Genomic DNA, 144,179 nt, shown 5'->3' with positions numbered 1-144,179 from the left:
ACAGCCAAAACTCTCTTGGGGAAGAGCTAGGCAAGGGGACATATAGTTTCCAAATCCTAATGCAGGTTAGTCAGAACTCTGCCTTCCATTCTGCTCAGGCCAGCATCACTTCTGTTCTGCATGGGCATCAGCAGAGGTTTTGGGCATCTGTGGAATGGGAAATTCATGAGAGATTTCAAACATGCTTGGATGAAACAGGATAGGATACACCATATGGAACTTTACAAGTCCACCCTCACTCTTCATCCATTCTATTTCTTGATATTTTTGCTCACTAAGATGCCATAATGAGAAACATTCCACCTTCTTGTGCATTCCTGGAGGGAGGAGAGCTAAAATCATACCATCTTCATCTTGCAGGTGTTCCCATTAAGCTAAATATAATGTCTAAAGTAGATGATGCTACCACAGAACAGTTATGTTCAGCTCATGCTCTACTGAGACGTTTTTCCAGTAGACATTTCTCATTTGTAAGACAAATGAGAAAATAGTTGGTACCTTCTTCAAAAGAGGAAATCATTTTTTTCTCCTACTGGGCTGCATCCCTGAAACCCTTATCTTTGTATTGCTTAAAGTTGTGCACCAGTTTAATGTCTGTGCCTTGGCAATAGTTTTTGTTGCGTGATTCAGAAGATTATGTTGCCGCTTTTGGATCTCATTAGTATTTGGGTAATCTTTACCATTTCTAGCTGCTTTCCATTTCTTCCATCATAATAAATTATTTAAAAATCCCTCTATGTCTTCATTAAATTGTTTCTATTCAAATTGGCCTCTGTAGGTTAATGAGGGCTCTAAATATGCTTCAAATGGACCTAGAGTTCATAGGTTGTTGATTTATTTTTTTCCCATGACAGAACACTGCACTAAAAGCTATTTCTTTTCATTTATCTGATGTACAATGTTCACAGTCATTATGCAAAATACAGCAAGATGTACTTTCTGAAATTAGAGATATTTCTTCATTTTCAACTATGCATGAATGTGCATATGTATTAAGAACACTATGAAGGTCTTTGAATCTTGATGTATGGTGATAAAACAGGTTGCAACCCTATAAGCTATTATTTCCATTGGAGATAATGGTTTTGGGTCATGAAAGCTCTTGGGATAGATTTGACTATGAGAGTGAAATTTAAATTGTGCCACTGTGGCATACATTGCGCCTAGATGTCTGCACATCTCTAATATTGTAGGAAAAATATTATGAAGTGATTAAACAGTGAATAAAGTAGAAGTCTGCCAAAGCGGCTTTCTGCATTCATGACTTAATATAGAATCAATCAATAATATATTCTTGGATGATTAGAATGATCAGATATTGGATTCCTTCTGCAGATAGAGCGTGCACATCCTGCCCTTCCCTCTCTCAAATGTTTAAGAAGCTGAGATTGAAGGAAAAGTCTTTTCAAACCTTAAAAAGTTTAATTATTCAATACCATAATTTTAATTGAACTTTTATACATCTATCAAGCTCTTCTTTTCATTTGAGAGCTATTTTTCATCTGTTTTTACCACTATTATTTCGATTTCCGACTATTATTCTTCTCTTGATCAATATAAACATGAAATAAACTTACAGAAGTATAGCTTTTGGCCTCCATATACCTCCTTGAAATTCTGCCAGAAATCTCCCCATGTAAAGATTTAATATTTGTTTGTAAAAACTTCAAAATATTATTTCCAAACCTTGCTAAGACTGTTCACATTCAGTCTCGGTGAGGATTTTTTTGGAGGGGGAATGTCTAACATTTAACTATGCTCCTATAAGATCTAACTATACCCTTTCAGTAATCAAGGACACTAGTGTTCTCACCAAATAAGCCAAGATTAGGTCATTGGAGACAAGCAACATAAAATGGAACTATTTTAAATTTATGTTCTTCTCTTTCAAGGCAGTCAGTACCTCCTTGCATGTCCAAGTATATCCAAAAACTCTGAAACCGTAAAGCTACTGCTGTGGATTAGCAGAGTTGGCAAGTAGTTGGGTTTTTACTTTGTTTTGTTTTGTTTTTTTAACTAGACACCTATCCTTAGTAGTGATTACTGTACTTAAATCTGTAGCATGAATTTTTTTACATGCATACCTCTGATTATCTCCTTTGAAATTTTTGGCACAAGAGATTCAGGCAAATAAATTTTGTTCTGCTGCTAGAGGAGTGGAAGCTCATAAATATATTTCTTTTTTGCTTTTGCTTACAAGTTTTAAAAGTTTCACTTAGTGCTTGGTTCAAAGAAGTTTCTCTGAGTGTGATTCTCCAGTTTGGAATTTTCATGTTCAGCTCAGTTTTGCTGACTACAGGATGTTGAGACCTCTTCAGAGTAACAACTGTATATGAGGCTTGAGATTTGCAAGCTGTGAGCTGTACTGGGGCAGAAGGATCAGCCTGTATGGAAAGAGTTCTCTTTTTCTTTTTTGCATCATGATTTTCTTCTTAATGTCAATGATTTTCTTTCTCTGTGTCTGTATCAACCACTCAGTTCCTTCCAACTGACCTTATTTTCTCCTGGATCTCTTTTCTCTTCACTGTATTTCTTTCTACTCATCTCTTTACCTCAATATCTGTGGTAGGAGCTTCAATATTCTCTACATTTCATTTGGGTAAATTTTGTGGAATAGAGGCATTTTCTTTGCAATAATTTACTGTATAATGATCACTAATGCTGGCTAGAAGTAGTGATCCAGAAAAGGAAAACAATTTATCAGATGAAAAATAAAAAGAGGGGGAAAAAAGAAACAGATCTTGGAAGGACATATATATCAAGGAAAATAGGAATTTGCTCTGCATGCTTATTGTATGTTGTCAATGCTAAATAAGCTAAACAATAGGCAGAAAATGAAATTAATAAATGCAGAAGAGTATTCTTTCATCTATAGTATGAAATCCTGAACTGAAGTAAATTTGGAAAGGGATGATATGTTAAATCATTGTAATATTACACCTTTATCCTCAATTAAGCTACCAAAAGATGATAGGGGACCCAAGTGCTACAAAAACAGCATCTGCTTTCCTTCTCAGCATTTATACCACACAGAGAACATGCATGTCACATGGAAAAAAAAAAAAACTTGATGAATAACAATCTTTTAAAATCTTATTTCTTTAAAGATTACACTAGGAATAATCTGTTATTATCTATTATTTTTTCATGTTGTCATTCCAATAATATAACAACAATTTCATATCCCTTGCATAACCATTGTAGTAGTAATACTTTGCATGAACAAAAACTTAAAAAAAATCTTCTATATTCAGCACTGGATTTATTTTAATCAGACATAGAAAAAAATGCATATTCTCATTTACATTCAGACAATTTGCAGAGTTACATTCAGACAGTTTTCATGTTGTTCTGTATTGTTGACTAGTGTTAGCTTGAAGTTTCTTGATGAATAAATTGCAGGTGAACTGTATCAGCCTTCATAATCGTGGTCTGATCAGCAAATGAAAATTTTCAGATATCACCCTTTTTGTTTCTAGCACTCCTGCACAGCAGACCACCACAGTGCAGAGTTGGCAAGTGATAGAGGTAACCCTCTAAAATGATCTTATCTCTTCTCCTTGATTTTTACTGGCATTTTTAAAGAGAGCAATTTGTGCTAATGAAAATACTGTCCAATTGTCATACAGTGTACAAAAAAACAAACTTTGCACTAGATAAATAAAGTTATTTTTTATAAAAAAAATGCAGTGTTGAAAAGAGAAGAGTGACTATGTAAAAGAAGCGTAACAAAAAGATTGTTAAATTATGCACCATTTTAGTTGATTCGTAACTATGTCACACTTCAAAGATCAAGACCAAAAAGGTGAATGAGGCCTAGTGAAAACATTGATTTAATTTAAAAACAGTTACACTTTGACCATGTTTTTGTGTGTGTGCGTGTGAAGGGGAAGAGGAGGAGGCTAAATTCTTCCTCTTTTTCAGTATTTTCCACTTAGCTTGAAGTGGAAGATCAAGCAGCATTTATGTTATCATCTTTCAAGGCAACTGTTTAATGATCTGTGTGCAACAGAGCAAACTCACTTTGATTATGGTTTATATGAGGTTCATAGCAAGCTGAATTTCAGGTCCAAATTTGCAGCCTTTCATTAAGGGTTGATTGGGGCTGTCAGGTAACATTTAGAGGTTAGCTGAGGCTGTCAGGCAACAGGCTTAAAGAATGGTCCTGAGAGAAGACAACTTTGTTGACAGAGTATGAGGCCACGTTTTCAAACAACAGCTCTAGTTACTTTTTCTTCAAGTGTGTTGGGTATTCACTGTTTATGATGGGCTAGCAGAGAGGTAGTAGGAAAGCATGTGGTTATTGCTTGTCCATAAACTATACTTCATGCATTTATCTTTTCCCTTCCTTATAACTTACTGCTCTCTGATAAATATGGTGGGTCAGAACATTCATATTTACTTCATGAGACATCTGTAGCAATATAGATAGATATAAATATAGATATAGATATACACCATGCCTCTCTTGGGACAGCATAGTAAAGTTATTCGAAAAACCTGAATGATACATAAAAAACTAGAGCTACCCATTAGAAAAGGATTTGCACTGATGAAATCTTACCCCTCTATAGGGGTCAGGTCCCTAAATCAGGGTTGCAGGTAGATGTCTCTGCTTATGCAGCATTCAGAGCCCATATCTAATAATGCCACTCTGGGCTTGTTGTCTGCCTCTGTCTTAAATGTCTAACAGTCATTTACAAACCAAATTATTGTTCAAGGCCCCTTTTCACTTTGTATGTACTACTGTTTCCTTTCTGTGAGGACCCTTGATAGAGTCTTCCAGCAGGCCTTTCTGTGAGCCCTTCTCCTGGCACACATACAACCATCTCAGTATTTGAATCTGCTGCTCTAATTTTTCAGTAGTCTCCTACTTATTGTGTTTTGTCAAAGTAAAAATTGGCAAATCTTTCTTTTAAATTGCTTTGACGTATCCAGATTCACATACTGTAACTGGAGACCCTTGGCGATAAAGAATACCAGCGCATCCAGCTCTGAACATACATTTTAACCTCTGTTTAGTAGGAAGAGAAAATGTTGAGTAGTTCGGACCTTCACAGTGAGAAGCAAGAACAAATATATGTTACATAGAGAGGCTAATTAGAGAGTAAAGCTGCCAGAAACATATCCACTTAAGAGCTTTGCTGGCTGAATGAACTTTGGTGAAAATTGTGTCTTATAGGAACCTGATACTATCGCTGGGATTTTCTTATACATATATATATATATATTTATATGTATATATATACATATATATATATACTTAGAGGGGAAGCAGGTTAGGCAACGTGAATAATAGCTTCCTGTCTGTCTGAGTTTTCTGTTTGGTAAATAATGTTCTCCAGATCGTTTTGATTACTTTTTATTCCTCATCAAGGTTTATAGAAAGAATCCTAAAATACACACAATACCTCATCACACTAATTTTTATTATCTGTGTAGCAAAGGACATCAGGAAACACTATTCCAATATAAAAAACCCACTGAAATGGCCCGTAGTCAAAGGTATACAAAACAGAAATTGATTGAAATAGTACTTTTCAAGCAAAGTAATAATTTCTGGAATCAGTATAGATTCTTTAGCCAGGAATCATTGTAACACATAGTTTGAGGACTTTTTTAGACTCCTAAACAATAACTAAATTGATATTTGGTCAGCTATGAAAAGAACATGCCCTTCTCTGAGGCAGATTTTATTCAGCTATGTAAATATGGACATAAATGAAGATTTTTCCCCTGGTGGCTTGGTGATTCAGCCATCCCCACCCATTTGAGTCCACTTGCTCTTCTATATTAGCTTCTAGTTTCCTTAATTGTTTTTTTTAACAGTAGATTTACAGGGGTACTTTGTGAAACTGTCAGAACAAAGACAATTTTCTTACAGCACTGATGTGACCCATGGCTTTTCTAACTCTGATGATATATAAATATATTTCTTATACAGTTTGCTTTTGCCATCATTTCAGTTCTAATTTCCCTCCTTGGCTTAGCCAATATTGTTCAGAAAATCCTAGGAGGACTCATTAGTCCTTGCAGTACATATATAATTTGTTGACACTTTCTTCAGTGTCACAAGGAACTATCTGCAGAAAATGGAGTGTTACTAGCCTCAAGCAGAATCTTCTCTGATTGTTTCTGATCTCCAAATGTGTTTTTTGCTGAGAAGGAAATGCTAAAGATTTTTTTAGTTCGATTCATTCTTATATATCACGCTGTTGTCTGGTCTTAGTTGTTTATAGCTGATGATATAGCTTCTGGAACTACAGATTTATTGTAACTCATTGATAAAACTCCCTCTTCTTCCACTACTCAATTGCCTCTGCACCTGCAGTCCCATATCATTCTTGTAATATCCCTTTCACTTTGTCTTTTTGGGGAAATATATATGTTACCTAAAGAATAGTGTTTTGTCACATTTTTCACAGTTTCTCTATTCTTCCTTTCTGTTGGAGTTCTAGGATCTCCCCATGAAGTCCTAATTTTGGAATGCACTGTTTACAAAGATGCCATTTTTTTCATGCCTTATTCTTTCTTCTGTGTTATCTAATGCAGGGTTGAATGTGCTGCTTGCGTATCAATCTGTTACAACTTTTGCCAATGTAAGATCCGTGTAAAACTGAAGCTGCACTGGTAGATTAGTGTTTCCTATGCCGACAATACAGGGCCTCTTAGTAGTCTTTCTTTTAACATTTTGTAATTGCAAGACTCAGCAGGACTGTGGACTCCAGTAGTAAAAAACTTAATCTCTTTGCTCATTTTCTGGCACTTCTTATCACATTCAGCTTTTTTTTATAATAATCTGTCTGCATATGAATAGACATCCCCAGATGATTTCACTTTATGGCTGTCTTTAAGTCTTCAGTAATGTTAAGTCTGTAAGACTATCAGCAGTAGAAGAATAGAATTTACCAAAATATTTATTTCATATTCTGATTCCTTTCCTCTGTTAAATCAGAAGCCATTCAGCATTACTCAGATCTGAAGTCTGTGTAAGGCTCATGCACAAATTAAACTATTGTAGTAGCAACATTTGTGCCACAGATTCCATTAATGCACTGGGCTAAGACTCTGGCTCTTTCCTGCAGTCATTTTCACACAGGCAGGTTTATTTCCTAAGATTCTCTTTTCTTTCCCTAATTTCTTCTTTAGAACTAAGGATCAATTTGTCTTAACCATCACAAAGATAAGAAAAGCTTAATATTTATCAATATTTCCTTGCTTATTTTCCTGCACTTCAGTCATCTCCTGTTAAGATGGGTGAGCAGTACATCTGTAACCTCTGCAAAACACCTTGATTCTGCATGCAAATCAAACACGAGGAAAATCCCCCAGCAGGTTTATTCTTTGCTCTTTCTCCTTTTTGTGCACAAAAGCAAGTGTGAGAGTCAATGTTGCCGAGCTACTCTACCCTTACATCCCCAAAAGATGTGTGAAGCATGTACAGTAAGCTAAATTTAAACTGGCAGTGGTGTTCAGGTTCTGTGCAAGCTAACAATTAGCATCAGCCTAGAGCCCAACACTCATCTGATTTACTTATAAGTCATCGCAGTACATTTCATATTATTAACTATTACATATCTCCATGCTAAAATTACTATGTTATGAGATATAATTGTTATGAAACAAATCTAGATTTGTTTACTAGCTTATGATGCACCACATCATTGTAAACAATCAGATTAGACTTTTTTGACATTGAATGTAAAATTTTGTCTACTAAGTTATCTTTGTCTGTTCTATCTTAATTTATGTTTGGAAATGTAAACCAATACCTGAAGATCAATTAGATATTTTCCTATCCAAGTACTTTTATTCTATAATGTAAATCAAAAAAGAATATTAAAAGGCTGTCTGAATTACAAGTGTGATTGTATCAGTCTTTAGAACAATGCCAAACTTTAAAGTAAAGCTGAAATATCAACATTTCTGTAAAATTGTCCATCAAATATGGTAACTTGAATAAAATAAAAATAAATAGCCTATTTCACAGTGGGCAGCATACTTATTCTATTGGACTTCTGATCTCAAAATCAAGAGCAGTAATTTTAATGAGTCATATAAACAAGACTGATGTATAAAAATAACTTCCATTCTCTTTTTTATAAGTATAATCTTAAGAAATAAGGTTGCTTAAATTTTGCTGATCTCAGAATCACTTGGTTTAAAACCAGTATTACTGGTTTGATGATAGGTTTTAAAATACTGGTTTTACAACCAAAGTTCATGACAGACTCTAGTCTGAGTAGCCATTTACTAGTGTTTACCAGAAAATGACTGTTCACATTTTACTAGTTCTTCTTTTTGTTTACAGTGAAGATCAGCTAAATACATAAAGACTTTTCTGTATTTGCAATAAGTAAGACATGTCATTGTCAACAGAACAGGTATTCACCAGCATAATGTAAAGAAATGCAGTGCATGAGATTCTTTCCATTAATGTTTGAATTGTTAGCAACAAGTTTGCTTGACGGTTGAGATAACAGCTATTCCGTCCTGCACACCAGGATGACTGCTTTCTTCTGTTCAAACCTTCCTACTTAAATGGTGATCTGATACTTTTCTTTCTTTTTCAATACTTCTTCAATCAGATCAGAGTCTAGAACTAAACTGGACAATCTGGCAAGATTTATACAAATACTGTTATTAGAAAGTGTTCCTGTAGAGTGCAATCTTATAATAACCTTATTTTGTCCATTATTTTGCAATAATTTTTGGAAGAATTGTTTAACTATACTTGGACCATTTAGTAAATCAGGATACCTTGAGACATCATTTTATCATTTATCAATACAGGTGATTTTTAGCTCTCCTTCAACTAATTATACCTTATCCTGCAATAGTGAGTTATGTAATTAAAAATGTACTTTTATTTTAAAGATACACAAAAAAAGTCAAAGAGGTTTTAGAAAGACTACATTAAAATAGAATTTATTCTGTTCCGTTCATGGTGATTCATGACAAAACCACCTGAAATGTTTGTAATCCTACTTTTCATTTGTCTTAAATAAGACTGTAATATTCCTCAGTGGTGTAAGCTGGGAAAGAAAGATGAGTAATAGGCAAATGAGCATAGCATTATAAATTTCTTGTAGCTGATAGCAGAGCTGCTATTTTCTGAATTATTACAGAGAAATAGAGCATAAAGATTGGGATTTGGGTGTACAGATTTTTCTTTCTAATTTATATTCTATAAAGAAATGAGTCTAGTGATAGTGAACGATTTCATAGACATATGTCCATAACAGTACAACATCGAATATGCTCCACTATGAGCAATCGGTTAAACTCTTTTACTGTATCCTTCTCTGAAGATGTGAAGAGACTAGTAAACCTCAAGTCTTTAGTTTTCAGGCCCTGACTCCATTGTAATACACCGCAGTAACTTCACTAAATTTAATAAACACTGGCATTTTGTGAGTGAACAACAACAGGGAGTATTGGTAGTGGTATGAGGTTGGTGGAACGAGCCTTAACGAGAGGAGGAGGAGACTGGAAGCTCTGTATTTGCAGGTGCCTTTCCTCTGTGACCTGCTAATTCTCCTTCCTGAAGTCCTCCATACACACTTAAGAGTTTTTATCTTGCTGGTTATCTTACTGAGTGCAGTTATGACGTGTGATCAGTCTTACTTAGATTAAAATAAGTGAATATCCATCACAATGAAACGTTTGTAAGTTACTTTCAACTTCAGAAAGATTTAAAACTAGCATTTGTAAAGTGCATTGCCGTTACTTATCCTCTCATTGGGTCCTCCAACCTTTGATATGGATTTCTTCCCTGAATACTTTTGGTATCATTAATAAATAGATTTTTTCCTATATACTCTTTATATTGTTTACATTACTTTTCATTGCAGTTTAATATTGGAACCATCACATTTTATGGCCCCATAAAGTTATAAAGGCTGTAGCAATTTCTACCATAACATTTTATATGGAAATGACAAAGATTTTCCAACAACTCAGCCTTCCAAAAAGGCCTGTAGTGCTGATCTCCACAGACAGTAATAATAGCAATAATGCGTATTTAGTACCTCTCATCTACAGTCTACAAATATTTCGCATGAACATCTCGTTCTGCGTTTGTTTCAGACTATGTCACTGCATTTTGTCTCAGCAGGAGTCTGCAGGTTAATCAAAGAAAAGTATTGCCGTTATAGATGCTATTCCCATTATGAGACTGCCACACGATACCTATTTTGCAGAGATTTGTCCATCAGAGGCATCAGACATCTTCACTCACTCCAAAGAAAAGGGGAGGGGAGTCATCAGTAGATGCGTCAGTCCTTTTCTACAATTCTGTGTAGTATCTTAAGCGGTTTTTTCTTTTTTTCTTTTTTCTTTTTCCTGGTATTTCAGTATCCTATAGTGCTGCAAGGTAAATAGATATTAATTCTACTTTTCTGAGGGAAAAGTGAATTGCTGGGAGTTAAGGTGATCATGCAAATTCATCCCAGGAGTGAATGAGAGGCTGAGGTAGAACACACCATTCCAAATGAGTAGTTCTTCATTTTAATGATTTGATCACTGTTTTTGGAGTGTGAGTCATTTAGCTTCAGTGTATATTGAAAAGGATAACATTCATCCAGTTCAGTCGCATTAAATATAGTCTAAATAGTTTCTGCATACAATAGGAAAGAAATTTGAAAGCCTTGCTTTCTTAAAAAAATTCCTCACTGGCAGTTATTTATTAATAATATTTTCTCTTCTAAACAAATGAAATCGATCTACTTCTCAGGGAGAAGCAAATATTATCAGATTTTGTGTGTGTGTGTGTGTGTGTTATGCTGGAATGCTTTGGTCAAAGCTGATTATATTTTAGCAGCTTTAGTTCTAGCAAGTCTTGATGAAGTTTAAATTTGTTTATATAAAATAGGAGAGAAATCTCATGCATTATTTGCAATTTCACTTCTTATGGATAGCCTAATTTTCTCCTGCAAACCAAAGATTTTAGTTCTCCTGAAGGAAATATGACTATTGTTGCTGACTTGCTTTTGCAAGAATTTAACTCTTCAGTAGTGCAGAAATAGGGACTTAGTGCTGAAACATCCAGAAAAAAAAGCACTTCAAGCTATTGTGTTAGTAACATTAACTTACTACCATGGAGATGTCACTTATCTAGAATTTAACTTGGAATATTAGAAATTATAGTCTGTCCGTGAAAGAAAGAATTGCTTTTTAGGATTATTATTTTAGACGCTTAACATAGGCAAATGACAAATGAAACCGAGGACCAGTGAAATGATTGATGCAGTTCCAAGAAGTATATATTTGAGCTTTCCCCTCCCACTTAGTGTTTTCTTACAAAAAGGTACAGAAGTTCTGCAAGCTACTTCTGCAAGCTACAAAAGCATTTTGACTCCTAAAGCTATTAAATGAATATTCAGAAAACTCAGTACAGTTTATTTCACCTGTTAATGTCAAGCCTAGATTTTTTTTTAATCAAAAAGCCAAAAATATCATTTGGACTCTTGTCACTCCTTACTTGATAATTGGTATCATCCCTTCACCAGTTCTTCAGCTCCAGTCATAGCTGCCAAGATCATTTTCCTCTTTACTTGACATATGTCTGCCTCATATTTGAATCTGTGCTTACTTGTTTGTTTTTCCACTGCAGTCTTGTAGCCCAATAAATATGGTATTACCACTGCTCGCAGCCAGACACAGGCTTTGTGTTAAGTTAATAACGCAGACCTCCAGCCTGTTTTGACCTGTCTGGAGATTTGTTTTAGCCAATTATCTAATGGCAAAGTGACTATTGCCTACTCTTGTTTAGCTTTTACTTAGTTTGGTGCAATTGTGTGGTGTGACATCTATTGTTACGTATACTTCGGTAGCTACCGTAGTAATAAGAGGTAGTTACTCTGGCTAGGGTGAACTATCTATGACCCTAGAATAAACCGCAGCATAGCAAAGGAGTACAGGCATGGGATGATAGCAGAGGCCTTGAAAGTGCAGGCACAGTTAGGATTACAAAATTATCCTGATGAACAAAAGCAGCGTTTGGGATAATAGAAAAGAAAGCACAAATACCCCATGTACGTTACCCATTTTATATAGCAAGCTGAGAAACAATGTGGTCTTGCAGAACAATGCGGAAATAACAAGGGTAAAGCATGTTAGAAAACCTACAAAAGTCACCCCAAGAGGATCCTAGAGCGAGCAGGAAGAAACTGTTAATGTCAATATCCTATTCTCCCAGTGAAGGACGTCACCCTAAACCTCCCTCCTCAGATTGAAGCTCTTGACTTTAGTACACCAAAGGCAGTAGAAGGCTGAATCAAAGGGGCAGGAACTAGGAAGTTAGTGTATATATCATGTTAACTGTATGCAATTAGAACTAAGAATAATTATTCCTTTAGACTGGTAAGAGTTAAATTACTCTAACAGTAAATTATTGATTTTGCATATGTGGTGGGTCCCTTTCTTCCTATAATAAGATTCTGACTGTAACAAACAGGTGAGAACTGCAGCAAGTTATTCTGCAGCTTGGATGCAACATGTTGATAACACTATTCAGTGCAGAATTTTTATTCTTTTTCAGTGATCCTCCTAACTCCACCTTTCTCTAATGATCTTTTTTCTGTTTCTCTATTGATGTTCTATGCTGCCATCATTCTAACAGCTTATCACATCTGTCCATTATCAGGTTTTCACTTAGATTACATAGCTCTTAATGCACAAAACATATTCTCTCAAGTGTTTATTACCAGGTAATTAGCTTCTCTTCCTTAAAATCCTTCCTATATGGCTCTAATTACAGTTGTTTCTTCAGGGAGAGCTTTCCAAAGACATATTGGAATACCAAGGAATTAAATCTCTGCCTTAGCAAATCTACTTGCCAGAGCATGAGTTTTTCAAGAAGGACTAAATCTGTATTATTGTACAGCAGAAGGCTGTAATCACAATGGCAGTCTCTATTCTCCACAGTCATCAGGATTCAAAGTTAAAAGAACTAAAAAACATTTTCTCTTTTGCATTTGGCATTTGTCAATATGAAGAATTAAAAGAAAAAAAGAATTAATGCTTTTCTTAGATTCTTCTTAGGTCTTGGGGCAGAAAGTGAGTGAGGGCTAAGTTAGATTTACATACTTATACACCTGAGGTTTTGGGGCTACATATCAGTTGATTAGTTGATTACTGAAGCATTTTCAATGCCTTTACTTTGTATTATTCTTATCTGCTTTTGTCTAGCATTTATAAAAATTTGGATTTAATAAAGCTTTAAGAAGACTTCAGTGCCACAATTCTACTAGTTAAACAACCATGTGTTTTTCTGTAAGGCTGTAGACTACCGACTAGACTAGTCTGCAGACTAGCAGCTACACTTTGTGTAGAGTGTCTGTGCACTTCATTACATAACTACCACTTTTGATTTACCTTTGGTCAGTCCCTAAGTTGTTCCCATTACATTTCATTACATCTCTGCAAGATATTAGATTTCTTAAAATCCAGTCTCTATGTAGCGGTTTTATTGATTTAAGAAATGGCTTCTGCTAATTCAAACCCAGGGGCTGCAACTGGTTGCTGAGTCTTCACAGAGATCTGGTGGGGAGCAGTAAACAGTAAATGCTCAGATCAGCTCATTGTCCGTATGCCGTATTTTCCTAAGAGAATACTGTACGTGCCCTTTTGAAGAAGACAGACACAGAAAGAAAGGATGGTTTTTGTCGTTAAGGCACTGGGCAGGCTATACGCACTCTACACCCTTAAGGAAGTGACATATTCAGCTGCTGCTGAAATTTGTTATCAGTAAAAATTGCGCAGATTTTATAGTTCCTGTGAAAATCCATCTCTTGCTTTGAGTAACACACTCAGGCAATTTCAGCAAGAGAAGTCACGGGGGAAAAGATATAAATATGGATAATATTGGTGTAAGTTTCAGATGTTTCATGTGTATGTGCCTGTATGTGTAGGTGTCCATAGGCACCCTTTTGTCTTCTGCAGCAAAGGGTCTGCTGCTCCTTTGATTTTCTCTGAAATACAGTAACTACTCCTCTTCTAACACAAATTAGTCTTATCTTTTTTGCCACCCTTTACAGATTAATCAAGTGTATTGATTCAGCCTGAATGTGTACTATAATCTCAGGCCACAGACTGATTTCAAGCGTTGACTGAGCCAAGGGACAGTGGCTGGAGTTCCTCTGCGACAGAAAAGGTAGAAAGCAGGGATCGCTCTCAGGAGCGACGATGGGCATGACTTTCTGACTGGCGTCCCTCAGGCTCGTGTGGTCTCCAGCAGCCCCAGCTGTACCATATCGTTCCAATCACCAATGAACAAAGTGAAATAACTCTTTCATTTTGAATAGTTCTGCTCACCATCAGAGCACCCCTTTCAAACTGTCATTGCACGTCCGCGTACAAACACGTGTAGACACTGTGACTGCTTCAGATAAGTCTCTGTCTCACAGCATATTTGAGCATTAAATAATTTAAGACATTCTTTACAACATTTAAACTGGCCATGCAGTCCTCATAATTAGCCCTGTCTTTCTGAACAGGTGAAAAATGTATCTTAAATAATCTGCTTCAGGTGAACATTTTAGTCTCATGAGAAATAGAAGAAGGGGAAGAGCTGAAAAGCAAATTATGGGAAAAATAAATCATATCATGCCACTGTGTCATCGTCCTTCTCCTCAACCATTTTTCACTATCTTCTAGTGTCATTGTAACCTTCCACACAAGGTTAAATGTCACAATGTGGTTGTATCAAAATAGCAACATTTCTCACATACGAAAAGTACTATACGAGTGACAGTTTTACGGCAGAGAGAGATGTCACAAAGACATGTTAGCACACTAAAAAGAAAAGCTAGACTGATTTCTACATTAGAATTATGATGTGTCAATCATATGAAATTGCATAAATGTCACCACATGCTCAGACCAGAAATGATTTCTCTCAAAGTCCTGGGTTTCTTAGCTTTTCTCTGTGCTGTTTGTATACAAATGTATTATATTTTAAATGCCATCAGACTTAGTTTAGCAAGCTAAAAATTAGAAATCAGGCTACTTCACTTTGATTAACCCCAAAGCAATATATATATATATAAACAACAAAATAACCTCAGAGTTGATTAGTATGGAGAACAGAAGAGATGAACATCTCCAGGAAATAAGAATTGAGAATTGACACAAGTAGATCAAATTGCTCAGAACAGCTTACAATATTTACTACCAAGCAAAATAACATTAATATCTGAAAGTGCTAGGACACATCTCAGGCATCAATAAAGGTGCTCCAAAGCAGTCTTGTAGGTGATATCACATGAGACAGTGATAGGCAGATAGAAGTGTCCTATGTAATGTAATCTCATTACAAATGTAATATTATACATTTGTTTTCATATAGTTCTATTTCCTCGCTGCTCTCTTTAGCTGGGATTCTCTGTCACTCTTATTTGCCTCCTGTTTCTTTTGTAATTCTGTCCAGAAACATGTAGATCTACTAAAAATCTGGAGTATGCCATTGAATTTGCCTGGATAAAGTAATGGATTATTATGGATTATTGTGGATTATTTGGATTATGGTTTACTACAGATTATTATTTTACAGATTAATATTTTAATAAAAGCTCTTACTTTTTTCCAGTTACTTTTCTTATAGCACTATGGTAAGTTTTGATAGCAATCTGTAATCTTTCCAATGCAGAATTTCTGGGATAGTTTCAAAAACAGTAAAAAAGAGTCCTTTTTTTTTCTAAATTCTAAATTCATTTGTACGTCTGTCTAAAAATGGAGAAGCAAAAAAGCATACAGTCTTCTGTAACAGCTTCTGTACATTCAGATAGTAAAGAACTGTGCTTTAGAAATCCCACGTTCTTAGTTAGGATTCAAATTCTGTTTTCATAAAAGTATTTTGTGCTTCTATTGTTCTCTCTAAAATGGGTGGGGGATGAATGTAGCTTCCCTTCTTCACTGTTCCCTTAGTGTGGCCTTTCTGTACCTATATTTCTGGCTATTGAGTGCTCTACTCATCCGTCTGGTTATTTTTGGCCTTCATATATCTGCTTAGCTATTGATTTTAGCTAATACTTGCATGGATTGTTAAAACATGTAGAGCTGATTTATTTAGCCCTTTAGAAAATGTTCCAGACAACAAAACCTCTACCACATTACCTCCAGATTATACTGGAATTGAGTTTTAGTAAACAATCAAGAGAATAACAAAAAGCATGTTTTCCTAGGAAATGCTAAGCTGCATTCTCCTAATACAATTTGTTTTCTGAATGTTCATTTTTATAGAATAATTTTTCTAACCGAAAGCAAACAGAAACTCTGCTGCAGCCAAGATGTGTTTCATGACATCCATTTTTTTAGGGTTTTTAAAATTTTTTTTCTTAATTTAATCTTATTAAAACTTTAACTACCATTTGTTCCTTCCTAAATGCTTTTCTGCCTTTGGAGTTAACAACCTTTGTACAGACCGAATGTTATCAAGGCCCTCTTTCGCTGTTATGTGGCCAAGGCATGCAGAGGGGCATTTAGCTTTTACATCTGCTCTTCCTAAAGTGCTCTCCCTCATCTTCTTTTCATTTTTGCTGCTCCACTACGAAATGCCTCTCATTTGCTCATTTGCTTTTCTGGCAAAGTGGCGCCCAGAACCGAATGCAGTATTCTAGGTTTAGTTGCACAAGTGTGTTATATTGTGAATAATTATTATTTCCTTGTTTCATGACGCCTCTTTGTACGAAACCCAACTGCTCTTTGGCCTCCCTTAACCCCATATTACACTATAGATTCATGTCTAATTTTCTATCCATTACCACCTTTATAGTTCTTTAAGCACTACTGCTTTACATGGTTCTCTCCCCCACTCCATAGCTATGTTTTGGATTATTTTTCTTCAGATGTTATTAGATTGCCTTGTTCCAAATTGAATCTCATTTTGCTGCCATATCCATCTTTCTAATATTGCTTGGTCCCTTTCTATTATTTTTGTACACTCACTGGTGTTTGCAACACCTCCTAATTTAGTATAATATGTGAATTTCATTAACTTGCTGTTTACTCCCACTTTCAGATCATTAATGAGCATGTCAGATAAACCTGGAACTTGTACCAGTCCCTTCAGCGCTGCTAGGGAGCTCCTGCATGACTTGATACAGTGCTGTGTATCATTATCCTTTTTTAATGGCCCTTCAGTCACTTTTCAGTCCATATGACAGTGTTCCTATCCAAACCAATTTTAATTAATTTCAAGAGAGGGATTTTGACAGCCAATATCAAATGAAATTTTTTTTGTTGCCTGAGATGGATTCATGCAGAAATAGATATTATCCTTTTTCTTTTTTTATATACTAAAATTAAAGTTCTATCGTCAACAACAACAAATCCATATCTTTTTTCCTGACAAGTTCATGCTGCTCATTTCTTATGATTCCACTATCTGCTAGCAATTCAGTGAGTGGTTCGCTCCTGATATTTATTCCTTTACTTCATTCAAATTGGAATATAAACCCATGATCTGACGGGTTCAGGATTATCCATAATTCTACTGCTTGTTTGCTTTTTTGCTAGTATTTTGGGACCTCTCAAGCTCTCTCTGAACCTGATAGCAAAATATTTATTAGTCATTTTTTTCTCTATTTTCTTTCCTCAGAATGCATGTCTGCTAAGACCAAAGTGTCTGTTACACTTTTCCCAAGGTTTCTCCTGCTGTTCCCCGTATCAGTAACACTGTGTATAAATTGCTTTGATATTGCCCAGCTTCCTCTCTTTCTTTCCTTCTTAATTGAAAACAATCCATCTCTAATTTCCATCACAGATTTCCCCCTTTTCCAGTACTCAGAACCCTTATTTGGAGGGATGGTGGGGTGGTGCCTTCCCACAATCATTTCTTATTGTTGTCTCTGTAAACAGTGTTTTTTAATCAGACTTCTTAGCTCTTACAATTCTCTAGTAGAGATTCATAGATTATAAAGCTACAAGGGACCATTATGATCATCTACTCTGACCTTCTGCATGGTACATAACAGCAGCAGTTAGGAGAACCTTCAAACCACCTACTGTGAAAGCAAAATAGTACCTAAAATGTTTAGACTAAAAATGTGTTCCTTCAGCCCTATTCTATTCAGATTTTCCTGTTATACTCATCACAGTAACATCTCCTGCAAGATTCAAGGGAATATCTGGTGGAACATATCTAATGTGGTATGTGCTTCTCCTTTGACCAGCTTAGTGCAGACCACTGGTAGTTAAAACACTGCAGCTATATCCTTAACTATTAAAAAACAAACAAACAAGCAAACAAAAAAAAACAGCATAATGATCTTATAAGAACATTTATAAAGATCAGGAAAACACTTCACTCTGGAGATCAGGAGGCTAAAGAGTTCTTGCATTCCTCCCCAGCATAACAATCATGTAGTATGTTGTGCTCTGTTTAAATTCTGAGTACACATTGAGCTCTGTTAAATATGTACAGAATTCCCCAGTTCTTTTAAGATAAGCAATTATCAGCTAATGACAGTTGGAGATGGGAATGATGAAAGATCCAATTAAATTACTGATGCACTGCAAGATCTCACATCAGATCCTAAATTATACATATTTCCATTGGCAGTTTGGGCACTGGCTGTGGTGATATGCCATAAAATGAGCACATTATGTCCTGATAACAGCAACATAAAAGAGATTCACTACTACTCTTACCCTCACTATTCACCAGAGTACATTTGTGGCATCCTTCCAACAAGACTGCAAACTTCTCTACATTTTTTTCAATTTATGGTGCTCATTTCAGTTGTTTTTTTAAATCATCATTATATAAATATATAAAATACCACAGATATATGATGTCTACAGCTAGCTGCTTCTGCATTTGTATTTATATGGGTAACCCAGCAGTTCACATTGCCTGTGTTTTATCTTTTCTGTCTCAGCATCTAAAGACCTATCAAATCAGCAGCTGAAAGTTTCAAAAAGAAAAAAGTGCTATTACAGATATTGCACTGCATTCTTTGCACTACTTGAGAAAGTAAGTAAAAATGGAGAATATCCACATCTTACCATTTTTTTCATAGCTTATTACAGTCAAAGGAAGTTTTTGAATGATAATCAAGACTGGTGCACAGTTTGCTCTGAAGTGTTCTTTATTGCTGCTTCAGAAAAGAGCAATATCTTTCATATCCCCAAAGCACAGGCTTTCAGATCTTTGAGGGAATATCCAAGCACCTAGCTATATCCCAAAAGAGCTTGACTGCATTCCTCCTTTTTTTTTGACTTAGTTAGGGACTCCTCACTTCCAGTGCACCTTAAAATATGTCTTCAAACTAGGCTGTCAAACAATACTGTTAAATTTACAAACTTTAAAATGACAGAAATACACATTTCAAGAAAATTAGCTATTGACTTATAGCATATTTCATGAAAGAAAAATATTACTGATTTTTTAAAATAACTATAGGCAGTCCTCAATGTGTGATGTGTTCTGTGGAGAACATACATTAGTTCTCTAAGGCCACTGCTCCTCCTCCATATCTAGGATTATTAGTAGAAATAGTAGAAATGCTGAAAATACTATTAACAAAGTTTTTAACAAGAAAAGTCTCAAATAATCTCAAATCTTAAAAAAATAGTCTAAATACATTATGGTAATCTTGGATATGGAACAGGTAAATGGATGTCAAAATATAATGCATTTTGGAATATCAAAAGCAATTAAATAGTACATTTGTTTTCTGCTGAGACAGACATACTGATGTTAACTCTTTTACATCTTCCCTACCTACTGAAAACGAGAAAACTAATGATAGATGAAGCACATACCTGTCACCTTGAAGATTATTTTTTGTTTTCAATTTGGGATTAAAATACTAAATTTGAGATTAGAACACTAAACATACTCACAGAGAGAAGATGGAAGGATATATAGGAACCAATGAATATTCAATGTGCACCAGACAAGGCTTTTGTCAAATTCTAACTAGGAAAACATGACTCAGCCACATGTTAGAGAATAAATACTGGCAAACTAAAATCAATCACCAAAAGAAAACAAATATTTGAACCTAAAATAAAAGAAGGTTTGCATACATGCATAGTAAGAAATCTAATGATTAAAACAAAATACATCTCCATTCCCAGAGATGATTCTCTGTCCTGAACAAGCACAGAGTAATCCACAGTGAGAGGAAAATCTCACTGTATGTTTTGGTTGGAGCAGCATCAAAATAGTTATTACAACACCATTTAAATTTACTTGGATCCCAAAGCATTCCAAAACCTAGAAATAATCAGTAAATATGGAGCAGGAGCTGGAACAGTTGGACCATGCTGGGAAAAAGCAAAGTAAGAATGTTTCTTTCGAAGAACTGTGAAGAGTTGGCATACCCAGAACCCTGTCTGATTTTTGTATCTGTAATATTTGGACAAATAAAAGATACCATCTCTCCATATCAATACTTAAAAATGGGTAAATATTCAGAATGAATTCCAGAGAATCTGAGATACTGGGATTACTAGTAGCCACACTCAACATCACTTCATGCTTAGCATGAAGATTGGCATGTGCCTACACATGACTCCCAACACCAGCATTTGATCTTGTCTTCTTGATCTGGATTTTACTCCAGATTTATAATGCTATAACAGAGAATAGAAAAATGCTCAAAATCTTACTCAGAAAGGATTCTAGTTTTACCCAAAGAAGTCCTAAGATAAGAGATCTTATTAACCTTAGTTCTATCAAAATGCTTATTCGATAAAAGGGGTTCTATAATGGTATGAGCAGGCTAGTTGCCAAGAACCAATTAATAAAAGACAGTGTGACTAAACTGAATGAAACCAGTGATAAATCAGTTAAAATGTTCCATAGTCAAGATATTCGTGTTTCTTTCTCTGAAGTAGGGAGGAAAAAGTTGAAGAAATTACACTTTTCAAGTAACATATTTTGGTAAATGCAACAGATTAATATAAAGGTGGAGACAGAGGAAGTGTAGCAAGGAAGTAAGAGAGGAAATAAATTCTAATTCCACCAGCAGAAACAAATTCACATCCTAGTTTGCACTGCTCATTAATAAAGTAAGTGCTAACATAGCACGTGCATTAAACAGATCACGGAAATGAAAAAGAAAATCATAATTGACCTTTACCTATGGAAAATGGTCTTAATAACGTAGAGTTTAGGAGGCTATGTAGGCCTGCAACATATTGCCTGGGGGTTGTGGAATCTCTAGGCTTGAAGCTTTTTAAGACCAGTTTAAAACTAAGTCTTTTTTTAAGACAAATTAATGCTGACCTGATCTAGTATTGGTGACAGCTGTACTTTAAGCAAGAGACTGGACTAGATGACCTCCAGTGGTCCCTGCCGAGCAGCATTTCTATGACCCTATGTCAAATTGCAACAGCTGACTTAACTGTTACATGGGCAACCAGTAATGGCACCCACAGATGGATCTTGGAAGTCTTATGATCTTTGCCTGATGGACTGAAACCTCACTACAGGGCTGCCCATACAGCAACAAGCAGGGCTGTGGGCCGGATGCAAATATTAACCCAATTCTAAGCCTTGTGTTAATTGACAGTATTTTTCAGAACTGACTTAATTCACAGAGTGACAGCTCAAGCTCACTGCTACCTCCTGAAAGAAAGTAAAAACCTTACATCTGTCTGGAAGAAAAGGTCCAAAGGAAGACCTTCAGGAATGGCAAGATTAGTAACAGATTTCAGGTTGTTAGAAGTTGTGGACAAACTGACTTACACAAGTAGGAGATGATAGTGTTTTTCTAAGTCAGTTTTCGAGATATCTAAATTACACCAGAGATTACAGAATAGCTCAAGATTAAGAGATAACAAAAGACAGCTAAAGCTATTCCAGTTTCCTTGCATCTGGGCTGCAAGTTCTGCCTCTAACTACCAATATTCAAAATATTTATCTCAAGCAGAAGTGTTTAGAAACTTGAAGCTCAAATGTGGATTCTGACAGAAATATACAGAGTGGATACACATATGCCTATATATTACAGAACAGGCTCTGTAACAAACAATTTTCTTCATAATATCTGCACATCCATACTAATTTCTTTATTTTTGTTTCTCTGGGATTGCACATGTTCCACACATCAATCTGTGCTTCGGGCATTCAGTTTTCCCTCTATATGTACCACGCATATAGCTGAGCTTTAGTTTAGACACTGATGTTGTGAAAGTGTGTCTTTTTGCCTTAGTTCTCCCATCTTTGGCTATATTGCATCCAGTTTCATCAAACCCAGTTTGAAAGGGAAGGAAAACGTGCCAAATACTGCACATTTGATATCTAAAGTGTACCTATTGACCTTTGACTGGTATAGATATTTTAATCCCACACTTGAAAATTACCCTTCAAAAGACTTGAATTCAAATTGCCAACATGATATGTCATCTTCTAATCTGATGTGACTGGAATGATAACATTTGCTTTGATGTGCAATGTAATCCAGCGTGACTGATCAGATGCAGTCTGCCATATCACTGCAAAGGGCAATGCATCATGCTCGGAAATTAAAACCATGCTATTTTCTGGAAGTCATAATAAAAGGAACCTACCTGAATTTTACCTGTTATGAGATTTTTCAAGAGCTTTTTAACCCAGCAGTGACAACTGTCTTGACTAAATTATTCATCTGCATTGTCTGCTGAGTCTGATGCTGATTATTAATATATCATTTGCATTTTGGCTATTTTTTCTTCTAAGAAAATGCAAAATTTCAGAATATTGCAGGACATCTAGCAACTGGATTGGACTGAATTAGAATATTCTGCTTGAAAAGAACAGGCTGCAGCTTTTAAACACAATTTCTCTAGCTGCTTGCAATAGTTGCTGTCATTACCAATGCAGAAAGGACTTCTTTGTGATTTGCGATGAAGCTCCAGGTGCAGGACAAAGAAGCCCCAACAGCACCAGAATTCAGCAGCTGTTATCTTCCTTCTCCATTTATTTCTGATTAGAGTACTTATAGAGTATACTTCAAAGATTCCAGTGTCTCCCCGTAGGATCTTATAAGTTACTAGCAATCTGTGAGGCAAGTCTCACCCACGCAGTCAGGGACAACTCTTTCTAATCTTCTGAAAATGCCAGGAAAAGATATTTTTATAGTAAAGGAGGAATAGGAGGGAGCGTATGGGAGATGATTACCAGCCTGAAGGGGATGGAGCAAAACAAAAAGGGATTGTTTTACTCTTCAGCAAGAAAGTCACAACCAGTGAGTCAATAACATAGAATTTTTCGCAGAATCACATAAAATCCTGTTGGAATATTAGCAGTTTCCTGTAGGAATATATTTTCAACTGATAACATACAGAAGATTAATACCTTTTTTTTCCCATGGTCAGTGCTGCTAAAGGCATATTCAGGAGACACTAGGACTTCTAAACAGAGCGAGGCCATGCATGGGGGTAAATACTTGGTACACCGATGTGTCCAGTCCTCATACTTATCCACAGAGGTGTTTAGCTCATACAAGAAGAAAGTCACCTTGCTAGCATATGGATACTTTCTATCAGCTCTACTCTTGTTTTCTTTTACTGAAGTCCAATAGGCTAGTAAACACTTTTTTAGAAAAAGATAAATTCTGAGTAGAAAAGAAATGTAGATCTCAGTGAGAAAATGGGAATTTTTAAAAATAGATGGAGACTTGTATTTCCATTACAAACGCAAATATATAAATCTAGTTCTTTTTTGTCTGACTGAAGAGTCTTAGAGGAACTTGCTAGTTGTTTACCCAGGTCCAGTTTTCTTCTACTCTCCTGAGGAAAGAAATTCAAAGAGGATAGGGAAAAAGGTTATGTTTCTGTTCTTGCAGAGGCTGTGTTTAAAAGTGGGGCAGACATGAGCTAAATAGATTTCTGGTTATAAAGACATTTTACACCCCTGAATAATCACAATAATACATGGAAAAAATTACTTTTGATAGAAATGGTCCCTTCATAGGCAAGCAATTCTTCAGATATTTAGGGTTAAGGAGATCATGCTGATACCAGGTCATAACTAGAAAAAAGTAGCCTGATTTGACAGCTCACTTCCCATAAACGTAATCTCTAAAAATGTTCCTTCTTTCCCTTCAGATTTCCTATATGATATGTCATTTTCTAATGTGAGGTGACTAGAATGTTAACACACACACCCTGATGTGTAATGTAATCTGGTGTGACTGATCAGATGCGACCTGCCATAATACAGCACAGGGTAATGCATTTCACTTGAAATTTTAACATAAGCTATTTTCTAGAAAACCACAATGAAAGAGCTATACCTATGTCTCAACTTGCTGAATTGCTGAAGGTTTTAGGGTTATATTTTTTCTACCAGGTTGTTGGCAGAGCATGTTGGTATGATAGGCACCCATCTACCCATACAGCCAAGGAGGAAGCAAAGTTCTTTTCTTCCTAACTTGTACTGAAAAGCAAATTATAAATCCTTTCCCCCAGATGCCCTTTCCACAAAGTCATCCTTACATGTATATCCTTGCTGGATGACACTTAAGCTGCCTTCCCCCTTCAGTTCATTCTCATTCATCAATATTTATCCCGACCATGTTGTGCCTGCAATTGCAAGTGCTGTTATAATGCTGTGATTGTCACTGGACCAAAAAGTAAACAGACATTGCAGTTGAACATATGCATATAGAATGAGCGTATTCTCACTTCTGTATTGTAACCAGAATTTTGAACTGACACTTTTGTTACCCCTAATACTATTAGTGCTAATGGAAAAATGCCAAAATGTCAAACCATTTTCTACAAACATGTATTAATACCAGATGTCTAGGAATGGGGATTAAGAAGTTTACTCCATATTTCTTATTGGATTTCTGACAACTTTGCCTTTCCATTTATATAAATCAGTAAAAAAAAAAAAAAAAAAAAAAACATTTTGATCCCTTTTTGAAGTTTTTCTAAGATTTTGTTAAGAACATGTCTTTTTAATTCTTACCTAGCTCTCTCCTCTTTTCCACTGAGAAGAAAGAACAGTGCATGCCTTTACATGCACTCTTTTGTATAGAAAGGTATGAGAAAGTGTGTGTTCCTTTTTATAAAAGGTAGGCAATCCGTGCAAAATTCTGTGGCCTTTCCCAACAAAACTGTATGTTTAGGGCTTTTTCCAAAGTCTGTGAAACATAGTGAAAAGATTCTCATTTTAGTCAACTTTGTATTGGACCCTACTTGCAAGCAGTGCTACGCAGAATGCGCAAAAACCACTGCAGGGTCTGACTTTGATTAAATAGAGAATTTCTGATATAAAGAAAATAAGAAAAAATTAAAGATAGGTAAAGTGTTCTGGAATACAAAAACCAGACTGAGTTTCAAGTTGGACTAAACTTGGAAGAATCTTTCAGTAAAAGAGAAGAAGGCTGGATCAGGAAAACTGAGAACAGCTGGGTTGAAAGGAGAGGAATGGAAGGATAATGTTATATTGGGTGATTTCTTATGCATATGTAAATGCAATGTTTGGCATAACCTCTTCTTTTAAACCATACATAATGAATACAGATTTAGGGGAGAGAAACAGTTTTGAATTCCTGTCAATCTGATGAACTGTGAATTTTGAAAAGGTACAATTCTGGAAAAAAAATGAATATTTTAATGTCAAAGCTATGTTGCATTTTCAAATCCCTGTATTTAGTTAAAATATAAAAAATTTAAATAGTTTTAACCAAAGATTTTTTTTTAATTCATACAAATTGTATGTGTTAATCCAGAACATTCTTTTTCTTTTTTTTAGTTTCTAATGGAAGTTTCTAGTCATCCAATTTTACTCCTAAACAACAAAAATCAGGTAAATCAAAACAAGGGACAAAACAAAATAAGTTTGCACTCTTTCATAAAATTACACACATTCAGATATCAAAACACTAACTTCAAGTAATTCAAAGCATTCTTATAACATTTTCTTTCTGCGGCAAACTGCTTCCCATAATGGCAAGCTTCATTTATCAATATTTTTGTTTTTATTGTAGTGATACTACAGAATCTAAGAGAAGAAAGGCAAAGAGAGGAAGAAAACTAGAGGGAGAATGAAAAGCGTGACAAACTGTATAATAAACAGGAACATAGTAGAAACAAATGGTGCATTGTTACACTGAAGTTGAAAATTCTTTCTGAAAAATGTCAAAAATATCAGGTAGCTTGTTAGGCAATACAGTAATATTTTTATTTGTTTGCCTAGTTTGTACTTATTAATCATCTATTTATTCAGGAATGGTGGTGGAATTTAAAAGATAATATAATCTTAGCTGGGCTAACCTAATCACAGCAAAAGAGATTTGATATCAATACATATAACTGGAAATATAAGAAGCAATAATACCAACATAAGGCACCATGGTGATAGGAACATTTTATGAACCTGTACAGAATAAGGCTTTTCATCACAACATTGACTCGTTGTCAGAGAAGATGGGAAGAAATGGGCTTGCATCTTTTTTAGCTTTGTTATACAATAGGCACCCTTAATATTACACAGCTCCAATAGTTGGGAAGAAGAAATTTTGTTAGAGATGCTCCTGCAAATACCTGTTTACAAAGAAGAAGAAATAAAGTGTTTATGTGTTATAAATACTATATTTTTAAAGCCCATCATATTTTTTATATTGCTGCTTATTTTAAACTCTTGCCATATGCTCTTCAGTTGATGTAGGCATATGGTTCACATAACAATACCATATGTCTGATAATATTTTGCTGTACATTACAGCAATAACAAACATTTTTAATTTGTAGAGGGACTCAATTTAAATGATCTTTTCTCTTCATTTTTTCCATTTATAAATATTTCTGATGACATTTATGAAAAAGTCTATAAATCCCCCAAATGGCTTAATATTTCAAAGTAAAGATTTAGGGAGTATTTTATTGCTAAAACAATGCATCCATCATTTTGAGGGAAGACTACTGTCCTTTAATAAAACACAGAGAAAAATTAAGTGAGCAAAGCACAAATTCAAGTATAATGCAGCTAAATACCTCTTCCTTTTTTAGTATACAGTTGCTGCTATGTCTCACCCAAAATTCTGAATGTGTGATGGTGGGTGGCCCTTTTGTTTCTTTTGTTTTCCTGTGATGTTTAATTCTCTACTGAATCAACACGGAAATGAGAAATGAAGGATAAATAAAAGGGTATCAGACTCATCTTCCTGCAGACAAAATTACATTCAAAGAGATGAAAGGAGAATCATGTAGCCTCTTCTTTTTATTTTCAATTTGCTGTTGTACAGGAGTCCTGTTCAGAGTTAAGCTCCATCATGTTGGGTATTCCATCATATGAGACACTTATGCTAAATGATGAGCATTGTATTAAGAGTTTGAAGTGAAAAAAAATAAAATAAATACCTCAACATGGATTCACAGAAAAGTAGAAAGATATAACACTTTCTTCATTTGCAATGGTTTCTTTGATGGCTAAATACAACAGAGATGGATGAGTCTGACCTTATTAGGAGAGCTCAGAAGGCAATGAAGCTGGACAATGATTTGTAACATGATAAGCAATAAAGAAGAAGAAGGTGTCTAGAAGGGACTTTAACCATGGTTAGCCCTACATAAAATAGTTTAACCATGCAGGGAGGTTAGAGTTTTCAAAGTCAGAAATTATAAATACAGAGAATGTTACTGGTTTGTGCACATCTTGAAGGTGATGACAGAAGAAGAATTCATAAGTCTGGAGATAACAAGAATGTCCAAGGATTCCAAGAGAGTAAGAAAATTAAAAAGTAATGGATAATCCAGGTTAAAGATATGAGTGACATGAGGGTCATGCTACTGTCATTAGTCACAGTGAGCTGAGGTAGTGAAAAAGATTTAAAAGGGCGTATCAAGAATTCCCTTTTGGGGTTTAAGTTGCTTACCAAACATCCAAAAGAAATGTTAAAAAACAAACAGGTGTTCACAGAGAAGATGAACTACAACTACCAAATGCAAAAGTCTGAAGGATCTTTCTCTTCCTGCTATGGAAGATGTTACTCTCTATTTTTTAGGAGATGCTGGAGCTCAGATGCTCCAGTTATCTCCTTTAGGAATGATACTTTCTGGTAGTCTCCTACTATGGTAATGCAGCTCCTTGCCATTTCCTACCAAGAAAGCTGTTTCTCTAAGGAAAATTAAATAAATTTAAAGGAAAAGAGCAACCTAGCTACTATACAAACAGTATGATCTTTGATCTTATTAAAGGACAACAGACTCTCCCCCCAACTTCAATAAAGAAATTATATTGAAAAAATGTTAGCCACTTCAATTACACGGCCAAATTAAAGAAGACACAGCTAGGTGCATAGAGAAACCAAGGTTGTTCTGCATGCAAATGTTTAATTGCAGTTAAAGTAATTTCACGACCAACCATCTAAAGGTGGGAGAATAGCAGTGAAAATAATTTTCCCTCTTTGCATAACCTCTCCTCCTTATTCTATAGTTCTTCTTTTTACAACTTGTTAAGTAGAAACAAAGCAATGGAAAGAAAAACGGGTCTTCGATGCCTTGGTTCTTTACGTCAGCTGATAAACAACATTAACAATACCCAGTTCCTCAGGCTAGTGCTTCACTGGTAGTTGCCCACTAGAAGCACTACCATGAGCTTTGACATATAGTCATGCTTGCAATCTGGATAACTAGTCACTATGACTAGTTACGGCTATGGCTGCAGAGTGATGGAGATCTCCTTTATATCTCTCTGAGAGCACTGTCTTTCCAGTGGATTTCATAACCAAGGTACAAAGAAAGCAGAATTTAAGTCTAGTGACAACTCAAAATCTCTGGCAAATTTCAGTGTGAGCAGGCTGGCAAACCGTGGCTTTTGGGTGACCTATGAAACATGATGTGCTTGCATTTTGTTTCATGTCAGAGAACAGAGGTGAAATTCTGTTATATTGTAATGTGGAATGCTGCATTAGATAGAGGAGAATTTTCAGTAATACTCTTTTTCAAATCTTTAAAAAGGTTTTATCTGTTCATAACAATTATTAAGGCACACATGCAACAATATTTATGTTACTAGTGGGTTAGCTTCAGTTAAGATTTTCTTGAATGTTAGTGAAATAGGTAAAAGGTGGGTAAATATGGCTCCTGCTCCATGTGACCTACAGTCTGAGATAGCAATAGCTGTTACCACCAACTTGCATACAGAGTCCTCAATTTGAATGGAAATGTTAGTAGAGCTTAATATAAGTCTTTATTTTTCATTGCACTGGCTAATATTATCTTGACTTTTCTCTCTGTAGAATTTTCTATTTTTTAAACCTCTACCTATTTTTTGTGTGTTTTTTCCACTGCATGCTGAGACTGACACAGTAATGAAAAGAAAATTTTCTGTCTTGAGAATAGACAAGGGTGCATTATGTGCCACAGGCGATAACCACAGACAGGAGATCATCTAGCAAATAGCAAACCAGGACAAAAGCCAGTTCTCTCTTAAAGATTTGTTATGTCTATAGACAAAATAAAACACAGCTCACAAGTTCACAGAAATATATTAACCAAAGTAGTGTCTCTGAAAGAAAAATATTAATTATTAATTCTTCAGTCCAAAACTCATTTTAATTAGGGACACTACCTCTATCACAAGTAGGTAAACAGCTTATGTGAGAAACATATTCTTTCTCTTTTCCTTCACTTAGTGGAAAGACAGTTTAGATCATTTTTCTCCCTTTCCTAGGCAGTTTCTATTCTTGATCAGGAGTCAAAAACTCCTATATCCTTTTTAGAATAGTTTTCATGTTGAGATAAGCTGGGAGAGTTGATATTTTACCATTTCCTAGCATTTTTTCTGACCAGGACTTTCTACATGACCTTCTCATTAAGGGAAGACAAAAAATGTTTTTCTTCTCTTCTTCAAAAGCTTATCACTTTCAGCAGGTTTTCTGGTATCTGGAAAGGACTGAATTCACATTCTTTCCACTCTGAGGCATTGTGTACACACCAGATTTTGAATCAGCACCTATTATAGCCCAAAGAAATGGTACCGATGGATCTCAGTGAAATGGTTAAAGATATATTTGAAACTCTTTTAAGTTCCTTTCCATAATCTTAGTTGAATTTTCAGGTTTAATTTATGCTTGTTCCAAGGGACAGTGGAAGGCCTATGCTTTGTCCTTGACAGGACTGAACATGTAACACATGTATTCTAAAAAACACACAGAAGTGGTGGAAAGCATATTTTTTGTTAATCACATTGAAAGTTTTCTTTTAAACTTACTAGAATGGACAGGAGCTCTTTGACTTTCTGAAACATTCATGGAAGTTAGACAAAGGTAACCTCACTTAAGAATACCTACAGAAGGCATAACTCATGATGTGGCATTTGTTTTTATACCATATTGACAACTGTTGCCAGGACCAGATGACCTTTTCAATGCTACATAACACAGTGAAATCAATCAACTTGCCAAAGAAAAGGTATTCTGAAAAATAATGGAAAGAAATAGATGCATGTGAAAAAATCTACTTAATTAAATTCCTAGGTGTCACTATTATTTACCTGCTTGTAGGAAGGATGCTATGATTTCTTTGACCTTTCCATATAATGTGATTTTTCTAAGCAACTCCATATAAATGACTGGTAGAATCCTTACTCAGGTAATTTTTTTATTAACTTCATTTTCTTTTTCTTGAGTAATGAGTGCAGGCTGAAGACCAAGGAGCTCAGATTAGGTTGTTAAAAGATGGCTTTGATCTACAGAGGCAGACTATTTAGTCATTCTCTGATTCATTAGCAGCAGTATTTTCATTCTGATGCCCTACTCCAGTGTAGTAGTAAATCTTGCAAGGTTGATTTTAAATGTTCAGTAATAGACTGTCATCAGTTTTCAGCAACAGTCTGAAGCTCACGTGTTTAGTAATGACTTTTGCCACTTTTAGTATTTATTATATATATATGTTTGCACAGATAATTAAAGTACCTGGTTCCTAAACAGATTTAGCAGACTTTGCTGATCTTCAGTGATACAGCCTGCTTGCTTTTACGTGCATTCATCTTGAAAACAGTATGCAGAGGCAGGAGATGATTAATCGTTAAGTTCAGGGTTTAACGTAGCTGCAGTATATGGAGTCTTACTCAAAGGATGCAATTTTAAAAGACAGAGGATTGATCTGAAGTCACTAAAATGAAAACAAACATTATTCTGCTTGCTGTTCAAATTTCTGCTGTGCTGGTGGTCCTAGAGGAGACTACAGCTTGCTGTGGCAGCACTTTTGCTTGAATGGTTAAACTTTCTGAGCGACCGTGTTAGTGTGCGGTGAGCCACACAGAAGCTGCTTGGCCTTGAACCAAATGTCCATGAGTAATGGAAAATGTTTCACTACAAATCAGGAGAGCTGTTGATTTTATTTCAGTGATCCTTTATAACAAAGTATTTGGTTAGATCAGTTTGAGGTTGATCTACTTTCTGCAGCTTCAGCAGAAGTTTCTCACTTTTAATTTGTCATATTGAGAGTTTATCAATGTCCTGTTAGAGTGGCTTATTCACTGTTGTACCTTTTTGTGCTGATTTGAGCGATGCTCTTAATGGTCATAAGCGCTATATTATCTGTTTTTGCTGGTAGTCATTGGTAAGAGTAGGAGTAAGTATTCCTTTCAGCTACAGATTTCCACAGCTCTACAGAGGAGCCCTTAATTCATGCAGAAGAGCAATCCCGTGTGTGTAATACAGTATTGATGATGTGCTGATCATGGACTCGAGATTCCGGCTACTGCCCTTTACGTTGTTATTTCCCCTTATAAGTAAATGCTGCAGTCATGCCTCCTACAGTTTTCTCTCCAACTGCAAATGAAGGACCAAGCTTGGGGGGGTGGGGGGCAGAGCGCACAGATATGCCAACTTTACTTCTGATGCATGTGGAAATAATACTCTGCAAAGATATGTCAGCCTCGCTGAGGTTTCTTTTGAGACATTTGCACATCCTGCAATAAAAAGCATCCTACAAGTCCTACAAGTGCTCTTACATAGTCAGCTTTTCTGTAGCATTCTGGTTTGTTTGTTCTAGTACAGTTGATGTTACTGTAAAATACAACTTAAAGGGAGATTTATCGTTTTAAACTATTTTTGATTTTTGCAGAAATTTTAAAATAGTACAAATAAGGAAATGATTAGAATCAATAATCAGAAACTGGTATTTCTATGCTCATTCAAATTACACATGGAGACAAAATACATTCAGATGTATGGAGAACATGGAAAATGGCCTTAATTTTTCTTCCTCTCTCCTGTTAAGTGATGTGTTTCTAAAATTCACCTGTAAATTAACCTTCCTTAATACTTCTTATCATTTATTCTGTTTCTTCAGAACCACCAAATATTCTTTGTTTTCATAACTCTGTCAAATTCAGAATCCTGGCTTGTACTCTACATTGTCTATTAGACACACACGCATTCAAAGTATCTTGGTGTCAAATGCTTCATGAAGAGAGTTTTGTTTGCTGACTGTTTAAAAATTGTATTTCTTCTGATAAAGTTAATTAACTATACTTTCTTATTAGATAACATATTAAGAAATTAAAATTCACAGTGCTAGATCCAAAGACTAACTACGAGTTCAAAGATAAAATTATTTTCAACATTATCCCCCCTTCCTGTCAGCTACCATAAAAATATAATTCCATATTAATATGGCCAAAATATTAATTAATTGATGTAATTGTAGACAGAATTTTATTCTTTTCTAATAACATATAAACAGGAAGAAAAGTATCACAGTAGGTTTTCTTAGTCAGTTAGGAAGTGTGCTTCTTAAACCAAACAGAACACACACAAATATATATATATATATACACACATGTATGTATATATATATAATATATATATATACACACACATATATACACACACATATATACGTGTGTGTAAAACTGCAAAATCAAGAATCAAAAGAAAAAGCTATACTTTTACTACTTGCTGCTTTTACACATAAGTCCTCAGAGGACAGTTTGATATACTGCAATCTGTACATTTTGGAGCTGCTCCTCAGTTTAGATCATAATAAACTTTGCAGTGTAGAACTACATGTGACTCATCCTCTCAAATCCAAAAATAAGTCTTCCTTTTCCCTGCAATTTAGCATAATTGGCCTCTGATAAAAGAAAAGAATTATGCAAACATTTGATGTGCATTAAGGCAGCTGTTTGAGTGATATGTGATTTCAAAAATGACTTGTATTTCACTTTTGAAAGAGTAATGAATCTTTGTCATCCCGTATTTTTAAAGGAAGTCTGAGTCTAGAAGCTCAGAAGTTACTACATTTAATTGAAATTGTGAACTATTGGGTACTAATCCACTGCATGTTGACAAGGACAGAAAGATTTTGTTGCATGAGTTTTAGATCAGAACAAATCTACAAAGGGTTATACTGAACTATGCCAATGAGCAACTAGAAAGGAAAATGTTCTCAGTCATATGTAAAACTATTAGAAAAAATATAATGGCTATAAGGACTACTGCATGCATTTGAAGCTGTATATGGAAGAGAAACAAAAACAAAGATTTCCATCAAAATTGTAAAGAATTCTGCAGATATATATTTCAATGCCAGATAAAACATAACCTTTCTTATGGTGATATGATATTATAGTGGGTTAAAATTATGTGAAATAGTTTTTATACAATTATTGTTCCTAACACTGTATTTTCTGACTGAAATGAAGGTGTTCAATTATTTCATCTGAAAAAAAAATCTAGAGTTGAAAGATTTCATTTTGAGATTTTTTTTAGAGTGAAGTGTTTGTCTTTTTCATTTTGAAACAGGATTTTACCTGTGTAGTTTCTCCAATTTAAGTTAAAATGTTAAAAAACAGCAATAATATCAAATGTTTGGGGTTTTTTTATCCATCACAATTATTTATTCATCATTCAGACCCACAAACCAAAAAATCAATCTTCTGCACAGCTCTAGCTAATATAATATCCCTGCTCTGAACTTCCAAGGAAGCTGTGTATAAACAGGAACTACAGATTCAATTTATAACCACAGTGATGAGATGAGAGAAGGCAATTCTTTAAAAATGAACCTAAATAATTGTCCCCTGACCTCTTCTCATACTTAATATAACAGAAACATAAAAAGCAACTTGTCTGATTGCTTATTGCTGAATTGAGTGTGGATATAGAAACAACCAGTAAATAGCTGCTACACAATTTTAGCATTTTTATAGTATTTGAATTGAAACACGGGTCTAAGCATCCAGTATACACTTAAAGAATTAAAGAGTTTTTTCATATAAGGCACAGTCTATTAAATCTTCCCAGGAACATTGGTGGGTTTTGCATTGTTAAGTCTATTATACAAACAACTTATGAGTCATATAGACCATATCATGTATTGAATTACATCAAACACATGAAGACAGACAAAATATATTGCAGAATTGTTACAGTTCCAGGGATATGCATTCAGAAGTTAGAAAATGCTAGAATTACTCATGACTTAAAAGTGACCATCAGTATTTACCTCTTATTTACACTCTTCAATTTCTTGATTATGCAATAGAATTTTAAGATTCCTATTTCATTCTGTGGACAGGATGGATGGGTCTCATTTAATATTCAATGTCATGCTTTGTTTCTTTGACCTTTTTCAGTGTGTGCCTCCAGTCCTTATTTAATGGAGCCAATTCAAACTCAGAAGACAGATTTATTAATTTTCTCAAGAACTGTTCTGTTGCAGTCAGAAAAGAATTATTGAAACAGTTCACAAGTGTTATTGAATGTATTGAATTTATGCTCACAAAGTTCCCTTGAAATGAGAGGAATAGTATTATGCCCATTTTACAGATGCAGAACTGAGTTGAGGAGATATTCGGCAGCCAGGTAAAAAAGCCCAGTTGTATATAGATACCATTCTATGTTCAAAATGTCACTGCCATTCATGCACTTCAGTTGTACCACGGAGTCTTAGTATTTCTGTAAATTAATCTATAGGGTTCTCAGAAAATGGGGAAAAGAAAGAAAGTGGTATTTTGTTGCATGACACTAGCTTTCTCTTTTATCACAGCAGAATCTATCAGAGGTCTTAAAAAATGAGTAAAAATGCAAACTCTAGCTTAGGTAATTCTTAAATCATCAGTCCATGTAATTTTCCATGCTTCTTACACTCTCTCCAAATATTCATTGCCAACCACTTTCAGAGAGACAATGTGGATTAACTGACTTTAGCCACCCTTGCATTTCCTTTGAGCAGACAGAAGTAATCAGTTGTCTTCTGTGATCTTCTTTAAGAACCTTTGTAGAAGGAGATAAGATATTTTGCCACTAGTTTTCACACATAGTTCTGTCTGAAAAACAAAGACAAAATTCAGAATTTGAATTTACTTTTCTAGTCTTGAAGGGAAAATAAACTATAATAAAAACAGACTTTTCTTTCCATTCTTCCCAGTTACGATATCACTAACTCTACCTTTTCCTAACTTCGCTTCCCAACTTCTGCTTCTTTATACTATACTGAGTCTTCACACTTACCATTTCCAGGCCCCAAGCCACAGTTCTCATCCCTTGTACAGTAACAGCAGATCCTTAGCTCCTTTCTCCAAAACGCCTGTCCCTGTTCCAATATTTTCCCCTGCTCAGCCAGTTTCCATGTTCAGATGTTCTTCACTTCAGTTTCTGTAGCCTCATCACCTCATTTTTCCTGCCCTTCGCTCCATCTTACCTGTTCATCCAGCCTTCCTCTCTCGGTCATGCCTATTCAAGGTTACCCCAATGTCCCTGTTCCTCGTGCTTCCTGGAGTCTCACCTCACTATTTCCACGCAGTTTTCTCACCGAGTCAGAGACTACCTTGTGGTCTCTGCCCCAGGCTTGATGCCCTTTCTAGGATCAAGCAGGTAGCAGCTGCGGCAAGCTTAGTGTGAAAAAAATCCTCTGGGAATTGTAAAAGTATAAGACATCTCTATCAAATATCTGCAAACTATGCTTGCTCTTTTTTAATCTTATAGCTCTTAGCCAAGTTCAGGCAGATTTCACAGTGACAGGAAAAGGCACATATTGTAATAGTTTGCCAATTTTGAAGCTCAAAGTATGAGTTTACTTAAAGATTCTCAAAGAAAAGGTCACTAAAATTTTTTAGCATGGGCTAGACAGCATATTTTTCACTGGTATCATTCTTGGAAAGAGCAAAACCACTTTGGCTGGCAAAATTCAAACAAATTCAGTTCACGACAGTCACTCAGCATGTGAAGTTTCAGTCTGATTGGTAAGCTTGGCAAAGATATAAGTGCCTGAACACAAAATCCTATAGTAGGAGATACTGGTTCCTTCACGGCACACAGTCTGACCGTGAGGTGGGGGAAATAAACTTTCCTTCATCTCTCTGATTTGATTGGCTTCTCCTCCAACTTTTCTGTTACTCTTAACTTGTTTCAAATTACACATTCTCTTTTTTCTTGAAGATACTGCCAGAGTCTAATGAAGAAAAAATGTGGAACATATACTGGAACATATGCTGAATTCTGAATTGTTTTTCTTTTTTTTCCACATTCAATCCAGTTTTCTCATACATACTAGAGGGCAAACCCATGCAAAGAAGCTTAGATTTCACTTACTGAAGCATAATGCAACAAATGTTTACAAATTCAACATGGATTTTTATTTGTGAAGAAAGGGAAATGTAATTTTCCCTTTCATCTCTTCTCCCCCTTTCTGAAAATAACCTTTACTGTAACTGTTCCACATGATAAATACCTGTAACTGTGGTAGGCAAAAATCTGCTGCTATCTATTTTTCTATTATATGTCCTAGGCATTGAAAACAACCTAGATTTGTTTCTCTAGTAAACAAAATGATTCTGCTGGATTTGAATACATAATTCTTGAATTCTCAAATAATTCTTGTTATTTACTCTTCAGAGTTTCTAAATCCACATTTACATTCTGCATTTAGGACCCATTTATTATATATAATATAATATATACAGACATCCGCCCCACTCCAAAAAGATTCAGAAGAAGAAACATTGGCCACATGCTTGGATAAACATGGTAGAAGTGTGTTTCCCCCTTATAAAGAGTAGCTGATGCTCCAACAGCTAAAGAATCTAAACACCATTCACTTCCTCCTCCAGTAGGACAGCTGCAATTCCAGCATACATAAGATAGCCGTTGCTACATCTGTTCCAAAGTCATATGGGTGAAAGCTTTTAACTGAGCTTAAAACTGCATGTGAAAAGGCTGAAAATAAAGTAACTATCTAATTAACAGGCCTGAGAAATGCTTAGAAATGCAGCAGTGTCAGACTAGAGATTGTATTTGATTTTTAGTAGTCCAAAATAGACATTTTTTTCTCCTGTTGAGTTTACACATTGTATAATATCCTGAAGAATGTATTCCTGTCATACCATTTCACCATCATACAACCACTACAAAAAGCACCAGACCACTAGCTCGTGGCAGCTAAGCAGCTTTCTTTTAGAAGATTCACCTTTCAAATAAGTAATGGAAATAGGACTGAAAAGAATTTCTGCAAATTAATATGAATCAAGAGATCTCACTTGTAATGGTCATAGGAAACCCTTTAAAGAGTCCTTAGGGGCAAAATAATTGCCTTCACTTCAAACTGAGGAAGTAACAGCCAGGAAAGTTTAAATCCCTTCAGACTATACTTGAACACATTGAAACCAAACAGCAAAAGACTTGGCGAGAAGTTTGTTAAAATCTCTAGGAAAAGAAAGAGGACTTTATTAATTAAAGTATTTGATGAAAAAACAAAGTAATAAGACTACATTAGTCTCAAAAATTAGAAGTGTAGTTTTTCAGTTGAGAAAGTAGCACTGTACAAAAAAAAGTCTATATTTTAAAATTAAAACAAATTAAAATGAACTAGAAATAACAATCATATTTGCATAACATTTAACAATAGCTTAATTCAGGCTGAAAGAAATCAGATGCTAATCACTTCACTGCTTAATTTTTTTGAGAAGCGTAACCGTATTTGGTAGTGTTCATAAGTGCTCTTGGAAACAAAGAAACACACAAGTGCTCTTAAATCTCTTAGAAGACCCAGAATGGTGTAGTTTGAGCAGCCTGTGACAGTTCTGACGAAACCTTCTTGAAAATGTATGCCCTAGAAGCAGATATGGTACATGTATATCAGATGTGTGGGAAAAGACTGCTCACAACACACTCATTTCAGTACAACCAGAAGAAATTAAAACTATAACCTGCTCCTTACACAGACTCATCTCAATATAATGTACAAATTAATAAAAGTAAATTAGATTGTGAGTTGTAAGAAATGGTGATCTTTGTTACCTTCTGAGTGGACTACTATGGAGAAAAGCTTCTTTGATAATCTGAATATACCCAGGATTAATAGTAAGGACAAGAAACCACTGAATCTGAAAGCTCCTACACAAATAATGAAAAGTCCAGGCCTTGAATAGCTAAAATTGTTTAAATGCTATTATAATCTCATCTCTGCTGCTGGTGAGCTGTTTCCTTGTCTAATTCCTGGTTTTCCTCTTTCTTATTTTCAATAGTGTCTTGGCTTTTCTCCATCGTGTCTTGGTCTTTTACTTGGAAAGCACCTGGGAAGACCTCACTTTTCCCTGTGAAGGCAGTTTGGGCTGGCCTAGTGGAGAAGCTGGGTATTAACACTTCTTTTGTTCAGCTGCCCTTCAGCACAAAGTGACTAATATGATGTGTTTGGCATTACTGAGTCCAGACTGAACCTTTTTTCTCTGAGAGTCTGTACAAGAGTAAGGTCATGATAACCAGGCCTTTTCTGCCAACTCTATCTTTAAAACTATTAGTCGAAAGAATATAACTTTACAGTTCAAACAAGTCTTCCTGGCAGGTTTTTCTGCACATTGCTAATTGTATATATTTCCCATTGTTTGCAATTGCTGTTGAACTTGAATATAATACACATAATGGCAACCATACTTTTGAAGAGATTCGAAGAGGGACCATAACTTGTTTCAGATGAAATCAGAATCTCCGATTCATAGTTCTTAGATATTTGGATCTAAACCAGGTCAGTTTTACCCATCTCACTTTGCTCAGCCTTTTTGGACAGCTATACAATACGTTGCTTGACTGAGAAGTTGTGGTAGCAATGACATGACCCCCCCAGTCATAGGCAGTCATAGGTGGTCATGGGTTTCTGTCAGAAAACTCTGACATTAAACTGAAATGAAGGTGCTGTACTTCCCCACAACTGGCAAAATCCCTTCTCTCTGCCTGTTGTCATACCATACTGCTCAGAAATAATTTACTGTGGGAGCTTTTTGAGCATTTCTTTCCCCCAGAACAGGATGGACTAAAGGGCAAGAAATACTGAAATCACTTAGCAACATTTCTGAAGCTGCACTTCCGAGAATAGTTTCTTCCATATTCCATTCTTCACCTCCTTCATACACGTGCTTTTAACACAGTCACTAAAAGAAATTTTAAATCTTCATAAAGGAAAAATATGGTTGATGTGTGGTTGGATTACCATAAGTGCCATAGCGATTAGAGAGCTATCAGTGTCAGACACTTATATTTGAGTCACAGGACAAGCTGAGATTTAGCAGTTTAAAAGATTTTATTTATGATGAAAGAAACAGCATTTCAGAATGAGCATTACACATATAAGATTAAATTTTAAAGTTTTGCAAGGAAACAAAGTAATTATGCATTGATTTAATTGGAGCAAAAATGGTAATTAGGGTGATTCTACTGGTATAAATCAATTAATATAAGCAGTGTTTAAACACACAGTAGCAGTGGTTCTGTGCTGGAGTTATTTCTAACTTCTGTGGCATCCATATGTTTACATCTGTAATGAGAAATTGCAGGTATTTATTACTTTATGAACCTTATTATCAAACTCAAATGGGACCCAGATGTCTTGCATTTTCTTGAACACTTTTTAATTGACTTTTTAGAAAAATGTAACCCTGTCTCAATTTTCCTCTAGCAGTTTTGTAAACAATTCAGTGAGAAAAAAATGAGTTTAACTGTTTTATAGAGGATAAACAGCCTGTTTCAGGAGTAGCAGTAATTAAAAGAAGCAATAGATGAAAAGAAGCAAACACAGGACTCTGCTGGGGTGATATAGACGACAAATTCTCAATAAGTCCCTAGCTAAGTCAGACACAGAGAGCAATGAATTTGAAAGTGAAAGAGGTTGTCATCTGGAACAGGAAGAGAATCTATCAACTCCAGCATGAAGTTCAAAACTGAGAAAGGCAGTTTCTCTTTGTTCAGCTATACTCACTGCTGTATTTCTTTGGGATTTCTTTTGTATTGTTGAAAACACTGAAGGATGTATTAACCTTCGTAGTATAAGACTTAGTCTAGAAAGTAGGATGGTCAAAGAGACTATTTGATCTTCTGTTGGTAGGAATAAAGGGTAAGAGAAGTAATTCTAAGAGAACTACGGTCACATTTGGTTGCTGACACTGTCTGAATAATAATTACTACCCATCAAGGGAATCATCAAAGGAAAAATGAAACATCCCAAGTATTTTGAATCACAATACAGGGTTTCATTCAACATATGTTTCTGATTTTTATATAGGTACAAAAAAATTCTGAAGTCTCAAGTCAGGACCCATGCTTTTTACTTCAGAGAGCTCCATGTACATAACAAAACAGACAATCTGTGTACTTTTGGCCCTACATTTCTTGGAAACCTCAATATGTCTCTCTGAATGCACTAATTTGCTTTTCAGAAAAAATTACTTCGTCTTCTCAGGACCATAGGTGAACGGCTCATATTATAACTGTTCATAATACCGTGAGTTTCTGTTTGCTGTGAGGTGGTTGAAGTCTTTACAAAATCCAGTTTTATATATTCACCTCAGATGACAGTTATGAGGTTAGTCTTCTTCAGGGTTTCCATACAGTTGTTTGGAGACAAGCTAAGGTAGGTGAACAAGTGCTGAAGAACCCCAACTCATCTTTCTAGTTTAAGCATAGGAAAACAGCTTCCTAACCCAGTCACCTATATTCTCCATCCTCCTGCACACTGAAATCTCATCCTAAGTGGTGCAAGAAATAGTTAGAAAATCTATCATTCAGTCAGTGAAGTATGTACAAAGCTGAGAATTTCACAGGTTTAGTACACACTGAAGGAAAGTAGAATAGGTGTGAGTCTGTATTTTAGGGCATAAATAGATGTCAGAGGGGACGGAAAACCTGCCTTGCAGTTATTGCCTAGCTGTTCAGTATTGATGATTTCTACCTTCTTATGAATGTAATGCATCTATTGGTTAAAATTACACGACAAAATCTGACACTGAAAAATTCATAACTCATGTAATATACATTAAATACGTATATACTGTATTTTCTCACCTCCATAGCAAAAATATTTATGTCAATTCCTAATGGGAATCAGCTCTGTTTTTCTACATTGTCCAAAGAGGAAGATTACAGAAGTTTAGGAAGAAGTGTAGGTGTCTTTTTCTTCACTTTTAACAGAGCTAAGTAGTCCAATATTGCACTGCACAGCTAGGAATACATCCCAACTTAGTGATTCCTATATAAAGAAACCTACTATTTTACCTTCACAAACTACTCCTTCAAGCACACATAACAACCTGAAAGAGCTGAAGTTGTGTAAGAACTACCCTTGCTGATTGCTATGTATTAGTGCCTAATGAAATCAAGAAGAAATATTTTAAAAAAAGACAATAACATTCAAGAACCAATCAGAGGCTGAAAAAGCACATTTTCAAAATTTGCTGAAAGCTTTTCTTATTTCCAGCAGAAAGAAATAATAAATTATGTACTTTGACTGCTTAGACTGTTTCCTCTGTTACCAAATTCTGGCATGTTGCTATTTAAGAATAATGGGGATTTTTTGTTTGTTTCTTTTTTTCATCAAATCTAATTTTTGAGATTTGCAAGCCCTAAGAAGATCGTGATCTTCCTTGTTTCTGGAAGAAGAAAAATTGCTTAATGAGTTTTTTATCTTTCTGCAAGATAAAGCTGTCATCATGTTCTCATTAGGTATCTTTGTTTGTCATACAAGAAAATTTAGAGGATATGAAATTAGTCTTCAAGGACAGTTTGCTTATGGATGTTCATAAATAAAGAATCTAGACCTTAATGATGAATAACCAGCACTTGCAGTTTATTCAGAGCTGGTGGTCTCAAATCTTGGATGTTTATTTTTAAACAAACAAAAAAAGCTTTTCTAAGTATTTCCAATTTTATTTGTAGGACCCCTCTGTTTCAACCATTATACCTGTTAACAATTTAATGCATAATCTTTGGTTCCTTTACAGTCCCTCAGACAGAAACATGTTACCCATCTGTGTGTGTACTGGGAACAAACTGCACGGATTTGCAGGGAAAAGGAATAAACCAGATGGCATTTTGAATAGGACTTGTAGTACTGAGTTTGATGGCCAATAGTCTGTGTGGTACAGCAAATTCTGTTAAATAAGCTGTGGTTTTGATTGTTCCCTGGTAAAACAGGGGGCTACCATGCACCCCCAGCAGGCAGTTTTTTTCATGCTCTTTCAGTGGGAGGACACAGATAATGGTTAGCCTTCAAGCATACCCCGAACAAGGAATGGATCTATCCGGGTGACAAATGTCTTCTTCCTGTCAGGCCCTGATTTTGGAACTCTGACTACTGCACTCTCAATAGAATACCAACAAGTTATATACTCCTGGCTGCAACGCAGTGCCCCAGCTCTTGCAAAGCTGGAGAAGAGTTGCAATGGTGCACAGCAACAAAGAACAAGATATGACCATCATGTGGTTGTGCAAGGCGTGATCCAGTTCAGGAGGTGCATGGCTCTCCTTCCAGCTACGGTAGGGTTGTATCCACTGTTGGTCTGTGAATCCCAATAAGTTGGTGAGATGCGCTGCATGAGAAAATCTTTTAGCTACCTGAGCATGACTATTCAGCACATCATACAGCAGACCACTCTAGCAACAGCACAGTGCCACTGCAGTTCTCAGTTCAGGCTTTATACACTGGATAAAAAGTAGTAAGTTTTTATTACAAAGCAAGGATGAATGCACCTTTATGTATTACATGCTGTTAAATACCTATCTAAAACCATACGCATTTAGGAATCCAGTTCACCTCTTAACACATTTGACATATGTTTAGCTTCTGTTTTTCATTTAGTGTGGACAAGCAGGCTCACTGTATAAAACTCCTCTTGCTATTGTTTGCTTGCCACAATCCTACAGCTAAATATTTAAACAAGCCAATTCCAAAATTTTCAATAAAATAAATATTTTATATTCTTCAGAGTATATATTGTGTTCTCTTCCTCTTTGAAAGCCCTTTTCATTTTTCTTCCATACTTTTTAGGTATACAAATACTTGATTATCAATCTTATATGTTGAAACATGATTACCAAAGCCCAACCTGTGCTTCTTGACAGTCAATTCAGAAGCTGAGTAGTTCTCTGTGTGTGCTAAAAAATACCTAAAATATCTCTTTATGAACTTTTTTCTTTTTTTTTCTTTTTTCTCCTGAAAAGGGATAAACTTTTTTTTTTTTTTTTTTTTTTTTTTTTTTTTTTTTTTTAAGCTCAGCTTTTGGGGGGAGTTTGTGATGTAAATGGCTTGATCAAATCATTAGGAATAGACCAAAAACATCTGTGTCTTACAGAATTGCTGCAATGCTTCCTTTCAGGAATAAAGATACATAAAAGTAATTGCAGGGAGCGAGAAAAAAATGAGGAAGTTATACAGACATCCTAATGATATTAATCTGCTATGATAATGCAGTTGTTTGTAAAGATGCATATATATCTGCTTCTAGTAGAATTACACTGTCTTGCCCGTATCCATAGTTGGGCATCCTCATTGCCATACTGTCAGATAAATCAATCTTTGTTATACTGTCTTTGAACCAAAAAGAAATTCAGACAGTATTCCAGATATGAACTGAAGAACAGACAAATTGTAGTTATAGACTTCACAAGAGCAGAGAAGCTGGAGAGACAATCAGAAAAGATAAGAAAGCTAGGCCAAAAAGGAGAAGAATCTTTTCCCACAAAAAGAAAGTATTCACAGCGCTTTTCCCAAACATTTTAACTTTTAGTAAGATCGGATTTATCTTGAGGTATCTTTGTCATTCACATAACCACCAGAGACTTGGTAAATGGTAAAGCAAGGTGAACTGAGAACTGACTGAAAGGCAGAGCTCAGAGGGTTGTGATCAGTGGTGCAGAGTCTAGTTGGAGGCCTGTAGCTAGTGCAGTTCCCCAGGGCTCAGGACTGGGCCCAGTCTTGTTCAATTTACTCATCAGTGACCTGGATGAGGGGACAGAGTGCCTCCTCAGCAACTTTGCTGACAATACCAAACTGGGAGGAGTGGCATCAGAAGACTGTGCTGCTCTTCAGGGAGACCTGGACAGGCTGGAGAGTTGGGCGGAGAGAAACCTCATGAGTTTCAACAAAAGCAAGTGCAGAGTCCTGCACCCAGGGAGGAATAATCCCATGCACCCATACAGGCTGCTGGAAAGCAGCTCTGCAGAGAAGGACCTGGGAGTGCTGGTGGACGACAAATTGACCATGAGCCAGCAATGTGCCCTTGTGGCCAAGAAAGCCAATGGTCTCCTGGGGTGCATTAGGAAGAGTTTTGCCAGCAGGCCGAAGGAGGTGATCCTGCACCTCTACTCAGCCCTGGTGAGGCCACATCTGGAGTCCTGTACCCAGATCTGGGCTCCCCAGTACAAGAGAGGTATGGATCTATCGGAGTGAGTCCAGTGAAGGGCTACTGAGATGGTTAAGGGACTAGAGCATCTCTCCTATGAGGAGATGCTGCGAGAGCTGGGCCTGTTTAGCCTGGAGAAAACTGAGGGGGGGGTCTTATCAATGTCTATAAATAACTTAAGGGAGGGTGTCAAAAGGATGAGGCCAGACTCTTTTCAGTGGTGCCAAGTGACAGGACAGAGAGGTTGCCCAGAGAGGTTGTGGAGTCTCCTTCTTTGGAGATATTCAAAACCTAATTGGATGCAATACTGTGCAACATGTTCTAGGTGACTCTGCTGGAGCAGGGCGGTTGGACTAGGTGATCTCCAGAGGTCCCTTCAAACCTCAACCATTCTGTGATTCTGTGATTTTGTAAGATAAATGCTGATTCACACAGCTGAAAGGGAAATTTAGTTCTAAATGTGGCATTTAAGAACAATGGTGTTTCTGAGCAAGGGGAATAGCTTTCAGAATAAGCATGTTCACAAATGAAGGAGATTGTTATTAGTTATCTTCCTTAGCAATGCTGTCACTTAATAGGAAAAGCAGTATGCAGGGCATAATCCTGCAATTTTTTATTAAAGTCAGATTCCTCATTCTAAGTGCAGAAGAAAACAATAACGGTTTCGTTAATTAGTAGTTTCCATTTAAGGAAGGAGATTTAATATTTCTGAAAGAACAAATTTCAGCATGCATTTCAATAACATAGACTATATACCTACGACCATTTCCAGATTAAAAGGTATACTGGATAAGACACAGTTTCACACTAGTCATATACCAGTGTCTTTGTCTTTTTCTTCAGTATTGAAATTTAAATGAAAACTTATCATTTAAATTAGAATCATTCCCTACCTCCCCCCCTTATATCTTCCTTTCAGTTCTCAATTTTGACTGGAATGCTCTAAGAGCAGCACTTAAACTAATTGCAATTTTTGCTTTTGCTTCACCCACTCTTTTCACTTTATCACTTTGTATCTTCACATAAAAGAGAGGGTGACCTGCTTCCTCTGAAGGTGATGCTAATGCAGTTCAATAAATGGTAGAGAGAACAGGGTGACCTGAAATGGTGCAAGCCATATCAGAAAGGCATTTCATTTTTTTCTATTATGAAAACGAGATTTTCCTTTAAGTGTGTTTATTGAGCTGCTGTAACATAATGTAAAGTAACATAGACTTAAGCAGGATGACCTCATTCATCATCCTGGGGTCAGCTGAAGACATTGGAAGCATTCTGAGCACTGGTTAAAGAAACACAATTTTTCATGGATGAAATTTCTTAATCCCTTTGGGATTGACCCTTCAAACTATGGAGTACTGCTGAAGCAAGAGCAGAGCTTTTACATTAGCGCTCAGCATTCAGCATTTGCACAGCACCTGTGCGGAAAGACAGTTGTAGTTTGAAGATACGTTAACAGTGTTCAGCAATATGGAGCAAGGCTCTACACCTGCTTTTATCTCATAGCTGATAAAGAGAAGGAAAAGTGGGTGTCACAGCAGGCAGAGGTGTTTCAACGGGCTCTGGGTGAGGCCCATCCTTTGCGACCGGAGCATAGCTGTTCTAATGTACTTCGCTACATGCAAACAATTCGAGTGGCCGATATTTTTAGGTTTTGAGTTACTTCTCCTGCTAGCCAGAATTACTGAAATGTGCTTAAGAGCTGCGTTTAGGAGGAACCGATAACGGAGGTAGACAAGACAGCCAGCCGCTAACATGAAAATGCGCCTAAGGGTTCGAAGCAAGCGGTGCCTCTCACAACTGCTCCCTGCCTCCCACCATATGTTGTTCATCTGTTCATCTCCCCAGCCATTCATTTGGACTAGGATACTGAGCTGTGCCAAATAAGCTTCCCAGGGAGTTCTCCCTCAAAGATACTGGGGTGGAGGGTTGTACTGTTTGAACTGAGCCAATCCGACCTCTCCCCTCTGGGCATCTTCGGGTAAAAACGAGACAGAAAACTTTAACGAATGTTCTGCTTTAACCATCTTCTCATCTGGCCCAATTCCTCACCCAGACACCTGGCATCCACAGCTCCTTTAATTTTTCTTCTCAAGGCTATTGTTTAACATCCCAAACCCTTGTGTGCTCATTTCTGTGAGTAAAGTCCAGGTTAGACAAAGTTTTCCTGGTCTCCTCTATTCCTGGAAAACCTGCTGGTCTGCAGCAATCAGTTCTCAGGTGGCCTCCATTTTATCAGGTTAGATGGAGTTTTGTAGCTGCTACTCAGAGAGATTTCTAACAATAGCTCATCATCAATTCTTTTTGGGAAGTTTCCAGATGCTGCTTTAATTCATTTTGTGGAGCCTCCAGGCTCTGTTTCGCATCTTGCTTTAATTCCTTTCGGTCTTTTATCAATTCCTTTTGGCTATTTTTATATCTATGAGCATCTCTATTATTTATTGTATATTGATTCAACAGCAATATGAACACATAATCTGCCTCCTTTGAAAAATGGATCTCACTGCTAACACCAGTTTCATCGCTTCCTGTCACAAGAAACTAAACATTTTTGGTCTAATGCATTGTCTTTCTTAGGTGGGAAAACTGATTCCGTTAGCGAGGTACATCTTTGATGAAGTCTTAATAAAACAAAGAATGAAACGAGTTCCTTTCCCTTAAGCACTGAAGGAACAAAATGCAGGAGCTGTTTCCTCTATCAAAAGTTCATGCTCAAATTTTACTTAGCCCAGTGTCCCAAAGCCAACCAGTATTAGGTCCACTCTAAGTGTAACTAATTCAGCTCTGTGCTGAGATCAGGAAAGGTCCTTCCTTCTTTGGGGATTTGAGTCTTTTGCACATATTATTTTTACACTGAACAATTTATTGTTATGATTGCTGTCAATATATGTGTTATTTGAAGGGAAATTCACCTGTAGCAAAGCAGTAAAATATAGACAGTTTGTCTTTTATCAGGGTCACCTAAAGTGAAGGTAAATGGGTTCTTAATCATTTTATAGATAAATAAATGAAATAGAAACACTGAGTTTCTTTAAAATGTATATGCAACTTAAACACCATCAAAAGTATATTTTGTTTAGAAAAATCTGTTGACAGTAGCATGAATCAAAATGAGACAGTAATAAATCAGGCGATCATGTGTATCTAAGAGTAAATTTCATCAAATTAGTAAAACAAAAAAAGCACCCCTCCAAAAAAAAGCCCCTCCAAACCAAAAAAGAAAAAAAAATTTGGCATCATCATAATCACAAAACACATTGTATTGCTGATTTTTACCGAGCTACAGCTTTGTGTGGAATAGTAAAAAATCAGTGAAGCCTAACAATGTTCAGCTTCAAATGGCAGGGGTTTTTAGTCTTTTAGGCATGGTAGCACTTAAAACACCTGGAACAATATACCCTCTGCTGCTGTTTGCAAACTTTCCCCATCCAGGCTTCATTACTTTTTTCGGATTTCCAGTCGATACAAGGATTGCAATAAAAGTATGAGCCTGTTCATGATGATTATCTATTACCTTATTCTACAGTGGCACCTGAGCTCCTGCAATCAAGAATGCAGTTCGCTATGATAAATACTTCAGAGTACACAAGAAAACCATCTCTTTCTGATGTCTTAAAAAGGCAAGTTTTACAAGGGTTTTGTTGAACTTTTTTTCAAAAGAAAAGATTTCTGGTCTAAGCCAAGGTACAATTAATCTTATGTTATTTGACTTTATGGACTAATACTAAATATAGTTTATTTTTATTTCTTTCAGGGCTATGCAATTGCCAGAGACTTCTCCCCAAACTATTACTCCTTCAGTCCCATCAATCCCAATGCTTTCTCATCTCCTTCTCATGCCTTACCTATTTCTATCATATATCTAATATCACATGTCCAGTATCACATATCGGTATGCAAACTTGCTGTGGGAAGCCAAATATGAAAAAAAAAGAATCAATTCCCAATCATGCTAGCTTTACCCAGTGCCTTTCACATCTTCCCTCTTCCCAGGCCCCTGTGCAGTCCCATATCCTGCCACCTCCCAGCTTTACTGTCCACTGCTCTTGTGTAACTCTGCTACGAACATATACTGTGTTACAGGAAATACCTCTCAGCAGATTTGTTGTCAAAACCATATAAACCCGTTACAATCAAATCCCTTTCTTTCTTATGTTTAGACATAAAAAATCACCTCTTTTTCAGACCGTGAATTTATTATAAGCCTATTCTACTTGCAGACAATTTCACTTAAGAACTGCAAGATAAATTCTGCTCCCGATTAGAATGATGTCAAATGAAATTGTTCAATATTTAAATGATTTTATACTATTGTAGCATTTCTATCAAATTTTAGTAGCTTAACATCTCTCATACACTGTTAATTTTCAATAGTTAGATTATTTGTTGAACATACCTTTTTACATCTGCATACTTAAATGTGAATTTATGTATATAATTAAACGTCTCTTGTGCTGCCAAATGAAATATTAGTAATTTTTATTATTTGTATTATATTAGTGTCTACAGGTGAAATCAAGCTGAAGGCCCTATTGCATTAGTCAACACAAAGATAATTCTAGCGTGGAGCTATATTGTAATACTGCATTTGGTATCCTCCTGACGTGTCCATGTAGCACAGACAGTGAGTGTGCTCAGTTCGGTCCGATGGTCTCTTGCACTCTCTCCCTCTTGCTTGTTCCACGTGCCTCTAAAAAGAGCCTTGGTACCTTCCAGACATGGGGAGAGATGAGCTCCCCAGCAGGCCCTGCAACTGCCTGGAAAGAGCCTCAGCACTCAGAAGAAGCCTGAGTCTCCTGCAAACACATCTGCTCTCAGACAGATCCCAGCCTTCTTTCAGTTTTCACTGACTCAGGAAGCTCTGGACAGGTCCTGCCACCACCCACCTCAAGTAAAGGTTTCCACTCTGTCAGAATGCAGTTTAGGAAATACCTAAGATTTGCAGCACATACTTAGATATACACCATTCTTTTAATCCAGATACCCTAGTAACAAACAAGTTCAGAGTTCCTCCAGCTCCTCCAAAATATTTACCTCCCTGACAAAAACTGCCCTCACATATCAAACTCATATACAGCCTTTAATAGTCTCTGTGCTACCCTTGACTCTGCTTGAGGCAGACCGTAAATGAAAGTTATATAAAATGATTTGCAGCTGTGCAAATTAGTTCATTGCATAATTTGCATAAAGTATCATCCATGACATTCATTGAATTTCACAGTAATAGTCATGTGAAGGTGAACATCCATATGCTTGCAGGATCCAGGCCCAAAAATACATGTCTTGGCAAGGTATGGAGTCCTCAGGAGACTTGCGATCTAATTAAAACTGATTAAGGAGTTCTGATCCCAAAACTGACTTATTTTTTGGTGAGATTTATTGAAAGCTGCAGTTGATAACATGGTGTTTTATTTTCTTCCTTTCTTTTTTGCCATATTGCTTCTATCTGTTTGGGTGTACTTTAAAAGCAGCTAATTGTGATAGAGCTAGGGTTTTCCTTTTTATTTCTGTCCAAATGATCTTGTCATATGCTCCATCTCTGTCCTCATCGTGATGACTTCATTCCATGCACATCAGAAGGTATCTGCCCAGATGCCATTTGACTGCAAGCAATTTCCAATTTTGCTCTGTTTTCTTTGGTCCCCTAATTCCCTCTTTTATGTCAGATACACACTTCTCTCTTATCACTGTTTCTATGATTAAAATAGGGTTTTTTCTATTCTTCAGAGCTATAATGTTTAATTAGTCATGAAGTGTGCTTAGTGAGAAGGAAAACAAAAACCGTGAGCCCCATGCATAAAGTTAATAGCTATGCTCTTAAATTTCTGTTCTCGTGTTATCACTTTAAAGGTGTAAGTGGAGTCTTTACCACAGTATTTAATCAGGATATTCACACTGAACATTAGGTAGCTTTATAATATATTCACATCTACATGTAATTTTAAATACCTCCAAGGATTCAGTTTTACACTGTTGAGAAAAATAATACTTCATTGATTCATGGAGACTGAAGGAGACTGACATCAGATACTCTGCACAAAGAATAGCAAAAAAACTGCTGTATGACAACTATTGATAAGCAATGCATTTACAAGAAAATGATGTCTGTTCTCTAGCAAACCTATGCTTAAACTGCTAACCTCCATGCTCAGCTTTGCAAAAATGTCATCCACCTCTTCTGGCATATGATGTACATTGAGCAAAAGTTCAGTACACTTCAGATTTGAAAGGGCATATGAAGAAGTGAGGGGACAAATAGAAGTAGCAGAATGTAGAATAAATATTGCTACATGTCACCAACAAACAAGAGAATGTACAGCAAGAAATTTATGACAATAGCCCTGGAACAGAGAATTTGCAGCCCCAGCTAGAAACAAATCATGCAACAATATGAAGAGATCAGAAAAATAAGTATAAGGAAGATGGAGTCAGCAGAACATCAACTTGTATCTATTGGGCATCCTAAAAAACAAGACCCCACAAAAGCTGGTGACAGTGAGAGGAAATCACTAAAGTAGTGCTCTACTTTACTAACAATATCTTTATCACAGACAGCTTGTCATGCATACATCTGTACCAGCAAATAAGAAGTGGTTTTGTATTTGAAAACTCATACAGAAATAGTGCAGGTATATCTAATTAATATGGTAACAGCATCAATATTTTATCTTTGTTCTTGTTACAAGGAATTGAGATAGGGCAGCCCCAAGAACAGGATGCACCACTCAGGAACCCATAATCTGCAATTTATTCACTAAGCAGTGGGCATTAGCAGATGATACCAATTTCTGCTCTAAAATTTCTAGTCCACAACACACACACACACACACCACACACTTACGTAGGCTTTACCCCATGGTGATTCAACGTTATTCAGAGATCTACATTCAAAAATCTCTAGGTATTTTACATTAATGGAGGAACACCTGAGGAGACCATAAGGAGATTATTCAGGTAAGTTGTTAGACACTAATTTTTTGTTTTGTTGTTTTACTCTCTTCAATAATTTGATGCATAGGCTTGCTCATGGATTTCTTTTCCAGTGCAAAATTACAGCAGCACTGGTCCTTTCAATCCTCTGGTGCACACTCCTCTCTAAGAAAGAGACTCTGTAATCCCTATCAAGCATAGGAAAGGTGTTTAAAAATTTTGGCAAAGTGATACCTGCATAATTCTGAGTAATTCAAACAAATATTACTGTCCTATTTGGTGATACAAACATACAGATTGTATATATTTATATTTTACACAATCAATTATTTTCATGTATATCACAAAAATTTTCCATAAATTCATCACAGAGGCAAAACCAGATTGCCCCATTCAGGAGGCTATTAATTATTTTAGTGGAACTGCTCTCAGGAGAAAGGAGAGGAAGTTCATGACTTGTACAGTGTGACACCGTGGTGACAGAAACGTGGCCACGTAACAGCTCTAGGTCAGATCCTAAGGCAGAGTAAATCAGTATAGCTTCACTGAAGTCATTGGAGGTATGCCAATTTGTATTTGCTGTTGATCTGGCCTTCTGCTCATATTGTGAGATTACCCTTAAGTAATTTGTCTTCCACTTTTTATGCAAGCTTATACAAGGTCATGCTCAGAGTAAACTCTGCCAAATTCTCCCTGAAGGTGCTTAACTATTGCAGTCAGCAGCTGATACACAGATATTTCTTAAGTCTTTTATCTGGGCTATTAGTAGGTAGGGTAGATAAATTCATCTGACTTGATTTCAAATCCATACAAGCATCGTAAGTTCAAAAGGTGAACTGAAGTACAGAAGTTATCAGATTCATATTGACTTAAGAAATACAGTGAAGAAAGCATAAAAGGAATAGAGGGAGGAAAAACAGAGGAGATTTATAAATACAACATAGAATTAAATGAAAACGGTGTAGATACAGAGAAGAAGGTAGGAAGAATGAAGTTTTCTTTATTTGAAATGCACGCTGCTGTGGGGTTTTTTTTAAGTCATTCTCAACAGATATTTGAAGGTTTTACTAGTGGCAATGTTATTACTCGATATGCTGGTAGATGCATTAGGATGATGGCAGTCCAGCGCATTTCTTCTTGGGTCAAAAGTGCTGCTGAGGAAGACAGAAATGTGTGATCTTTAAATCTGCTCCTTTCTCTTCAGTGCTCCTGCTAAAAGTCTTTAGCAGTATCTACTAACTATCACGATCTCACACTGTTTTAGTCACTCTCAAATAGTCACATACATTTTTCTTGTTCCCAGAGAAATGGTTTTGCACACTCTCTCTAATAACAATTAAGATTTTAAAAACTGAATAAAATTTAAATTAGTTATTTATGCATAGTAGTAGTATATTTATGTCCTTTATGTTACTAGCAGTGTTTGCATTTCATTTAGTTTAGGTGACAACTCCCTTCATGCTTAGCTTCAAATTATATTCTCAGATGCTAATCCAGTTCCGTATTTCCGGGCTGGCGCTCCTCTGCTTGGATTTTTTCCCCTCAAGTTTCACAGGATTGTGGTTACCTTGGCTTCTGAAAGTCACATAGATTATTTTGCTGAGCTTTTCAAGGCTGCTAAGCAGACAAGTCACTTGCATCTTTACAAACTCTACTTGCTCTTGTCTCTGGTTATCTACTGTGACCTGGTGGCTTTGGCCTCTAATGCTTTCATTTTTTACCTCAGCTATTTTGGATATTTTGCTATAAAGCTTGACTACCACATGCACTCTTGCCTTAACTAGGTCATATTTTAAAAAAGAAGATCAGTCTGGTTTTGTTTGTTACCGTGAGTACTTTTTTTTCTTTTCAGTTTGTAATTACACATAACCACAGATCACTCTATTGATTACCTTTTCTTAAATAAGCTGTCGTAATTTTAGTCACAAAGCAAGTAATTGATCCTGGTAATTAATTATTCAAACCGTGTGCAAATAATATTTCAACATGGAATTCCCATAGATAATTCTTATCCCTTAACCAGGGATAAAACCTGTAGCTAGGAGCACACGAGTTTGGATGCAGGAAGGACCTAAAGCCTGTATCTATTACAGTTTCATTTAATGAATCCTCCCCCAAGTCTCACCCTGACCTAATTTGGCTTCTAAAGGACTTTTCACAGAAAGGTGCCTGCAGCAATAGGGACAGGACGCTGAGCAGGGTTTGCTCAGCTTAGTGTCACCGATGGGCGAGGAGGACTGAGCACCTCCGCACGGCGTGCTCTTGTATTAAGGATCAAACTGGTTGCCGTAAAGAAAGAATTGCAGGTAAAGAAAGAATCCAGGTCTTCCACATTCATAATCTCTGGGATAATAAAAGCCTTTTTTACCTTGGCCGCTTGATGAGACTAGCTTTGGCGATTTTGTTTGTTATTTCTTTGCTTTCACAACTGAAACCGCTCAACAGATTCAGCTTGAATGCATTAACAGTTTTGGAAGATCAACACTGTATTTTTCACAAATATGCCATTCATCTAAAAAAAAAGAATTTCCAAGTCTGGCTGCAAGGCTTGCATTACATCTGGACTATCAGAATGCTGGAATTTCATGTCTCTTCATTATCCAAAAGTTTCCGTTGTAAAAATATATATTAAGACCTACCAGAAGAAGGAATAGGCGATTTAGGTTTATATATATATATATATATTTTAACCTAAATCGCCTATATATATATATATATACATATACATATCCCACAAATCCCTACCCAAGAAAAGCACTCAAGCTATCTCTACTTTTTGCAGTATCTGCCTGAGACATGTTTTCTCTGTTTGCTCATGTTACAAGATGTAAATCAATATAGTGAATTAGAAAACAAAAAATCAAAACAAAATACTCCACTACCATAATCAAAATACAGAAACTTGAAAGAGCTGCAGAGTGGTAATCTCCCAGGACAGACATTTTAGCTTCAGCAACAGAAACATCTCTTGCTAATTGACCTTTGTTCATAAGAAAAAAGCTGCATTACTTCAGTAAAATGACACTTTGGAGCACATTGCAGCATATAATTGCAAGAACCCAGGCACCACGTCAGTAAGGCTGACAAGCTGTGACAAGGGAATGAAGATTTTTTTTCAAAACTAAAAGTCAAAATTTAAATGCACCATTGATATACATAGTATTTTTACAAAATGCCATTGAATATATTGCAGATTAATGTCCAATTGACTAAGATTAGATGAACATTCAATATATTTTTACATAGAATATAGGAAAAAGCTTCAGAAACAGAGAGAACATGCTATAAAGGTTTTCTTCAACTGTATACTTGCAAAATATCATTTGATTTTTAAGGTGAAAGACAGTCTTGTTATTTCAGCTAAAAGGTATAGCGCTGGGTTTGCACCAAATGATTGTCAAGTTGCTTATAATGTGTTCACTGTCAAATTCTATAAAAATCAAGCACATGGGTTTCTTACAAGTCTTGAAAAAACAACAACTGCAAAATGTCCAGAAGAGAAAGAGAAGGCATTCCGTTTAGACTTACGAAAAATCATCATTGCTTAAAATTTTGTATTGAAATAGACACATACTAAAGTTCTCTAACTCACTGTCCAGATGTTGCATGCCAAATACTTAAAATGCAGTGCTCTCCAAAATCTTTATTTATGCTTTCCAGAACAGGCCAGAAAGTTTCAGGGGGAAACAGTAACTAGTTTTCAGGGACTGTACAGGTATCGAAAGAAGAAAAACCGCCTCTTCATTACATGTCTATATGTACTTCTAAACATTAATGGATGATGGCAATTGCCATGAATCCTTTCCCAGGGAAATAGTATGCATAGCTAAGCATAACACAGTTAAGATATCAAATACGGGTTGCTAAAAATACAGATACCTAAGGCTAGACTAAGGTTTTAAGAGCAAGTGAAACAAGCCTGTTTCCCTATTCACTCTGGGAAAGGCAGGAAAGTGGGTCATTGCTTTGAATTTCATAGGTATCATACAGTTGGATCATTATTTATCTCAGATAACTGAGATGATACATAATTTGATAGCCATGGGAGAAATATTGGTGAGAGAATGTTATTATCATTAAAAGGCGGGGGGCATGACTTCACTATATTACTGATTGAGGAATAATAGCATCATATGCTCATTTTAACAATACGATCCAAAATAAGGTTTATTGTTTTGTTTTCCAGTAATAGCAAATCCCCAAATCTCAGTAAACTCAGCATATAGTAAATCTTGATGTCAGGGCAGCAGGAGAATGCTGGGATGTGGCAGAATTTAGGGAGTGTTAGGACACCAGCTTCTCAAAGACAAAAAAACATGGCAGCTACAGAGACAGGTTTTTTTCTTTTTTCTTTCCCCCCCGTTTTTTTTTTTTTTTTTTGTTGTTTTTTTTTTTTGTTCTTGAAGAAAATTGAGAGAACCACTACAGCACATAAGAAACTAAAATGAACTCAAAAGTTCCGTTTGTAACAATTATATAGTATCAAAGAAAATCTTGGAAGCTGTCAGTCACTCTTTCTTTTCCTAGTACACTTCCTGTGACTTTCTTTCTGACATATACTAGAAAGAACTAATGCAAACATGCAAAAGCAACTATATTTCTTTTTTTAAAGTGGTAATTAGCTGCACAGAAGATATTTAGTTTCAGTGGATAGTTGTTTTTAAAGGAATGTTCAGATAATGCAGTTCTTGCCAACACAGCAGAGGCACTTTTTTTCTCTTTTACTAAAAGTATTTATGGCCTTTGAGTATCACTCAGCATCAGTGGAAATATCACAGTGACAAGAAGCAATTGAATCTAGTCTTTACAGAATAAATCTTAAGCTTCTGTAAAAACTACTTGCAACACAATTCTGTGAGAAAAAAACAAGATACTAGAGGCTTTTATATTGTTATAGATTGAATTAAACTTTATTTTAACTGAAAACATAACTGCTATGTTTCACGTAAGATAGCTGAAATAAATCAGTAAACTGAAAGAAGATGCCTCCATCAGAAGCATAGCTTCATGTCTTTGGCCAAACAATACCAGAAAGGAATTTAATATAGACTCTGAACAGAAAACCTTCCTTGAATAGTCTTTTCCTGGTTGTGTATATGTCAGAGAGACAAAGGCAGGAAAGAATGAAGTAATAGATATATTTGTGGAAGCACTAGTAGTTTGAACAAAGAAAAGTCTAAGAAAGAGCTTTTGGTGAAGTGATGATTAAAGAAATCTTGGAAGTGTAAGCAATGAAATTGTCTCTTATTATTTGAATCCTTCAGTATTCAAGGAGAAAAAATGGTGCATGTTTTTTCACAAAAACACAGTATCAAGTCTAAATAACGCTGGGGTTTTTTATCCTCTCATCAAACAAACAATACAAAGGTCAAGGAATTTTAACTAACAATATGAGCCGGATGAGCTTAACCAGCTAGGTCAACTAGTACTTCACTTTTGTCTTAACAAAATAGTAGAACCAATTAATCAATTTTAAAGATAGAGACAACTTCACAAAAACAAGACTCTTGCAAATTAGGCTGTTAAGGGGAAACCTGGCAATAACTGACCTAGATTCACAGCTAACATTAGTTAGTGTATTTCTATCGAATTTGATGTACCCGTTCTAGTTTACACAAGCGGAAACTCTCTGGCCATTGTTAAATTGACTCACAAGCTGATCGTGTGGATGACCCAGCACCTCGGCTTCTGAATGTCCAAAGCAAGAGCCCGGCTGCATAGCAGGAAAATCCCTGTTCAGCCAGGGCATGTATCGGGACCTGGGATTTCACAGACTGTTTAGAAATATTCTGCCTATTCTGAAAAAAAAGAAAGCTAAGAAGATCCCTGAGTCTTATTCAAGGATCACATATATCATTTATGGCTCCCCTTTGAATATTTTATGCTACAGAGGATGTCACAGTCAACCTTTAAAGATTTCATTTTTGTAATCTTATTGTCAAAGTGCCTTGTTGTATATAAAAGGAATGTAATATGGAGCTCATTTGTGCTTTAAAAAGTCACTATCTTCATGTAATTTTTCATAAATCAGAAGTTTAACTCCGAAGCCTATCTACAAAATTTTAAAAGCTGTACATGACAATAGCTTTATTTATTAAAATATTTTTCCCATTTCAATGGGGTTCCATATGGCTTCATGAATTAATCCACTCAAAATCAATTGAAAGTCCAAAGCATAAGAAAACAATATACATCAAGACTGAGAAAACAGGAATGTAGTCAAATACACATATATTTTACAGAAACCATATCTTGGTAGTAAATGTGTTTGATTATAAATTATGATTCATTGTGACTACTTGTATTTTAGTTTATTTGATGTATTACTTGCAGGAGACACAGAGCAGATTAAAGGACATATTAGAACTTAAGAAACACATATCTTACCAGGGAGAGTTGTTTTCTGCTCATGGATGAGAACGAAAAAACACTGGTATTGTCTTTTGTGTCATCACTTCTGAAACAGAAGAGTCGCAACATAAAATAATGAGTATCAGGAGCAGAGGAATCTGTGGGGCAGATTTCTGAAGTAATTAAACTTTTGGCTGTATATGTATAAAGTGATTTATTAAAAAGAATTGCTGAAGAACAAACAGAAAAAATGCCCGTTCTTTTGAAATACATTTTCCCTAGCCTCCCTAAGAATCTGTTTACAAATCTGTACAATAAATAGAAAAGCTAAGCAAAGAACAGCATTAGTATGTTCACTTATAAAAACCAAGAGAAGTGCAAAAAATCTCGCCAGCTGGTGAAAAAGTAGAATTAATGTGCCTCTGTGTATCAGATCTGCAAGAATGCAAATATTGCAGCTTTTGGTCAGCTGGTTTAGAGATTAATTTCAAAGAAGTAACTTTTTTTTCCTTAAGGAAATGGACTAATAATAGACAGGTCATAAGTATACAAACAGGGCTGACTCTGCCATAAAAGCAGAATAGGTTGTCAACCAGAGCAGCAAAATATTGAGGGCAGCAAAATTAATTATGAACATGGTTTGTAGGTCTGCAAACATTTTTCTGCATTATCTTAAATGGCAAATATTTTGGGCCTGTATGCAATTTTGTGGGTCATCCAGTAGACTCAATAAATTTTACTTAACTGGTGATTTAAAACTGAAGAGGTATATTAAAAATATCATTATATTATCATAAATTATATTATTATGAGCAACATAATTCCGTTTAAAATATAACGTTATCTAACATACTGCAGAGTTTCCTTCCAAGTTTCCCTAAAATTTTTCATAAAATGAAACTATTAAATACAAGATTTTCTTTCTTCTTCTTCTTCTTTAAAAGAATACCACAGAAGATTTGTGGACTAAATTAAAAGGAAGGAAAAAAGCACAGAGGATTTGATATTTCCATCTTTGGATGCCTGTCTTCAAATATCCAAACCCTCATAGTATCAGAGCTTTGACTGACTTTATTGTATCTTGACCCAAGTGCATTAGTTTATATCTGTCATTTACTGCTTAGTTATTAGTGTTATGAGTTTATTCTGCAACTTTTAGTGATTATTTTTTGTTTTAATTATCCTGAATATTTTAGTATCTTCAATAAACTTTCTTACTGTTAACTTGTATCCTTTTCTAGATATGTGTTCATTGATCGTTAAACTAATACATGTATTAGTAACTCACTATGAATCTAAGTAATGTAAATCCCTATTTATGATGTAGTGCTTTGGCATTTGAGTAGGATTCTCAGTGTGCAAAATTCTACACTGAGAATCAATGTCAGAAAGATGCATAAAAAGCAAAGTAATATCAAGAGGTTCAATACGGTATAAATTAAGGTACTGACATCTAGATTGCCACTGTCCAAACTGTGAATGGGATAGAATGACAAGCGTAGACTAGAAATGGATTCCAGAAGTATGCACAACAGCACTACGGTTTAACCATAAAAATACCATCCTTTCCTTACAGTTACGAGGTTACATTTTTCTCTTTTGACATGACTTGATAACAAAAGACCAGCAATAATCCAGAATTTCCAAGCTTTCTTGGGGGTGGGGGGGTTGTTATGTTTTGTATTTTTGCTTCCTCTGTGTCTACTACCTTGGATTTTTCAGCTTCCACCATGGAAAGACATTCCTGGTTTTCTCAGCTGAGTGTCACCTACCTCCTGGTGGTGGAAGATGTTGGAATTACAGATGAACTGAGCCCATTGGCATAGCTGACATAAAGAAAGTCTTGTAACAGAATCAGACAAATTAAATGGACTTTGAAATAAAAACTACTATATTACTGAAATACTGTTAGAAACTTTAAGATCGCTACCAGGTCACATCACTACCCTTTTCTATTTACCCACATTCTCTGACTGCCAATAAAAACAAGAACACTTCCACTTCCTTTACGTTAGGAGAATTGATTCCATCAGGATTCACTTTCTAGTTAATAATATACAAAATAAGATGCAGTTCTGGAAAGATTAATAATATTTTTGTGCTCTACTTTTTTTTTTTTTTTTTTTTTTTTTTTTTTCCTTTCCTGTTCCCTGATCTCAGAGACAGGTACATCGTGCTCATTCACAGTTCCTTATATAACATTGACCAGAACCTAACATTATTCTTTCAAGGCATCCCAAAGAATATAACGAAGTCTTACCTGAGTGTGTTAAAAGAACTTGTAGGAATTAGCAAATAGTATTAAAGACATAAAATATATATGGTGCCAACCAATGCAATGTAATCATCACTCAACTGTTCAGCATGCTATTGTGTTATAGCAATGTTTTAAAATTTGTGACAGCCTCTAGCAACTTTTTATTTAGAGAAATACTAAGGACTACAGGTATGTCTAAAAATCATGAGGATGTTATTATTTTAAGAAAATGCAAACTATTGCATCAAATTGATTTCTTTACTAGCTCTTGGTAAACCAAAATTCATGAAATATATGTGACTTAACGAACTATTTCTTTAACAACGCACCTTTGGTCAAACTATAGCATCTAGGGAATTTGTAATGAGTCATTACAATTTTTAGTGAAAAGACTAAGAAAAATTCAAACTGTATTAATCTTTATTAGAAAAATTCTGGAGTAACAATAAACACTATTAAACTCACCCTTTTAAAGGATGAGACATATTTGTACCTTTGCAAATTGACTAGAAAAGCTTGAAAGTTTATGTGATTTAAGTATACACATTGTAGAAAACAATAGGAGCAGCCTTCTAAACCGCTATTGTAAAGCACTTGAACAGTATTGAACATAATCTTCTTTAGAAACAGAATAAAGTAAGCTTGAGGAAGCCATATTTGTATTTTTACTATTGTGTTTGGAAAGAACTTAGGCAGACTGTGAAAGAGAACAGCTGTGATTTTTAAGGATAAGAAATTTTAGTTTCCTGTGAAAACTCAAAAAGGATGGAAGGGAGGAAGGAAGGAAAGAAGGACAAAAGGAAGAAAGAAAAGAAGGGATTTAATTTTGTGCATAAGAATTGACTTAGTATGAGAAATGCGAAACAGAAAATGATGTCTGGACTAAGAAAGAAGCTTTCATAGTTGCCAGACAGCAATGATGAGTGGACTGCAGAACAAGGCAAAAGAAACTGCAGAGTTATGTTTTAAAAATTCTAGTGTTTCCAATTGTTACTGTGAGGTTTAAGTTGGCATTGACATATTATTTTGGCACATTGTCATTTTTACTTTCATTATAGTTAGGACTCAGCAGAGATGTTATATTGATGCTGTAAGGGACTATGTTTGTTAAAGGAACTTCAACAGCACATTGCAGTGCTGCTGTATAATATCAGTTATGAAAGCGTTTACATCCATCAGTGTCATCTGGTGCCGCTGTAAAACACAACTGGCAGAATTTGGATAGTTTGGAACCACGAAGGCATAATACACCAACAATGATATGAAGATAATTTGCTAAATAATAATGAGAAAAATGAGAAACTTTTTGATAACTTAAACAGTTATTCCATCTGGATTACTATGTAATCACCCTTCCAGGCTACATATTAAGATGTACACTGCATTCCCAATTTTATATATAACTATATAATATTTGTTTATATATATAAACAAATAAATGGTGCTTTTTTAAAGCCCATTTCATCATTACATTTCCACAATTTCCACATATGTTTCCACGATTATCAGTCTTGCAAAGGGTGAGTTATGCACTTACAGTGGCTGCACAATCCAAGGTACTTTAACTGCTATTTTTAATTTTTTTTTTTTTAATGTAGAATATAATATTTGTAAGGCAAGATAATAAGTTTTCTATTCCTGACTGAGCAACTTCTGGCAGAGCTTTTTGTCTTTGAAGAACCACACTTGCCCATACAATTAATAGTTGTTAATTATTACAACTTAATTGCTTCACTCAAGACCAATCTAAACAAATATGTATGCATAAATATAAAAACAATATATACGTATAGATAAAGGAATATATATTTACCTTCAAATCAGCTAAAACAATATTCATATCCTTTCTAAATTTTACTTTGTGGGAGACTATTGTTCTAATAAAATAGGAATTAATGGGGTAAAACAGAAAAAGGAAAGATAAGCTAAATTTTTTCTGCTATTTTTAATTTTCATATGAACTTGCTTGTACTTTCCTCATAAAAGATCAGAGGCAAAACTGCTGCAACAGTGTAGGAAAGGCAGCTTCCAGACTTTCTGATACAATTACAATCCTTCACCACACAGGAAAACCAATTCCCTCATTATACCAAACATATGACTCTTATACGAGCAAATAAACACCAGTACAATGTTCAGACCCTTCAGGAACTGTTATTGACTAATCAACACGAAAAAAAATAGAAGGTTAAATCATCACCTACTCAGGGAAGCTAAGTATGTGACATATTTGCCATGCTTTATTACTGATAGAATGGGAAGGTTTTTGCAGTATATTAAATCACAGCATAACTCCATTTCCATTCCAGTAAGCTCATGCCTTGCCTATGAAGAAGTCGTGTATCCTCCTTCCCCACCTCTGCACGTTTTGATAAAGTATCCCAGCACCAGATCACTGTGTTTCTTGGGACTGACGTGCTACTCCATGGCCTCAGATGCCTATGCTGGATTTCTTGTGTGACACACAAAACTTGTTTTCTCAAATCACAGAAATTATCGCAAGATTGTTGTTGTCTGCAACTTTACTGCTGTAGTACACAGCTTAGTTTCGAGCATGTAAAATGACCACAGAAGCACCAGAGGATTTTATCTCAGCCGGGACTTAAGCGTTACTGCAGTGGACTCAGAGAGCCCACGTGTAATTTATAGAGACCTGGAAGGTGAAAGAACAAAGTTCATTGTTCTGAAAGAAAAAGAAAAGAAAAGATCAGCACAGAAGCAGATATAATTGATTTGGTTGACGTGATGCATGCTGCAACTGTTGCCCTATATTGAGGCAGAATGGCAGCAGAAGCTCTGTAATTGAAAACCAAGTGGTGAGAAAATTGAAGGGGTTTTCCTAATGCTGAAGTAGTTGCTATCACTCTGGTAACTGGCTACTGTAGGCTTTTAGAATTTGATGTTGCCAGATTGACTGTCAGAGACAACTGGTGATATTCTTGTAATAGTATTTACCTCAATATCTTGGATGCATCTGAACTGATGCATCTTACAACTGATTTTCATTGATTTGAGTCTCCAAATTGTGTTAAGAACATTGATGCCTGTATGCTCATCTCCAATCCTTGGTCTGGTGCTGAAAAGCTTACAGAAAAATAACACATACAAAACGCGAAGTTTTGTAAAAGCTGGGGGGGAGGTTCCCCATCAGTGTGTGAAGTAACAAATGAAGAGAGCTTTTCTCACATTCCCAACTCATTAATGGCTCCCACAAGCTTTGTATAAAATGTTTTGCAGGACACTCCAGGATGCTGGTCTTTTGATCATTCAGATCAGGTACAGGACTAGAACATATTGCTCTTCATTTTTAGCTGCAAGTACAACTATTTTTTCTTATTGGGAAAAGCGGAAAAGGATTCAGGGTGGGAGGTGAATGTAAGATATATAAGGAGTCAAGTCACAGATGTAGGAGCTGGAAAGCATGTCTTCATCCCACACCATAGACATTGCCTTAGAATATTTTCATCATTCTTAGACTTTGATACAATCATTTTGAATGCTGGTGGTTTGCTCCTGGATTGCAGCTGCATGGGCTTCAAAAAAACAGATTCAACCACCACAGAACTTTATCAAATTCGCAGACATGACCAATAATTAACAAGCATGCAATCGAACTGGAAGGCTGCAAGCAATAAATAACAGTGTTTTTAATCTGTAGAACAATGCGCAAATCAAATGAAGTCAAATTTCTTCACTGAACTAAAATTAGAAAGCATTAAAAAAAAGAAAATCCTAAGGTGTAAGGGTAGAATGCAATTAGATCAGAGATCACAACTTCTGCTGTTTAGATCAATTTTCTTTTCTCTGCACTTCTCTCCTGCATGGTGTTACACACTAGTAATCTAGAGTTAGACCGGCACCCACGGATCTCTGAACTTTTCTGTGCTGAAAGGGCAACTGTCATTTCAGCTTTCTGCTGCCTGCTTTGCAGCTCATGGCAGAGTTCAGGAGAGGCTCCAGGAGGCGAGAAGTCCAGGTGCCTCATTGAAACTACTCCCTTATTAAAGGGAGATTTACATGTGTTGGACCTTTGCAGTATACTTCACAGTTCCTGCATAGGCATCGTAGGCGTTTTTTTCACCCTGCCTAAGGCCATACCTTTACTCCATCACTTCTAAAAGTGCCTACGCTAGTGTCACTGCCTGCAGTGACATTCTCTGATCTTGATTCTTCCCTTTATGTGCTATATGCAGAGAGAATTAAATACAGTATGCCTAGGTGCTGCGAATGTGCCACTCCACTGATTTGGGGCATATATAGCATGTTTGGTGAATCTGATCTGCCTTGCTGCTCTCCCTCTTGCACTATATGGAACTCTTCCACTTACAGATCGTAATCTGTCTGCAGGTGTAAGGCAGAGGAACTGTGACTCATCTTCTGACAGACCCCACAGCAAAGTGTAAGCAGAGGCCATTTCTTGTGCAAGTATGAGCAAACGCAAACGATGGGAAAGAGTCAGAAAGACTCTAGGCTGGAAGGTGCCTGAGGAACTGACTGAATAATTTGTGCACAAATGGGGCATTGGTCAATGGGATTTGTTTAGCTCTGTTTATTTCTGTTTTCACAGAAATGGTCAAGTACAGGCAGTTTAGGCTTTTAATAACTTCCCATACTAGCAAATGTCAGTCAGCAAAACAGTCCAAATAATGTGTAGACCAATTAATTATCTCATTTTGCTGAAACACTTTATTTCCTTTTCTAATGTATAAGCACAATGGTTATATTGGAAGGAAAACTGTAAGGAAAAAGTATTTCAGTCTTGGGCAATTTTATGAGTGCTATTGTACAACCTGTTTTATTTTGCAAGAACTTTTATGACCATCGGATGCTAACCAGAATTGCAGTGATCATATTACAAGACATTTACTAATTTACTTGAAATGAGAAAAGTATTTTCAGAATGTCTTTTAACTGGTGGCCATTTAGTCAGGAATGTGTGATGACACAGAAGTAAAGAACATGCAGGTATGAGCATGCTGCTTTCTCCTTAAGCTTAAATAATCATTTTGAGAGAGAGATAAAAAGCATTCTCCCCACCTGTCCCACAAGAACTGCTCTGAGCTGTCCTCTCTTTAAGTCATTTTCATACATAATAATCCCTGTAAATGTACCCTCTCTGAACTTTTGTCCCCACGTTTCTCTGCCTCTTTGTATGTAAAATAGGGACAAAATGCTCACTTCAGTAAAGCAGTTTGAATTCCTCCAATGAAAACCCATATGCATCACAAATGTCTACAATGGAATCCAGTTGTGTCGGGATTGTCTATTTGATGTTCTCACTATCTGTGCTCACCACTACAATAGAAAGATAAGGCTTCAAGTACATCAGGGGAGAGAAATAGATCATGTACTATTGTTCCTTAATCACATCTCCCAACACAATTGTTCTTTCAAACTTTATCTTCCTCTTTTTCTTCTGTACTTCTTTTTTGTCCTCATCTACAGCGCTTCAGGTATGAAAGTTTCATACACACATAATTTGGAAGTGTCATCTACAAAAGACAGTGGTTCGAATATAGCAGAATTTTGCCCATTACCTTTCTTCTTTTACTTCTGAGTGGAAAAAAGCAATAGGAACCAATGGGATATTCACACCACGTTTACCATTTCCGAAATGTCCCCCTCTGCTTTACCCATCTATAGAAATAATAGTGTCTCTCTAGACAGGCCTCATAGGTTTTAAAGTTTCTTTTAAACCTGCTTGCTGTAGAAAAAAAATGATGACACTAGAAAGAGAAGTTCTGCACAAGAGAGCTTTGGTGCTGCCACTGTTCTTGTAATGCCAGAGAGGATTCATCTCAGGAATTGCTCTTATCAATCCTTTTTTGTACATATACAATATAAAAAATGTGTTGATCTTTCTAAAGGATTTTTTTCTTTTCTTTTTTGTTTGTTTTGTTCTTTCTCTCATTATTATATCACCCATTCACTCACAATAGGTTGTCTTTTCATGTATTGGATTAAAGTGTATGGGGCGATAATTCTTATACTGAAATAAAATACGATGTGATGTATTTTACTACAATTGAAAGCTTTCAGATAGAATGAGTGCTCCATTGAATAAATGACATCATTCAGGGTGAATTCATCTTACCACCTTTTCTTACTTGATGAACAAAAACAGATATATCTAAGTACATAAAAAGTAAAGGTACTTTGACCTATGTGCAAAGCATGAAGAGGTACACAAGTAGCTTTTCTTTCTTCATGTCCTCCATACAGTTAATTAGGACATCAAAAAGCAACTATTCCACTCTACAGTTAGGAAAAAAACATTAAAAAGAAAGTGGAATCTTAGACCAATTGCCCCACTCTTTTCTACTTGGATATGAGCACTGAGAAAAAAAAAAAGTTTTGAAGCAAAGAATCTTAGAAGATTTTTATTAAATATAGTTTCTTTGTAACTTGTTAAGGTCCCCACTTTAACAGCATGGAATCAAAATGACCCATTTTTTTTGTCTTTGTAGAGCGGTAAGATGAGGTTTGATTTATCCCCACGTTACTCAAAATACAAGTTCTGGTGTGAAATGGGATAGATACGTTTTCAAACAGTCTTGAGTGAAATCAACTGAAGGTGCATTGAATCAGAATTATTCTTGTCTTACTGCCTGTACAGAAGTTTTCACATGTTGTGTAGAACTGGGACTTTGTACAGCTGCTTGTTGCATGGTAGAACAGTAATGACAACTGCTTTTTGAAAAGAGGAGGAGAAGAAAAATAATAGACCTATTTCTGGGGAGAAAAAGAGCAAAAAGCTTTATGAATCAATAATTTTGAGAGAAAAAAAGATACAGAAAAAAGCTTGATAAGCATTAAGTATATCTCAGTCCACCCAGATTGACTGGAATGTGCATGAATTTTTTGTGAGTAAGAAGGCACCTAAGACATAGGTGATAAAGGAAAATGTGTACTGGTTAAGTACTTCTATTATCAAAGCAGTATTTCTCCAGCATTTATAGGGGAAAAGAAGACATGTATCAGATTCTATTGACCTAGTCAAAATTATATTAGTTTGTGTGTTTTAAGTATGCTGCAAAAAAACACTACACTGTAAATATTGGCATCAATTGTCATGTCTGGAGATGTATCTATCTCAGAAACCTACAATGAATTGGAATGTGGTACAGTGAGAATACTGGGAAAACTATTTAGCTAAAGCCATAGAAAAGCCATAGAATTCAGCTAAATGCCATAGAATGATTTGCAGTAACATTCAGGGAAACAAAAGGATGTGACACCATATACATAAAAAAACATATTAATGTATAATTTGCAAAGCACAGTTTTCATTTCTATCAATTAAATGGCTAAAATCAAGCACTTTGCTAGTTAAAGAACAGTATCTTCCTTTCCTACCCAAACATTTAGCTTATCATCCAAACTTTGAAGCCCCTAAACAGCTCACAAAATCCTTAAATCTCTGTAGAAATCTCTGTTTTTCAACCTGTAGACATATCTAACTTTTCACAAACTCCAAATAAAATTTATATCTGAGAGCGGTTGTATTAGGACTTATTCTATGGATGTTTTAAGAGTTAAAAAACGGATTATTTCAAGATTAAGAGTTTGAGACTAAAACCAGCTTTGAAGAATGAACATATGCATTGCACATGATCGTATTTTTGGACTTATAAAGAAGTTTTTGTAGTTTGAAGATGTACAGATTATCATGAATTTGTAGAACGACTTATTGGTATTGATGAGTGTTAACCTGCTATTTCTTTGACTGTGCTGAAGAAGTACAACTGAATAATTGATTAAAAATATTTTGTGGGAGACTTACTCTTTTGTCTTATAAGACAGAGAAGTGGGTGGAAGATAAGTGCATTCTTCAATGAGGGTGAAGATCACCTCAAATACCTGAGATCTATTATCCATTTCTGCTTTATTCCATGATCTTTCTTCAGTTTTAGGTACTTGAACTATTTACATAGCCATAGTATTTGTCTTACTTCATATATCTTTTCTTCCCTGTTCAAGGAGAAGCTTCCATTTGCCCCTGCTAACTGAAAAGTGAGAGTATAATTTATTTTTATTTTAATATTGTTTTTAAAAGTCTTTAGAATTATTTCCTGTATGTTATAGTATCAAGGAATTCTTTCAGTTATACATCTTCTGCAGTGTACCAGCATGATCCATTTTGCCTTGAAGTGCTACACCTAATATCTAAAATAGAACAACAGGAACTTCCAAGTCACAGCACTATGTTCTAAAGCCCAAGTTCTAAAATCTTGACAACCCTGGCCCCATTCATTTTCCTAACTGTCAATAAATACACTTTTGTGATGTAAATGTTTATTTCTTTTATTCCAGAATAATTTGCTAGTGCTCTCAACTCTGACATTAAAGTGCCACAAGCCTTACACCATTTGAAATAAAACTCAGTTTGAGTATTCTTTCTGGCATTTGCTGATTTTTTTTTTTCCTCCCACTATACTCTCTGGTATCATAGAGGACAACCAAATCATTCTATATACACAAGCCAATGAATACATCTCCCACATTTCATATTTTGTTGCTTTCAGAACACATTGCAGCACTATTCAGATAAAATACGATTAATATCAACAATCATTTAGAGATTTTTATTAATGATTAGATAAACATAGTACTATCTCTTCTGTTGCAATTGATATTAAGATGTGTGAACTTGCTTTGTATAATTTCAAACTCTTTTGAATATTAAAAACTTGGTTTGAAGAGAGACATAAAAAAAGGACCCAAGGGTGGCGCTGGGGAGGGAAGTCTAGTGAAAATAGAGAAAAACAGAAGTTCACAGAGGTAGATAAAAGAACAGAACAGAAAGAAGAAATCTAACATAAACAGAACTCTGGTATATACAAAATACACTGTGATGGTTGTTTGTAGGTGCTTGAAAGAGAGTTATCTTTTAGCAGAACCGTTTAAAAGCATATTAAGTATAAAAACTGACAAAATAATAATTTATACTAAAACCTGCCTCAACCCATCAAAATGTTAGCATTTATCTCTTCTTTGCATAGATATACTTGCGGCAAAGCTGTGAAGCATTAAGTATGTTGACATTTTTCTCTGACTGTTATATCTTCACTGACTTATCAGAAATATCATCTATATTTGCTATTGGTAAGAAATAAATAAATACGCACTGCAATAAATAAAAATGCACTATAGCACCAGGATTCAAGCTGTTTTGATCACTCCTTTTTTAGTAGTACTCTGCCCTCTCCCCCACCTCCTCTCTCTCTCCCCTCTCTGCCCTCTCTTTGGCCACCTTCAAATCCTTAGGAAACCTTTCTTAAACCTCTACACTCTGAATTCATACCCCAAAGAAAATAACGTATCCAATTGCCTTTCCCTTTGTCCCACAGAAAAAGAGTGAGAGAAAGAGAAAAAAAAATCATGCAGTTAAAAGCTCTTTCTCAAACCCTGAAGGGCCCCCGCCGCACACAGCCACAGATGCATCTCTTCTCTCTCTCTTTGGTCCCCTTGCATCTGCTCCGCATTGGCTCCAAGGAAAGGGGACTTACTTCTGGAGGGCCAAAGAAGCCCCAGGACTGGAAATGCAGGAAACGGAGAGGAAAAGCGGCGTAGGACAAGGCTTCGGCTTTACCGAATTTTCTTTCGCTCTCTTAAAATTCATTCTGCATTTCCTAGGGGGCTCGAAGTTAGCCCTGAGAACTGCTGTGTAATTCTCTGTCTGCTGCTTTCTACAGGTCAGTGACACTGCATCAGCACTTAGACAAAAAATTTGAAACCGATAGCTCTTTCTAATTGATTACCATCACGGGTTGTAGGGAACTAACGAGACCTGGTAGAGTTCTTATTTTTAAACAAATGGGATTTTAATTAAAACAGGAAACATTCCAAACCTGCTCATGTCATACCCTTACTACAAGCACATTATAACAGCAAAGTGACAGCTGTTTTTTCAGTATTTATACTTAATACACTTTTTAATGTTTTTGCTAAAAGATAGCTATTTTAACATAATTGCCACAGAATGAACATATGGTACCACTCTGTATCCCGACCAAAATTGTTAACTGAGGTTTGGGGCCATGTAGATAAAAACATTGCAAAAATTACTGTTTCCTCATAGGAAGAATCAAACAGCAAAAAATGTTTTCTTCTGCTCACAGGTTCATTCCCTAGTAGGTAAAAAACAATCCCTGTCTGGCCTAAATCTCTTTTTCACCAGATTGCTCAGGTTAAACCTAGTGCTCTGTTTTCTCTTCAGCTTTGGTCTGCTGCTTCTTTTCCAGATCCACAATATTTCCCCAAAAGAACAGGTGGAATAATTTTTCTCACATGTGCCTTGCCTGTACTTCTGGTCTGTTACACTTTTCTTCAAACCAGAGGCTTCAGTACTTTTAGCTACTTGGTGCCTGAAGGAGATTCATCCTTCTTTATTAGGTTTAACCAGAGTTTTGCCACTGAGGTAGCTTTTCATTGAAAAACATCACTTTATTGAACCCCAAATTTCTGAGTTTTGACAGCCTTTTCATGAGCTGACAGGAAGGTCAGCATGGTTACTGGGCTTCTTCCACTACAGCTCGCGGACGCGCTCCCCTGCGTGTGACAGCTACATGGCCTCAGAGTCAAGCCAGAGAGTCCCCATTTCATAAGTCTCAGTATAATTACGTCCATCTGGTCCAGACCCTTGACGTTTAGCAAAGTTGCTCAGGAACTGCAAACCCTGGAGACTTTCTTTGACTTAGCAATATTTTAAAGATTTTTGTCTGAAGTAAACCAGAAACACTACAATTATTTTATACTGAACATATGAATATACTGAATTTCATCAGGAACTCCCCTTCCTTCTTCCCTCCTCATTTTTCCATGGTTATCAAAGAGGTTTCATGTAGTTTAATGCCGTATTCTTCAGCTAAAGCCAGGTTGGCCCAAAAAAGCACCCCTGTGGATGCTGGGGTAAATCCAAATTTGATGATGTTGGTAGATACATTTTATGTTCAATCCTGTGCTAGTGAAGATTAGGTTTGAACTCTCTCTATCAAAGGTAATTTATCTGTGCTTTTGAACATTTTCATTTGTAAACCCTTGCCATATTACCTGAGTCCAGTTCTTCTGTGGACATGCATGTTGCACTTCTGCCACCCAGCTTTGATTGTGTTTTTTTTCTTATCATTTGCCAAGTATAGCTCTGATTTCCACATACAACCTTGCTTGGTCAGGACATTCGAGTCTGTTATTATTTCCATTTCAAAGCACCTTCAGCAAAGTAGCAGCAGCAGCAGCAATTCATCTCTTCACAGGATGCCATCGCTGTCTGTAATGACTGTTTCATCAATGTCCAGGACAGAACATCTATAACCTTGCTCAGTGTTTTCCATTCCTTCTTGTCTACTTTCTCCTCACCTTGAATTTTTACTTCCCATTTGAATTCGGGTTAAAGATACATTTTTATTCTGAATTTCTCTGGTAAAATACAGAATTTGCACGTTTTAATTTCGCTTTCAGTCATACAGGAATGTTACATATTATAATCTGTGCCGTTAGTATGATGTTTTTTATGCACTAAATGAGAAAAGAAATGTTACTGGCTGGTGAATAATTTTTCCCTACACAAAGCACGGACACTACCACCCCAAGGTGATAATGCCTTTGGTATCATTTTGCTGATGATACCAAGCTAGGAGGAGTGGCTGACACACCAGAGGGCTGTGCCAACATTCAGAGAGACCTGGACAAACTGGAGAGTTGGGCAGAGAGGAACCTCATGAGGTTCAACAAGGGCAAGTGCAGAGTCCTGCACCTCGGCAGCAATAACCCTAGGCACCAGTACAAGCTGGGGGCTGACCTGCTGGAGAGCAGCACTGCAGAGAAGGACCTGGGAGTGCTGGTGGATGACAATTTGACCATGAGCCAGCAATGTGCCCTTGTGGCCAAAAAAGCCAACAGTATCCTGGGGTGCATTAGGAAGAGTGTTGCCAGCAGGTTGAGGGAGGTGATCCTGTCCCTCTACTCAGCCCTGGAGAGGCCTCATCTCGAGTACTGTGTCCAGTTCTGGGCTCCCCAGGACAAGAGAGACATGGAGCTACTGCAGAGAGTCCAGCGTAGGGCTACAAAGATGAGGGCTGGAGCACCTGCCCTGTGAGGAACGTCTGCGAGAGCTGGGCCTCTTCAGCCTGGGGAAGAGAAGACTGAGGGGGGATCTTATCAATGTGTACAAGTACCTGAAGGGAGGGTGTCAGGGGGACAGGGACAAGAGGCAATGGGCAGAAACTGAAGCACAGGCAGTTCCGCCTGACCGTGAGGGGGAATTTCTTCCCTGTGAGAGTGACGGAGCACTGGAGCAGGTTGCCCACAGCGGTTGTGGAGTCTCCTTCTCTGGAGATGTTCAAGGCCCGCCTGGATGCCATCCTGTCTAACATGCTCTAGGTGACCCTGCTGAGCAGGGGGGTTGGACTAGATGATCTCCAGAGGTCCCTTCCAACCTTACTGATTCTATGATTCTATGATTCTACCTACAAACAGGCATAAGAAAAGAGTTCAGCCTCCTTAAATATACATAATTATTTTGTTGCTCTTAGTAGCTTGAACATCTGTTTTATAATAGTTTGTTAAATACTGTTATATATCGATATTTGTATTGCATATGTTAATCTTTTCTTGTATTGATATATATATATATATATATATATATATATACACACACCCATACTCACATAAAATTTTGAATAAAGAGTGGTTTTGTATAACATGCACACACAGGTAGAATATTATTTTAAATGTTATTATCAATATTAATTTATACTTATTTCAGGAAAAAAGTTCATTCCCTTGCCTCATAACACATTCACTGAATTTGTTCTTTCAAAACAGTGATACAATAGTTGTGAATTATTTAAGGTGCTCAGCTGAATATTAATACCTAAAAGTGAAAATCCTAAGACTGTGAACATATCCTATGAGCTGTGAGTGAACACAGAAGTGAGGATTAGATCAACAAATTCTATTTTCTATTTCAGATCACCAGTGCAGAGAGATTATTTATCAGGTTCGTGAGTTCAACAATGTAAATCCATCAGTGACAAAACCATAACTGTGTCAAAAGTTAATTGTATATTTATGTTTTTTTTCTGAACAGAAATGTTTGATAGCACCTTGTTTGTTATTTTGGGGAGCTGCTATTGCATTTTCTAAGTTTGGAAGAATTTACAAGTTGCACCACTGAAAAGAATGAGAAAACAAAATAGACTCAGTCCCTTGACTGAGTCTTGCAAAGATAGGGAAGGTTCAAAACATGCTCAGGGCAGCTATCTGATGCTAAAGACCTTACTCGCAGGCCAATTCCCTCATCAGGTTGTCAGGTCTGCATTTGTAGATGTCACCTTGTGAGAATATCACAGTGTAGAATTCTTACGGGATAATTAATCAACACATTTCAATGTAATTAGTCATTGCAATATGACATATTAATGTATATTTATAATTGAAGTACTTGAACTACTGTCAGGTCAATATGTGTCATGTTCTATTTTTCATACCATTCATAAGTTTCAAAAATTCGTAAGTTTAGAAAAATGTTACTGTGTAGCAGAAAAATTACAATAATAAAGAAGAACTTTTATGATCAAAAATGAAAAGCATAATATAATCTGATTTTTCAGGCTTTAAAACTATTCAGTCTCATTTAAACTATTCAGTGTCACTAATTTAACTGCACTTCCAAAGAAGAACATAACCAGAAGTTTGTCCCAGTCACTGCCAAGGAGGATAAAACAGTTAAGAAAAGAATCAATGAGTGTAGTATTTTAACATGATCAATGCAGTAGGCACTAATAAAATGTCAGCATTTGCCAACAACTTTCACAGTTATTAGATATACCTCAGTTATTTCTCATTCCAAATAGAATAAAATATTAAAATGTCATATAATTGTTGGTAAATATTGACATCTTTATTGATGACTATGCACAAAATTTCGCCCCTCTGAAGGTCAATAGAAACTACTGCTGTTAAGTTCAGTGAGGCCAGAATTTCACTCCGTATATGATGTGACATTTCACGTAATGAACAAAATAAATTCCTTCAGAATATAATGCCCTTTCATGTGATGAGCACAACATATAACAGATAAAATACCAAAACATTTTGATTAAACAAATCACTCATTTCCATGTAATACAACCACATGGGAAGACTTGGTGACAATTCACCATTAAATAATCTCATGGTAAATAAGAACTCAGGAAGTCACTGGATGATTCTGTAGATGAAAGAAATCTTACTACAATTCCACGCTTGAGAATTTTTAAAGAAAAGGTATGGGCATCATTCTGTGGAACTGCATCACGAAAGAGATCCAAATACTATACCTATTTATGTTATTGCTTTTTAGATGAAATAATACTTCATTCCATTAATTCTGCTGCATTAGCATTAATAATATAGTCTGAATGAAGTAATGCAATTGGTCAAAAATCCTTCTTTTTTGATGCTTGTTTTTTTTTCGTTTACTACTTTTCTATTTTTCTTCTCTTGATTCCTTCCTTCTATTTAGAATTGTGTTGCTGGCACACACTCTCACTCAAATTTAATGAAAAGAAATATTGCTACTATAGTCTGTTCCTCAGACAGAAAAAAAATCAACATCATTTCTGTATAATTCTTACTTGAACTTGGGGACTTGTATTACACATTTGGCAGCAGAGCTGTAACAGATGCCATCTGTAAGGTCTTGAACCTCAAATTTGGAATTTATGCTTTTCCAAAACAATAAAATGTTTGGTTTGTCACTACTGTTTCATACAGAGACTTTATTAGCCAGCTTTTCAAGCAATAAACTAGATATTCTTTTTGATTCTGACATCCATCATCTTCATGTAAAACCTAAGCAGTCTGTTCCTAAATAGCTCTGTAGTGTAAATTTGAATCGACTTCAAGTTTATATTGATCTTACATTTATTCCCAGGAATGGAACTGAAACCCACGCCGGCTTTTTTTTTTTATATATATAGTACATAATAAAGCAACACCGACTGGTGTTGCCACTTCCTACAGGTCCATCTGTACCTTCAAGTCTTGCATTCACTCAGAGAGTTGGGATCATCAGCAAGGTTAAAGTTTTCCTACTCATGACTCCTTTCCCCAAACTGCATTTAGTCACACTCAACAAGGTATCAAGTCAGCTCTGTGTATTTCCCAGTTTCTAACATACTACTATCTGAAGAGGTTATGGCTACATAACCCAACAGATACCCTATTAGAAACTCATAAATCTGGCATCTAGTTTTTATCTCTGTAAAGGACTTTGGGAGCACAAGTTAGACTCCCTCATGAATCTCAAGTAATGGTGGGAGTCCTCTAATTACATATTACTGGGACAGCTCAGAAAGCAGATCCACACTGAAGTCGTTAATGAAATGCTCACTGACCTCAGCAGTGCAAGAAATGCTCTAAATTAACTTTTTAAATCTATTCATCCTTTGTAAGAGTCTGCATCTTATGCAAAAACAATGCTTTCAGTTTTGTCCCACAGATGTTCAAAACTGACTTTAGTGCTAAAGTACATTCTGATAGCCAAGAGGTTGTCATGTAATGCATTTAGAAGTACTACACAGCTTGAGAAACTTGTCTATATTTTTAAATTTCAAAAGAGATGACAAATGTTCTCTATATAAAAGGACACATATAAAATTTATTACTCTGTGCACTAGGCCATTCTTACATATTTCTAAGTCTGTCTCTAACTGAAGTACAGGTACATTTCTCTAAATTTCATCCAAAGAATATTCTTATTTAATAAAGGTCTCTCACTTCGTGGTTGTTAACAAACAAAATGCTATAGTTTCTCTCATGGTTTCATGAGCTACAGTGTTATCACATTGCCTTCATTCTGACTTTTTTTTTTCTTTTTTATGGCTCTGATTTAAAAGTATCTACCTGTTATCTGGCAAGATAGGTTCAGCTGCAGAATTAACTCTAAAGGGACCAGCTCCAGCAGAGAGAGCATAATAAATGAACTCTTAGTGTAGCTACTTGAGCAATATTAAGAAAACCAACAATATGCACAGTTTACTTGATCTTGACATATTTATTCATCGAGGATTTTTGTTTCAGCATCTAGTCTTGAACATATTGTAAGCAGCGTTTCAATGAGTTGGATATATTTGCTTAAAGTGAAGTTTTGCCAGCTTGTTTTCACTCTGCAGCTGGGTCAAAACATTTTGGCTTTCAAATAAGGGCTAAAGCCTCCACAGATTCTCCAAACCACATCCAACACAAAGCAACAGCTGCTGAGTTTATCTACTAAACCATGGAGCAAGTGTCAATTAAACTACCAAATTCCAGCCATTCAGCTGGAAAGTTAATGCACCACAACTGTATCAGTATCAAAGCAAAAGACAGTTTTACTGAAAAGGCCATTGATAACTTTGGCATGTTGAGTTTACTGGAAAGTAAGAAAAATCATAACGGTTTTCATATTTCAGTAACAGTGGTTTTACAAATAGGAAAGACTGGTCCTTCATGGCTCCATGCACTTTTAGTTCCATTATCCCTTTTATTATTCTCAGTCTCCAGCATTTTGAAAAGAACTCAGCATCAACATGCTCAGCCAGAATTTCTGTGGAATTCAATTCCCATTTTCAGCCTCCTAATAAGTCCTCTGTTTTCAGAAGACTTCAGCAGACTGGTTATCTAGCAATTTTGAAAAATCAGACCATTAAAATCTAGCCTATAATTGCACTGAATCATTTGAAAATATTTCCCCTGAGGAGGGCTGAAGCAATTGGAAATCTGTTCCAATCATTTCAGAAGTGAAATATAAATACCTGATACTGCATTCTAGCATTACTTTTCTATAATTAGGCTAAGACTACAGTACAGACTAAGAGTATACAGTCTAGGTGAGCAACATGTGTAGCTAATGATTTTCTTTAATGGCAAGGGGGAAAAATATTGTAAATAAATATATATTAAGTTTGCTATATAGTTACTGAAGATGAGATTCATATCATTTAACTTTATCCACCTTAAAGATATTTATCTAGCTCCAGCTATGGCTAGTGAAGGAAGACCATCCATAGAGTAAGTGCCTAACATATAGAAAGATAGTATGACTCACTACTGAAAATAATTTTTTTCTTTCTCTTGATTATAAAGGGATCCTAGGCTACTAGCTTATATTAGGCATTTAATTTTTGGATGGATGACATCTGAGAAAATAATTTTCACTATAAATGCTGGTGGCCTGGTTGCACCTTTCTACACTTCATTTGCCTTGTCTTCTCACACAAGTGTCATGTAGAATCATAGAATCGGTAAGGTTGGAAGGGACCTCCGGAGATCACCTAGTCCAACCTCCCTGCTCAGCAGGGTCACCTAGAGCATGTTGGTAGTCTACTGAATTAATGTTTTAAAGTGAGCTAAGATTCTTTAATGAAAGTTGTTAATTAAATACAAAGTATTATTATTATTAAATTTACAGTAGTTTAATGCCTTGTACAGCACATTTACACTAAGATGAATGGGTCTGAGTTGCCTGAAACACAATTATTAGACTGGGGATTCTGTAATGGATGATAATGGATACAGAAGAGAAACACCTGATACCATTCTTTCCCTCCTTAAAGTGATATGATTACTGACCTTTCTATATCACTGGAATTTTTTCCTACTTCACTCTTTGTGTAGAAACCAGTTGTATATATGGCAAAATTTCTGCTATTCTTTTTTCCTGATCCCCATTTGAAAAGCCTCCCATTATTTTTTTCATATTACTCATCCACAGCAATACTCATCCACAATGAGAAAATTATGGAGACTAGGGTATTTGAGTGGAAGAGCTTCTAGAGCTGATAAACACAGAATAATATTAAAAAGAAAGAAAATTTTGTGCTGCTACATTCAAATTCTGAATTTCTGTGCTGACCTAAAATATCCTTTCGTGCTTGTATCTGCTTCTCCATAAGAACCATTGTGCCTTGAAAATGGCAGTATTCTTACATCATTCCAGCACCTCTACAGTCATAACTTAAAACATTACAAATTAAATAGAAGGAGGAAAACTGGAAGGAAATGAGAGGAAGGAAGAAAAGCTTACACATTCCTATTGTATACATTCCCATTTCTTTGAAAAAAATCTGATCAAACATTTTTCAGTCACATCCCTTTCTTAAAATGGAGAACTTTTCTATGCAAAGAAGTGTTTCTGCCAGGGGGAGATGTGTGATATTATACAACCTTTAGCTTCACTTGCTATGGTCAGCTGAAACTAAAAATTGCAAAAAGATGAAGTGCTCCATTAAATCTCTGTTTTATTGTATAAGTGCCCTTATGAAATTGTATGACTATACAATAGCAGTATATCAGGCTAGAATTAATGCTTACAATGGACATTAAACCACAGCATTACAGAGACCAGATGTAAGGCTTATTTAAACTGGATTTTAAAGTGAAATATTTATGAACTGATTTAAATACTAATGAAGAGACGCTCCTACAGCTATCTCAGTAGTAGAATGATAAATGTATTACACAGGAATCTCCAAGTCATATGACCAATCATTTCTCAAGAGCTATGGACACGTTTCTTAAAAATAGAGGTAGAACATGGGCAATTAACTAGGAGCAGGCAAAGACAGCTAAACAACTGGAAAAGCTTCCTTAGCTTACTCCTCAATAGCCCTATTCGCACCTTGTGCCTTTTCCCACTGCTTCCGGATCCCCCTTTCTTGTCCCTTTCAGATATTCACAGGTTCATCTGTGGAGGTGTCAATATTGTCGATAGGGCTTCTTCCTTGTTTTGGTCCAGGCTGCAGTTTCCTCATCCACACCGCATGGACGTTTCTCTATCGACAACCTCCATCAAGTCTCCTTCCTTGCAGGAGGAAACCATGGCACAGTAGACAGAGCAGCTCAATGCAGAGTCCCCTCCACACTGGTAACCCAAATTACAAATTTGGCTATTTCCAGCAAGGAAAATCCTCAGAAATAATCCTAACAGACCTTGTGCCCTTGTGCCTCTCCAGCACTCATCTAAACCTCTACACTGTGCCTCTATACATAACTGGGATGTCACCCTAAAAACACTCCTCAGCAAACTTCAGTACTGCCTTCCTGATATTGTTGGCATTTAGTTCTAAAAAGCTTCAAAACATAAAAATTATACCTCAAGGTCAAAGGCAAATCACCTAGGACACAGAATAAGCCCAGTGCTAGTTTTATAAAGTTTGCAGGCAGCCTAGCAGCCCGAGAGTGTTAGGAAATGAGGTCGTGTGCCCCAGTTTTCTCTCAGATGCAGTGTGCAAAGACAATATTGACATAGCAGTAGACCAGCAAGAACAATGAAAGTCTAGTACAACTGATCCAGCAGCTCTACTGTAAATCTCCTCTTTGATTATGTTCCACTCTTACAGGAGAAGGTCAGTAAGGCCAGGTCTCTTCTTCACGGTTTTGAAGCTTAACCTGACTGCTCTAAGAAAACAGTGAAAATCTAATTGAAATGTTTCCCTTGTAAAAATACGTAAATGCAAAAAATGCAATATAAAGGATAGCCTAATAGTGCAAATGATTTAGGGGAAAGTTTCAATCCAACTTCTTTTTTTTTTTTTTTTTTTTTTTCCTGCCTTCATCTGGTGAAATTTCCTTAGTACTAATATACGAACATATGATTCTTGAATTGTAAAATTAATGCTGTTTCTCTCAAAATAAATGAATGTAATTAAGAAATTAGCTAAACCTTACAGCAGCTTTTAAATACTTCTTTAATTCTAACAGGCATCCTAGTAACAAAAATTAATGAATTGTTAAAAATTTAACAAAAATAAAATAACAAAGTAATCAAAAAGTTTATAAAAAATCTGCATGATCTATCAAAAGTTCTAGCAGACTAATTTGAACATTTTAACTTACACCTCGTGCCTATGACAATAGACTTTTGATTCTGAATAATTTATTTGTCACGTCCAGATCATTTCCATCATAAAAATAGCTACTTTATTAAATAATGAATATATGTAGTTAAGAATATCATCATGAGGATAATTCTTAGTGATAGATATACTGGAAAAAGATTGTTAAGGAACCCAAGTGTCTTCCTAAAATGAAGGTAATATCCTTACTTAAAGTAAGGATATAAAAGTGTTTTAATTACCAGATTTGAAATGTTGAGCAAGGTATTTTTATATTGATCATCACAGAGATTTTGAAATAGATTTTCTTGGTACACAGCAGTGCATATACTCCGTGCATGTTGAGAGCAATCCACCCTTTGAGCAGATGTGGCACTAAAGTCAAAATTTCCAACAGACTGGTTTGCCTTCAGCAAGCTCTCCCTTATTAACCTTATGAAATCAATTAGTTTTATTGTTTTAATAGAAGAGAGTGCTCTATGGTCAATAAAGTGTTGCTTTCATCTTAATTATTGATCCTTTAACGAATAATATACATCTTTCCAAGTTCATACTAACTCTGTTAACAATCTTGGAATAACTTTGACAAACCTTAAAATTCTGTTAATCCATCAGCATTCTGAGAATGTGCTAGTGCTTGATATTGTTTAGAAGTTGAGGAAATACTGCATTCTATTGTCACTCCATCACTTACTTTATGCTAATGTTTTGCCTTTAACTGTTTTTTATCAGTTGGTAATCAAACACTTCTTAGTGCAAAATGCAAATGTCTTTATGCAAGCATTGTAACGCCATTGTGTAACCGCTTGCATCTCTATACAATGAATGAAAATGGATATAGAATAATGCCATTTAATCTAACAGTATTTTGGCTGCTCCTTTTACAGATGTGAATGAGTGTGTAGGGGACTAAGTAATGGAAATGGAGCATCTGGTTCAGAATCTCTCAGACATTGAAATAATTACTTTTATAATCTTTTACTTGATATTGCAAAATCTTTTTTTTTTCAATCCTGTGATGCCTGCATATTTAGTGAGTTCTTATTCATTTCAGTTTAATTTCTTTGATCTCAGGAAGTGTTTTCTTAAATCATTTCCCAACAAAACTGCATTCAGAGTGCTCTGAGCAAGCTGTTCACCATCTCCTCCTCTGACTTCTGGCATGAAAATAAATACAGTGCTAGGAAAGGCACCTGTTGTTTTCAGGAGGGGTGAATATAGAACGTTCTCCTGAATGGTGATGCTTCCTTAATCATAGTAGGACAGGAAGAGGACAAAGTACAGTGTGTGCGTGTGTGTGTGAAATGGGTCTAGCTGAACAGTAAAGATGAAAGGATGCATTAGGAAGCTGAAGGAGGAATCAGACTTTAAGAGTGGAAAAGTTTGAAGGATGTCAGAGGAGGACTGAACACAAGGAAAATTGGAATTAACTACCAAAGAACTAATTAACACTGAAGGAGCACGGAAAAAGAAGAAATGAGACATTCAACTCCTTAAGGATTGATGGACACTCCAGTGAGAGTAGCTTAGACTGAAGTGCTCTGTCACATTCAAACTACCATGCCTGCAAGGTCTCCCAGAGCTATTCACCCTGCATGTTGAAGAGTACATGTTTGGGTGCTGACTCCTACCACAAATACCACTTAGCATCCCCCAATAGAACACTTCATTTCCTTTGTAAGACAATCAAATACCCATTTGACAAAACCTGCCCTCCGTTACTTCATCATCCACATTGCTCCAAAACAAGTGGCAAGCTCATGAGGTTGCAGGACAGCACAAAAGACTCCAGGAAGCTTTCAGGAGCAGAAGGGGCAAACCTGTCATCCCTGAAGCAGGATCTTGATGCTAGCTGCAAAACTTTATTTTTTGCTGTAATCAGCCTCATACCGGTCGCTCAACAGCAGCCTGTGAATACACCTGAAATGCAGGGTGTTATCCTTTCTAAGATCAGGCCTATTCTGTCACAGTGGATTTGTATCACCATCCAACGGTGCAATTGCATCATCATTGCATGTGAAATGATCAGCAATGGCCATTTTACAGCAGAAATGGCTCTTCTCAGAGCACTGCAACAGGCTGCCCAGAAGTTTGTGGAGTCTCCTTCTCTGGAGATGTTCAAGGCCCGCCTGGATGCCATCCTGTCTAACATGCTCTAGGTGATCCTGCATGAGCAGGGGGTTGGACCAGATGACCTCCAGAGGTCCCTTCCAACCTTACTGATTCTATGATTCTATGATTTTCAATCATGTCAGACCTATGTGGAAGTTGGACACTTCAGACATCCAGAGAGATGTGAACAGTCAGTTTTCCATTGGCAACTCTGTGACAGCCACTGTCTGGAGAACATGCAAAGGGTTACGTGTTACCTGGCTTACTTCCATCTGGCTCTCACTTAAGATGTCCCAACAACATTCACTGCTTTCCACAGAAATATTATACCAAGCTTTGCTGAAATCATCAAAGGGTACACACACAGAGTCCACTGGAGAGGTCCATAATTGTTACATAATTGCTAAAGGGCATCTAAGATATCATCAGTCACCAATGGGCAATTTATGCAGGCTGGCATCAGCCCTGTGGCTTTTTGAAAGAATCAGATATGTTCTAAAAATGTATTCGTTTCATTCTGAGCCATGCTGTCACCTAATTCTGATTCAGTGATAGATGACTGTCAAGGCAGCTCAGTGGAAATGGATTCTGTAAAGGAACTGTCATATGTAAGGCCATCTGCAGCTTCAGTGTCAGCATCACCTCCCTTTCCAGATCCAAGACTTTTTTCACCTATTCATGCCTAGTAATGTAAATCTCAAATCCTCTTTTCCCACTTTTTATACCACTCTCCCCCCACCCCCATCCCACCAAATATACTTCCCTGGTGTTCCTTTCCAAACTGATACCTCAGACTACTCCTATAACTCTATGTTGCACCTTGGCCAAGGCAACTCTTTTTTTTTTTTTTTCCTTCCTGTTTTAAATGCCTGTCGTAAAAATATGTATACCCAATATTTCTTAGTTGTTTGCATCAGTGCCATTTCATTTCCACACACACACCCTTTCCCAGTTGTTTGGCATAAGCTTCATTGTTAGTTTCTCTCCTGGAGGGCCTATGGGCTTATTTTAGATTTAGCAGATGCCTTTTATCCAGGAGAAAAAACCTAGACATATGAAAACTATCTCTCCAAAAGAAAATCTTTTGTAATGAAGCAAAGAAGTTCTGCTGGTCAGATGTTTCATATGGGACTGTTTTAACTATTAAGTATTTATATATGAAATATACAAAGCACTGACATATCTACATATATAAGATATACACGATTGTCTCCAGATACACCTGTGAAATAGCGATCCTGAAAGAACAGAATTCTTTTTTTTTTTTTTTTTTTTTTTTTTTTTGTATTTTCTGTTACTCTTTCTATAGTATAGCTCAAGAAAGAGAATGAAATACATTGTTCAAAGTTTTCTTTGCCTGAAAAGAACAGGCATTTTAATATTCAAGTCTTCTTGCTAGTTGTTTATGTACATGTCAACTGTTCATGGAGAATAAATCTTTATCTTTCACCAAATTATAAGAACTGGTTCGGGACCAAATTGCAGAGACAGCATACACTGAAAGAAGGAAGCAAGGAAGAAGTCAAAACATGCTCCTATTGTATAGCTTGCTGTCGATCAAACTATTTCAACCTTGTATAATAAAATAAGCCTCCTCTCACAAGCAGTTCAACATTTATCAGTGAACTCCTGGGAGAACTGTATTCTTGTCTGTGAATATTTTCAGACTTGAATTGATTAATTATCTTTATTAAAAAAAAATCTTTTTGTCATCTATTTTTCCATAAGCTTTCAATAACTTAGAAAAGAAATAGAGTAAGTACTGTGCCATTATATGATGGGAACATTCTGAGTTCCTCGAAAATCTTTTTATAATTTAAAGTAAAACTTACACCTCTATTTTTCATCAGTGTCACATTAATTTTCTCACCAAATAACTTTTGGTTTTTTTGAATGATGAATGTTTCAAAGCAAATCTATGTTGGATACAAACGAAATAATTTTCATAATTTTCATCAGTAGATTTAAGGGCAAATGCCTTCTATCATGCTTTTCATTTCCTAAATGCTAGTTCTTAAGGTGTATTATTTAATTCAACTCGTTGTTTTTCATTTCAGTGTTAACTATCTCCTTGAAAATATTTAACCTCATCCTAGCGGAAGTCAGTTCAACTTCTTTTTTCTCCATTTCAGTAACAGAATAGGACCTACTAGAGTGTCTCTAGCATCTAAGGTTGGTGTGAGTCAACATAATCCTGACAGCACAATCAACTCCATCAGTGCAAAATACATTGAGTATTTCCTTATTTCCCAAGGCACATGATGAGGTGTCTCACCCCTGAGTGCGAAAGACAGTCTGTGAAACAGAAGAGGCATGCTTTATAAAACTGGCATTATTAGCTGTAACTAGTGAATCGGAGAAATTCAGATTTCCAGATTAAGATTTCAAAGATTATTGCAATGCTGAGATGTATATCAATGACTTGATCTTTTTCATTTAAAATATACTCCTTGACATCTTAAAATCATTTGTTCACTGACTGAATATATCTCAAATATTCACAAATATATATAGTTTCTGGAAATAAAAACTGTAATTTTTATTCATAAAAACTATTTATTTATTTTACTTCATTCATTCACTACAAACTGCTCTGCAAAGTCATCAGAAATCTCATGATTACCAGAAATGGCAGGTCATAATCCTTGAGTCTAGTTGAATTGCATGCAGCAAAAAACTAGAAGGCTGGAGGAGGCAAAGATAGTTAACACAAACAACAGAACATTTTAGGTCCCCCAAGTTGTCAAGAAAGCTTCCATTCCTGCACAAAGCAGGAGAACCTCCGAAACTCTCAATTTTAGAGAGCTGTAATAATCAGAAGTGGAGAGTCATTTGGATGTGGTGTCTTAGTTGCAGCCTTTTGTGTGTGTGCCCTCTACACTAGGGGACTGTAAGGCGTAGTGTGGAGCTCATTTAGTATGTCATCAGAGACCCAGATCCAGCAGCAATTCCTTTTCCAGTCCACTTGGGTTGGAATTTGACCCATCTACAACAGCAGAAGAATCATACCAGGAATAAAGAGCTGCTTCACTCATTTTAGTTTGTCTTTATCATCTACGACATTTTATCCTTCCTTTGCTAGTACTCCTGCCTAGGGAAGAAGCTACATCTTCTTGCTCCATTCTGTAATTTTCCAGTGCTTTCAGCTGTTCTGTGGTGTTGATATCGACGGCTTACCCCATCTGTTAATACTCTTTTTCTGGCTTTTCTTTGTCTAGTTCTCTTAAATGGCTTTTTCCTTATACTAGCTGGTTTCCACTGACAGCTTCACTGAGAATGTATGCTGGTTTCTGAAGTGTCTGTCCCAAATTCCTCCTTTCTGATGTAGGTGGTGTTTTTTTAAAAACTCATTAGTGATTGCTTTTTCTGTATGTTCCACCAAAACTTTATTGACGTAGCTACCTGCTCCTGAAACACACCACCTGAAAACATTGTATTCCCCATATATTAGCACAGAGGTTACATTTAACCCATATAATTCCCTTTTCTGTATGAGTGATGGCTATTGAGATTCCTACACACCAGTTTCCTAATACTAACATCACTTCATTGGATAGCATGGTTCAGCCCAGACAGGTTAACAGTTCTATTTTCTCTACATATTTTTTTCCTCCCAATGGGATATAGGTGCTTAATATGTGAGTGTCAAGAAGACTTGTTTCAACTTAACTCATTTAGAGCTTTTTCGCTCCGTTAGTCTTGTCAGATTGTCTTTGTTTAACTTTTCAGGGATGTCACTTACTGGCATAATGTCTTCTAGACATTTGCCTCTGGCTCTACCTTTCCTTTTTTCTTTTTTCTTTTTTTTTTTTTTTTTCTGCTACTTTTTACTTTTTTTAAACCTATACATGTCTTCATTAGACACCCTTTGATGGTTAAGGCTGACTTAGTCCTGTTGAAGGCTTCTTTGAAACAATCTTCCCAACATAGTAAGTTTCTAATGATTCTTCGTATTTAAGCTTGCAAAATGCTTTGGTTTAAGCCAAGTTAAAAACATTTGGATGAATAAATACTTGTCCATGAGGGATAAATTTACAGTTGTTAGGGATTGGTTAAAATACTGCTTTTTATTAAAGAACTTTTTATTGCTTTTGTCTTTCTTATTGCTTTATAAAAAGGAACTGATTAACTTGAATTTTACAGGCAGTTAAAAACAAGAAATGAAATAAAATTTGTTGTAAATCAGTCACCCATTCATAATATAAAATTGTATTTAAAGAGCTTACAACTAGAATATATTGAATTATTCATTGAAAACAATGTATCCTTTGAATTTGGCCTCTAACTGTGGTTGCAAATTGTCAATGAGTGGTCATGAATTTTACTAATGCACTTCATTATTTAAAAATCTTTGATGGATTCTGCATATGAATATATTCATGCATATAGATTATTTGTGAACTCTCTGCTGTATTAACTTATTCAAATGTTCAAAAGGCAGATTTTTTTTCCTTTGACCAGTTACATATATCGTTTGTTGTTGTTTTTCTGTTCTTGTTGAACAGTATAATAATCAGATGTACATTTGGGAAAATCCAAAATCAAGCCTAATTAAGCCATAAACTTTCTGTCTGAAATTCAAGCAAACCACTTATCTTTTCTGTAAATGTAATGTGCAAAATAGAGATCATACTACTTTACCACACAAGGCTGTTATGAGGATACAAAGATTGCTGAAGTGCACAGTTATGACAGTGATAGAGTACCAGTGTAAGCATAAAAATACTGTAACCAAATAGTCAGAGGTCAAGAAGACTAAGAAATATACTACAGTCTTTTGTCTTTCATGAGAAGATAGGAAGCAATATAAAGAGATAGTCCTTATATGGAAGAAAAAAAAATCAAATGTACAAGCGACACAATTTCCTTGTATGTTGATTATTAACATTTAGCTGATCTTTGGAAACTGAAGGCTGACAGAAAGAAAAAAGTATGTATGTCTCATGTATTGTATTTTATTTTTAAAAAATTTTTTGTCCAATTTATTTTTCTAGGATTCACACAGATCCGCACAATTTATGTGAAGGACTGCCATCAGCTTATGTCTCCATTTCTCAGTAACGTGAAAGCCTAGTGTCTTAGTCAAAACAATAATGGAGCATCTAGAAGCCTACAGACACACCATTTTTTCTACCCACTTCATAAATTGCATTAATGTGATTTGTTTTTGATGTGCTATGCTATCACTAACCTTTTGCCACAATTATTCATTACATACAGTTAGACAACAACTCTCTGTAGAGGCTCCCCTTTCTTGGTCTTCTCTGTCTCTTTGACAGTCATACCACCAGCAAACTGGGAGCTGGGAGCTTGCTATGTTAAGCAGTGACCAAACAACGGCATCAACACATCAAGTGTTTCACACATGAAGCATTCATTGAACTTACGGATCTTTTACTTTCTGTCACTCTCCTCTATATTTTCTGTCATTTACAAATTCTAGGTGCATTATTTGTCCTAGCTGAAGGGTGAAGTAATTTTTTGGTTAAAAGCTGTCATCCAAGCTTATGAATTAACTATTTACTTATTTACTGACATAGTAGACTCATGACACTCTCTCATTAAATGCTTCAGTTTTCAGGCTGTTAAGAAACTTCTGACGAACGACTTGTGTGACATATTTCACATATTTACCAACAGCATTTCTTTAACAAATTGGTCCCTACATTTGTCAACATCTGTCAGTATTACATCAAATTACTGCCACAGTGGCTTTGTCTATTTGTCCACTTTTTGTTAGGAACATTTAGTTTATCACAGGAATAGCTTCTGCTCTGGGGTTCTGTCCTGGATTTTAGGGAACAGTCACAGCACAGATACTCATTTGCTGCAGGAACATATGCATTGTCCTTCTGTTATTTGTACTTAGCATTACAAGTCATCACAAGAAAAATAAGGATAAAAACATTATAATCATTTATGCCTTGGAGAGACATGGCAAAGCCCCTTTGCTATTTTGTTACCATGTTAAATATTTATTTTTACATTATTGATATGTACTGCAGACAACTACACAGTATTTCAAGGACTTGGTCCTTTTGTATTGGTGCAAAAGCTGAGGACAGGACGAATCCAGCCTAATTTTCCCATCAAAAAAGCTAGCTATTCAGTTCATACAACTTCTCTAGTCACCATAGAGGAAAAGGTAGAAGAGGAGGAAAAGGAGGCAGAGCAATGAATGACCGCTCTCTTCCTCCCCCAGCATAATTAACTGGCAGAACTGAAGTAAGATACAGTAATACATAGGAATTTGTGTAAATTTTCATTATATCATACTACAGCTATTGCAATTTACTTCTGCCTGGCCTATATAACAAGCATACAGGCTCCTCAGCATCCATGCAGTATGCTGCTGCAGAGACAGGTGAAGACAGCTATCTACCCTCCATGGCCATGACTGCTATGCTGCGAAGCAGTAAGAGAATGTCAGGTTGTTTTAATGCGACACCCTCGTTTCCCAGCCACTGATTTATGACTGCCTTTAAATTTCTGCTGGTGCTGGGATATTTACCATTTTTTTATGGCAGGTTTCCAGGATATTTGAAAAACATTGCATTCTTTTTAAAGAATTTTTGTTCTGCTTAGAATTACCCATATTATGCCGTCTTTAGGTAATGGAAAAGGAATACTGACTGCTGCATCCCTCTTGCTTTTACACTTCCATTTACAAGTCCTGTTTTTACTTTTTTTTGCCCCTCTCCCCCACCTTTACCACATCCACAATGACCTGGTGCCAGAGCCAAATTTAATTTTTAATATTTAAATTTATTAATTTAAATATTTAGACTTGTCAAATGGAATTTTCTAGCCACAGAACTGAACTCCTTATTGATGTGTTTGCTGTACATGAGCATCACAAAAAGCTTACAAAGCACTTGCAGGAAATGTGTTTTTCTGTGGAAAACACAGTTTGAATCTCTCTCTATCTAGCAGTCTTTACTTAAAAGTAGAAAATAAAATTAAGAAATTAAACTACCCCCTTGTGTCACAGAAGACTGCAATTTTATGGTCATTTAGCGTTTTTTAACCTTTTTGTTTGTTTGTTTGTTTTTCTTGCCAAGTCTTTCCCTGAGCCGCAGATGCCATTTCCTATTCAGCTGCTGCTCTGTTTCTTGCAGCAACCCTGCAGATCATATGGGTAACATTCCAACCAAAATTGGATCGTCTGAGTAAGAAATGGCTTCTCAAAATCTGTTACTGTTTCCTTTGCATTCTTTACTTTATTCAGTTGCTGGTTTTGCTGGGTTTTTTGCATGAATAGGTCAGATCCTTAATGCAGACCAAGAAAACAACAACAACAACAAACTAATGCAGATTTTGTGGCTTTAACTTTGTTATCTACAGTCTCAAAAATGTTGTTATATTAACACCTAGCCTAGACATTCCTACTTTTGTTGTTTCATTCACAATGTCATTGCAGTGGTTCATTCATTTAGTCTTGACATATTACTTCAAAAGCAATTTCTTCTTTTTAAACTAACTGAGTATTACTGTTTTAATGTTCATTGTAAATGAAAATCTTTGAGTTTCTCCCTCCCCAGTATTTAGAATTTAGAATCAATAGTACCTTTTTATGTAGCCTGAAGACAATTTATTGGAACCTTTTAAAACTCTCAATGCTTTTTTCAATTCAAATGAATAATTCAATGTGGTAAAAAGGAAGTGATTGAAATTCTGCTGGCCAAAGACTTCCAATTATCTTTGGGCAGGCTTGAAAACTGGACTGGTGCATACTACTTTATCAATGAACCTTTAAACCTAGAAAAGTCATGCTCTAATGTAAATCTTAGTTCTTCATGGTTTTGTTATTTTACAGTGCTAAACATATTAGGAAAAAGAGCTCTTGCAGTGCAGATTGAGGCCAAATGTGATGATTTTGTCACAGTGTTTCACAAAAACCTAGTCCTTCCCCATCACACAAACATACTTTTTTTTGCAGAATTATTAGAAGTATTCTCAGTGCTAAGTCGTATACTTAGACTTTAAACAAATATGAGCATATTTCTTATCTTATCAAAAAGATATTTTTTCTAGCCTTCCCTTTGAGGATTCGAAGCCTGTCCACTTCTGTTGTCTGCTGGAAACCCTGGAGGTTCTTGGAAAAAGAAAGTAACAGAACTTTAGGGACCTGAGCAATTTGAAGATTTGTTTTCCCTTATTTTTCAAGACTTTCCAAGAGCTTCCAAAAAACTAAAGTTGTTCAAAGGCCTTACAGAAATTGCTATGTCTCAGAAGACTCCTGCTGCACATTAAAGGCTTGAATTTATCAAGATGGTGTCTACAATTAGGGACACAATCTAATACGACCTAATTCTATAAAACTGATATAATTTTTGTTCTTTTTTTTTTAACAAATTGACCCCTGATTTGTGACAATCTTACTGTACTTCAGTATGTTACCTAAAGTATATATCGTATATTGTATTGCTTGTATTCTTACTTAGACTTTTAAGTGCAGTTATTTTAATACATGTACCTTCTATTTGTATGGTGCATGTACCTTAAGAAGATAAACGAGTCCTTGTGGGTTGTTTCAGCTTTCTGGTCACTGCTCTATCATGTAGTATCCCTGGGGTTCAAATGTTTCCTTTATCCTCCTTCTGGCAGAGTTTTGTAAATTGGAGAATCCTTCCTCTCATCTGCTCATTTCTTTACTGTCATAACAATACCATTTTATATTGAAAATTGGTCTACTCTGAAGCTTAAATATTGTTTTATACTTTTTATGGTTTCTATATTCCAAGTGAAAACTAAGATTTATGATGCCCCGGAGAGACCACTTCGTTTCAGTCCTTCAAAGAGAAATGTTACATTAAAGACAGTGTTGGTATCCCTGCAGCGTATCAGGAATTTATTATGAAATATAAACTGCACAAGAAACAAGAGATAACAGTAAACATGGGTAAGGAACTGACATAATGTATTTATTTTCTGTTTTAAGGTTGGCTTATGAATATTTATTGTATTTGTGAAATTACAGTTTCTGAGCATAAAACTGTTTTTAATAGTTGAGCTACTTTTGCCAAAAACTAACCCTCTGACTCATGTCAAGTTCTCAAAGCATTCTGTGTACATCACTACTCAGGAAGTTGTTCAACACCTCCAGGGTGTTCATCAGCTGTCTTGTAACAGAAAGATTTGTCTTTTCTTCTTTTATATAAAGCTTTAATAAATTCCACTTAATAAACGTTGCACATTTTTTAGCATCACTGTAAGCAAAAGCAGCAAAGATTTTCAATCGGTTGATACTGTGTAGTTTATCTCTCTCCAACAAAGACAGCTGCTCATGAAGCCTTCTTTGATTAATATGAGAAATCCCTGATAGGGAGCTTTCATCCCTGGTATCCATTAAATTACAGGGCTATGTAGTTGGAATTGTGTCTCATCATCTGAGGCTCAAATCTGGGCTTTCAGCACCGCTACTACAGATGGGCAGTCAACAGGTGCATGACTAGAAAGCATCAAGGCGAATGGCAAACACCGGTCAAGCTAGATCAAATTGGCAAGGGCAGCTGAAAAATAACATGTTAAAGTTGAGAGAACAAGACTGGTAGGTATCAGCAGAGCAGCCACAGAGAGAACTATTGGACACATCCACGCAGCGATTTGGAAAGATTTGACATGGCATGGTTATAGCAGGGATGACTTGCAGCTGATAAATGTTGATGAAGACAGTGAGAGAAACTGGATAACTGACAAAAACAGGCCAAACTATGTCTCTTATAATTTCATGAAATAGTGATTCAGGCATATAAGTAGGAGGATAACTGTCAATGAATTAAAAAAATGAGCAATCCTTTAAAAAAATAACAGTAGTCTACACAGCAGAGAATGCTAAAAGCCAGTCTAACCAGCATTAACAAAGACAGAGGGAAAACAGCTATTGCTTTTAATAACACAGGGAAGAAAAAGCGATGGACTGTTTTGTGGAAATGTTTAGTTTTAAAAGTCTCTTTAACACTGCTGGCTCTGATTATACTAAATTACTGTATTCAAGTATAGGCATATTGCCACTGACAAACCAAAAACTTTCTGGAGTCTTATCAGTGCTTTTCCACTCTCTGAAGTATAGTCTTAAAATTTTAACTGTGTGTATGTGTGTGTGTGTGTGTATAGGGAGGTGGGAGCTGATCATCACTAATGACCTGGACAAACTGGAGAGTTGGGCAGAGAGGAACCTCATGAGGTTCAACAAGGGCAAGTGCAGAGTCCTGCACCTCGGCAGCAATAACCCTAGGCACCAGTACAAGCTGGGGGCTGACCTGCTGGAGAGCAGCACTGCAGAGAAGGACCTGGGAGTGCTGGTGGATGACAATTTGACCATGAGCCACCAATGTGCCCTTGTGGCCAAGAAGGTCAATGGTCTCCTGGGGTGCATTAGGAAGAGCGTTGGCAGCAGGTTGAGGGAAGTGATCCTGTCCCTCTACTCAGCCCTGGAGAGGCCTCATCTCGAGTACTGTGTCCAGTTCTGGGCTCCCCAGGACAAGAGAGACATGGAGCTACTGCAGAGAGTCCAGCGTAGGGCTACGAGGATGGTCAGAGGGCTGGAGCATCTGCCCTATGAGGAACGGCTGCGAGAGCTGGGCCTCTTCAGCCTGGGAAAGAGAAGACTGAGGGGGGATCTTATCAATGTGGATAAGTACCTGAAGGGAGGGTGTCAGGGGGACGGGGACAAACTCTTTCCAGTTGTCCCGTGTGACAGGGACAAGAGGCAATGGGCAGAAACTGAACCACAGGCAGTTCCGCCTGACCGTGAGGGGGAATCTCCTCACTGTGAGAGTGACGGAGCACTGGAGCAGGTTGCCCAGAGAGGTTGTGGAGTCTCCTCTGGAGATATTCAAGGCCTGCCTGGATGCAGCCCTGTCTAAAGTGCTCTAGGTGACCCTGCTGAGCAGGGAGGCTGGACTAGATGATCTCCAGAGGTCCTTTCCAACCTTACTGATTCTACGATTCCATGAAAGGTTAACATGCGTTTTTGGACATTAATCTCTTATATTTCTGAGATGTCTCTGACATAACAAAACCTGAGAAATGTAGCATAAAAAATGTCTGAATAGTACAGATCTGCCATTTTTTTGACATACAGTTATAAAATCTTAATTCAATGTGATCTTTTATTAAGAAACTACTTTACTAATAGCTTTATTATTTTTTTATTAGTATAAGCTTAGAACTATGCCTCTTTCTGGTTTAGTCATAGTGGTGTAGCCAGGCGATATGAGTAAAGAAATCAGCCGTCACTACCGGAACAGATCCTTTGGCCTACAGGAGCCCTCCAAATGCCCTCCCAACCCTTCATGCTAGAACACTGACTAGAGTCTTCACGTAAGTGCTGTCATGCTCAGTGAACTGGAGCTCAATTTCATAAGTGACCTTAAAATTGTAGGCAAAGGATCATCTATGCAACAGAGAGAGCGTCTACTTTTTTCTAACAAGGTTTCTTCTGAAGGTATCCTTTGAAACCTTGACAAAACATAGTGTAATGTTACAGAACCTCATCTGCATTAAAATACTTCTAATGAGCAGCCCTGCAAAGTCCTCCCATAATGACATCAGATAAACAGCTCCAAGATAATAGCAAAATGCCCCTATGAAATCTGCTCTAGCAGCTTTTACTCTTAGGATTCATTCTGACTTACAGAGATGCTGTGAAAGTCTTCTATATTCCACCAGAGTGCAATTCTAAACAATTATTTCCATTACTTCAGAAGGAAGTCTGCTCCCAGAGTATTGCAGAGTAAGACTAATATTACTATTTGAAGCAAGTTATACATCACTATACTTAATTTATCAGAAGAAAGACTGTTATTTAATCTCACCATCAAAAAAAAATACAAAAGGCAAACGTGGAACCACCAGAAAACATTGTGTCACAGTCTCCCCACATCACACTGCCTGGCTGTAATGCAAAAGCATTTTTGCACAAGAAAGAAAGAGTATGTGAGTTGGGTCATGGTAATTCTTTGTTCAAACACTGGAAGGAATCCACTGAAAAAGCTACACAGCCCTAGGATTTCTGTGCACTACCCCTGCTTTGAGAGCAGGTACTTGCAGACCTTAATGATATGGCTTTGTTAGAGCTTGCCAGTCCCTGAAGGGCACCAGGAGAATCTCCAGAACCAGTTGAAACAAAGAGGCAGACTAGCGGTGGAAAATTTCTGTGGTTTTGTCACAACTATCAATAGAGCAAGAATTAATGTTTTCCTGCTTGGAGCCCAGACATGACTCAGAATTTCACCTGAAACTGTTCTGCTGCTTTGCCAACACACTCGTATTTTTGGTGTATTTTAAACAGCTATCACTTTTATGCTGCATGCTTGCAGAGTGTCCATTAATTTCACATCATATTTAAATTCAGATAATATGGCAAACACAGAGATGTTGTTGTTTTAGACTATTCACACAGCCATTCATCTGTTTTAGATGATGCTAGCTTATACGACCTTACTGCATCTCATGACTCAATACCGTCTTAAAAGCAGTTACAGGAATTTTCATTTAGTGAAGAAGTGCAGACTGTATTTCTTTTATTTGACTAAGCTGTTTCATATTACTTATTGTACTCTCTTGACAGTAATAAATTTCATAATGGTTTCTAGATTTCAAATCAACTATTACACTATCTAGATGGAACAGTAAATCAATAATGGATGATATAGAAATCATATCTAATAGCTAGAATGAAGTTTTTTTGCCTTAAGGTGTCACACTCAGTAATCACTGTAATATTTATTGAGAAAACTGCAAAATGCTGTACACTGTCAATAATAAATTGGCATGAATATATGAAGACATTTTCGTAAACACAGAAAACAGATCTGAGAGGAGAAAAGATACTCTTACTGTGTATGTGCTTACACGTCCTTATCTTTGAAACCCTGATTAATTAGTGTGTTTTATCACATACTTTGTGTTCTACATTTCTTTTGAGGCTCCCACTTTCAAAACCAGATAAAACTGGATTACAGCTTGGTGAAATACTCTGACAATAAGTGTTAACATTTGTATTTCAATAGATCTGGATGCTTCATAGTTTTGCTTAGGAGAAGTTTCTGATATAATAATTTCTTCTGTATTCATTTTTATGTTCTACTCAAGAAGAAACATAATAATTGTATGGTAAACCTTGACATTATGGTCAACATGACTAGAAAATTAAATATTGGTATAGATGCAGTAAAAATAAAAACTCTATTCTGATTCTGCGCTTCATGTTATACTTCTTAATCTCACTGGCTAAACAGAAGACTAGAATTTACAAGGAATGTATAATCAAGCCCTAGATTGCTTACTGAAAGTATAACCCTCTTTTCAAAAGTTCATATAATTGCAACTTCAACTTTATCATCATTGAAAATATCAATATCATTATTGAAAATATAGCATTATATATTAGGTTCTGTAGCTAATTAAATTTTCATATTCAAATGGATCTTTTCAACTTAAAAAAAAAAGATAGATAGATAGAAGTAAATATTAATTGCTGCACTTTCACCAGGTTTTGAGAAAAGTGATTTGGCAACCAAAAAGAACAAATAAAGAATTACTTCAAAATCAGCTGAAATTCCCAGGAGGCTTCAAGGAATGAAATGTCATAATTTTTACTTTGTTGAAACATTTACTTCATCATTTGCCTAGAGTTCTTCCTGCCTCCCCGATGAGTTAGCCGACCTAAACAAAATGAGAGTAGATATAGAGTTCCAGCAGTTTCCCGCTGTTTTTCACATCGCTGCTCCCTTGCAGAGAGAGAAGGAAGAAGTGTGATGCTCACGATTTATTCCTGTGGCCAGTCATAAAGGTCAGTGAAAGTCACACGTCAATGAAAACCTTTTGTCAGTGAAATCTAGAAGCTGGTTTTCTAAGCCACAGAAAAAGGAATAAATGCACTTCTTGTAAGAGTAATCATTGAATTTTACTGGCCCTATTCTCCTCTAGGAGGCAATAGCAGTTATCACATGCTAGAATCAGGCAAATCAAAGCATGAAAAGGCATCTGAGATTTAAGCAAAGAAAGAGCAGAATTCTGTTTTGAATTAAATTGATTAGAATATATCTGATTTCCTTAAATATGAAATATGTTCAGAAATACAAAAGTTCCTTTTTGAGGAGGGGGAGTGTGGTAGGCGACACGGGGCGCTGCGGAAGATCACGGGATGTGACGTCCTGACGAGGCAGGGTTAAGACAGGAAAAGACAGTGCGAGCGCGTATATAAAGAATTATAACGACGCAATAAACGCCATTTGCCGCATCCTCCCTAGGGAGTCAGTGTGGTGTGGCCCAGGGGCGGGCGGGGTTGCGGGCTCCTGACCTCACCCTAACTCTGGGTATTGTTGCGACGGCAACAAAGTGGTGACCCCGACGTGATAGGGTGAGGGTGGTCGCCGGGGCGACGGGGGTGGCGCCAGACAGACGATGGAAGCGGTGATTAAGGTAATTCAAATGTGCGCGAAGGAATGGGGAACTTCTGTGAAGTCGAGCGCAATTTCGGCGTGTGTTGAACGCCTAATCCAGGAGGGTGCTGTACAGCATCCTGCTGACATTCTTATCTCATCAAATTGGCCTCGGTGCTCCGAGGTGTTAGCAGAGCGGACTATGTCCGGCCACTCGGGAAAAGACCTTAAGGCTTGGGGTGTCGTGCTTACCCTGCTTCGCCGAGCGCGGGAGGAGCAGGAGGCTTGGCAGGCAGCACGGGGCTTGCTGTATGACTCGCAGCCGCAGGGCACCCAAACGGGGGACCCCTCGAACTCGCCGGGGGTATCCAAATCGGTGACGCGAGCGGCTGATAGCGCCGATGAGGACCATTTGTCCCCATTGGAGCCACAAGTTCTGCCGGTGCAGCCCGTGTCAGCTGCAGCGCCGCAAACGTGTAACCCTACACCTCCTAGTTATCCTTGGGAGGAGTTGCGAGCCGCCCATTACACTCCGGGCGAGGGAGGATTGCCTCCTGTCCAGGAAGAGCCTGAGAGTGAGGCAGACGCCTCACTTCCATCAGCCCCCATCGACAGGCGTCCGGTGGTGTCTGCTGACGAATGGCTACCGGGGTGCTTGATTAAACGAACGTGGAAAGACACGGAGACAGCGGGAGGAGAGGGAGATAGGACAAGAACTGACACAGACGCCTCGCGTCCATCGACGCCCATCGACAGGCGTCCGGTGGTGTCTGCCGACGAATGGCTACCGGGGTGCTTGATTAGACAAACGTGGAGAGACACGGGGACAGCGGGAGGAGAGGGAGATAGGACAGAAGCTGACACAGACGCCTCGCTTCCATCAGCCCCCATCGACAGGCGTCCGGTGGTGCCTGCCGACGAATGGCTACCGGGGTGCTTGATTAAACCTAATTGGGGAGCCGAGGGAGCAGCGGGGGGAGAGAGGAGCAGGACAGAAGCTGATGCAGACATGCAGAAATTAACGGAGCAGTTGCAGCGTATGCGCGGTCCATCAGCGGCTGCGCACTCGTCTGAGCGACAAGATGTGGGCACAACGAGGGCGGGGGGTGAAGGAGAATGGAAAGAACAACAGGACGTGGGGAGAGGTGGTAGTCAAGACAACCCAGACAGTCAAGGCCACTCAGAACTTAGCTCAGACTTGCGCAAGGTGCTCGAGGTGCTGCAACGATTGGAGGAAGAAGTTGGGAGGCAGAAACGTATAGTGCAGCAAGGGGGTGGGAAGCGAAGCAGTGAGACAATCCAGCTGCCCAATTGGGACCTTGTTGCTAAAGATGTGTTGCTATCTGGTTTGGCCGTCCGCCCGGGAGCAGCAGTACAGATGTTCCCTGTGACTATAACCACAGCGGGGATGGAGTGGCGGCCTTGGGATGCTAAAGTGATTACACAATTGATTAAAACAAAGGCAGAACACGGCCTGAATCACCCGCTCACGCAGGCAATGCTTGATAACCTGTTGGGTGCAGGCCCGGCCACCCCGGCGGACTGTCGCCAATTAGCGCAGATGATTTTAACACCGACTGAGAATGTCCTGTGGAAAGAGCAGTGGGCGAGTAGGCTACATCAAACGTTGATACAGGCGACGCAAGATCCACAGAGCCCCCTCAGGCACTCCACTTTGGGGCGCTTGAAAGGGTCTGATGCAGGGCTAACCGCCCAACAGCAAGCGGCCAGTCTACGGACTGCAGAATTGAACGCCACAGCGCGGGCAGCCCGTGAAGCATTCAATGATCTGCAGCGTTATGTGAAACCCCCCGAACCATGGACACAGGTGAAGCAAGGATTAACGGAAAATTTTGCCGATTTTTGCAACCGTTTGCAGGCCTCCCTAGAATCGGCAGCAACCTTGCCGGGGGAGGCCAAGAACGCAATTATGCTGGAGTGTATTCATCAGCAGGGCAATGAGCAGACTAAGAGCGCACTGCTCACGGCGCCAAAAGGAGCGTCGATAGGGGCAACCATAAAGCATGTCTTGGAGCATGCCCAGAATGTGCCGTCCAGAGTAACTTTTCCTCACAAATGCATAGTGCATTTGTGCCCCACTCTAGTGTGCTAGTGGCCATGATAACGAAGATGCGGACGGCCGCTCTGCGTATGTTCGGTACCGAACCCTCCACTCTCTGGATCCCGTATAAAACCCAGTGCTGGGAGGAGCAATTATGCAACCAAAAAAAAAAAAAAAAAAAAAAAGTGCTAGCTTTAGAGGGATACCCTCTGGGAAGATACGATGTGGGCCAACGCTCCAAGGTTGGACTCACTTGCGCACTATTCACCCATCCGCGTCAGTCCGAGTACTGACGTGACCTCAACCAGGCCTGACAGTCCTTACAGATGCCTCGTCACAAACGGGCCGAGCGGTAGTAGCATGGCAAGACAAGGGTGAATGGCAGTCTGTTTCTGCCCAAGATACCGCTCAATCAGTACAATTTTTGGAGGCAAAAGCCGTGTGCCTGGCTCTCGACTTACCGTATGAGGGCCATGTAAACATTGTCACAGATTCTATGTTTGCCTTTAAGCTCCTGGCCTCCATGGCCACGCCCGGCTGGGCGGGCACGGATATTGCCTGTATGCTTGAGAACCATCTACAGGATCGCGGAAGTACTGTGTCCATATTACATGTAAAGAGCCATTCCAATGTCCCTGGATACTACCAAAGGGGTAACGCAGTGGCAGACCAAGCCGCGACGCGGGTGTACACCCTTCAGGACGCGCGCGCACTCCATGACCACTTTCACATAGGTGAACGTGGACTAGCCAAATCGTGCAACATTTCCATCTCAGACGCAAGAGCAGTGGTAGCCACCTGCCCATACTGTCAACATAGCCCTTTGTGGGGGGCGGGAGTTAACCCTCGAGGTCTACAGCCTAACCAGATCTGGCAGACTGACTTTACCTGGTATGCGCCCTTCCAACCGCAAGCGTGGCTTGCCGTCACCATTGATACGGCCAGCACGTACCTTGTAGCTACCTGTCACCGTAAAGCAACTGCCAAAGCCGTACAATCTCATTGGGAAACAACAATCGCTGTCTTGGGACTTCCTGAGGTCATCAAAACAGACAATGGAGCCGCATTTGTTGCTCATAGTTCCCGGGAGTGGGCCAACAAATGGGGCATCCAATTAAAACAGGGAATTCCATATAACAGCCAAGGTCAGGCCATAGTCGAACGTACCCATCAAGTTCTGAAGCAACGCTTACGGGCGCTTGGGGAGGGGGACGGATTGGGCATAGGTGGGAAGCGTGTCCCCTTACCCCTCCAGGCCAACCTTTTAGCTCGCGCACTATTTGGCCTGAATCATTTTGTGCGCGGGGAAAATCGAAATGCTCCGGTCGACAAACATTGGGCCAAGGCAGCGGTGGAAGACGGCCCTCCAGTCAGGGTTCGAGATCCTGAGTCAGGGGTCTGGGAGGATGGTTGGACCTTTATAACAGGAGGAAGAGGATATGCAGCGATCCGCAAGGGAGAGGCAATACGCTGGGTACCAGCACGGTGGATACGTCCTGATGTCCATCAATAATACTCACCTTAGTTCTCAAGTGTCTTTTGCAGGTTCCGTAAGGAGGAAATACGTTCTTGTGACCGGCTGATATCATGAGAGCAGCATCGCGGGAAAGAGAATGATGCCGAGTTCACAAGGATTGGGAGTTGCTATGCACGCTTAGCTTTGCTTTAGGGCTTTCACACTGGCTTGAGAATTACAAGGCTGCAGCCCGCTTACAGCACTGGCATCCCTGGCTTTGCCGCATGTGTACGCAGCTTGCGGCATACAATTAATGAGTTACGGCGTCCTCACTCTGGGTATCAACGTCTCCTGATGATTCAAGAAACAACTGTATTGTAGCATGGAGAGGGGGACTTGTGGTAGGCGACACGGGGCGCTGCGGAAGATCACGGGATGTGACGTCCTGACGAGGCAGGGTTAAGACAGGAAAAGACAGTGCGAGCGCGTATATAAAGAATTATAACGACGCAATAAACGCCATTTGCCGCATCCTCCCTAGGGAGTCAGTGTGGTGTGGCCCAGGGGCGGGCGGGGTTGCGGGCTCCTGACCTCACCCTAACTCTGGGTATTGTTGCGACGGCAACAGGGGAGTAGTGTTAGCATGTACAAAGCTGATTTTTAGGGTAAAACTTGGACAATTTATTGCACAAAATAAAGAATCAAATTCAAGGCGTGCTTATTTTATTTGGTTATTTTTTTCAAAATAATACACATAGGAAAAAACATATGTGGTGTTCTGTGTATCATCATCTACTAGATAAAGTCACCTTTCTGTGAATAATCTTCATTACATTGTACAGATGAAAGCTGACTCTCTCACCTGGCAAAGGAAGCTTGGAACACTTAAGTATATACACGTCTGTCTTACGGGTATCATGAAAAGAATCTGCTTATTTTTTTGCTTCATAATATAATGTTTGCTTCATAATATAATGTACCAAATGGCTTGCTGAAAAACTGGACAAACTCCAGTTGAACAGTCACTATTCAAATTGATAGTGACAGCTCATTCTGAAAAAAAAATGTTATTTTCAAATGATTGATATGAACTCAAAGGGGTGTGAAGAACTATCGTGTTCTTATTGCTCATGAGCTGTTGACAGTTTGCCACATCTCTAATGCTGATTAGAAACAAGCCAGGACACTGCAGTTTGCATTCATATTAAGCTTACAGACCACATTAAACTGCTTGACTCACATGAACATTCAATATACCAAAATATACCAAAAATTTGAAATTTGAATGACCTCTGTATCCAGTAGCTCATTATCCATGAGGACAGTACTAAGTGATAAAAAACTGAGTAGGAGAATATTAACAGATATTAATTAAATCTGAGCAAGTGACTGATGATTCTGTGGCAAACCACAGATGTTTTTAGAGACATAATACAATGGATAAACATTTGACAACGGAACTTCAGGAAACCAATATACATTGTTCACATTTGACCTGCCAATAAAACAACTGATACTCAAGAATGCTTTCCTAGTGTTTATTTACACATTCCTTAGTTTGCTTGTGCAAAAGCTAATGGCTCTGAAAGTCCTTTGTTTGATGTCCCTTCTCAATAACAGTGCTGGCACTGGCAAGTAAAAGAAAGTGTTCCTGGAACTTCTTGAGCATATCATTACTCCTCGACTGGAGCCAAGCTTTGTGCTCTGTAAAATGTCAGCACTAGAAAAGGTACCTCTCACATCCACCCCACAAACACTGCTGGGATTTCGCCAGCTCAAGGCAACAGTGATAGACTCCTTTGAGATACTTCCTATTTATTAACATATTACTATTATCACTTCACATTGTCCACACACGCCCCAAGATGTGATGATCGCTTTCAACCTCTAAATTCCAGGCTACTCTACAGTGTCAAACCTATTTTTTTTTCTTAAATGCCAATGTTGCTACTTCCCAGTCAGGCAGGAAAAGAATCTCAGAAGTTCCCCTAGGCTGAAGAAGGCAACAGGTAGGTAGAAACCAGTTCCCAGCAGCCTGAGGATAAGCACAAGACCTTGCCAGCAGCTATCTGGGGAACTCAGGGACAGAATCACTATCTTGTCTTTTTAGCTGCCCAGCAGTGAAGGAGACTGTCTTTCCATCTGTTAAATCTACAAAAAACTAAATGTACTTGTTTATTGGAAGAGATAACGTATGGATGCTAAGCTACAGGACAACAGGCTTGCACACTTTCTGTAGGAAAAACAGCTACGTCTGGTGCAGGAAAATGCAAGGCATGGTGAGCATTTCACCACCTCTCATCAATTTTGCAGATACTGACCACATGAAAGTTTTGTATTTGTTCAGTTCTAATCTGCCTTAACAGAACGAATGAGTATCATAACCATGTTCTGAATATCCCCGGTACACAAAGTGTGCTGTATTCATTATCAACTTTACATTCACCAATCATTTTTGGGGGGTTATGGAGCATGAAACATGGATGGTTCCCTATGCTAGAAGTCAGGGTACAAGCCGAAATAGACCCACAGAGTAAGAAAAAGCGGAAAACATTACAGAGTAAGAATGCAAATTTACAGATTGAATTCTTGAACTAACATTAAAAAAGGATATTAAGTAAGTTGCTTTGATCTAGGAGAAAGTTTAACTTGCATGTCCAGTATTTATGCAGTAGGTAGCTCAAGCTCTCACTGACCTTGGCAGAATTATAGGGGTAACATGGTCACTAGGGTGAGTTGCCACAGAGTATTGTTCTATGTACAGTATTTTGCTTCCCCTTTCAACATCAGATATTTTTATTTTCTCCCTAACTATTGTACAATTGAATGAATTTATACATTTTACCACCACATACACAATGCATGCACACAAAATCTTACATTGGCTCAATTCTGTGACACAATATCCCTCAAGTGGAACATAAAAGTAATGATGAAATACAGCAATCCCAGTTCTTATTAGTTCTCCTCCATACCTCACTACCAAAGAGGAGCTTTGATTATACAGTGACCATCTACAGCAATAATTATGTCTTGTGTGAACAGAACTGACTTTATTAATTTTATCATACTAAGATTCAAAATACAAAACTATAAAAAATATTCAGAATTCTCTCTGTTACTTCAGTCTAAACAGTAGACCCAGCTTTAGAGGACACATGAGTAGCAGTACACAATTATTTTTACTTTATCTTGAAAAGCAGCAAGAGCAAAGTATTAGGACAGGAGCAACAAAACAGTAAGGCCAGACTAATTGATTCAGTGCCAACAGCAATGAAGTATTATTAGAAAGTCACTGTGGTACATAGGTACCACAGAACCATAGATGTGTATATGAGGTAATATCATTTCTTCACAAGATGATATCTAAGTACCAAAGAAATAGTTAAAGCCATTGTAGAAATTCTCTGTAATATCCCGCTTAAGAAACAAATGAGAGCCATCATTTAATAATTGCCATAATCTCTTTATGACAGTGGGGGATACGTAGAGATAATAAGCAGGTTATTTCGCCACGCCTGACTTCATGTTAAATTTAGGCTCCTAAATAAATGTTTAGATTCCAGAGACCCCAGTGAACCTTTGGTTTAGTAACTGCCAAGAATGTAATGAAAACATGCTGCATTTAGTGTCCATCTAGATTTACCAGTTAAATGTACGACTGCACCGTGTGTATGATGGTCCTAAGCTTTACAAAGGAACGAAGTCTAGCACTGATGCTAGCTGTCACTTACAGCTTAATAAGATTTAGGAGAGTAAGCCAGCAGCCAGATTTATATAGACCTCTTTTATATTCAGAATCTAAATGCATATGCAGTGTGCATTCTTGTTTAATACATCTTCAAAAACTGAGTATCTTCTAATAAGATGTACATATTTCCAAAAAGTCCAGGCATTATGGGGATTTTTTTGGCTTCTACAGATTCTTTCTTATTTTTTTCAGTAAGAATGCGCTCCACAGCTTTTTTCAAAACTGTATGAAAACATACAGAAGTTGAAACTAAACACAGAAGAATACACATACGTCTGATAGCTATTTTTATATATACCAAAGCCACTTTTATTTGTTGTTAAAAAAGCAAAAACAAAGTAACAGAAGTCTTTTGACAGCCTTGAAGATATCTGATGTGCAAAAAACTAATTAGGCAATCACAAAGTTACTTTTGTGTTTTGTGATTTTCACATTTTTTTTCTATTATTAGTCAGAAAATGGCAATCTTTGCTACAGTGTTTTATGTTGAAAAACCCTTAGCTAATGTTTTATAGCCCTGGATTTTTTCCTGATTTTTCATTTATTATGAAAATAATTATATGATGGAAAACTATGAAGTTAAGTAAATATGAAAAATCACATATGCACAACTCAATGTTTTTCAACTTCTTTAAACAGAAAGTGCTAAGAAAGTTTGAAACTCAGGTTCTTTACATTTTGGCTGTTTACATCGTATCCCCCAGGTCCATACTTTTAATTAACTAATGAGAAAGACATTATTGCTTTTTTTCCAAATGCTTATTTACTTTTTCCTCTTTTTTGTCCAGAAGTAAAATTGCAGTAGGACAAATATTTTTATCCTGATTGGAAAAGTAATCTTCTATACTCCATAGACTGAAAAAAGATATCTTCTTTCTACATTTTAGAGATTTTTAAATAGAAAACAGAAAATTGCATTCTCCTGACCAAAAACAAAAAATAAAGGTTTTACTTGGAAACAACTGCTTGAAGAGTAGTGCTTCATTTGAAAAAAGAAACAGTATCTTATTTGATATAGCTGTGTCAAATTAATATTAAACTGTCATCTTAAGATTGCTTCTGTGTTTGAATACAGAATGTATGTAAAAACTTAGTAGTTTTTATTTACAGTTGTTGCTTTATATTATAACAAGAATATATTTCAGTCTAGGGAGATTTTCAAATTATTCACTTGTCACAGTGAAGTTCAGCACTGCATCATCTGACATCTAGTCATTCATTTTCCAAAAGAGAATCTCTATATCCAAGTCAGGCTTCCTAGTGTCCTGAGCCACTCACACAGCGACCTACAGGGCCTCAAAATGGAATTCATATTCTCAGCAGCCAGCGCACTAATATCTAAGCTATCTTATCTGGAGACATGAAAAGGTAATAGGTAGAGGATGCTTTAAATTTCACTCTTCTGTGAATGGCTTTATTGCTTTGCAAGACCTTGTTAGATTACATCAGGATTCACACAGCTTCAGAGAGCTGGGTATAAACACGTTCCTTCCACAAGAAAGCAGAAAGTCGCTCTTTTCTTCAAAAAATTTTGAGGGAGGGTACTGCAACTTACCCTTTCATAGAGCAATCCGGTGTTAAGTCATCCACACACTTACTTCAGTGCCCTCCTCAGTGCTAAGATGTTAAAAAGACACTCTCTCATTTCCTAGGAGAATACCTAATGATTAGGCTTGAGGCAATTCTTCTCTTAAAGCTGTGCCACTGTGCACAAATAATTTAAGAGTCACCAGACCATAACTTTCTAGCTCAGTGAGTAGGGCATTTACCTGGGAGATGGGAAGACCTGGATTTGGATTTCCCCCTCAGGCTAGTCTTTGCAATTTTTCACCAAATACTCATTGGATAAAATACTGAAATACACCTTGTTAGAAGGATCAAAAGCTGGGACTTTTCCAAGGATGCCGTGAGGCCTCCTTCTAGACCAAGGCGTCTGCAAGAGGAAGGTTATCTAGCGTTCCCATTGCAGAGCAGCTGAAGGCATTGCAGCTGGGGAACTTCCCAGGGAGATGGCAGCTGCTAGTCAGAACTATCTAAAGCTGAGGAAAACTGTGAATTTAGGTCATCTTCAACTGAGTTGAATTCTCTAACCAGACTTCTGTATCAAGGAAAGAGGATTCCACCCACATAGTTTCTTGTACTTTGGGATTTTCCAGGAAAAGTATCTATGGCTATATGTTTTGTCCAGAGTGTAATGCTTTTAGGATGTTGTAATTATTCTTGGACCACACTAACTGCTGGAACTTCCAGAGAATGAATGGAGAGTACCTGCTTGGAAATGGCAGTTCTTAAAAAAATGTGGGTTTAGGACAAGGAAGAGATCGTGGCATTCTGTCTCTAAGAAGCATTATTAGGTAAAGTTTGAAACTACAAGTCTTGTGGAACCGTAGACTATACTTATTTCCTATTTAAATACTCTAAAATCCTTAAGTCCTTTCTGGGAGGACTGGGCTACATACCTAATTCCCTTTGACTTTAGCAACATTCAAAGGCACTTAGAGTATAAATTTCTTCCATCTACACACTTTTTTTCTTGTAATGGAGTGAAGAAAGCAAAATTACATCTTACTAGCAGTGTGGTAATCATTGTGGGGCACGCTGAGATTCCTTTATCAATGGATTTGTTATTTATATCTAAATAAATAAATAATTTGACAACAGTTAGGCATAGTTTCATTGTTAATATTTGATTAATTCTGTTTTCCACTTAGACTATTCAATAAGCATGGCTGCATACAGCTTACCTCTAGCAAATGCTATGGTTCCCGTCGAGCCTACAGCAAAGTTTCCCTGCAGGACAGTAGATGCAGTGCAAGAGCAATACCAAGACACAGCTTAACACCGAGTCTTATGTACAAAAAGCTTATACTAAACCTTTTTATAAACCTTACAAATTTAGGCACAGAATTTATGAGAAAAATCTTAGCTATTGAGCTAACATCCTTGTGTCTGGGAAATAAATAAATAAGTGAAATAACAATCTGGAAAGCCGAAATTTGTTCATCCTGCATTAATTTTTCCAGGACAAAGACAGCAAGTTTTGACATATGCTATGGTCCTAACTATAAATACATCTAAATGAAAAATTCTAAAATTGATGCAGTAAGTGTTCTCTTATCATAAGATGTTTAGGTAAGTCTCCCTTTTCTTTCATTTCTAACAGCAAATAAGAAGCAGCTGTTATACACACGGAAATTAATGCATCATTTTGTACATAGCACTCTTGACCCAAAGTTACCACTGGTGTCAAGATTTAGGGTATTAAGACGAAGTTCATTAAAATGATTTTCTTCTATTTGGAGAATACTAGAACAGCCAAATGTAAAATACAAAATCATGATTCAGGAAGTGGAGATCCTCTTGCATGAGACCCCAGTACATCACACAAGTAATCAAAGATAAATTTTACCCCTAAAGGCTCACCACTGCTAATTTACTATGAATTCTATGGCTTTCTGCCAAAAGTACAAAAATTAAGGTAGCACATGTTTTAGGGGCTGCAAGAATGTCAGTCTCTCCAGACTAAAGCCAACAAAACAGTGGATCTTTCTGTACACTCAAAATGTGACGTTAACGTTACTTCAAGACATAGAGTTTTGCATCAGGTACATCTAGATATAGTCCAATCCTAAAATATTAGTTCCTAGTAGTAAGTTTGTGGTTTTTTAGTTCTTCTAACTTGCAGTATGGCACTATATCTTTTAAAGTAAAAATATTTTAAAGATAGTTCTACTGTGTCTTATTTTATTAAGCATCTTATGTACTAACAATAGGTAGATGAACGTATCAGTAGAGTTTCAATTTCCTTTAAGTATAAAGCACCAGGACCAACCTAGAGACAGGATGAGATCAAGTCTTTGATCTAGCAATGGTTTAGATGTTGTACTTTTAAATCAAAATGTGACTTTGGTCACTTTTTCCAAAGGATACTGGAAATTCTATGTTTTGTTAAGAGAGTAGAGTACTTAAACAGAATGTGAGTTGAAAATGTGCTTTAGGGAGAGGAAATAAAGATCATGAGCTATTGTTTGTTCCATCACCTTTCTAAAATCTATTGCCATTAGGGAATTCATTTCTAGGAGGAAAAAATTCTGCAAGGAAGTTGCTATACTATTATTCACTTAGGAAATATATATTTTGCCTTTCTGTTAGGGATAACATATATTAATGCTCCTAAATATGTTCATACACATACAAATAGGTACTTATACATAAAGAGAAAGATATTTCATGCAAAATGGTTCAAAGTAAAACAAGCAAAAAGAAATCAAATAGTCTATTTAAAGTAAATGGATGCTGACCAGTTTAGCTCTTATTCTTGTAATCACAACATGTGAATTATTTTAATTATTAAAATGGACCAATAACATCTTTTTGCAGAGTCCAGACTCCCCTGCTATTTAAGCATGCTCTTTACATTTCTACATATTAAGAAGCTTTCCTGGCTAAAGCTGGCAAAGAAGATATGTTTTCACATATCCCACCTTATGAGGCCTCACACTAGCCCATGGGTCTAACTGAGTGTCATCTTGTTGTCTTTTAGGCAAACCCAAAATCATATACTGGTATGATTGTTTTTACTTGTTTGTAAAGTGTTCCACTTTCAACTTTAACAATGTCTCACCACAGGAAAAAAACCCTCTCATAATCTTTTCACTTGAAAACATTTTGCATGCAGTAGGGAAAAAGCAGAAAATGTTAATTTGGAAAATACATAATTAGCAAATAGTTAGCCAGAAACTAGCCACAGAAAATGAAGAGAACTGTGCTTAGCTTATTTACACCAAGATTTAATTTTAAAAGATTTTTCTTTTTTCCTTTGTACCCTGCTGACAAACTGTGTGTGTGTGCCTAATGCACATCAGGTTTGGGTTTGGTATATGTCCAAAATGTTTTCTATGTTAAGTCGCATTTATAGGAGAGAATTTTAGGCTGGAAATCACAGTCGAAGGAGGCACTGTTGGTTTTCTTTTTTAAATATATTTATATCTTTGATTGAAAATTTCCTGGTGATTTATTCAAATTGAAACACCTCCCTCCAGGATCTTTGATCCTAACTTTTCAAGAAGCAGTTTTGACCTTCTCTTCTGGTCTAGAGGTTACCAAAATTTTCAAAGTGTCTTTGCTAGGAATGTGAAGATATTTGAATTATTTGACTTGTTAGCGTGCTGTAAAGTGCATTATCCTTTTGTAACTATTAAGGCAATGGCCAAATCTCAGTGTGAAAATTTTCCCTATACAGAGCTGTAATTTAAATAAATACATTAATGGCAACCATATTTCAAGTAATCATGGGAAAAATGCCTGCTGTTCATTACTGGTTTATAAATGAGATGCAATACAACATCGGAAATATCAATACCACCACCAACATCAATTGCTTATGCTATTGAAAGACTAGCAGTTCTCCATCTCTAAAGGCTAATGGGAATGGCTAGAGCTATGAGATCTTTCCTCTGTAGTAAATGTTTTTAAAAAACTAAAAGGATTTTACATCTGAAGAAATCAGATGATATGCAAACTTAACCTAGAATACAACACATTTTTCAAAAGTTAACTTGAAAGGATTTTGCAAAACAGAACAGGAAAAAGAGTTTAAACTGCTCTCCCCCTGCTCATGGTATCCTTCCAAGGAAGTCTTTTTTTCCAGACCTGGTTTAGAGTAAATTGATGACTTTATGAGCTTCAGAAAACTGCTCAGAATCCTCCCTATGTCTTAGAAGTTTTCTTTCCATCATTATTGAGGCCTGTCTCTCTGCTCCATCTTTCTCTCAGCAATATATCAGTCTCTGTCTAAACCCCAGGCTTCCCGTTCTGTATTGTGTCTTACTTGTTACTGCAGCTCCTTTCAGTGTTTTGAAACTTTTCTTTCCAAGGATATGTAATTGTTCACAGTTGCATTTTCCCCCTTTTTCCACCTGACCTAGTCCCTCTTCTTTTTTTTTTTTTTATACTATGTTTGTATAAGAAAAAAATGAAACTGATAACAATCATCGCAACAACTCAAAGGGATGCTGCAACACTGTCAAATTCAAAATCAAATACATCTTGAGTCTCACGTATCCTGAGACTAAGAAAATATGAAGTCGTGATGTAGCAATGTAGCTTTTGATTCTACTCTAAAAGCAGAAAAATGCTAACTGAAAAAAAAGTATTTTTCCCTTTTGTAACTCAATATATGATATTATACATTGCTTAGAAGATTTATATTAGAAAGTGAGTTCCATTTTAATTTTGATCATAACCTTTGCCTTCTATAAACATCTCTCAGAGAATGCGTAAGTAGCACAGAGACAGATGTACTAAAAGGCTTCGGCACAGAGTAAAATGATTCAATAAACTTCTGGAACCAGATGTTTTTGGCATTACCAAAATAATGAATGATGGTTGCCGAGTGTAAGAATCTGACCCACTAGAAACATAGTACTATAATGATTTAGTATTACAATACAAGGTGGAGACAGTCTTTTTTTCTTTTTTTAGAAATATCAGTCTAACTCTATTTCCTTCCTAGAGTAGTGTTAGTTATATTTTATATATTCAAAATGGGGAAAAAAGTATTTATTCTGTGGCAAATGCTCAATCCGTAATGTCACCTACTGTGTACAATCACTGCTAATTTAATGCATTATTATTTGTAACAGTGTGGTAGCATAGCTGTACACAAAGTTTTACAGCCAATAAGACATGCTTAATACAAAATACACAACTTACTGTGAAGAACTCTTCTGAGTTTTTAAAATTTCACATTCATTCAAAGCATGCTCAAAAGGCTAAGTTTTATACAGCTTTCTAATGCATTCCTGTTAATTTCTGGAGATACCTCTTACGCGGTCTTGCTACTGAGGGAAGATCCTATCTGCTGCCTGTGTACCTTCTCGAGAAACTCGTGGGCATAAAGCCATCGGACATTGGTAGGTCTAGGCAATATAAAACCTGGCTTGAGGATATCTTTGAGCATCTTGCGATTGAATATTTGGCAACTATGCAGGTTCCAATATCTCTAGAACTCTTTCAGTGTCTCTGTGTGGTCTGTTGAAAGCTAACATATAGCTCATACAGATGTGAAATGTCTTTGCTAATCTATTCCAGTCACATCTGTACTTTTAATCTGTAATTTTAACAGAAAATCTGAAATGGAGATACTATTCAAACATAAAGACCACAGTGGAACTGCTGGCTGAAATAATGTTTTAACAGCCATCGGAACATTATTTCAGAGTACTTTTAATCACAGTTACAATTTGGGAGCCAAGAAGCAGAAAGATGCGTGCTTGTGAAACAAACTCCAAAACACACTGACAAAGTCTGTCTTTTGCCACTCCATCAGAGATGTCATCTAGACTAAAACATAAAATGGATTTTAACTAGATTACAGCTAACACAGTCACAGTGCACGGTATAGCCAAGGAACTGTATTCATTAATAAACAGTAAGCTGATACAATGAAAACTGAAGCTTCAGACAATTCTATCATGTTAGATGCAGTGTGCCTTATCACCTCTTGACTTTTTAAACCTTACATAGATTGTTTTCTCTTCTAGCTTTTTCTCTCCCTGTATCTTCAAAGCAATCAAAGAGCCACAGGCTGCGTGCGTCTGAGGGTTAGAATGTTTTACTTAAAGTCTGTGCTTGGAGTCACAGTTTAGATGAGATAAATTCTCCCTTTGTCTCCTTCTTCCCCATTCTTGGATTGTCATCTGACTTGTAATCATTTTTCTTCTTTCAAACACCTGCTGAGCTGCCAGACAAAGCCTTCATAAAACATGCATGAAGATAGATATATTTTAAATTATGCTGTAGAGATTTTCAGATATACAAGACTGGAGGCTGCCTATTATTACAGAGATAATTAGGCAAATGAGGTTTTATTACTTTTAAATAAGAATAAAAGAAGGAAAACATATGAAATAATATACTGAAATGATTAGAGAGTGCTAAAAAGATTTTAAAATTAAATACAAGTTTGCAAAAAACAGTTTATTCATAGTTGATAAGCCTTCTCACTGCACTGCAGTGCTTGGACTTTAAGGCTCACTGACTGAACTTTTGCAAGCTGATTACTGCTGGAAGAAAAAAACTGCACTAAGTCATGTTCTGTGATAGCAATCCAAACGAAATTTTATACCTGCCTCAAAAATTCCTTAAAATAGAATAGAATATACATTAAAAGTTATTATTTTGATTGCCACTCCCAAAAATTCCAGACCTTGGGAGCATATACAAAAGAGCATCAAAACATATAAAATACAGAGTTACTATGTCTGGGAACAGTAGTAAGTATCAAAGATGCTAAAAGACAATACAATAGTTAGGAACTCAAGATGCAGTGAGCTCTGCTATGATAGATAGACTTTTCTGAAAGGCTTTTCCATCTGAAAAAAAGCAGTACCTTTTTAGTAAAGACACACCAGATGGTTTAGCAGAAAATCCATTAGTCAGTTTGATAGCAGACTGTGCAACTTACTGTCTGTAATGGTAACAATAGTGCCCACATCTATGAAATAGGTCTGAATCACTTTTACACAAAAGCTTGGTGTGTACCAAATTCCAACTAGAGAAGACTAGAGGAAGAAGAAGTCTTGAGATTGATGGTGTGTACCTATTCTATTCTTTCAGGAGGTGATATGACCAACATTATCCTGTCATACTAGACTCAAGAAACCAAGTTATGAATTGCCAAGTTGCAGTCTGAAGAAGCACTTACTAAAAACAAGATACGTTAATCAGTAATCTAAGAAAATATGTGTGCACAAAAAGAGTTCCATTCAAAGAGCAAATTATTGTGGTAAAGTTGACTGAAAGAAGAAAGTTGTATCTTTATTTACATCTGAATACTCGCCTTCTCCAAGATACAAGAACAAAGACCAAAAAAAAATGTAGGTACAATCTTGCAGTCAAGTGATATTCAAAGCCCAAATTAAGTGCAGCATTTTTCTAGTAGCCCCAAATGTGATATGGTAAAGTTATCTACATAGTTATTAAAGCTGAAACGCTCAATTCTCTTTCTCTCACCATTCTCACATCAAGACTGAAAAGAGTCAGGAGAGAGAAAGAGGGCAGAGCTACCATTCTCTAAGTCTCCTGAACAATCTGGCATTTGGGATTCAGTCAGTCCTACCTGTTTTACAGCCGAACTATAGTTGCCTCAAGAATGCCTACAAAAAAAAGAGTAATAGCAAATAATTCTATTGAGCAATTGTACTGAGCAATTCTGAGAGTGGGAGACTTAACACACAGTGTATTTACTGTTACTCTCTAGAGCTACTGTGAAGCTTCTTTTTCATTGCTGTCTCTTGGACTAGCACTCACCCAGCATGATGGGTAGGATCCAGTTCTGTTTTCATTATGCCCTCCCAGTTTAGCTAGGATCCACTTGTAAGATGAAGGAATCTGTCTTGCTTTGAGTATTATGAATGGTAAGAAATAATGAAAGTTAAATTGTGCTTTAAAATATTTTAATCCTTTTCAAAGCTGGCACATCATTGCAAAACATCTACAAACATTTTCTCCTATTCATCAGTACTAAGTCAAAGCTTTAAGCTTTGTTTTTCTATACAAACTTAGTTCAGTCATTTAATATTAAAGCTAGTGATATATTGAAATATTAAAATTCCATGTCATCTGACTACTTCTACATATATGTCTTCTACTGAAGGGAAAAAGCAGTGTACTTATATAATTGCCTTTTTTTTCCCTGTGCCTGCTGGTTAATTCTAAGATTACTGTTCAGTTTAATGTTGAGCTTCACACAATATTTCAATATCATGCTGTAGAGTTGGAGTCCTGAACATTAAATCTATAGGTCTTCTGTCTTGTTCAAATAATCAAGTTTCCCTTAGGCAAGACCCATGCTGATCCCCAGTGTGAAACTCATGTTTCCTGTGGACCAAAATATGACATGTTATCTAATAAATTATTAATATCACATGTTATAAATACAAAGGAGTTTACTTAATAAAAGTTCATTTTTTAACCCTCTTTGAATGCAGTTTCTAGGTAAATGTTAACTTAGGACAATATAAGCCTTTCTATTAAGTAAAAAAGAGATTTGAAAGGCCAGATTTGATAATGGAAAATGACTTACAAGAAATATATTTAAGATGTTAAATGTGAAGATGGTGGTAGGACATACAGATAGAAATATGAAATACTGCAAGAAAAGCAAGAAGAAAAGAAAGAGTAACAGAAGGAACTACAGCCAAAGGCAAGCTCTCATGCTATGCACCAAATCCTGCAGAGACTGTCAAGAGTAGTGCCTACTGCGATCACTAACTTTTGAAGAATCAGGATCTAGCAGAGTAAATGATTACTTCAATTATGATTAAAATAGTACTTTAGGGAGAACAGACTAGACTCTTCCTATTATCTCTCCAAGTAGGAATCCAATTAAAAGCCTGAATTTTTGACAGTACTGCTTGCTCTGAACTCTACCAAAACTGAGCTATTACCTCTCAAGTTTTGTCTTATTTATATATTTAATTCTGGAAAGCCTGAAGTGGATAACATAAAGTATCATAGAGAGAAGAGGATACTGAAGAGAAACTACTCATTGGCAAATGGGAAGATGTTTGAGGAGAGAAGATTGCAGAGAAGTGACTGTCAATCTGAAGAAAAATAACCAAAAAATAAAGAAGTTTTGTGAGCAGTGGAGACAGATAGCTGAGAGCTAACCCGATGTGGAAATGATCTTCTCCTAAGAATCTAGAGACCGTTCATAATCAAAATTTGTAACACTTTTTTACTTCTTGTTGTATTCCATTTAAATAGTAAAGTGAAAAATTGAGAAAACAGATCCAGCAGGAGGGGAAAAAAAGCTAAGGACAAATGGAAAGAGCTCATGGTAAGACATGGTATGTCAGCAGAAGACACAGTTTTATCATTTCACCATTTGCAGTCACAGAAGTTTCTCATGCAACGTACGAGTTCCAGAAGATTTTATGCCACTGACCAATTCTTCAATGTGTTACATGTTGAAAATTAAAAAAAAAAGAGGAATATTTATAATTTCATTAAATGAAAATCTCTGGAAGGAAAGTGATATGATGATTTAGCCAAAATCAAAACTGTTAAGAGGTTGAATATTTACAGTAAAGATTACATTAAACCACTACCAAACAGGAACAGCTTCCTTCCATGCTTTTTTCATTTCTCTCCACCTACAAAAGTACTGCAGATATAGTGTTAGTGTTAGCTTAAAAGCTATGCCCTTCATCATAGCCTCTGACAGCCATTCCAAATGACTGGCCACTCATTTTTATACAAGAGGTCACCAACTGAATGTATTTAAACCTTACTGTATGATTTTTAGTAGAAGCAAGTCTCAGAGAAGATGGATTTTTCATGACCTTTCTTCTTCCTCAAGCTCCTCTTGAGGAAAGTTAGGTTAAAGACAATAGACAACTGGAAGTGGTGACAGATTTTCCAGTTAAATGGAATTATTTCATCTGAACTTCAAAAAGAGAACCATTCAATACCACCGTGAGTGTGGTACATGGTGTGTGATTTCATTCACACTTCATTATCTTTAAAACACAGATGAATGTAGTATATTGTGTTTGGCTCTCAAGGGAATGAATGTAATGTTCTCCATATTATGTTAACATCTAACATGAATCCTAGCCTACTTCCCTTACAGATTCAATACTAAAATCCAGTTCTGCCAATCTGTATGCATGAACGACCCCATTAGATCAATACAATTACTTAGATTAAGCTTATACAGGAATATTTGGAGAATGAGTGCTATAGACTGCAAAACTGATTAAACAAAATTCTCACAAAGGTTTGCTGTTGCAACCTTAATTGACCACTATCAGCTTAAAAGGAAAGCTGGTAATACATACTACCACACTGCAAATAATGAATATAATTTGGTCAAGTGTCCGGCATTTCCATTTCTTCTTCACTGAGAAAAACTCTAATACAAGTTCTCCTCCAAGAACTCCATTTTTTATTTGAAATGGAACCTACTGTGTTTGACCTAAGCATGAAGTTGCATTCGCAAACTCATGCAGGTCTTTAAAATGCTGGAGAAAAGAATGCCTACCATTAAGTTTCTACGCCAACTAGAAATGCTGTCTTCAGTTTCTTGTGATTGAACACTTACGTTCTTTCCTCACTGTTGATACATAACTTCCAATTTCCTCCCTCCCTACTCTGAAATACCATTGTATGGAGATGCTGATAATGCTAATAAGATGTTGAGGATCCTAGTGAGATGGCAATTCAGTGAAGGCAGATAGTAGGTCCATGAGCTGCTTTTTACCCAGCATGAAGGATTTACTACTCCAATGAAAATGCATTCCTGTGCATTCTCATAACCTATTGCCTAGTGCACCTGGATGACATAGTAAAGACAGTAGGTAAAAAGAGAAAGAAAAAATTAGGCAAAATCAAAGTTTTAGTGACAGAGTCCCTTAGCAGCAAGTAGCAGCAAGCACCACAATGGCCAGCATATATGGAAAAGTATTTTCCTAAGCATGCTTAAAGCTCTGTTTTATTGTAACAGTTCAGATTTTTTTTTCCTCCCAAATCATGGATTTTTGTCTTATCTCAAGTTGGCAGTATTTCTTCAGGCTCTTGATGAATATTTACAGCCTTTGCTATAATTTAATCGAATGATTGGCCTGGGATTGTAGCTAGAATCTGGTCAGGATTAGATAGGATCAACACTACTATGTTACAAAATAAAATATGTTTGAGAATTTTATCCCATAGCCTTATGAAATATTTCAAAAGCAATCTAACTGTTCACTTTGATCTTCACTTTTTATTGTTTACATTAATTCAGTTTCCTCACAAAAGCTATCTTTTAAAATCGAGGCATCTTTAATTGCTTTTGAAAGTGTATTCTAATAGAATTTTCTCAGATAACCTTTAGCAGTTTAAACAGGTTAAATTTTAATGTCATTTATGTTGGAAAGGTGTTCAAAATATTATACTATTAAATATTTAATGACATCATTATGGAAAATTTAGATATTTCCAAACTAGACTCAGGAGGCCAGACGTATCATTCCACACTAGTTCCTGAATTGTTAAACAGGTCTACTGAGATTTGTACTCTTCTACAAAATTTAATAATATGGCTTAAGTTGCTGCTAACTTTGCAAGATATAGTATTCTCGCACAGATGTGACTGTTAATTAAAAAGTCTCTTGTGAGGGTGAATGGATTTCAGGGTGCTGTTTCTGCTCATGTTTGTATAATTTAGGAAAATTTGGATTATTCAAGTATATGTATACTCATAAACATAATGTACATAAAAGACCGCAGTCAGTCCTAACTACTGCATAGTGTAAGAAAATCATATTTAGATACAAGTAAGTGTCTTCAGCGGCTTGTATTTTCCATACTGTTGTCACCAAAAGAATTTATCTGTGATCCTTGACAATCAAGCAATGCAGTAAACACTTGTATTATAAATCTAGTGGCATATTTATTTTCAAAAATGTCTGCAGATTGTATTTATTAAGTATTCCAAAGGAACAAAATCATAAGAAATTTATTTTTTGAGTGATTGAGTATGCTTTAAACAAATTTTCATTTTCTGTGGGAAAAACCTGGCAGAGTATCATCACAAATCAAAAGAAATACATAGCTATGTTATAAGCTACCCTCCCTTTCCTTCAGGGTAAAGAAATGTTAAAACACTTAAATAAGAATGTGCATTAAAATTTTGTTGTCACTTACATAGCAGTAACTACAGTGGAATATAGAAACAGAAGCCTTATATATTACAGCAATCGTTGGAGAACTAGAAAGGTGACACTCGTTTCTTACCTCATCACAATGCATCCTCTTAGAACATCCTGAATTTTCTTCAAAATATACTCCAAAAGAATAATGCATTCTCAAGTCTACCCATAAGTATCTTGAAACATAACTCAAATGCAACATTTGTAAGGCATATTACTGTTAACTCCTTTAAAATTATTCCCTTTAAAATTTACAGAGAAAAGCACCATAATGATAATATACTGTGTAGATTTATCTAGCTAAGCTCTCCTATTTATTGATCCTTTTAGATTGATTCACTGCTAAAAGATGTAAGTTTTATTCCATTATTGTAAAAAATCCTCACACACTGTTTTTATCACTATTTGGAGAAGTATTAAAGTAACATAATGAAAATCGTATAGAGGAAAATATAGGAGTCATGAAATTGGAGAACTTTTAGTTATTTACAAAATATTTTTCCCTCTAAGTATTTCTTTCTTTCAGAAGCGAACTTTGGATTTTAGAACATTTCCATGTAAATGAATAGCTTGCAGATTTAACGAACAAAATAATTCAAATAATTCAATTTCCTTGTGCTTAATATGCTGCCAAGTAATATATACCAAATATTAATATATTATCAACTGCAAGTACAAACAAAAGCTTAAGTAGTCTCCAAAAAAAAATCAGTTGCTTTGTGAGAAATAATAAAAGGCAGTAAATTAAAATTATTCTGTAATTTTTACATTAACCACCAGAATCATCCTACAATATTCCTATAGCTGATCAGGTAAGCAGAACTTGAATTTGTTTTAATAATAATGTGTGATGCTTTCCTATACATAGTCCTCACAGGTACAGAAATGAAACAACTCAACTTGTTGAGAAGAAAATTCAGCCAAGAATATCTTTATACTAACATTCATTTTACTGTGCTGAAGATCTGTGTGTCTGCATATGTGGAAGATGTAAAATGCAGAAAACAACGGTAAGGACAAAAACGTGTGTGCTCGCCTGTACAATTATTACACCACCTTCACTGCTGGAAATCTGGTAGCCCCATACCAATGGCCAAGATCACAGAAAGAGTAAGTGGTATATAAAAGAAGGCTGAAACCTATGATGAAAACCACTACAGTTATCAGATGTGCTTCTTAACTAAGGCTGCAGTCCTATGTTGAAGAATAGGATAAGCCGAAGACAATCTTCAGCATTTTTTCATCATTTCAGATTCCCTTGTAAGAATTCCATCTGCAACATAACTTTCTCTTCCTTGCTTCGGGACAAAACTGTACAGATGAGAATTTTTTGCCTGAAAGGTTTAACAACACTTCAAATATTATCCCAGCTGTGGTAAAAAATATGAAAACATCAGAACTCTTACTACAGCAGTTGGAGCTGAAAGTTTCTCTCTTTTGGAATGTGCTATTAGTTGTAGAATTATTTCCTATTGGAAGTATATGAAGGAACTCATAAATTAATAGAAATCACCCATATAAAAATTTTTTTAAGGGCAATATGCAGTTATTCCTTCTTCCAGGTACAAGAATTTCACAAAGGCAATATTGGTGTGGTTTTGCCAGTAATTAACAAGAATACTATTTGAGCTTTTGTTGGTTTTTTTATTTACAAAAGTAACTATACATGTTAACTCATATATTTTATACCAAAAATTAATAGAGAATAAATGAGAAATCTGGAGATAAATAGAGAAATTTCTGGAACTTTGTTTTTATGAACATTTAGCTTAGAAGCTACATAATCCCTTTAGATGTCAGGTTTTACTTGTACAATTGCACTAGAACTTCCATAAAATACTAAAAAAGAAAAGCACACATGAACTAGATGTAAGCTAGAGGCAAATGATAAAGCAATCTCATTAAACACATTGATCTCATTAGACTTTGTGCAATCTTTATGAATATATGAACATTAAAATGTCCAGAAATGTCCTGTATATATATCCTTCATAGATTTCTTTTTTTAATTCTATGGACTTATGATTGAGCTCTAATCTCAATGGAGAAGTGCAGAGAGAAGACTACTCTGCTTGTTTTATATATGTCTCCCAAAATGTTAAACCCAAGATGATAATAAGTATTGGAGGATTTAGTTCAAGATTTGGCTATTCTTTCTTTTCTAATCAACTGAATTAAGAATATAAAGAACAAATATTGCAACTGATTAGGAACACGTAAAATATATTGAATAATTTTGAAGTCTATTGATAGAAGATAAAATGCAGAATTGTAAAGAAAAAAAATACAGGATGTGCTCACATTTCAGATAACCAAAATTTGCCAATTTGGAAAACTAAAAAAACTAGGTAAGAATGAGAGGATGGCATGGTTGATGTATAAGGCATTTGATTTGCATTAGCTACAAATAAAGTTAAATGATAAATGAATAATCAAGGTTATACTTTTGGAAATAACAGGACAGGTGCTAGACTGTTAGAGATTGCGGGAAAAAGCACGTAACAAGGTTTGAGCATGTAAGTAGAGTATATAGGATTCCAGTCCATGCATTACACTGAAAGTTGATGGGGAAAACAAAGCCACAGAGTCTCCTGATAGTAAACATCAAGGTAAAAACGAAGCAGGGAAAACCTGGGAAGAAGTATAAGACTGGGCAGGAAACTAGGTTCTGAAGAAACTCTCTCTTTGCCTTGTGTGCCTTACCGTCCAAAAAGAAACATAGTAAGATAAAAATTTCTGCAGAGAGGAGTAAACAGAGTATGTTAGATTGAACCCACTGTACTGTAACATTAAAGTTTCAGTACTCTACTACAGTTTTTGTTTTATTTATAAAAATATTTCTGAGATTTAAATTATTAAAAGCAGTAGAAACAAATTCAAAGGTATTTCCTTTTGACATTTTGGATAGATAGGAAAATTCTGCAGATGTAAAGAAAGGTAATATAGTTTCTTGGCTACTTATTCTCAATTTTTTATCAAGTCCACAGGGAAAACTGAGATTGCTCCCAGCTTGTTCTTCAGATGTTGATATACTGTAATTACTGCACAACTCTGTGCTAAGAAATAGGCAGTGTAGCAAAAGACTATCTCATCAGAAACCTTAAGCAAACAGTTTCACTTGGCTTTTACAGTAACACTAGTCAGTCCCCAAAAATTACTGAATAAATATGTGTTTATTTAGACATATTTTAGTCTAGTGAACTAGAAAATTCCGTTTTCTATAAGTAACAATCCAATAAAATAGAGTAATTTCCAGCATTTTCTAAACAGGAAGAACTGTTTTATTCACAAGCTTCTCAAGAAGTGAGGGTGAACAACAAGACTAAGAGCCCTACCTTCAGTTCCTTTAGGTAAAAGGACAACCAGCTATATCGAGTTATAAAAGGCTGAAGTGTGGCCAGCAATCTTACACTTCACCCACCAGTCAGGCAGCACCATACTAGAATAAACAGCTCTGCTGTTTGGCCTTCCCCCAAAAGAGCAATGAAAAGTTGGCCTCTGTCTCTGGGATCTTCCGGGCTGTAGGATGCTGTTTCCCCTGAACACATCTGCTACATTACATGCAGCAGTTTACATGACATGGGGCATTTGCACAGCTCCTCTGAGAAGTATTAATGTTTTTTTTTCTTCTTATCTTACTAACTCAGAAAAGACCATCTTCTCTTCCACAGTCAACAATCATCCGAAAATTGTTGAACATCACTGTTCCCCTTACGCAGCTCAATATGAAGTCCAGCTACCTGGCCCTAATTCTTTTTAATGTCACTAAAAGAATCATACTTAAAGCTAATTGTATTTCACTTGTAAACTTTATTTCAAGAATTTTATATAAATCTCCCTTTATCTTAATTATTTCTCTGAAGGAATGAAATTTTTATTTCCTGATCCATCTAACTTGACATTCAAACTTTCTCAGGTATTTCAAGATAAAGTTCCAGCACTATGTGCTAGAACTGAGTATGTAATTCTTAGCTGAATTTAGTGAATAGTGCATTGATCATACACACCCATCAGAAAACAAATTTGTTACAGCTAGTACATATTAGGTCCAGTGACAGAGCAAGCTAAGACACACTCCTACGCATCAAGAAGCAAATGTTTTTAATCAGCCTCAAACATGAGCAGACACTTCCCCAATAACTGTGGGTGTGTTTGAATATTCCTGCTTTTAGGTGATCCTCTTTCACAAGGGTCTTTCTCTAGCTAAGCAATACATTAAGGTCTTTTCTTCCAGTATTGATCTTTCTATTCCCACTCTTATACCAAGATTAGCAGACAGAATTGTAAATCAACATAGAATCTAAAATTAGTGATGAATACAACAAACATGTTAAGTAAGCATTTTCTTACAGTATCTCCCTTTTTTCTTAAATCATCGCTTTTTTTAAATATTGAGTATTCAGTGTTGTTTTAGGTTTGACAGCTGCCTTTCTTAGTCCTGCATCTTTTCCACTGCAGTGCTGCTGGAGATAGCATCTCCAGAGATGTTTAAAATAGGTTTAGTAGAAAAAAGGTCATTCTTACTGTGGTGTCATCCTTTAGTCAAATTCTTGTCCATTATAGATTACCCAAAACAAGTTAAGTCATTTGACTTTTCAGGACTGTGTGGCAAATTTCAAGCAGGAGGTGTTTCCTACCAACATCATAAGCCAATCAATGCTAAAGACATCTAGCTTGACTAAACATTGACCAGTAACAGTTTATGATGCTCCGACCCCATGCTCCTCAGGATTTGTTAGATAAGCTCCAGCAGCCTAGCTTCAAATGCATTGCATTACTTTCACAATATCATTACTTTCACAAAGAGTGCAAATTAATGTTCTTCCAAGACAAGACAAAATAACAAATATGAATAACATAAAACAAAGCCAGATCCCAAAATGGAAGAGCGCCTCCCAGCCAACTAGAACAGATAGAAGGCATTACTTTGGAATGCTGCTCTGACTCATGCAAACCTTAGATGAATTAATGAGTTGCATTTTGTGCTTTCCATGGAATGCTCCATTAGACCATTTCTGCAAATTCTTCTTTCCTCTGCCTACTACTATAAGCACTATCTCACTGGAATAGTGCTTCCGTCTGCCATTCTTCAAGAATGGCTTTTACAAGCAGGTTGAACTATTCTTGTGATAGTGGCAGTCTTATGTGAGATAAAGACAAAGCAGAGCTGTATGTTATCATTATAATGTGGACACTTGACTGAATGTCACTTCAACAGTTCTCCTAGTGCCTGCATGCAGACATTCAGTACGACAGCCTAAAATCATTGATCTCACTTCAGAATCCTACCGAAGAGTCTAGTGGTAGATGCAGTTTCTCATACCTACACACTTTTTCTAGGGAAGGAAGGCTCATACTGTCTTGTAGCACTTTCCTGGATCTTGGATGTATCTTTTTGGCAGGCCATAACTACAGCTTGAACAAAATTGCCAAGCATGAACCAGCCATGATCATTAGTGCCACAAAAATTGTCTTATTACAGTGTCTTGCATGCTGTTATGGTAATTTCTAATGGTAACTTTGGTAAATGTTTGATAATGTGCAGTAATTAGATGTAAGTAATGAGTACATCCTTGACGTAGATATCTGTCTGTACTGGAGAGGTGGGAGGAGGAAAGAACAAAGGACTGTCCTTTTGCATTGACTGAAAAACTGTGTTTGAAGAGAGAATGAAACTGGTCAACTTGCTAAAGCAGTTTAAGGAACAGAATCAGAGCTATTTGAGAAATCTTCTCCATCCTGTTAAGCAAAGCAGGATGATAGCCACTTCTCAGTTCTTAATTCGGTCAGCACCAAGGACTGACAGAACAGTTTAACTCTGAAGAGATCTATGTAGCATTTGGCAGGTTCACTGAATGACGACAGGAATATTTTAAGGCCTCAAAAAGTCACTGCAAAGGAACTTGGATGAATTCTTTGTGTTTCATTACATCTGTATTCACTTTCTTTTTCCATCAGCTTGAATCCAAGTATTACCCTTCTTTGTTCCAGAAGGCATAGCCAACTGTCTTCTTGCATTTAAAAATCCAATGTATAGAAAACAGAATGATAACTACGTGATAAATCATTTCTTGATTTGCAGTGTCACATATCTGAAACTGCTTACTAGTTATCCATAACACAGTTCCTTCCTCAGTTCACATTTTGCAATAGAAAATTTTTCCTCCTACAACAGCCGAGGCTCGCTTCTTACATTTAAATTTATCTTTGTATAATCACGAAGAAGGACTAATTCTAAATCTTATCAAAATCAACAGGAATCTTCCATAAACTAGAAATCTCAACATTTTTATATTAATTTCTTCAGAACTGTGCGGTATGTATATTAGATACTTGCAACAATACAAAAGTGGAAGAGAAAGTAAGCCCAAACAGCAATATCTAAAACCATTTGAAGATATGAATCACACTGAAGATAGAGCATAATAACAATGTATGTATATACAATATCTTAAACTCTTGCTTGCATTTAAATTCTTTTAAGTATAACTGGAAATATCTATATTTGCAAAGTACAAAACCAAACATAATAAACATGTCTTTAACACACATCATAGAAAACATCACTTGTCAGCTTAAGTATGGTTAGAAGCATGTAATGAATTTATATCTGGGGTATGAAATGTATCTAAAGTGACATCCTGAGGCACAGTTAATGAGATTGTCTTATGTAAGTCTATCTGGTAATATCATCATCTCTAATGAGATTAGTCTGAAATAATCTCTTTAGAAATTAAATTAATGATTGATATACATTCACACTGCAAGAATACAGAACTAAAACGTGCTCAAATCTCAGAGGCATATTTTAAGGTGAATATCAAAGAGTGTCTCTATCCCTTTTAGGGGGCAAGTTATTATGTATATAATAATGTATTGTGTGAAGTCAGAGGAGGCAATAAACAAGGAAACCCATAGGAAATGAAATGTTGCCAAGGATAGTATGCTATCTTACTGAGTATCAAATGTCTTTTGAAAATGATAGGCAAATAATTAATCAGGAAACAGCTCCTGCCTGGAGCCCGATATTGGATACTGCAGGTGCTAGAATCAAAGGGAATACTAAAAGTTAGTATTGAATATGCTAGGTTGAAGAGGAAGGGCAAGGGAAAGTGATTTTCCAGCCTGCTGAGAGAGACACACATAAGTAGCAGAGGAGAGAGTGTCAAAAAAGCACATTGCAATGAGAGGGGTTGCATTCAGCAATATCAATCAGAGATGGAGGTAGGTGAAATCTTGTCAAAGCTTTAAAATGAAAGGTTAAAATCAAGGCAGGGAGGAATAGTTATAGGTCATTACTATTTTAAACCTTTCATCTCTGTTGTGTTGTCACTGTGGAAAGCTGAACTGTTTTGAAGAAGCTTCTTTCAGCCACTGGATTGTTGCGTTTTTAGGAACCGTACATTTTAGCATAGAGGTTCTCAGGCAGGCTATGGTAGAGATTTTGTGTAGATGTTATACTCATCTTGTTGATAAACCCATGCAATCACTAGGAGACACTGCATAAAGCATACCTCTTTAAGTTTTCAGCGGTGGCATTAACAATGAATGTAATTGTCGTAAAGACAAGAGTCTAGGAACCTGCATACCCCGAACACCCTGACTCACCTCAAGTTTTGCCGTAATGGGTAATGTTTGGTAGCATTGCTATCTTTCATGAAATAACTACAGAATGGCTTTTCTGCTCTGTTAGACAGTAGTTATGGTACTTAGAGGTCTTTTTCCCCCCCTTCAGTAAATGCATTAACTGAGGAAGTGAGGTACCTTCTGCTCCACTTGAAGAGCTTCAAATATCTAATTTGGCTTTGAGGTACCTAAACATAAGCACCGAAATGATGTGTACGATATATCCAAAGTCAGAGATCTAACAGAGTATTTTGGTGCCGAGGGTGCAGAATCCTCTTTCTTCTCCTTGTCTGACTCCCAGCTACTGCAGATGCCTGCGCAGACAGCAGCACCCACACCAAGCAGGACACCAGTTATCTGGCACTTCATCCCAGAGTCTCTCTGGGCAGCTGTCTTCACATTATGTCTGCAATAACTTTATCTTAGGATCTCTGCTGAATGCTTCATCAGAGAACACTGTCTGGCACAACATAAAAATGGAAGATTTTAAAAATCCCGAAGTGAAAGAACAAGTAGTTAATAAAAGTAGCACAGGGTCACAGCAGAAAAGAATATATAGGAGACAGTACCTTTTTATGTGCCAAGTTCCATAGAATTTGATGTGTTAATTCACTTTAAAGGGCAGGCAGAAAAGGCTAACTGCAACAGTGCAGTATGGAAATCTAAGAACTACTGCACATGCAGCAAAGGATACGTGGAAGCAAAGCTGTGGTATCAGATGGTGACTTCAAGACTTGACTTTCCCAAATGCGCAAGGTGCTCTAGGGCTTCCATCATCACAGAATACGAACCAAAACAAGACGCTAAGCAAAAGATATCTCTTTCAAGTACCCTAGGCTTCAAGTGATCTCTGAGCCCTCAGTTCTCACGTATGTTTACATTTGGTAAAGAGACACCAAATTAAACCAAACCAGCAGATTTTACCACGTAGCCACAACACCAGAGAGGAAACACTAAATACGCCATACAAACAGTTCTAGAAAGTACTTTTGTAAGGAAGAGTTTTTAACCTATTCTTCTATATACAAGATTTCTAATTCTAAGGTTATTTACTGCCTAGAAGGTACATAATCATGCTGATATCTGTCTAGTTTTCTGCTGTTCTCTGCTTATGTTGCCATTAGCAAGGAGTGCACATTAGTAGGAGCTGTAGAGATAAACAATTGGTTTTGAGAACCTGAGCTTCACACTAAAAGGAATTTCATTTCAGACTAATTTTAGCCATGTCCTATGGTTAGAGCACATTAAGTTTGCTCCTGGAATATGTCCTCCGGTTTAGTTTCTTCCCAGAGTAATCCAGTGCATGTGCTCTGAGACTCCTATCTGGTGTGAAACAAAGCAAAATGGGATGGTAGGGACATTTACTTCCTAAGCGCACTCCTGATCTGAACTAAAACATTAATGTAGACACACCCCCATGAGTGGTGAGGACAGACTAGTGAGATTAGTTACTTGTCTGATTTTAGTGCATTAATACAAAAGGAAAAAATCACAGCACTACTTGTAGTATAGGGAAGTGACTGACTCTATCCTCCCTTGCAATTATAGGACTATTCTGAAGTCAGTTGTGCCTAAATGCTACATTAAGCAATTTTCAGATCTGTAGAGCTGACTCATAAGCCAATTTTGCATATGATTTTTTAAAGAGAATCGGTCAACAGTATTAATTTCAATTAAAGTCAAAAGATTAAGAATCAAGGCAGAATTTTTCATGCCTATAAAAGGGTGCTTAATATAACAGCATGGAGTCCTTTCCTTGAGTAGGGAAGGAAAGGACTAGGCACACACTCCATGTTTCTAGAGCTTATGGAATTATTAGTAATTGTCAGCCACGACCATGCAGCCAGTACCTGTATAAGTGAACTAAGCAGTCTGTAGGTCATAATCCTATTCAGTCCCAGGCAATGGGCTACTAAAATTTTGAGTTCTTTAGGATGCAGTCGAAAGTGGTATCATCGGATAGCATTCACACCTTTATTATATGTTTAGCAAGATGTTCCCCATTACAGGATGACTGCTGTCTCACCCTTGTGCCAACCTCTGCTTTTGTATACTGCCCCCCAACACGTGTCTGGGAATCCTAATAGTCTCAACTAAGATAGAAAAATCACCACCTAGCTCCAGAGTGAAGGATGCCAATCCTTTCTTCAGGACATTGTCTATCCAGTGTGACACCTAAAGATAAAGAAGTCACTGCACTACAATGCTTCCTTCTCTCCTTAGTTCAGAAGTACTTCTGCATTGGATCTGTTACCATCAGCGCTCTTGAGGAAGACTCTGCCTCCCACTGTAATAAGATTAAGCTCACTCACAGTTTCATAACTATCTGGACACTACCTTGGGACCCCATCTGGCTTCCTGCCATCCTGAACTCAAGATGAAGCATCTGCTATGCCATTATCCAGGCTTGGCATGTGCATCCCTTAAGAAAGGATATTGTGACACAAGCAGTGGAGCACAAAAGGCCCTTACTGACTTAAGGACCCACAGGGCTATTGCCATCTGTTTATTAATTAGGTGCACTAGATCCTGGTTGTAACATATGGAATGAACCAGGCTGTTGGTGGTTCACCCTATCATATTGTTGCAGTTATGCGGCAAACATTTTCAGAAAATAGGTGTCTTTGAAATGTGCAGGAAAATGTTTTCCTTTGAATAAATTTCAAACCCAAATCATTATCCCATTCTTCCACTACATGTATCAAATAAGCCCTCTGTTCCTGTCCCACTGTAAAATCTATACTTCACAGGGAATCAACATTACATGCCAGATTGAGAGCTCCAACGTCCTTCCTGATATTTTCACGCTTTACTCAACATGACATGTTTGTGCTTTTTTGAAAAAAGAAAAAGTCAGTCAAGACTCCCTACGAAACGTCCTACTGAAATCCACTATTCAAAACACAGAACAAAAATGCCCTAATAACATCTTTGGATGTTTGAATATAAACTTTTATATAGCCTGTCTTTGTTTAAAGGGCATTTCCAATGAATCCCGAAACAACCAGTGTGTCTGACTCTTATTGAGTTTAAATTCCTTATATAATTCCTGCAGTTCCAGATATATCCACTCCGTATTTTACATCTTCTATCCCTTGGAAAAGAGGATCCTCTAGCAAAGAGGATGTGTCTTGACTCTTGAGTCCTTTTAGGAGCACCCTCTACATCTAGGATTCAAAAGCTTCAGCCTGCCTTTTGATCTCAAAGCCCTAGCCCATTCCTTTAGAACAAAGGCAATTTTAATTATTTAAATTTAGTTATTGCTGTGCATTATGACCACTGAAAATGGGGGTATTAGAACATTCTTACAGATCTTTCTCAAGTACTCGTGTCAGTTAATACACATTAGTGAAGAAACAAATCTATACTTCTATCTACAGAATATTTTCAAGATTTGAATCAGTTCCATGAAACCTGGAGCAAATCAGAAGGAATCCTGCAAGACAGCAAGTTTGAACTTTAGATCTCTGTAGAAATGAATTATGTATATGGTTTGTATATACAGGTTTTAGCTTCAGAAATAATCTTATATACTGTTATTTATGAAAGTCAGCTTCTGCAATGCATTAATGTGAGTTTACAGAAGTCTATGTGAGTGAATGTTGTTAAGTGAACATATGAGATCAATCTGTAGGAGAACTGGTAAAAGATAGGCAGACATTTTCTTCCTCATAACTGGTATAGCAGCTATATGGAAATAAGACCTATAAGCCATGAGCCAAAACATATCCTGCTAATTCATCAGTTGCCCAAAATGAGCATGAAGAAGTTTGAGCTATCCAGTCAAAAGAAAGAGTCAGCATGCACTCTAATTTGGAAAAAATAAATAACCACTAAAGAAACAAATCTAGTTTTTTTTGGAGATGTTTGCAGTAACGGAGACAAAAACATCCCCAACAGATTTGAATAATGTTCTTTGTTTTAAAATGGACGGAACTGAAACACTTACTTTCAAGTAAAATGTGAAAGCTGGTGTATTGTTATCAAAACACTGATATTTGAATAATAAATCCTTTCAGGATTAACCCTCATCCTCTCATTGCCCTATTTAGCATACGAAAAAGATTTTTTTGCAACAGCAGAAGTTTACTGTAAAAGCTGCTTGAGCAATAACTTTTCAATGAACAATTTCATTTAGTGAACATTTAGTAAAAAATACAAAGGTTTACTATTTTTTGGACTCAAACCAGTGCTTGTTTAAATCAACGGCAGTCCTTTCATTTTTTTTCAAATAACTTTTGTTCAGGACCTGTAAGTGATTATGTACAAGGAATGAAGGATGAAATGTCCACTGTGCACAAAAGCAATTGTCTCAGGACTGTGCCTCTCAACAACAACATGGCATTGATATCTTTTCTTTTCATAGGGTTATCTAACCGTAGACAACATTTCCACTAGTCACATTTCACCAAATACCTCTTATCTGCAACCCAGCTAAAAAACCCCGTTAGGGCTCAGGATTTATCCCCCTGCCTTAGGTCTTCTCATAGACAATTGAATATTGTTCTGCATCAAACAGACACACTTTCAGGCTTTAAAATACCGGGAGAGATATTCTTTATATCCAACAGTGATTACAGTTTAGGGGAAAAAAAAGCTTTATAGAGGTGTACTACAATACATTTGACAATAATTTTGTTAGAAGTTTAAAGATATATTCTACATCATAGCATGCTTTTGGCAAAATTAAGTTATTGATTTGATTTATAACTTTATGCATTTATATATATATACATACACACACATATATATACACACACACATATATAAACACTCAAATTTTTAAAATAGAGTATTTATAAAACATTGCCACCTTATACAAATTAATGATTCCAGAAAAGTACATTTGCAAGCCTTCTGAATACGGAAGGCAATTTTAAAAAGTTTATTGATTTGTCTAAAGTGTTGAATGACATAATGGCCATACACTAAAGTATTGAATAATTTAAGCAAATCAATGTTTTCTGAAATTCATACGAGCACAAACTGTATTGGGTGCTAAAATAAATCAATTTAATAAAAAATAAAGTAGTATATAATGATGAATGTATGGGCTGATAATAACCAGAGGTAAAAACTCATTTTGTCATTGTAACAAACATTTTCCAGTCATCTTTTCTACACTATTCCCATCAGAAAACACGATTCTATATAGCCAATTGATTTTACCACTTAAACAACTTTTCATTTGCAAGACATCTCACTGAAGTATAAGCAAAGCCTTTTTTAAAATTATCATCCTTTATGACCTGATATGGAATAGTCACATCTATTTGCTGCTATTAAAGTTATTTCATATAATTTATGTTTTTTAAATAATGACATATATTATAGGCCTAAAGGAAGCATTAATTCTGGTCTTGAATACAATGGGTGCATTACCATTATTTCTAATTAATGTCTCCAGAAGGGGAAGGGGCTGTTTCAGATATTAATATTTTTTAAAATATATACATATTTTTAGTAAAAATGATCTACTTTATTTTTATAAAACTCTAATTCAGAAGAGGTATTTCAAAACAATTGATTAGCATTTCTAAATATAAGTCACACTTCCTGCATCATCTCTCAGCTGATCATATAATACTCAGCAGCAGTCTGTCACACCAGCTTGAGGAAAAAGAGCTCTATTTTGCTTTTGTTTGTGGTGAAGAGAGTGAAAAGAAGTACAGTATAAACTGTGTTGTCCCTCTGCTTTTTATTCTAATTCAATCATACAAGCAGTTCAGAGTGAATCTGCAACACTAAAGGAGGTTAGGATCCAGTCTGATGAGGTCTTGATTTTATATTATGTGAAATGTACTAATTATTAAAACATATCTGCATCTTATTTTTATAAAACATTGTTTTATGAAAATATCAGAGATTATTATTATGTTAGCAGTTATGCTAACTCTGCATGACAAAGTGCCTTATTTTACAATTTACTAACTATGAATTCTTATTCAAACTTTTCTTATGCTTATGAATAAGGAATGGACTCTATCTTTGAAGTTGTTGATAGAAAACACTGTGTCATATTGAGAAAGATAAGTAGTACTATTACTTGTTCTTAGATAAAAATCTTGCTTTAACTAAATATGTTACTCTATGTGTAATTTTGAAAGGTAGACATAGTCTTTTCCTATAAATGAGTAATTGCAAATTTCTTGCTGGAAGATTCTATTATCTATTTTTCCTGAATGTCATGGTATTTACTTGTTTCTCTATAATATGTTAAGTTGCGAAAAACATTTCTTGTCATTTTCATTTTGGATTATTGCCAGTGAATTGTCATTTTCCCATTTTCTTAACTGCTTCTGTACCCAGAGTTCATGTAATTATATGGTGAATTTCATGCAGTTAACTCACAAGGATTTAATATACGTATGCAAATATAAAACTCTGTTTTAGAGAAGGTGGAAAAGTCTGTGTTAATTGAACCCAAACAGCATCACAAACAATACACCTGTCACAAAATTCAGCACTTTTCCTTAAGAGACAAAAATATGAAGATGTCTTAGAAATGACAGATTATAGATGCAACTTACCTTGTCATGTAATCCTTCCTAACTCACTGTTACACAACAAATTGTCAATATGGATCCAATTTAACCTCATCCTCCAGTAACTGCAAAAAACTGTAAAAATCAAAATATTAATATTTCCAAAATGAGTTTGGGGAAATAACTTTCCTGGAGACTCATTTTTTTAATATTAAATATAATTTAAATATGTACAAAAACATGTCCTTGACATTGGTGGGGCCAAAAATTAAGATTTGTGATAGGACAGATTTGGTGGGATATCTCTGGGCAGTGAGGATTGTTTTAAAAGAAAAAGGAGGTATATTACTTAATCATTATTATCTATGAATTGTAATGTGTATAGATTATGAAATCTATATAACAATCTATATATTTTTTAATTTTGGTGTGTGTGTGTGTGTTATAGTCTTAAAATGGAATTTGAGATTATCATTGTTAGAGAATTTTCTGGATTAACTAGCACCAAATTGTGAGAAAGTGGTCAAAACCTTAAGTAAGAAATAGTTAAGAGGGCAGCTATAGAAAAATAGAATTTTTCTTAGATTATTTGTTGAGAAATTCCTATTCAAGCGAAAGCATTTTCTTCACAGCTATAAAAGATTAAACATGGAAATTCAATGTTAATAAGAGAACATATAAAACCATGCTATCTATTTTCACATGCCCAGCCACATAGAAAAAGAACCAGCTTGGTGATGTGACACAAACAGGATGAGCTAATTTTCCTTTTATATTGTATGCATTCATAGCAGTGAGAAGATTTTTCTTAGTCTAAATTACATTCAATGACTTAGAAGTAAACAAACAAGACTCCTGCTTTTGTTTATCACGAGTAGGAACTCTTGCCTTGATAGTCCAGTCTGTGCTACAGCTAAAGCAGAGCACTGCGTACCTTGGCCAGAATAACAGAAGTACATGCTGGCGAAGACCTCCTTTGGAGTATCATTCCTTCCGTCTTTCTTTTAAATCAACACAAAATTACGAAAATATATATTGTTTTCTTTTTTGATATCCCAATCATTGTCATAAGCCTGCTGTATGAGACTTGTTTTCACACTAGAAGTAATTCAAACTGGAGATATCAAGTGATACTCAAAACCACAAATCCTCTGAACTTACCAGGCAAAAGTTTCAATGCTCTTTACGAAGAGAGAAGTATGTAAACAGAAGCGCACCCTACTACAACGACACTTCCATAAAATAAAGTATCTGCATGTGCAGAATGGTAGCCTTAATTAATTACAAGAATCCAGTTGTCTGATTTCATGAACATTTCATGAAGAGTAATTTGTAGACAGTATTATTCCGTATAATTAATTTGCTGTATAGAGGATGAAAATTAGTACACCAAGAAACTTCTTCCGCTGTGTTAGGTAAATTTTCCCTTTTGCATTTCCCTTCCACTTCCTGACCCAATTGCTCTTTCCTCCACACTTCTTTTCCACATTCCCTGCCTCCCCATTATGACCTGACCTCTGCAGAAAGTATTACCTTTCCCTAATTTCATGTGATATTCATGCAAGGGTATACTGCTCTAATTCTGTCTAATTTCAATCTCTTTCTTTGGTCTATAGCACTAAGTGCTGCAACACAGTCTGTTTAAAGGACAGTCAGATAAAAGCATCCAGGACCAAATAAAAAACGGGCAAAAAATAGTTAGCTTTAAAATATTCTAGAACTATGAGTTTTATTATGAAAATGCAAGTAAAATCCCTAGTTCATATGAAGTAGTCTGTGTCCACAGCCTTCCCACCGGGAGCATAAACTCCAAAAGGAGATTTTGAAAAATAGCATAGAAGCATATTTGAAAATGTAATCCATATTAAATATTCATTGATTTGAGCTTCAGTGAAAACATTGTCAAATTTAAATGTCTACAATTTCTAAATTCTTACTACTTTGTGCTTTAATAAAAATACCACTGAATTGTAACATCTTCCTTGCATTTACATGTTTTCCTCCGCTAGGAACATGCAAATCATCCTGGTACACTTCCATTTTTGATCTGTAAGTTCTATACACTCTGTCAAATACTGAAGTAGTATACACTGTGCTCTTTCAGCCTTCAGCTGTAAGTTGATAATCTTAAGGACACAGTTACTTTCCAAATAATATTTTGAATTCTTTCAGTGGGGTCTTCCCTGCTCCAGAAATCTCTGGATGTACTAAAAGTTCTGGTTTCTTCAATCTATTATTATTAAAACTACATACTAATTTTTGTTTAGACCCCAAAAAATCCACACCGCTAAAAAACCTCAAATATTTTATTTTCCTTTTCTGAACTTTTTCTACCAAGGCCAGCCCAGTGTTCACATCCCGGATCTGGGCCTCAATATTAGGCCAATGCTGAACCACGCTTATGCACTGTTTGTGGAAGAAATCCACTGATTTTCATAGACATTGACTGCATGTGACAGCACGTCCAACAGAGGTGGTCTATGACCGTGTGTTCACACGGCTGGGAACTGACCCAGGGAATAACCTGGTCAGCTTTGCAGTCTTTGCTGAATGCTGGTAACAAAGGCAGCACTCAGGAGGAATACTGAATCTTTCAGCATTTTTAAAAGACGCAAGCTATCAAAAGCTGCAGTAAGGAGGGAAACATTCTAAGCCAAATAAAATCAGAACATGAGCACAGTGACTGGTTTTGAAAGCATACAGGATGGATCCATCCTATGCGTGGACTGGGGAATTGTTGACTGCAAAATACAGATTTGCTTTTTTTCCCCCTTTTCCAAGTCTCTGCTTTGCAATTGTAATTGAATAGATTGTCTACTACAGTTACTGGATGTGAAGGAGGGTGAAAGTTTTCTAAAAGGAGAGTAACTAAATCTTGACGAATAAATGTTCTAAGCAGCTGACAATGACATCGGGATAAACAGACCATGCTAGTCGTAGATATCGATGAGTAAATCTAAAGGAAATTTATGATCAAAATTCTAAATTCTAAATATAAACCTTGTTTATCATGCAATAAACCTTGTAAATCATGAGTATGACTTAGCATTTGCACCCTCAGATGTCATTTTCTGCCACAGACCACAGCATTTACCATAAGTTCCTCTAGTATGCAGAGGTAGTTAGGCACCAGCAGTTTTCACATACAGATTTTCTGAAAATGTGGATTGAAACTTGGCAATATGAAAAGTAAGAGGATGGCAAAAAGAAGGGGAAAGTAGTTCTCTTAAGAAGTTACAGCAGTTATTATGTGTTGTCAGCGGTGCTCATAATATGCTGATATTTAGATATTTAAAGAAAGGCCATGGGGAAAAAGGTGAATATTAAATCAGGTATGCACATTTTTATCATTAACTTTAGGGAGGCATAAAATATGTCCCACGTGAAAAATGAAGGAAACAACTATCTTTACGGTTATTTTTCTATGAATGAAAGAGAATCAGTTTAAGGCAGGAACCTTTGTCACTACCTTCTTCCAGAAAGAAATTTTACAACCTACTAATTGAACTTACCATATGGAAAAAACACATGAGACATACTAAGAATATATTTAGTGTCTAAAAGTGCTGGTCTGGATTATCATAGAGGTGAATTTAATTTTCCAGTGATAAAAAGTACTCAACTATCTTACTACAACTTTCAAGAAATAGGTTCTGATGTTTTTTAAAGCTAGATAGTTATCAGGGAAAGTCATAAAATTAATAATACATATAATTCATAGTTCTTTGATAATTGAACCTAACAGTGTCATTATTCACATGTTTATTAAAGGCAGGTTACATATTTGGCAATATTATACTATAGAAAGAATATATGCAATATTTTCCTGCATCATCACACCAAACTGTTTAAAATTCGCATTGTTGAATCATGATTATCACATTGTGCTTGAGGTGCCAAAACAAATTCATTCCTAGATGTCTGCCCCAAATTTTGCCGGAAAAGAGAGGTCAAATTCTGGTCAACTTCTGCTTTGGAAATATGGAAAAGAAGATGCCAAGTCACTTCTTTTAGCCCTGCTTTGATTTTTAAGAACATTTGTCACTTGTCAATAACTCCTCAATAACTAAGTTCTGAAAAAGTTCACGTCTCTTTTTTTTTGTGGAATAGTATCAAATTAACAATATTTTCCTTAAATTATTATTTGAATATGCTGTGTTTTTTTTTCATTTTGTTCTTTTTTTTGAATGTGGCACACTCACTATGTATTTCTAAAGTATTCTGTAGGTAGCACTGACTTCATTATATGAGCTCTACTTCTATTTGATTTTTCATATGTCAAATTACAGTGTTCATTTATCAATAGTAACTAAATGTGGTAGCAGTTCTGCTAAGAAATAGCAAAGGTTCAAAACTAAACATGTTTCTCTAGCTAGTCATTCATGTGACTTTGAAACTTTGTTTCAGTCAATACTCATGAATCCTGATGTGATTAAAATGAAAGCTAGGAAATGATCATTTTATAATAATGAAAGCTGATTATGAAAATGATCACTGAGCAATGTGAGCAACACCGAAACATTTCACATACAAATTCAAGAAAATATCTATGAAGTTTTATAAACCTATAATGAATTCTGTATTTGTTGCTTTTTAGAGAGTTTGGCAGACATTCATTTATTGTTCATGATCCTTCCCCTTCTATTTTTTAATAGAGAAACATTCATCAAATGATTTGGTTTCTGCTTTGGCTTTAGAATTCAGTTATGAATTCAAATATATTATCTCACTTTGTTTGTTAAATTGTAACACAAATGCTATCAAAAGCCTTTGCTTTTCAAACAGAATCTCCTTAAATGTGATTTAGAAAAAGGGCTGTAAACTAGGTTCATTTACTTAATCACTTCTCAGTTCTCATTTTTTTTAACATCAAAACTTAAATACGTCTCTTTTGGCCTTCTTTTCAAAGATATTATCATCAAGAGGATAAATATGCAAGAGCATACCTAGTTACTTTTTAGTTGCCTTTATGTTTATAGATTCTTATCCGCTGGTAGTCAAATGATAAAGACAAGCCAGGTGATTAATTTTTCCACTGCGGTAATCCCATTGATTTAGTTCATATTCATGACATTTCATATTGTTAACAGTCAATGACCCCAAATTAATATAGAAATAGTTTTGGCAAACCAAAGCACAAACTGACAATGCATTTACAACTGTGACTGTGTTCTTACTGCGCTGAGACCGAAATGTCAATTATATTGGGAATGAGGGAATAGTGCGTGTATATGGGAAAAAATTAACACATATAGATTGTACTTGAAAACTAAACTATCTGCTGGAAACCAGCATTATTATCATAGTGCATACAACTACTGAGAAGAACAAAGACTTACTAAATCTCCTACATGAAACATAAATATTTTAGAAAAATGAGAAAGAGAGGATGCAACATTACTTAAGGTAAAGATGACACAGTAAGTATAAAACACCCTTCAGAAGCCCATAAAACGAACCTTAAAGAATTAAGGAAGCAGTGTGCTACCACTTATCTGTTGAATTTCAACTTCAAGTCTTATTAATGATGGTGACAGCTATATTTCTCAAGAATAAAATTCAGTTTTGTGGTTTTGGAAGTTGGAGTTTGGGTAAAACCCAAATATTCACTTCAGAAATGTGCTTTCAGAGCACTGAGAAAATCCCCTTGCAGCCAACAACTGTAGAGTAGCTACTACTGATTTTTGTACATTTCACTGCGGCTGCTGGTTGAGAGCTGAGATCATGTACTTAGTTTTTGTGTGCATTATACATCCATCTGTTCCTCCGTCTGGCAAAAAAAAGCATAGAAGTGCTTCATAAACTCTTTTCACCGCTACACCAGTTGTTAGCTTCCTGCTGATATCCCTGGTATAGGCTTCATTGGGTAATTATTTCAAGCAGAAAACAACCAACCCACATGTTCAAAAGTAATTACTAGTTCAATTAACTATCCAGAAGCAGGTGATTTTTTTTTTTTTTTTTTTTTTTTTTAGGATCCAGAAACAGGTATTGCAATGTTTGTGCATCCTAAATGTAACTATTTAGATAGCATCTGTGCAATTGTATACCTGCACAAATTCTGTAATTGAAACAAAAATGCAATACTAATAGAAATGTTACATAATAGACAATAAGTAATGAATGGTCATCTGAGCTTCCCCTTCTCCTTCTTCTGGCAGATGCCATATTAGGTCTACTCTTATTTAGGATTTTCATTAATGATTTAGAAGATGTGCAAACAGCAATGATAAAATTCATAAATATTATTAAATTGGGAAGAACTATGAACTTAACTGAGGACAGTAACAGCAGAGACATGAGAAAGCTGAGAAATGCAGGCAGGAAATAACAAAATAAGAATCACAGAAAAGCATAGGCTAATACATCTGGAAAAAATTAAACTAAAACCAGGACAGTAGAACTGGGAGGAACTGTGAAAGCTGGCATATCGAAAGAGATATAGGGGTAGTAGTGGACAACAGAAGTGAAAATAGATGTGAGTAAGAGACAGAAACAAGCTTTATCAAGGGCTTTAGTAGTTTATTGTCCTTGGAATAATTAATTCCCAGCAGATCCCATGTTTCTTTCTGTTCGCCTTCTTGTAGTTTTGCATATTACTTTGAAGGAGAAGCAAGATATTACTGAGCAAGGGCCCCCATAAAGTCTAGTCTGGATTAATCTATCAAGTTGTAAAGGGTGGAGGCTCCACTGTTTGTGGTCTGACCCCAAACAGGACAACAGACTAGACAATTCGCTAAAAGGAGCAAAGCAGAGTCAATACAGAGATGGGCTTATTGGTCTTCTCTCTCTCTGGAATCTACAGTCCATCATTCAGCACCTTTCCATCTCAGAAACTTGCAAATACTGATAAGAATTTGGGAGTATTTTGTCCAGCTTCGGATTCTTAACCTAAGTAAAACTCTTCTACTTTTAACATTTGATTGAATTACATTAATGTAGAAAGACATGCTGAAATAAGTAAAAATATTTCTTTCTGACGTGATATATGGCACAGAATAAGAAATGTTCCAATTCATGGAAGAAATTCCCTTTTTGCAGCCACTCTGCATTTTAATTATTAGTCAGTGTTTCAAAACGTATTCTCATGTCTTGATAATTTTTGGTCATTTCTGTGTGATCACACACAATATAATAATTGACCTTGCCTTCAAAAAACTACACAGTGCAGAAAGCGAGTGCTCCAGTCACATTACATACTTATTGTGCAATAATATTCAGTTTATTCTGTGAGCTGTCTATCAAGTAAACTGATCTATTAGTTGATACATGCCATGTGGAGATAAACTAAACACCGTCTCACATATTAAACTATTTTTCATACAAGTGAGACAAAACAGGACAGAATTTCAATGAGAATCATGCTAGGACATTAGGACAAGGGAGTTTCTTCATGCAACTGCCAGTAAGAGAAAAAGACGGTCATCTCTGAATACTGGAGCTGGTGTAAGCTGTCACGAAAATCCTAATACACTCCAAACCTTCCAAATGCAAGCTACCTCTCGTCCTGAAGCCGACTAGATACGCAAGTGCGTAACTGAGCCCACAACGGTAAGCTGCCCCTCTGTATAAAAGGTGACAGATACCATACTGTGAAAAAAATTGACTTCCTAGTCCAATGTATAAGCATTGATTCACATTTACCTAATGTGAACAAAGAATCTTCCAGATAATCTCACTAATGCTTCTCTGAGACAAACAAGTAAGTATTTCGAGTACATGCAATGTAAAGCATGTCTATGTTTTTGCTCCAAAGTAACATAGGAAAGCCCAAGTGGCTTCTAGTGCAGCAAGCAAACTAACCAGTTTGGCTAGTAGATGAAATGTAGCTATAGGAATACACAGATTCATGTGAGACAATTTACTCTAGTGAGAAAGAAAGAATTTCAACTCTGGAATCAATAGCCTTTAACCATAAGAAAAAGGTGCAAGGGAAAAGTAATTTTTTTCCATTAATAAAAAGCTCTATGGTAGAATGAGAAGGAGAGATTATCATTACTATTTAAATGAGATTTTTAAATGATTTTTAACTCATATATAAAATCTGAGATTGAACTTCTGGACTAATATAGGTCCTGAACCAAATAAAAAAATCTGTGACTTATTGATGTGTCTTTGTCACAGTCTAAACCTTCCTAAAATTTGTGTGTGCATATATACATATTTAGAAATATATGGTTTTACTTTTATTATATAGCCATCTCCCTATTTTTCAGCATACTTCTGATTGAAAAAAAGACCTGGAAAAAGAAACAGGAGAAATAAAAGCATCCTTCAAGTAATCAAAGTTTAAAAAGGAGATTGAGAGAGTAGGCTTGGAGAAATGGAACATCTGGAAACCAAAATTTAACTACTTGCAACAGTTTTAACAAAGATCCAAGTCAAGGTTCCCATCTATTGTTCTCCTTTGTATACATATATTTTGAAAAGAACATACATAGTGGAGGAAGCAAAGAATTTTTTTGGCACGTCAGTCTTAATTTCTTGCTGAGGAATGCCATAGCAGCCTAACATGAATTCTCTTTCATGAGAGGTGTGATGATTCCAAGAACCTACATTTTTGCTGGGTTTTTTTTCCAGAAATACTTCCCTGCTCCTCATAAGAGCTTCTGTTATAAACTTAATCGTCTGATCTCAGGATTCATTTTACCACTGAAACTATGCTGTTAATAAAACATCTTTTGTTGCAATTTTAACTGTTCATTTGTTTGCAAGACTTCACTATTAGACTGTTCTTTTCTAAAGGGAGAAAAAAATCTGTAAACATCTTGTCTCACAACCTGCAATCTAGTGTGGCTTTTTTAGCTGACAAAGCCAAATTTGGGTCTGAGTTACCATCTGACGCTTTTTCAAGTTTTTAATAATCTGTATCTACAGGCTTGCTTTTTGCCCTGCTGTTCCAGTGCATCTGGAGACATAATTACTGATATTTCCAAAGTAGCACAGAATATGTGTGAATGTATGAGAGTAAGAAAAAGACTGTACTTGTATAATTACAATTTTACCCACTCATTTTTGCTTTCTACTTTACTGAAATAAAGGAGAAAGTAACACTACAGAAACAATTTTCATCATAATTCCTCTAAGAATAGGCAATAGGGATAGTCTTCAGTAATGCAAACAGACTATTATGTCTTCCTAATCTATTTAATTCATCTAGACTGAAATTAATTTATTATATAACACAAACAGTTCTATGTTTGCTTATGTATATAGAATACACAGGTTTTCTAGATACTAGTTCCATGAGTGGATTGAATTATGAAGAGTTTTAGAGTACAAAATGCTAACAGGATGAAACAGAAAAGGCTGTTGAACTCACAAGTGCCAAGTACCTCCAGCTTCCATTGATTTCAGAGGAAATTCTGAGTCCCTGACATTTTTGAAAAAGTAGGTTGTATAGTGCTGGTGTAAGAGATAACTGTTCCAAACATGCAACAAATTTAAATTTAAAGAAAACAACCCTAGTAAATACTTCCTATTAATTGGTGTTACTACAATAATTATTCAGTGTTTTAATTGCCATATTATTTCCTTTGCCAAACGCTACACATTAGCTAGTCCACACCAAAAATTTGAAACTCAAAAAAAATTAGTTTAGAACACAATAGTGCACTGAAAGAAATATACAACCCTATAATTTTGTAATTGTTTAAAAATTTAATTCATGAAATTGAGCAATCAAACCTTTTTTGTGCCAAATTTCAAAGTATAAATAATGAAATATAATTATCTTTCATTGGCTTGTTATAAGAGAATTTATCAGCAGTTGTTATTATACATGCTTCACGGTGATGCCTGGAGCATTAAATATTGCAATTGGCAAGAAGAGAATGTTTAAGAAGACATTCAGAGAAGACTAACCACATTTCAGAATTTAAAAAATCATTTTAGTGTAACACTACTAGAGGGATGACTTGACTGCAATTTTTTTTTCTTGCTTTACAAAACGTTTACAAATTCTATTTAATTGTACTGCTTTGTGCCTATCTTGCACAGAAAGATTACATTCTTTCTCAACAGGCTTACTATTATTAGCGATATCTGAGTGAACTGCCAATCTAGTGCATATTGTAAAGGACACAGTTCCTGCTCTAAAGGACAAAAAGCCTCCACATTGCATTGTGCTTTTTAAATAAGCTCTCCATGGAAAGTTGAGTGCACAGAGAGCAGGAGTAAGAGAACACAGATTCTGTGGAAGCAGCTGAGCTGGACCAGGTCTCTCAGATGAGAAGATCACTCCTAAGCTTAGGAACTAGCTCTGCAATCCTCTTGGTCTTTCTTTGCCTTTAAGAACGTACTTTTCACTTTAGGGGTACCACAGTGATGGGACAGGTTGCCCAGAAAGTCTGTAAATCTCCATCCTTGGAGATTTTCAACACTTGCGTACCCAAAGCTACAGCTGACCAGCCACATGCTAGCAGCGATCCAGCTTCGAGAGGGAGCCTGGAATCGGTGGCCTCCAGATGTCCCTTCCAAACATTTTCAGGATGTCACCATCTTCCCCTTGTGTTAACTGCCTCTTGGGAAGCACCAGTGTAGATGGAGTTTCACTGACTTTTCAGTGAAATTTGCTTCTTATAGCAGGAAAAAAATATATTATTTTGACATCTACCCTAAGATAGGCTTCTTTGGCCAAAATACTGAAATATGCAAACCATTGATTTTTCTTTCCTTTCAAATTTCAAACAAAAAATAGAACCAGAAATTTTTTAAAAAGCAACAGATAAAAAGCAGTGAATCAAAACTATATTTTCAAAACTATATTTATTTTCACATCACAGGTGAATCTTTCATTAGTGACAGTAGTAGTTTATGGTTTAATATATAATGAGAGATCCATTTTAACAATACCTTATTTTCTCTTTCTAATGACAGTATTGTGTAGGATCACACAATTTTTTTTTTTTAATTTTTCTGCCTACCATGATATTTTTCTAAACATATATGAATGCAATGTCTTCCTGACAATATAGATGAACACATTGAAACTATAGTTCAATGGAGCTCTTAGAGCTATCTCAAAGGGCTATCAACTCTGTTAGTCTAAACTCTTGGACATAATCATCTTGAATTCACATTGGCTAAAGTACACTTAATTGAGCGGGAACAGGGCAGATCCCATGAATTTGCCATGGTTCATGTGATCTGTCTACTTTTTAGAAAAGAAAAACACTTTGAGAATAAAGATTACTGCTATAGCTGTTATTTCATTTGCATCACAGCAAGTATCTTAAGGTCATATCCTTCCTCTCATCCTTATACTCAAAATAAATAAATCTATATGCACATGAATGCAAAGCAATCTACTTCTAGATGACACACTTTATATCACCATGTCAATAAAAGCCTTAAAAAGTGACTTTTTAAAAAAAGAGAATGTCAGATATTTCTTTTTCTTGCTTTTTTGCTTTTTGTAAATTGATGAACTCATTTGGGCACATAAGGAATAAACTGTCCAGTTCATTGGACAATTAACAGAAACTACTTCAGATGAAACTGAAGGTTTGGTATCACGTTTTGATAAAACTTTTTTACTGGTATGCAAACTGGGGAAATAATAAGCTTTAACTCTAGCCTACGCTGGCAAATAACAATTTAACTCTTTCATAATGTATTAATTTAATTTTATCTAATTGGCTAGATTAATACAAAATCTAAACTAGGATAGTAGCATTTACATACATGATCTATTGAATCCATTAAGAATAACTATTTCTAATTAAAAATGCTGTCAAAAATCTTACTAACAACATGTCACTTTTCTTTTTAATATTCAATAGTAATAGGCTGAAGAAACATACTATCTTTAACAGTTCTAATGAGCTAGTACTTTAAATTAGTACATTGCAAATTGACATAATCTAGTAAATTAATGCAAGCTGATAGGACACCGATAGTAAGATAAAGGTTATAGATTTTGACATAAGTCCTTTAAAAAGAATAACATTTAATTCATGACTAAAATTGCCTGTATATTAACGTCCTTTGAACTATTCAAGACTGCTGTGATACTGCCATGACTTTGAAAAGAATTATACTAAAATTGTCATAATATTACAGACTTAATAACTTATCAGGTACTATTGTAACTTGTCTTTATATGCAGATGCAGTATAAACTTTTTGAAAAGAAATAATTGGTCATTTCCATTTTTATCCAGGGTCATTAAGATTCATAAAATGACTAGCTAGTAAATTTAATTTATTACGAGCTAATTATATTAACATTTGGCATACACTAATAAGCTTTATAAATAATACTCTGGGACTTAGCAGGGAAAGATTAGTAATTCATTCTCAGACCTAAACATATTTTTTCTGCTAAACAAGAACTCACATTTGATTGATTATGATGAGATTGAAAAACACACAGTTTTATGACAGCCTAGTGCCCATTTTATGACCATATCTCACTGGCGAAATTTTAGCATTAACTGACAGGGAGAAAAAACAAACACTCCATTTAATTCCACCTGCTAGAATTACTGTTTATCTAATAACAAACAAAAAAAACAAAAAAAACAACAAAAAACAACAAAAAAACCAGAAAATAAAAATCTAGCTTTTCATGTTATTTTTTAAAGGTTAATTTCCAAGAAAAAAAAATTCAATACATAGAAATAAATATAAGAAATAAA

This window comes from Rhea pennata, chromosome 4 (genome assembly GCF_028389875.1).
Source record: "Rhea pennata isolate bPtePen1 chromosome 4, bPtePen1.pri, whole genome shotgun sequence".
NCBI classification, from domain to species: domain Eukaryota; kingdom Metazoa; phylum Chordata; class Aves; order Rheiformes; family Rheidae; genus Rhea; species Rhea pennata.
Note: the sequence above shows the minus strand (reverse complement) of the source record.